Source organism: Pan troglodytes, chromosome 12 (genome assembly GCF_028858775.2).
Source record: "Pan troglodytes isolate AG18354 chromosome 12, NHGRI_mPanTro3-v2.0_pri, whole genome shotgun sequence".
Classification (NCBI taxonomy): Eukaryota; Metazoa; Chordata; class Mammalia; order Primates; family Hominidae; genus Pan; species Pan troglodytes.
Genome location: NC_072410.2, coordinates 36248023 through 36392201, shown reverse-complemented (window position 1 = coordinate 36392201; position 144179 = coordinate 36248023). Strand labels below are relative to the sequence as shown.

At 40.1% G+C, this 144179-nt stretch overlaps 1 protein-coding gene and 1 long non-coding RNA gene across 3 annotated transcripts; one reads left to right on the top strand and one right to left on the bottom strand.

Annotated features, from left to right (window-relative positions):
• Positions 1–78671: 78671 nt before the first annotated feature.
• Positions 78672–82865, bottom strand: LOC134807803 (uncharacterized). The gene is made up of 2 exons (XR_010149077.1): positions 82527–82865; positions 78672–82214 (listed from the first exon to the last, which is right to left on the bottom strand). It is a non-coding gene; the product is annotated as an uncharacterized LOC134807803 (long non-coding RNA).
• KDM3A (lysine demethylase 3A) lies at positions 82763–134250 on the top strand. 2 transcript variants are annotated; one of them, XM_525805.8, is made up of 26 exons: positions 82763–83083; positions 83636–83851; positions 91425–91580; positions 92720–92830; positions 96719–96821; positions 98055–98179; positions 98418–98490; positions 98593–98681; positions 105630–105793; positions 107951–108462; positions 111792–111996; positions 116303–116517; positions 119407–119559; positions 119700–119795; positions 120138–120265; positions 121698–121893; positions 123464–123636; positions 123992–124228; positions 125521–125692; positions 126481–126568; positions 127270–127400; positions 130855–130974; positions 131057–131196; positions 132414–132590; positions 132674–132808; positions 133572–134250. In XM_525805.8, exons 2-26 carry the CDS (start codon positions 83666–83668, stop codon positions 133650–133652), a joined length of 3966 nt encoding a protein of 1321 aa, XP_525805.4. In that variant the 5' UTR covers positions 82763–83083; positions 83636–83665; the 3' UTR covers positions 133653–134250. The 2 variants fall into 2 exon arrangements, with proteins under 2 accessions (XP_525805.4, XP_054533961.1); XM_054677986.2 differs by lacking the exon at positions 82763–83083 and adding an exon at positions 83234–83456.
• The last annotated feature ends 9929 nt before the right edge of the window (positions 134251–144179 follow it).

Sequence of the window (144179 nt, the reverse complement as noted above, 5' to 3'; positions counted from 1 at the left end):
ATTTTAAGTCTGCTTTCTCTGATTGGTAGACTGGATTTTTTTTCTAGTTATTTTAATTCAGAATCAATTAAAGCCTTTTCTTTTTCTCTCCACGCAGAAGAGGGTTCTGTGAAAGCCTGGTGAATTACCACCATAAAGTCTAATTATTCCTTCCAGACACACGTTATTGTAGTGAGTGCTGGTTAGTCGCTGCACAGGAGAGCCAGGCTTGCAGGACACTTGGATTCAGAGGTGGGAAGCATTTAAGCTTAGAGCCAGGGCCACAAGAAAAGCCTGCTTTGTTCTTACCGTTGAGCTCATTAAAGTGGATTACCATCAGGACAACCAACACCCAAATGACAAACTCAGTTGTGCTGCAAGAGTCCTTTAGGAGTCTGTTGTGGAAGCAGGAATGCATTTCCCCATGGAAACTGTGCTGCCCATAGCGGTAAGGTGCCAGCCAGCATCGATGTCTGATTAACCCACATAGTAGCCGGGTATTCCAGCCCGGATTCTGGATTCCAACAGCAGGGAGCCCAAGGTGTGGGAGGAAAATGATCCTGGTGGGTTGTTTCTATTCTCCAGACTGCAAGGAGCTGCCTTCGACCTGAGGGTGTGAACCTGGGACCTACGAACCCTTTGTTAGTCCTGAAAAGTTTGTGTAAATGTTGGTTCATGTTTGCATACATGCATTGTTCCAGGGAGTGGATCCAAAGCTTCCACACAACTCTGAAAGATGTCATTGATAGCCCCACTCCCCAAAAGGGCTGAAAATCTTCATCCTGAAATTGCCAAGTGTATATCTAATCTCCCCTCCCACCTGTTCTGCTTCCACCTCCCGCTCCTGGCAACTATCCTCATGATAGCCTGCCCCACCACGCACAGGCCCCTCATTCAGGGGGCAGGGTGGGCTGAGGTTAAAGACTCACCTAGCCAGCTAGGGGTCTCCCTAGGGCCATCTCTTGGGACCTGCTCTTGTTTTTTTAATATTTAGGGCCATTACTGAAGACACAGATCTCTTTTTTCCTCTGGGTGCAGTCAGATCATAATGTTCAAATGCAAATTCCTCAGCCCCACTAGTCCAAATGTCCAGGAGTGGCAGGGCTAACATATCCACCAGGCACAGTAGTCACCGTGCCCAGGGGCCACAATATATTTCGGACCCATGAAAATGTTTAAATTTATTTTAAAAAGGGAAGGGAAAAAAATGAACGTAAGTCTAGCCTGGATCATGTACTTTGTATCCATGGCATAGTAAAATATAATTTTTAATATATTTTTATGGACAAAGGGGCCATGAAAATTGAGCAAGTAGGTGCTCTATATGTTGAATGAAGGACTGTCTGTGTGCTAAGGGCAGAGTAACTGGTCCATTTTTTAGAGGGAGGGTCTCACTCAGTTACCCAGGCTGGAGTGCTTACCTTAACCTTGAACTCCTGGGCTCAAGAGATCCTTTTCCCTCAGCCTTTTGAGTAACTAGGACTACAGGCATGCACCACCACACCCAGCTAACTTTCTAAATTTTAAAAATTTTTTGTAGAGACTGGGTCTCAATATATTGCCCAAGCTGGTTTGGAACTTCTGGCCTCAAGGGATCCTCCTGCCTCAGCTTCCCAAAGTATTGGGATTACAGGCATGAGTCACCATGCCTAGCCATTGTTTTGTTTTACATGCCCCCAAATTGGAACAGCAATCAGACAAATACAAATATGCTGCTTTGGATAATGAGTGGATTGTCTCAGAAAACACAGGAAGCAGAAAGTCCTTAGTTATAAATCTTGAAAACATTCAGGCAGCACCTCAAAAACCCAGTATTTAAAAATCTTTTGGCTGGGTGCAGTGGCTCATGCCTGTAATCTCAGCAATTTCGGAGGCAGAGGTGGCTGAATCACCTGAGGTCAGGAGTTTGAGACCAGCCTGGGCAACATGGCAAAACCCGGTCTCTACTAAAAATACAAAAATTAGCCGGGCATTGTGGTGCGTGCCTGTAATCCCAACTACTCGAGAGGCTGAGACAGGAGAGTCACTTGAACCTGAGAGACAGAGGTTGTGGTGAGCTGAGATCATGCCACTGCACTCCAGCCTGGGCAACAGAGTGAGACTCCATCTTAAAAAAAAAAAAATCTTTCAAGCCAAGACATCTATCTTTACATTTTATTCAAATGCTGCATGCTATTATATGAACGTTTGCGTCCCCCCCAAGGCTTATATGTTGAAATCCTAACCCCCAAGGTGATGGAATTAAGAGGTGGAGCCTGTGGCTGATAATTAGGTTGTGTGGGCTCTGCCCCCATGATTAGGATCAGTGCCCTTTAAAAGAGGCCCAAAAGAGACCCTTCACTCCTTCCACCATGTGAGAATGCAGCAGGAAGGCACCATCTAGGAACTAGGAAACGGGCCCTCAACAGACACTGAATCAGTCTTGATCTTGGGCCTTCTGGTCTCCAGAACTGTGAGAAATACATTTTTGTTGTTTATAAACTACCCAGTTTATGATATTTTGTTATAGCAGCCCATAACTACACTTTAATGAATTTATACAAGTTCTTTCCATATCTGGCTTTGGTAGTGAATTATAAAAATATCCACAAGGCTGGGTGCAGTGGCTCATGCCTGTAATCCCAGCACTTTGAGAGGCCGAGGCGGGTGGATAACCTGAGGTTAGGAGTTGGAGACTAGCCTGGCCAACATGGTGAAATCCCCATCTCTACCAAAAATACAAGAATTAGCCAGGCATGCTGGCACACACCTATAATCCCAGCTACTTGGGAGGCTAAGACAAGACAATCTCTTGAACCCGAGAAGTGAAGATTGCAGTAAGCCGAGATTGCACCATTGCACTCCAGCCTGGGGGACAAGAGCAAAACTCTGTCTAAAAAAAAAAAAATCCCCAAACACTAACCAACATTTTCTCAAAAATCACTGGGAGGTCTTCCTGTCAGATGTGAAGTCAGGGCTAAATTTGTGACACTGTATTTTTTTTCCCCTCTATATCCCTGCTACTACTTTCCCTCACTCTCAGTGAACGATAGCATCAGATCAATTCAAACATCATGTTCTAGCCCTGTAAAGATGCACCAATTAGAGGAGAGTCTTTCTGTGTTTCTTTGAATCTAAGTCCAGTCTCATGGATTTGTAGACCATGTCTCTCTCTCTCCCTGTGAGGGACCATTGGGTCAGATCCTAGGAACAGCAGTACTGCCACTGATGGGATGGGAGGTGAGAGAGTGAGCCTGTTGAATAGTGTCCCCTTCTTAATTCATAGTTAATAAAAGATATTTCTGGCTGGGAGCAGTGGCTCTTGCCTGTAATCCCGCACTTTGGGAGGCCGAGGTGGGCAGATCACCTGTGGTCAGGAGCTCGAAACCAGCCTGGACAATATGGTGAAACCCCGTCTCTACTAAAAATGAAAAATTAGCCGGGTGTGGTGGCGCATGCCTGTAATCCCAGCTACTCAGGAGGATGAGGCAGGAGAATCGCTTGAACCCGGGAGGTGGAGGTTGCAGTGAGCCAAGATTGTACCACTGCACTCTAGCCTGGTCAACAGAGTGAGACTCTGTCTCAAAAAAAAGAAAGAAAAGATTTCTGATGTGCTAAACAAACTTTTGGAGACAAATTAGCAGCATGACTAATTTAGCCATTGCTGTCAGTTACCTTCAGACAAGTATCATCAGTTTCATAATACATTCTATATTTCTTTGCATTGTGTGATGTTTTTGTATATTTAAAAAATTGAAAGAAAAAATGTGTAGTGTGTTACGCCATTCTTGCATTGCTATAAAGAGATACCAAAGACTGGGAAGTTTATAAAGAAAAGAGGTTTGATTGGCTCACAGTTCTGTAGGCTTTACAGGAAGCATGGTGCTGGCACCTGCTCAGCTTCTAGGGAGGCCTCAGGAAGTTTGCAATCATGTCAGAAGGTGAAGGGGAAGCAGACATATTACATGGCCAGAGCAGGAGCAAGGGGGTGGGAGGTGGGTGCGACACACTTTTTTGCTGGGGGGCTGTGTCGGGGAACGGTGTCTCGCTCAGTCACCCAGGCTGGAGTGCAATGGCGTGATCTTGGCTCACTGCAACCTCCGCCTCTCAAGTTCAAGCAATTCTCCCGTTTCAGCCTCCTAAGTAGCTGGGATTACAGGCACTGGCCATCACGCCCAGCTATTTTTTTTTTTTTTTGTATGGATAGGGGTTCACTATGTTGGCCAGGCTGGTCTCGAACTCCTGACCACCTTGGCATCCCAAAGTGCTGGGATTACAGGTGTGAGCCACTGCACCCAGCCCGGTGCCACACACTTTTAAACAACCAGATCTCATGAAAACTCACTCACTATCAATAAGACAGCACCAAGCCATGAGGGATCTGCCCTCATGACCCAAACACCTCCCACCAGGCCCCACCTCCAGCACCGGGGATTACAATTCAACATGAAATTTGGGTGGGGACAAATATCTAAACTACATCATATAGCTACTCAGAATCTGAGAATGTGACCTTATTTGGAAATAGTGTCTTTGCGGATGTAATTAGTTAAGATGAGGTCATACTGGGTTAAGCTGGGTCCTGAATCCAGTATCTAGGGTCCTTATAAGAGCAGGAAAAGACACACAGAGACACATCCAAGGAAGAAGACCATGTGATGATGGAGACAGAGATGCGAGTAATGCAGCTGCAGGCCAGGGAATGCCAAGGATTGCTGGCAATTGCCAGAAGCCATGAGAGGGGCACACAAGAGATTCTTCCTCAGAGCCTCCAGAAGCCGCCAACCCTGCCAACACCTTGATTTTGTACTTCTGGCCTCCAGAACTGTGAGAAAATAAATTTCTGTTGTGTTAAGCTCCCCAGATTATGGTAGTTTGCTATGGCAGCCCTAGGGGATCATACAGGGAGGTTCCCTTCAGAGTCCCCCTTGGAGCTGCCTTTGCTTCTCCATGTCCTCTGTGGTCAGGGCTCTTCCTGCATCACCCACAGGGCCCAGGGTGGGACTCTCAGTTGTATGAGCACAGCATACAGGACTGTGGCTTTGTCACAGCCAGCCACAGGGTGGCCCTTCGAAAATAGCCCTTTGCAAAGTCCAGGGATTGGCTGAGAGCCAGGATGCACTGCGCATCTCAGTTCCCCACCCCCACTACAATAGAGATGATGATATACCCTAAGTGTGCAGGTAATATTAGTGAATCAGCAGAATTTTGTTAAAACTATGCAAGGCTGGGTGCACAGGAGACAACTAGGAGGCCACAAGCATTTAAAGGCTATAATCTAGTTCTTATTAATAATGTAATGACAAAACTGCCATTTATTGAGCACTTAGCTTGGGCACAGAGCACTTTATAAGCATTGTGTCATTTTAGCCTCCCATCAGGACTTATGATGTAAATAACGTGCCCAAGGTCAAGAAGCTAGTAAGTAACAGAAGAGGGCAGATAAGACATGTGCTCTTTAAAAGAAAGGAAGGAACAACAGAGCTGAAGATAGCATGTGCGTAGGACACAATTTCGCAGGAGAAGCAACATGCAGTGGTAGAAAAATCTGTAAAATGGAGACAAAATAATTCCAAATTCATGGGGTTGTTCTGAAGCCTAAATGAGCTAATGTTTCAAAGGATTTTTCCTCAGGTGTCTAGCATATAGTAAGGTCTCAATAAACATGAGCTGTGCTAATTATTATTAAAATGCATGGGGCAGACATCCAGAGCCTTCCAGATGCAAAGACTGTCTAGAGAAAAAGTAGAGATTCAGAAGAGGTATATTTTATCCTAAAGTCAGGTGTAGACCCTGAGCATGGAGATGAAGAAAACAGTTATGGGTGGCTAAATAACACTAAAGGCATTGGGAAAGTACTCTGTGGTCTCTGGAGCTGGAGGGTCCTGAGACTTGCTGGGGGAGGGATAGGTAGGAATCAGGTGACACAGGGCTCCAGGCCCTTTCCTACCTCCTCCACCCTGAGCCAAACTGCACTGAGCTGGGTTTTTTTTTTTTTTTGTCTCACTCTGTCACCCAGGCTGGAGTGCAGTGGCACAATCTCAGCTCACTACAACCTCCGCCACCCCAGCCCAAGCGATTATTGTGCCTCAGCCTCCTGAGTAGCTGGGATCAAGGCATGCGCCATGACACCCAGGTAATTTTTAGTAATTTTAGTACAGACAGGGTTTCACCATGTTGGCCAGGCTGGTCTCAAACTCCTGGCCTCATGTGATGCACCCGCCTTGGCCTGCCCAAAGTGCTGGGATTACAGGTGTGAACCACTGCACCTGGCCAACACTGAGCTGTTTACCCACAGTATTTCATTATGGGATTATGTCTATGGAATGCTTAATTTTGCTCCCTGTAGCGTTGTGATGTTGGACACATCTCTTCACCTCTTCACCTGTCTGAACGTCGGTGTCCCCATTGTGAAATGGGATAATATAGCACCTGTCTCTGAGGGTGGCCAGTAGCATTCTATTATTCAATGCATGTCAAGAGCATAGAACAGTGTGGACACCTAGTACTAGCCAAAAGATTCTGCTATCACTTATAGAGAGGAAACTGCTGACAAGAGACAGGAAACAACTTCTGCAGGTGGCCAGGCTGGCTAGTAACAAAGCCAAGCCAAACCAATCTTTGACCTGTCAGATAACACTCCCATAATCCTGACCTATGCTTCTTCTATGCCAGGCACTGCTAAGGGCCTCACAAATATCATTCTTTTAAACTCATGACAATCCTGAGAGGTGAATATTATTATTTTCTCACTTTACAGATAAGAAAACTGAGAGCCAGAACAGTTAAATAATTTGCACAAGGGCTCAGAGCTGGTTAGTGACAGAGCTGGGATGCAAACCCAGGCAGCCTGGCACCAGACTATTAAACTTCGCCTCACTCAGGTGATATATCCATTTGTGGTCCAATCTCAAGAGAGAGTCGGTAAGGGACAAAAGTCAAGAGGTCTGGGATATAATTTCAGGAGCAGAGGGAGGTTTGCTGGGCTGTGTGTGGGGCGGGCAGGCCTGGGTCCTTGGCCTTTGTAACTAGCTCTTAGGGGAGCTCTAGCTCCAAGACCCAGCCTGCTGGTCAATCCTGTCTCCTTGCTGAGTCCCCTTTGCCCTTGTCCAGGTGCCCTTTGCCTTGAGCTTCTGCAGTGCCCTGGCTTCCAAGCAACCTACTCTGATAAGCTGCACAGTCTTTCAACTCCCAGGTTCAAAGCCCAGCTCTGCTACCTGCTGTCCTTGGATGAGTTTTTTATTTATCCTCCTTACACCTCATTCCTCACCTGTAAAACAGGGATGGTTTTCTTATATTTGCTTTGCTTTATTCCAAGGATGATATCAGACAGTGTCTGCAAAACAAATGGCACATAGTATTACTAAATTCACGTTGGTTCCTCCCCACCCCCAGTCTACTCTGCTCCCTCCTTATCTATCCCCACTTTCCTCTAATTGTGGAATCGCAATCTTGGCTCTTTTCTGCAAACATCCCTCCATCAGATGACAAAATACTCAACTCAAACAGAAGTCAATCGATCCAAACTTAATAGTAACTAATATAACAGTGCTATGCACCAGGCTGGAGGAAAGTGCTTTAAATGCATTTTCTCCTTAAATGTTCAAATGAATCGTGCAATTTCCTGTGGTTTCAGAGACCTCAGTGAGCAACTTGCCCAAGGTCACACAGGGATTTAGTGTCAGAGCAGGATTTGGATCCACCCACCAAACCCAAGCAGACGGCTCCTGTCCAGTGCCTGCACCCTGCCGTCTGTTCCTGTGAGAAGCCAGTCCGGGCCACCCAGTTTCTCTCCCCAGAGAGCCCGCTGTCCCAGAGAAGGACCCTGTTCTGCAACCCAGAGAAGGGGACTCCTTGGGGATTTGGCCTGGGGCGGGTGCGCCCTCTGGGGGAGCCAGCAGAGAACGCCTGGAAAAAAAAAAAAAAAAAACGCAGTGGGTGGGAAGGAGGCGGGGCTTGAAAAACCAAATTGCTTTCAACAGGTACTTGGCCAATCGCGAGGTACCGCAGCTCAGTGAAGTCCCTAAGTTAAACCCAAGTACAATCCAGACTGATTGAACACTTATCTCCTGTGAGGGTCTGGAATGAATTGGTAACAGTTGGATGAGAATTTCAAAACCAGAGAGGTGCCCACAGGAGCCAGCATGGGGGACAGTCCCTAGTGCTGGTGAGCTGACATCTAGGCATCATTGTTCAGTCCTGGGCTCATCAGAGGCAGCCAGGCGAGGTGGAAACTGTTCATGTCCAACTCAGAGAGTGTCAGATGCAAGAGGAATAGGACGACTGGGAGCACTGGTGGTCAAAGGGATTTCTGCTTCGGGTGCAAAATTGGAATTAAAAAAAAAAACTCTGGAGATTCTATGATTGAAATATCTGTCAAGAATCTGTGATTCTATTACAGGTGCTGCTCTAGGGAAAAATGCACTGTGGGGGTCCTGCTCACACCTGGGGTTAATCTAAGGATTACAGAAGTGCATTTGGAGGGAATATTGAAGCAGACGGAGTGGGCTAGCCTAGTGGGTCTGAGTGTGGCCCCTGAAGAGCGGCTTCAGTGTCACTTGGGACTTGGTAAAAACACAAATTTGAGGTTCCAACCCCAGGCCTACTGAGTTAGAAACTGTACAAGTAGGGCCCAGGAATCTGTTTTAATAAGCCCTCCCAGGGACTCTGATGCAAGCTAAAGTTTCAGAATCACTGTCTAGAGTTCATCTTAATCTGGTGGTTATTTTCCTCTGTATTTTCATCACATAGTACTGATATTTACTACTGTTAATATAACAATAGAGCATCCATCAATTCGGCATTTATTATGAACCAACACAAAAATGAAAAAGACATAGTACCTTCTTAGTAGGAGCTCACAAAATGATGGGAAACTCAATTTTAACCCAGACAACTGTCATGTGCACCCCAGCCAAGGGATGAACACACTAAGGGTGCAGAGGAAGAAGGGATTCATTTCTACTGATAAGCTGGCAGAAAGAATCACTGAAACAATGATTCGTGATTTGGATTTTGAAGGACATGTATCATGTTCAGCAAGCAGAGAAGGAGAAATTGATTATTACTTAATAATAGTTCAACCGTCCTTAAACCAAGGGTTTGCTTTTAGACCAAACAGAGCAGAATAGCTGTTTTCCTTGATATCTTTATTTGTGGGGCAAGTCAGGCAGCATCATCTGCTGGTGGTTCTCATGGTAATGGGAAAGCAAAAATAAATGATCTTCATCAGTTCATAAGGTTGCTAATCACCCAAGGTCAGGACTGGAGACTGTGAACCCAGACGCCACTGGTTTTGAGTAGAGGAGCAATATGCAGAGAGGAGAACTACCTGGTGACAGCAAGGATGTGTTGCTGTGTGTGGAGGGCCAGGCGTCCAAAATGGGGAGCGGGAGATGGAAGAGACATCAGCAGAGAGGAGGAGAGAAGAAATGAAGGAGGATTTGACTGAACTTGGTGGAGGCTTTCAGGAAAGAAGAAGAATCAATCGTTCAGGAGTACCTGTATTTGGCCTCCTAAATTAAATGTAAATAAGGCTTTGCAGCCTGAAAGCATAAGAGGAAATTTAAGCCAGAGTTTCAATTATTTAAAACTGCAACACAGTACACTTGGAGCTGGGATCCAGACTGTTCTGAGGAGTCAAACCACATCACTCATTAGACAGATCTTCTCTGAGCTCAGGACAAGCTAGCCCCTGGATCAGTCAGGGTCTAAGCAGAAGAGAGACACCACACGATAATTTGAACAGGAAAAGTTCAACATAAAGAATAAATCATAAAAGTGAATTGGATAACAGGGGATTGGCTAAAAGAACAAAAAGAGAACTCTAAAGAATAGAGGAATGGCAGACATAAGAAGCAGCTGCTATGCTGGGGGCTGCTTAGGCCCATATGATAGCAGAGTTGCTTAGGTGCTTGCCAGCACAACTTGCTGGAAGTCAGTCTTCTAGGGTGCTAGGGAAGGCTGCTCCTAGGGAGGTGTCAGTGGAGGCACTCCACTATAAAACTACCACAGGTGGAGTGCCAGGGGAAGCTGCTGGCCTCCAGGTGTTGCAGGAGCCTGGGACTGGAGAAGCTGTGCTTGCCGCAGGAACCTGTTGAACTAGGCAGTACACTGGAAGCAGGAAGCAAAACTCTTTCCTCCTGCAATGTCTCTCCAGCGCCCTCTACTCACAAAACTTTCCTTGGAAAAAGAAAAATATTTATAGGTCCCAGCTTAATTTTCACAGAGCAAGCAAAAAGGGTGAATTTGGAGTTGAAAAGCGATGAATTGGTAACTGGGACACCCCATAACTATCTTAGAAGGTTCAGGACACTCAAAAAGGGTATCGTTTGATTCCATATTACCTGTAGAAAACAGTTTAATCTTGTCTAAGTTTGGAGTTTAAGCAGGTAGAGGCTTGCCTGATGGGTACCTGGCCATGTGTGCATCAAAAACTTTATAAAAATTGATGCCTTTTCATCTAGGACTTCCATTTCTAAAGACAAGCAGAGGTAAACAGTTGTTCATTGCTGTGATATTTATTAGAAAGACAGAAAACGTGCTTAGAAGTCTGATATCTGGGGAATGGTTCAATAAGTTCTGATGTGTTTACAAGGTGAAATATAGGTCATTAAAATGATATTTTAAAATAATTTTTAATGGAATGAGAATATACTCATGGTATAATGTAAAAAGGAAAAAAAGAACATGAATAGTATCTGTGGTACATTCCCAATTATGTTAAAATGTAAAAGAGTGTGTGTGTATGTTTAATAAAACAGAAGGCATGATAATGGTGTTTATCTCTCTGGACGGTGATTTTTATTTTTCTTCTCCATGCTTGTCTATATTTTTCATATTTCCTAGACTGAGCATGTGTTACCTTTATAATTTAAAAAATGTGAGCATGTTTTAAGGAATATGTACATCTCCAGCATTCAGTAGCAGGAGAGAAGCCTGGCTTCACGATTCCTTCTGGAAGCTTACGTTTAAGATCTGATTTTTCTTCAGGAGTACAGACTTTTAACGGCCTGTTTACAGCTCCACTGGGGTGTGGGTGGAGACAGAGATCTTTCTGCCCATATCATTTCCTCTTCCTATATCTCTTGAATCTTTCCTTCCTTTGTGCAGAAGGAGAGAGAGAACAAAAATATGCAGCAGTGTGATAACATGGCCTTCATAAAACTCTGCTCCTGACAGCAGCCACTGTGTATTTACTGACTGCAGAACTTCCCTCCCTCCTGCTCAACCCTCCCTCCTCCTCTGCTAGATATTTACCAATTCATTTGTATCCGATGTTCCTTCTGAAACAATCACTGGGATAAGATGAGATTCTCTTTTTCTGAGGTTTTCGCTTGCCAGAACAGCATTCCAGAATTCTGGTTTTGTTTTTCTTTTTTAAAAGAACTCAGTTATGGTGAAGATATGCATGCTGCATAATGATAAAATAATCTAACTTTCAAGTCAAATAATAAAATATATTAATCTATATTATTTTAATAGCTTCTTATACAATAAAAAAGCATTGAATTTTCATAGGACACTTTTAATAAGTCACAGTGTGACCAAGTCCTTCCTCTTTTCAAGAGTCTGATGGAAGGCAGGCAATTTAATAACAGATATCACTGAGGAAACATGAAAGAATAAGATGAATGGGATAGCTACCGGGAGAGTTGTTTAAACTATCAACCAATATGGCCCCCCTATACTCACACACACACATGGTCACACACACATGCACACTAGAAAGGACATGAAACTCCTCTCTGGCCTGTGGGGGCAGAAGACAGCTGGAGAGGAAGCAAGACCTCAAATTAATTGAAATTTCAATACCCACACGAGGCTACGGCTCCTGTTTGGACAGCATAAACAGAGGCAGAGTAAGTTTGGAGAGCTGAGAGCAGAGGAGCTCTGTTTGCTCTTTCTCTCCAGAACTCTGGTACCTCACAGGAGTGTCTCATGCCCTTTTGCAGTGGAAACTGTAGCGTGACAATGACTGAATGGGATGCCAGGGACACAGGGGTTCTGGGACAGTCTTACCTGTGTTCCCACGGCTCTTAAGTGGCATGAGGGAGCTGTCACATTTTTCTGAGCCTCCCTTCCCCAAGAAAGATACAGTAGTTAGATTTTAAAAAAGGAGAGAAATGCTAATCTCCAGGATCCCTTTGCCTTGAGGGAATACCGGGTAGAAAGTGGTGTGAACTCTATGACTGCTATCATATGAGACCAGACCAAGACTGGAGGCCTGGCTATCATGGGTTCTGGGGCACTCCTCCCATATCCCTTCTCCAGGGCAGATGCTCATCTCTCAGCTGCTGAGAATACTGGTTGCTGACCAGTATCCACTGGGAATTGCCCTGGCTGTGGGGAATTGGCCCCCGGGTGGGAGCAGTCCACACATAGTCAGTGACTGGCTGATGTAGGGATACAAAAGCCAGCCTGTCCTGCTTCAATTTGGAGCAATCATAAGGCATTGTTCCAGCTCAAGAGCTCCCCCTGGGATCTAGGATCTGTCACCACATTACAGGACGGTTTCTATCTCTCCCCGTTCCTGCCTTCCTTGTTCCCTTATTCCCATCTGCAAGACGCATAACTGCCAACACTTTCCAATAACCCCTCTGTAAGCCTTTTTCCATCTCAGAATGTGAATTCATTGTAATATAGTTGGTGCCAGGAGTGGTCCTAGGAAGCCAACTGTAAAAAGGGATTTTGCAAATGGGTCATTTGCCGGCTAGCTGGCAATGAGGATCCTAGAACTGGTGGCTGAGCATATGCATGGGACAAGAGCCCCAGAGTGTGCTGGACAGGTAACATTGTTCTGATCAGCACTAACACAGCTCCTTGGAGGACATTGCAGGGTCTCTGGCTTGCATTTTGAGAAGCCAGTGGAGGATTTTGAGTACAGAAGTGATTTAACCTCACTAATTTACAGGGAATATAGGGAGAAGAGAAACATGTTAAAAGACACCAAGGGGAAACAATCAGCAAAAATCCAGGCTGGCAGAAATCCTACAGGATAAACAATGTTGTTTGATTATGTAAAAATATCTTGAAAGATGGAAGACACTATAAGCCAGGTTAGATGACATAAGTGTGTCTACGCATACAGCAGCTCAGGAATGTTACCCAAGAAACTGGTAATGGATGTGCTGGGACCAGATGTAGGCAGCTGTAATACAGAGTGAGGAGGAAAATTACTTTTTGAAGTATTTTCTTTTTTGCATGTTGTTTACTTCACCACCCTATCCAAATAATTCTATTTTGGTATCAAGTAATTGTATTATTTCTTTGGAAACAATACCAATAAATAAATATATCTTTTAAAAAAGATAGCAATAGACTGGGAAAATCGACATTAATATTCCTAATATACAAATATTTTCTACAAGTCAATAAGAAGAAGATGAACAGCGAAACAGGAAAAAAGCTATTTATCAATCCATCTTTTTCGAATGGTTTTGATGAATCCCAAGCACGTGCCCAGCACTATTCTACATGCTGAGGATAGGGTGCTGAAGTAAACAAACAAAGACTCTGCAATCCAGAGGCTAACATTCAGTAATGGTGGGGTGTGCAAGGAAGAAGAGCACGTATACAGGCAATTGACAGGAGCAGAAATTCTAATGGTTATAAAGAAATAAAAAATTCTCGACCTCAAAAACAAATATATACAAAATGAAACAGGAAGACATGATTTTAACCCATTGAGTGTCAAAGATTAAGTAGACCTAGAGCATCCATCCACAGTGAGAGTGGGGGAATTGGAACTCCTTTGTAATGTTGAATGGTATGTAAACCAGTGCAAGAGTGAAAGAGCATAATTTGCCTGTGTGTGTTAAAGTAGAAATTATACATACACTTATAGCCAGCAATAACACGCTTAGGAAACTTTGGAAATAATACCAAAAGTCCAGAAAGGCATATTGAGAAGCAGTGTTTATTACAGCATTTTTTTGAAACAGTGAAAATGTAAAAACAATCTCGATGCTCATCAGTAGATGATAGTTAAATAAATTATGATATATCCATAAGTACAAAATAGTACTATTTTGATGTTAAAAGAATGAGGTAAAGAATGAGGTAATTCTATAGATATTCACCTGGAAAAAGAAGGTTGCCAAGCAGAATATAGGAATTGTTCCCTGTTGGGTTTTTAAAAAGCTCTATCTGTATGATAAAACTTAATTTGTTAAAAAACAAAACTCTGTATGTGTGTTTTAAACTTTTCTTTTTGGAATAATTATAGACTCACAGAAAGTTTTTAAACTGTCTTTTAATTTTTTTACTTTTAATTGACACAAAAATTGTACATATTTATGGGATACATGTGATATTTCAATACATGCATACAATGTATAATGATCAAATCAGGGTAATTGGCATATCCATCACTCAAACATTTATCATTTCTTTGTGTTAAGAACATCTGAAATCATTTCTAGCTATTTTGAAATATATAATAAATTATTGTTACCCATAGGTACCCTACTGTGCTATAGAACACCGGAACAAATTCCTCCTGTGTGACTGTAATTTGTACCATCAATCATTCTCTCCTTATCTCCCCCTCCCTTTATCCTTCCCAGCCTCTAGTAACATCTAGTGTTTCACTCTATACTTCTATGAGATCAACTTTTTCAGCTCCCACATATGAATGAGAACATGCAATATTTGTCGTTCTGTGTCTGGCTTATTTCATTTAACACGATGTCCCCCAGCACCAGGCTCATCCACTTTGCCTCAAATGACAGAATTTCATTTCTCTCTCTCTCTCTCTCTCTCTCTCTCTCTCTTTCTCCAGGGTCTTGCTCTGTTGCCCAGGCTGCAGTGTAGTGGTGCGGAGTGTAACAGTGCGAACATGACACACTGCAGCCTTGACCCCCCGGGCTCAAGAGATCCTGCCTCAGCCTCCCGTGTAGTTGAGACCACAGGTGTGTGCCACCATGCCTCGCTAATTTTTTATTTTTATTTTTTGTAGAGATGGGGTCTCACTTTTTTGCCCAGGCAGGTCTCAAACTCCTGGGCTCAAGTGATCCTCCCACCTCAAACCTCCCAAGGGCTGGGAACACAGGTGTGAGCCACCACAGTCAGCCATCAGAATTTCATTAATTTTTATGGCTGAATAATATTCCATTATGTATATATACCATGTTATCTTTATTCATTCATCTGTTAATGGACACATAGTTGATTCTGTATCTTTGCTATTGTGAATAGTGATGCAATAAACATGGGAGTGTAGATATCTCTTCGACATACTGATATGATTAGGCTTTGTGTCCTCACCCAAATTTCATCTTGAATTGTAATCCCCATAATCCCCATGTGTCAAGGGAGAGACTGAGTGGAGGTAATTGAATTATGGGGGCAGTCCCCCCTACCATGCTGTTCTCATGATAGTGACTGGGTTCTCATGAGATCTGATGGTTTTATAATGGGCTCTTCTCCTCTTCACTCAGCATTTCTCCTTCCTGCCACCTTGTGAAGAAGGTGCCCTGCTTCCCCTTCACCTTCCGCCATGATTGTAAGATTCCTAAGCCTACCGAGCCATGTTGAGCTGTGAGTCAATTAAATCTCTTTCCTTTATAAATTACCCAGTCTCAGGCAGTTCTTTATAGCAGTATGAAATCAGACTAATACACATACTGAATTTTATTTTCTTTGCTGCATACCCAGTAGTGGTATGGCTGGATCATATGGTATTTCTAGTTTTAGTTTTTAAAGGAAACTCCATACTGTTTTCCATAATGACTGTCCTAATTTACATCCCCACCAGCAGTGTATAAAAGTTCACCTTTCTCCACATCCTTACCAGCATTTGTTATTTTTTGTCTGTTTGATAACAGCTACTTTAAGTGGGGTGAGATAATACTTAATTGTGGTTTTTATTAGTATTTCCCTGACAATTAGTGGTGTTGAGCATTTTTTTCACATACCTATCAGCCATTTGTATGTCTTCTTTTGAGAAATGTCTTTTCAGATCATTTGCCCATTTTTAAACCAAATTATTATTATTATTATTATTTTAATTTTATTTATTATTTTTTTTGAGATGGAGTCTCACTCTGTTGCCCAGGCTGGAGTACAGTGGCGCCATCTTGGCTCACGGCAACCTCTGCCTCCCGGGTTCAAGCGATTCTCCTGCCTCAGCCTCCTGAGTAGCTGGGATTACAGACGCGTACCACCATGCCAGGGTAATTTTTGTAATTTTAGTAGAGATGGGGTTTCACCATGTTGGCCAGGCTGGTCTCAAACTCCTCACCTCACGTGATCCGCCAGCCTTGGCCTCCCAAAGTGTTGGGATTATAGGTGTGAGCCAGAGTGCCCAGCCTGTCACTATTATTTTTGCTGTTGGGTTGTTTGAGTTCCCTCTATATCCAGGATATTAATCCTTTGTTGGATAGATAATTTGCAAATATTTTCTCCTACTTTGTACGTTGTCTCTTCACTCTGTTGATTGGCTCCTTTGCTGCGCAGAAGTTTTAAAAATTTTATATAATCCCATTTGTCTGTTTTTGTTTTTGTTGCCTGTGCTTTCGGGGTCTTATCCATAAAAATCTTTGCCCAGACTAACATCCTAACACATTTCTCCTGTTTTCTTCTAGTAGTTTCATAGTTTCTCATCTTTAATTTAACTCTTTACTCTATCTTGAATTGGTTTTTGTATATAGTGAGAGATAGTGGTCTAGTTTTATTCTTCCATGTATTCTTCAATTGTCCCAGCACCATTTATTGAAAAGACTGTCCTTTCTCTAATATATGTTCTTGGCACTTTTGTTGAAAATCAGGTAGCAAATCGGTGAATTTATTTCTGGGTTCTCTATTCTGTTTCATCGGTCTATGTGCCTGTTTTTATGCTAGTAGCCTTGTAGAATATTCTGAAGTCAAGTAGAGTGATGCCTCCAGCTTTGTTCTTTTTGCTCATGATGTCTTTGGCTATTCAGGCTCCTTGTGGTTCCATACACATTTTTGGATTGTTTTTTCTATTTCTGTGAAGAATGTCACTGGTATTTTAATAAGAATTGCATTGAATCTGTAGATCACTTTGGGTAGTGTGGACATTTTAATAATATTATTTCTTACAACCTCTGAACATAGTATGTCTTTCCATTTTTTATGTCCTGTTTATTTCATCAGTGTTTTATAGTTTTCATTGGAAATATCTTTCACTTTCTTGGTTAAATTTACTTCTAGGCATTTTTATAGCTATTATAAATAAAATTGCTTTCTTAAATTTTTTTTAGATTGTTTGCTATTAGTGTACAGAAATGCTACTTTTTTTTTTTTTAAGACAAAGTCTCACTGTGTCGCACAGGCTGGAGTGCAAGTGGTGTGATCTCAGCTCACTGCAACCTCCACCTCCTGGGTTCAAGCAATTCTACTGCCTCAGCCTCCCGAGTAGCTGGGACCACCATGCCCAGTTAATTTTTTGTATTTTTAGGAGAGACAGGGTTTCACTATGTTGGTCAGGCTGCTCCCCAACTCCTGACCTCAGGTGATCTCCTGCCTCGGCCTCCCAAAGTGCTGGGATTACAGGCATGAGCCACTGCTCCCAGCCGTTACTAATTTTTGTACATTGATTTTTGTATTATCCAACTTTACTGAATTCATCGATCAGTTCTAACAGTTTTTTAGTGGAGTCTTTAGGATTTTTAAAATATGAGATCAAGTTGTTTGCCAACAGGAAGATTTTGATTTTCTCTTTTCCAATTTAGATGCCCTTTTCTTTTCTTTTTTTTTTTTGAGACAGAGTCTCGCTCTGTCGCCCAGGCTGGTGTGCAGTGGGCGATCTCGGCTCACTGCAACCTCCGCCTCCCAGGTTCACGCCATTCTCCTGCCTCAGCCTCCTGAGTAGCTGGGACTACAGGTGCCTGCCACCACGCCTGGCTAATTTTTTGTATTTTTAGTAGAGACAGGGTTTCACCGTGTTAGCCAAGATGGTCTCAATCTCCTGACCTCGTGATCCACTCACCTTGGCCTCCCGTTCTTTTCTTTTCTTTTCTTTTCTTTCCTTTCGTTTCCTTTCCTTTTCTTTTCCTTTCCTTTTCTTTCTCTCTCTCTTTTTTTTTTTGCCTAATTGCTCTGACCTTAGACTTCCAGTGCTATGTTGAATAAAAGTAGTTAAAGTAGGCATCCTTGTCTTGTTCCAGATCTTAGTGGAAAGGCTTTCAAATTTTCCCTGTTCAGTATAACATTAGGTGTGAGTTTGTCATATATGGCCTTTATTGTTTTGAAGTACATTTCTTTGATAACCTGATTTGTTGAGAGTTCTTATCATAAGAAATGTTGAATTGTATCAAATGCTTTTTCTGCATCTATTGAGATAATCATATGGTTTATGTCCTTCATTCTGTTCAAGCAACGTATCACAGTTGTTGATTTGTGTATGTTGAATCATCTTTGCATCCCTAGATAAGTCCTACTTGACCATGGTGTTTTATTTTTTTGATGTGCTGTTGCATTCAGTTTGCTAGTATTTTGTTGAGGATTTTTGCATCTATGGTCATCAGGGATATTAGTCTGTAGTTTTCTTTTGTGTGTGTGTCCTTCTCTGGTTTTGGTATCAGGGTAATGCTGGCCTTGTAGAGTGAGTTAGAAAGAATTCCCTCCTCTGGAGTTTTCTGGAAAAGTTTGAGAAGAATTGGTATTAATTCTTCTTTGCAAGTTTGGTAGAATTCAACAGTCAAACCATCCAGTCATTGATTTGTCTTATTGGGAGACTTTTTATTACTGATTCAATCTCATTATGTATTATTGGTCTGTTTATGTTTTCTATTTTTTCATGGTTCAATCTTAGCAGGTTGTATGTGTCTAAGAGTTTACTCATTTCCTCTAGGTTTTTCAATTTATTGGCACATAGTTTTTCATACTAGTCTCTAATAATTCCTTGTATTCTGTGGTATCACATGTAACATATTTTCTGAATCTCAGATTCTATTTCTTAATCTAGCTAAAGGCTTGTCAATTTTGTTTACCTTTTTTTAAAACTAACTTTTGTTATGTTAATCTTTTATATTATTTTAGTCTCAATTTCATTTATTTCTGCTCTAATCTTTATTATTTCTTTCATCGTACTAATTTTGGATTTGTTTTGTTCTTGCTTTTCTAGTTCCTTGAGGTATATCATTAGTTTGTTTATTTGACATTTTTTGACTTTCTTGATGTAGGTGTTTATGGCTATAAACTTTCCTATCGGTACTACTTTTGTTGTGTCCCATATGTTTTGGTATGGTGTGTTTCATTTTCATTTGTTTTAATAAATATTTAAACTTTCTTCTCAATTTCTTCACTGACCCTTTGGTCATTGAGCAGCATGTTGTAAAATGTATGTGCATTTGTACAGTTTCCAAAGTTCCTCTCTTATTGATATCTAATTTTATTCCATTGTGGTCAGAAAAGATACTTGATATGATCTTGATTTTAAAAAATATTTTGTGGCTTGTCTTGTGGCTTAACATATGGTCTATCCTGGAGAATGTTCCATATGCTAATAAGAATGTGTATTCTGCATCTATTGGATAAAATGTTCTGTAAATGTCCATTGGGTCCATTTGGTCTATAGTGTAGTTTAACTCTAATGTTTCCTTGTTGATTTTCTGTCTGGACGACCTTTCCATTGCTGAAAGTGAGCCATTGAAATATCCTACTATTATGGCATCGCAGTCAATCTCTCCCTTTAGGTCTATTAATATATTTGCTTTCTATATTTAGATGTCCAGTGTTGGGCATATATGTATTTATCATTTTTATACCCTCTTGCTCTATTGACTCATTTATAAATACATAATGGCCTTCTTTGCCTTTTTTTTTTTTTGCCATTCTTACTTAAAGTCTATTTTAGTATAGATATCCTGCTCATTTTTGGTTTCTTGTCTAATATAAGTATAGCTATTCCTTTTTTTTTTTTTGAGATGGAGTCTTGCTCTGTCGCCCAGGCTGGAGTGCAGTGGCACCATCTTGGCTCACTGCAGCCTCTGCCTCCTGGGTTCAAGTGATTCTCCTGCCTCAGCCTCCCAAGTAGCTGGGATTACAGGTGCGTGCCACCATGCCCAGCTAATTTTCTTATATTTTCAGTAGAGATGGGATTTCACCATGTTGGCCAGACTCCTGACCTCAGGTGATCCACCCACCTTGCCCTCCCAAAGTGCTGGGATTACAGGCTTGAGCCACCGTGCCCAGACCTGGTTTTTATCTAATATAAGTATAGCTATTCCATTTTTCATCGAAATATCTTTTTCCATTTTTTCACTTTCAGTCTTGTGTGTATTTATAGGTGAAGTGAGTTTCTTGTAGGCAACGTATAGTTAGGTCTTATTTTTTCTTTAATCCATTCAGCCACTCTGTGTCTTTTAATTGGATAATTAAATTCATTTACATTCAAGATTATTATTGATAGGTAAGGACTTACTACTACCATTTTGTCACTTGTTTTCTGGTTTGTTTTGTAGACTCTTTCTTCCTTTTTTCTGTCTTCCTTTGTAGTTACGTGGTTTTCCCTAGTAGAGATGTTTTGATTGCATGCTATTTATTTTTCTATTATAAATGTATCTATTATAAATTTTTGCTTTGTGGTTACCATGAAGCTTATAAAACACTCTTACAGTTATAACATGTTATTTTAAATGGATAATGACTTAACTTTATTAACAAAGCAAAGAAACAAAATTAAACTCTACACTGTAACAATATCTCCTCCACTTTTTGGCTTTCTGATATTTCAAATTACATCTTTTTATATTGCCTTCTAACCCATTATTACAGTTATTATTATCTTTAATACTGTTATATTTTAGTCAATACTAAAAATATAAGTGGTTTTGATGCCTTAATTACAGTATTAGAGTATTCTGAATTTATCTGTATATTCACTTTTACTAGTAAGTTTTATAAGTTTTACACCTTTAGATGTTTTCTTGTTACACATTAGTATCTATCTTTCAGATTGAAGAACTTCCTTAGCATTTCTGTTAAGAGAGGTCTGGTGTTGATAAATTCTCTCAGCTTTTATTTGTTTGAGAAAGTCTTTGTCACACTATCATGTTTGAAGGATAGCTTTTCTGGGTACAGTATTCTTGACTGTTTTCCCCCCCCCTTTCAAAACATTGAATATACCGTCCTACTCTCTCTAGGCCTGCAGGGTTTCTCTTGAGAAACCTGCTGAAGGTCATGTTGGGGCTTTGTTGAATGTGATATATTTTTCTCTCTTTTTCTTGCTGCATTCAGTATTCTCCTTTTGTCTTCGATTTTTGATAACGTGATTATGACGTGCCTTGGGGAACTCCTCTTTGGGTTGAATTTGATTGGTGACCTCTGAGCTTCCTGTATCTGGATGGTGTTGTCTTTTTCCATATTTGGGAAATTATCACCTATTATCTCCTTAAATATGTGTTCCAGGTCTTTTTCTCTCTTATCTCCTTTGGGAACTCCTGTTATGCAGATGTTATTTCACTTGATAGTGTCTCATAATTCCTGTAGGCCTTCCTCACTTTTTAAATTGTTTTTTCTTTTTGCTCTTCTGATTAGGTAATTTCAAATGTTCTGTCTTTGGGCTCTCAGATTCTTTCCTGTTTGACCAACTTAATTGCTAACCTTTAAGTTGCTTCTGAGTCAGGGAGACATTCCATATGAGCAGGTGGGCTGTATGGGAAATCCGGCCAGGGATTTGGGCCTTCCTGTGGATCGTGCACCTCTGAAGCACTATGGTGCCCCACTGATCAGAATGAAGAGCAGCTACTGAGATCTGCATGGTAGTTGCTGAGATCAGCACTCCCACTCTTTGTCTCCAGATCACCTCAGGTGGGTCAGCCCTCTTGTTACTCCCAGTGCTTCTGGTAGAAAAGGACCAAAGCAGGTTTTCCATGAAGATTCCTAGACTAGTAGGGAGATCAAACATCCACCTCCAATTCCCTCCTCCCAGCTCAGAAACTGTAGGTCCATCCATGGAAATTCTCCATGAATGGCATTATTCCAGCTTAGGGGAGTGGGTGGTGCAGTCTAAAACGACCTTTTCTTTTACTAGTTGTGGCTTTTCTCATTTCTGTGGGCCCAGGGAGCTTCTCTACTTCTCCCCCAAGTTCTGTGAATTCAGGATGGTATTGTTGTTTCTCAGTAGTTGCTAGTTGTACTTTTGTTCTGGGGTTGTCTATTCACCATCTTGCTGACACCACTCTGGAAGTTTTAAAAATAGTACAGAAAGAGCTTGTGTATCCTTCACCCCACTCTCCCCAGTGATAAAATTGTACACAACTATAAATATCAAAACTTGGAAATTGACATGGGTACAATACCAAGTAGGTTATAAAGCTTATTCAGAGTTCATCGGTTTTTATATGCCAATTTGCATATAAAAACCTCATTTGAGTGTTTGCATATGTAGGTTCTATGCAATTGTATCACATGTATAAATTCATATAAGCATGGCCACAATTAAGACACAGAACTATTACATTACATCACCAAAAGGAACTATCTCCTGCTATCCCTTCTCTAATGACTGGCAACACTTATCTGCTCTCCATAGCTATAATTTTGTCATTTTAAGAATGTTATATAGATGGAATAATACAGCATGTGACTTTTGAGATTGATTTTTTTCATTCATCATATAGTTCTTGAGATCCAAATTGTGTATATCAAAGGTTTGTTTCTTTTTACAGCTAGGTAGCATTTCATTATATGAATATACCATTATATTGTGTTTTTACAACAGTGTGCCGTTATAAGCAGTGGTGAATTTAGGAAATGATAAATTATAAACTGTAGGCAAGATTAACTCTGGAGACTGAAATAGGAGCAGTCAGAAGCAAGGATTTTCACATATTTTTGTAACTCAAAAGAGAGGAGCTTAGGGGTATGTTTTCTTTTATTTTGTTTTCAGTGTCTTTTCCCCAAAGAATTAAAACACACTAAAATAAAGAAAATTAACTAGGCCAAAAAACTTGAACTGAATGTGTGGCAGTTTTCAAGAAATTTTATTATATATTCATATGTCTTTCTTATGTTGATTGAAACTTTGACTCCTACCTAAAGAAAAGTCAACAAAATATTTTTTGTTGCAGAGCAATTCTTGCTGCTCTGGATCCTTCCCCAATTAGGAACTCCACCCCCCACCAACACATATCTTTAGAGTTCAATTTAAGAACAATATTTATAAACCTCATCCTGATGTTGTTTGTTTCTGAAAATACCCAGTGAGATGGACAAGGCTGGTATTATTTTTCCCATGCATCAAATACACCAAGGCTTGGAGAGCTGTGGATAGTGAAAGAATGACTCTATTGCCTCATCTAATGCTTTTCTCACTACATCAGGAAGGCAGAGTCTGGCTAAGAGCCCACCAAAACAGTTGCATTATGCTCCTGGCCACATAATTAAACTATACTTCCCAGCTCACTTGCCCTTGGGTTGGGGCCTGTGACTGAGTTCTGGACAATGAACTGTAGAGAGAAGTGGCATCACCACTTCCAGACCTGCCTGGCCTACAATACCACCTATGTGATCTCAATTCTCTCTTCTCCATCCTTAGTAATGTTGGCAGGTCTGTGTTGAAAAAAGCAGCACTGTTAGATATGTATTTATTCTTACAGTTCTTCTGTTTATGGCATTTGATATCTATTTAGGTAAAAAACAAAAGGCATACCAAGAAAAAATTAACAAATGGTAGAAAGACATGTGAGGGAAAAATCATACAGGCAGTGCATGCGCAGGGTAGAAACATTGCATTATAACCGACCACATTTCTATTTTGAGTGCAGGCATGATCACTGGAGGTGAGTATAAGAGTGAAGAGATAGGCCAGGAGTGGTGGCTCACGCCTGTAATCCCAGCACTTTGGATGGCTGAGGCGGGCAGATCACAAGGTTAGGAGTTCGAGACCAGCCTGGCCAACATAGTGAAACCCCGTCTCTACTAAAAATACAAAAATTAGCCAGGCGTGGTGGTGTGTGCCTGTAGTCCCAGCTACTCAGGGAGGCTGAGGCAGGAGAATCGCTTGAACCTGGGAGGTGGAGGTTGCAGTGAGCTGAGATCACGCCATTGCACTCCAGTCTGGGCAATAGAGTGAGATTCTGTCTCAAAAAAAAAAAAAAAAAGAGTGAAAAGATGAAAGACAGGGTGAATCTGGGGCGACATTGCGGGAGAGCTGTTCCTAGAGCATCCTGTGGCAGCTGTAAAAGTGTGTTGGGCAGGACAGGAGGAGCAGTTCAAGCTTGCCCCAGTGAGCCAGGATTCAATAAATACACAGTCAATGTGTGCGTAACTGGTCCCCAACATCTGAGTAAAAGCCTCCTTTCGGGAAGAATGCATATGTCTCTCTATTTGTGTCCCATGGCTGCTGGCCTGAGGCTGAACACTCAGGAGGCCATTTGGAATGTCAGGCATGGTAACTCTGGTGGAGGGGCAGGTGAGGTCTGAGATTTCAGTGCACCCCGAGTTCTGATGGGATCACACTCCCCTGGCTGCCCCAGGTGAGCCACCTGCTGGAGTCCATGTTCAGACAATTATGGCCTGTAGAAAACTTGGGAAGGCTCTGGAGTTTTAGCAGCTTGGGGATACCCACTTTCTGCAGCCCCTTGGCTCCTGCTGCTCTGGTGTGCATGGGAGGAGTAGAAATAGGGAATTTCAGAGAGTGGGTTAAGAGGGAATTGCATGAGGGGGAGCAGCCATGCCCACGGGAATGGCCCATCTGTGTCCTCTGCCCCTGAGGCCTCCTGGGCAGCTGCAAGGTGAGGAAATCTGAGGAGAGGCAGGTTGAGTTTACCCCCCTGGCTCTCATGGCTTGCTGGGTAGAAAGAGGTGGAATCCCTTTCTCACACAACTGTCTTTGTCACTCTCCACATGTCAGGCCCCAGACTCAGCTCCCCAAGCCCCTGAGGCCCTGGGAATGCATGGTGTAGTGGTGGGGACAGCAGGTAAGTGGCTTTTTTACCTCAAGGCCAAGGAAGAGGAACAGAGGCCCCAGCCATGAGCTGTGGGGCACAAGCAGAGAGGACCCTGGATGCGGGGCAGCCCCATGAGTTGAGGACCCTCACAGAGCTGACATAACTCAGATGTGGGGAGGGAAAGGAGGAGCCAGTGGAATTCAACAGCACCCATGGCCCATCCTGATTCTTACCAGGTGCGATCATCTATTGAAAAAGTAGAAAATAATTGTTTTTCTCTTCTTTGTGCCCCCCTCCACTTTTCTCTTGTCCTCTCCCAGTTTTCCCAGGTGGCCAAGCTAAGTGGTCCCTTACCATCTGGACTTTTCTTGAAGCAGAACATCAGGATGGTGTTGAGAGAGAGGCCTGTCTGCTGTCATGGTGCAGGTCACCACTAAAAGTATTACGATGGGTGTGTACACAGGTGCAACGCCTTTGAGAATCAGGCCCTCCCCCTGCACTCACACACAATTGAATGGAAAGGGAAGGAGGTACGGAGGCATGTGAGCTGTGGTCACTCTTACCCTGCATGAGAGGGTAGCCAGGCCTCAGGAGGATGAGTGAGTATGGAGAAGAGGGAGGCTGAGACCCCAGTAGGGCATCCCCAACCTCAGCAAAGTTTCCTGGGCCCCATATGTGACCTCAAAGCAAAAAGGTACCCTACCTGGAAATACTACAGGCCTGGACAATGAGGAAGACAGAGGCAGCTGTGATGAAATGCAGAGTAGGGATGTTCCTCTGATTCTCAGGGCTCTATAGCAGCATCTTGGACACCCCGGCAGGAAGAAGAACCTAACAGTGTCCAACATGGATTATGTAGGAAGGACAAGGTCCTGGGGTCAGATTTAAGTTTGTTTAAGGAAAATAAATGTAGCAAGAGTGAGATTCATACCAATTATATTTATTTGATTGTACAGCTCCCTCTTTCCTACCTCACCCCCCTTAAAGTAGATTATGTATAAGCTATGTTAAAAGTAGATATGTATAAGCTATTTTACACACACACACACACACACACACACACACACTTATTTTTAGAACAGTTTTGGGATCACATCAAAATTGAGCAGAAAGTAGAGAGATTTCTTATATGTCCCCTGCCCCACATGTGCACAGCCTCCCCAACTATTGACATCCTGCCCCAGAGTGGTACATTTGTTACAATCCATAAACCTACACTGCTACTTCACCACTGTATAGTTAACATTTAGGGACTTTTCCATTTATAGTTTACACTGGGGACTGCTCTTGCTGTGGTACATTCTATGTGTTTGGGCGAAAGCACAATTACGTGTATCCCTCATTGCAGTATCATACAAAATAGTTTCACTGCCCTAAAAAATCCTCTATGTTCTGCCTATTTAATCCCTCCTTCCCTCAACCCCTGGCAACTACTTATCTTTTTTACAGTCTCCATAGTTTTGCCTTTTCCAGAATTCCAAGAGTTGGAATCATACTGTATATAGCCTTTTCAGCCTGGCTACTTTTACCTAGTAATATGCATTTAAGTTTCCTCCATGTTGTTTCATGGCTTGATAGCTCATTTCTTTTTAGTAGTGAATAATACTCTATTGCCTGGGGGTATCACAGTTTATTTACCCATTCCCTACTGAGAGACATTTTGGTTGCTTCCCAGTTTTGGCAATTATGATTAAAGCCATTATAAACATTCGTGTGCAAGTTTTCGTGTAGACAATGTTTTCAATTCATTTGGGTAAATACCAAGTAGTGTGATTGCTGGATCATCTAGTAAGAGCATGTTTCGTTTTGCAAGAAACTGCCAAATTGCCTTCTGAAGTGGCCATACAATTTTTCATTCTCACCAGCAATGGATGAGTGTTCCTTTACTCCACATCCTTACCAGCATTTGGTGGTGTCAGTGTTCTGAAGTTTGATCATTCTAACAGGTGCGTAGCAGTGTCTCATTGTTGTTTTAATTTGCAATTCCCTCGTGACATATGATGTTGAACATCTTTTCGTATGCATACTATTTGTTTGTATGTATTTTTTGGTGTGGTGTTTATTCAGGTATTTTCCCATTTTTTAATTGGGTTGTTCATTTTCTTATTGTTGAGACTTCTTTGTATATTTTGGATGATAGTCTTTTATCAGATGTGTCTTTTGCAAATATTTTCTCCCAAACCGTGGCTTATCTTCTTGTTCTTTTGACATTGTTTTTCACAGAGCAGAATTTTTTAATCTTAATGAGGTCCCTCTTATCAATTCTTTCTCTCATAGATCTGTCTTTGTTGTTGTATTGAAAAAGTCATTGCCAAGGCCAAGGTCACCTAGATTTTCTCCTATGTTATCTTCTAGGAGCTTACAGTTTTGTGTATTATGTTCAGATCTATAATCCATTTTTAGTTCATTCCTGTGAAGGGCATAAGGTCTGTGTCGAGATGAAATTTTTTTTATGTGGATGTCTAGTTGTTCCAACATCATTTGTTCAAATAACCATCTTTGTTCCACTGTATTACCCTTGCTCCTTTGCCAAAGATAATTATATTTATGTGGGTCTATTTCTGGGCTTTCTATTCTATTCTGTTCCATTGCCCAATTTGTCTTTTTTTTTTTTTTTTTTTTTTTTTTTGAGACAGGACCTCACTCTGTCACACAGGCTGGGATGTGGTGGCACAATCACAGCTCACTGTAGCCTCAACTTCAAACCCTTGGGCTCAAGTGGTCCCCTCACCTTAGCCTCCTGAGTAGCATGCACCACCATACCTGGCTAATTTTTCTATTTTTTATAGAGACGAGGTCTCACTATGTAGCCTTGGCTGGTCTCGAACTCTTGGACTCAAGCGATCCTCCCACCTCAGCCTCCCAAAGTGCTAGGATTACAGGTGTGAGCCACCATGCTTAGGCTGTTTTAAAATTAATACCACACTGGCCAGTCGTGGTGGGTCACACCTGTAATCCCAGCACTTTGGGAGGCCGACGTTGGCGGATCACTTGAGGCCAGGAGTTCAAGCCCACCCTGGCCAACATGACAAAACTCTGTCTCTACTAAAAATACAAAAATTAGCCATATATGATTGTGTGGGCCTGTAATCTCAACTACTTGGGAGGGTGAGGCACGAGAATCACTTGAATCTGGGAGGTGGAGGTTGCAGTGAGCCAAGATTGTGCCACTTGCACTCCAGCCTGGGCAACAGAGTGAGAGTCTGTCTCAAAACAAAACAAAACATTACCAAGCTTAAAAAAAAATTGGTGTTACACTGTCTTTATTACCATAGCTCTGTAATAACTTTTGAAGCCAGGTAGTGTCACTCCTCTGATTTTCTTCCTCTCCTTCAATATTGAGTTGGTTATTCTGAGTCTTTTGCCTCTCCATATGAACTTTAGAATTGGTCTATAGATATCCACAAAATAATTTACTAAGATTTTGAGTTGGATTGCATTGAATGCATAGGTAAAATTGAAAAGAGCTGACATCTTGAAAATATTGAGTCTTCCTATTCATGAACATGAAATATCTCTTCCATTATTTAGTTTTTCTTTGCTATCTTTCAGAGTTTTACAGTTCTGTTCATATGAATCATATACATATTTGATAGATTTATAACTAAGTATTTCATTTTGAGGGGTGCTAATGTAAACGGTAGTGTGTTTTCATTTCTTTATTTTTATTGTTTACCATGTTCTATCATCAGTGTTTAAGTGGTTACATGTTTTAAAATTCAAATTCTACTTGTTTGTTGCTAGTATAAAGGAAAGTTATTGACTTTTGTATATTAACCTTATATTCTGCAATCTTGCTACAATCACTTATTAGTTCTAGGAGTTTTTTGTTGATTCTGTTGGATTTTCTTCATAGACAGTCAGGTCGTCTTCAAACAAAGACAGTTTTGTTTTTTCTCTCTCAATCTGTGTAGCTTTTTTTGTTTGTTTGTTGTCTTGTGTATTAGCTAGGACTTCCAATACAATGTTGAAAAGGAATGGTGTGATGGGACATCTTTGCCTTATTCCTGATCTTAGTGAAAAAGCTTTGAGTTTCTCACCATTAAATAAGATGTTAGTTGTATACTGTTTTGTAGATACCCTTTATCAAATTGGGGGAGGTCCCCTCTATTCTGTTTGCTGAGAGTTTCTAACATAAATGGGTATTGGAATTTGTCAAATGCTTTTTCTGAATCTATTGGTATGATCATGTACTTTTTCTTCTTTAGCTCGTTGATGTGTTGGATTACATTAACTGATTTTTGAATGCTGAACAAGTCTTGAATACCAGGTGTATATCCCACTTGTTCATGGTGTATAATTCTTTTTATACACGGTTAGATTCAATTATCTAATGTTTGTTGAGAGTTTTTGCATCTATATTCATGAGAGATATTGGTCTGTAGTTTTATTTTCTTATAATGCCTTTGTTTAGTTTTGTTATTAGATTGATGCTGACCTCATAAAATAAGTTAAGGTGTACTCCCTCTGCTTCTGTCTTCTGGAAGAGATTGTAGAAAATAGGTATATGTTTTTCCTTTGATATTTGGTAGAATTCACCAGTGAAGCCATGTGGAGTTGGTGCTTTCTGTTTTGGAAATTTATTATTTATTCAATCTCTCTAATTGTTATAGGTCTATTCAGATTGTCTATTTATTCTTAGGTGAGTTTTGGCAAAATGTGACTTCCAGGGAATTGGCCCATTTTATCTAGGTTAACAAATTTATGGGCACAGTGTTGTTCATAGTATTCCTTTATCATTCCTTCAGTGTTCATGGGATCTGTAGTGATGTCCCCTCTTTCATTTTTTATATTAGTAATTTGTGTTCTCTTTCTTTTTGCCTTATTTAGCTTGGCTAGAGGCTTATCAATTTTTTTCATCTTTTCAAAGAACCAGCTTTTGGCTTTGTTGATTTTCTCTGTTGCTTTTCTGTTTCGAATTTCATTGATTTCTGCTTTAATTTTTATTTATCTTTTCTGTTACTTTACATTTAATTTTCTCTTTTTGTTGCAGTTTCCAAAAGTGGAAGCTTAGATGATTGATTTTATGTCTTTCTTCTTTTCTAATATATAAATTCAATGCTATACATTTTCCTCTTAGTATTGCTTTCACTATATACCACAAATTTTGATAAGTTGTATTTTCATTTTTATTTAGTTAAAAATATCTTTAAATCTCTATTGAGATTTCTTCTTTGGCCTATGTTTTCTTTAAAAGTGTATTGTTTAATCTCCAAGTATTTGGCTATTTTCCAGCTATCTTTCTTTTCTTTTCTTTTCTTTTTTAAACAAACCACATGACTGTGTTAGCCACCTCTTTAGTTTTGCTTTTTTTAAAATTTATTATACTTTAAGTTCTGGGATACATGTGCAGAACGTGCAGGTTTGTTACATAGGTATACATGTGCCATGGTGGTTTGCTGCACCATAAACCCATCATCTACATTAGGTATTTCTCCTAATGCTATCCTTCCCCTAACCCCTCACCCCCAAACAGGCCCTGGTGTGTGATATTCCTCTCCCTGTGTCCATGTGTTCTCATTGTTCGACTCCCACTTATGAGTGAGAAGATGCAGTGTTTGGTTTTCTGTTTCTGTGTTAGTTTGCTGAGAATGATGGTTTCCAGCTTCATCCATGTCCCTGCAAAGGACATAAACTCATCCTTTTTATGGCTGCATAGTATTCCATGGTGTATATGTGACATATTTTCTTTATCCAGTCTATCATTGATGGGCCTTTGGGTTGGTTCCAAGTCTTTGCTATTGTGAACAGTGCTACAATAAACATACGTGTGCATGTGTCTTTATAGTAGAATGATTTATAATCTTTTGGGTATATATGCAGTAATGGGATTGCTGGGTCAAATGGTATTTCTGGCTCTAGATCCTTGAGGAATCGCCACACTGTCTTCCACAATGGTTGAACTAATTTACACTCCCACCAACAATGTAAAAGCGTTCCTATTTCTCCACATCCTTTCCAGCATCTGTTGTTTCCTGACTTTAATGATCGCCATTCTAACTGGCGTGAGATGGTATCTCATTGTGGTTTTGATTTGCATTTGTCTAATGACCAGTGATGATGAGCTTTTTTTCATACGTTTGTTGGCTACATAAATGTCTTCTTTTGAGACATGTCTGTTCATATCCTTCGCCCACCTTTTGATGGGGTTGTTATTTTCTTGTGAATTTGCTTAAGTGCCTTATAGATTCTGGATATTAGCCCTTTGTCAGATGGATAGATTGCAAATTTTTTCTCCCATTCTGTAGATTGCCTGTTCATTCTGATGATAGTTACTTTTGCTGTGCAGAAGCTCTTTAGTTTAATTAGATCCCATTTGTCAATTTTGGCTTTTGTTGCCATTGCTTTTGGTGTTTTATTCATGAAGTCCTTGCCCATGCCTATGTCCTGAATGGTATTGCCTAGGTTTTCTTCTATAGTTTTTATGGTGTTAGGTCTTAGGTTTAAGTCTTTAATCCATCTTGAGTTACTGTTTTTATAAGGTGTAAGGAAGGGGTCCAGTTTCAGTTTTCTCATATGGCTAGCCAGTTTTCCCAACACCATTTATTAAATAGGGAATCCTTTCCCCATTGCTTGTTTTTGTCAGGTTCCTCAAAGATCAGATGGTTGTAGATGTGTGGCATGATTTCTGAGGCCTCTGTCTTGTTCCGTTGGTCTATATATCTGTTTCAGTATCAGTACCATGCTGTTTTGGTTACTGTAGCCTTGTAGTATAGTTTGAAGTCAGGCAGCATGATGCCTCCAGCTTTGTTCTTTTTGCTTAGGATTGTCTTGGCTATATGGGCTCTTTTTTGGTTCCATATGAAATTTGGAACTCCTGACCTCAGGTGATCCACCCACCTTGGCCTCTCAAAGTGCTGGGATTACAGGCATGAGCCACCACACCCAGCCAATGATGAATTTTTTAAGAGAAAATAGCATTAGGAAGAATTAAAAGGAAGGCAAAGCCTCTGAAAGACCCAGAGGAAAATTTTAGGAAAGAGTTTGACCATAACCATGTTTTGGCCACTGGTGTATGGCATATACTGCATGCTATGGGGCAGCACCCTAGCCTCCCAGCTGTCACTGTAACTGAGCCCTCCACAGGCCATTCCACTGTTTAATCAAGCCAGCTGATTTGGGGTGATGTGTAGCACATGGCAAAAACAGTGAATTCTATAGACACAAGTAATGAGCTCACGTCTATAGAATGCCCTTCACCATAAAATGATCTCCTTAATAAAGGCAATTTTGTGTGAGTTGCAGGTGTTGAGTAAGGCATTATTTAAGCCCACAAATGGTGCTGGCAGAAGGACTTCTATGGTGGGCATAGAAGACAAACTCTTATCTTGAATAAGTATCTATTCCCATAAAGACAAATTGCTGTCTCCTCCGCAATGGAAAATGTCCAGTATAATCAACCTAAGACATTGGGGCTGGCTGGCAGCCCAAGGATAGGTGTCATAATGAGGCCCCAGTGTTATCTCTGCTGTTAGAACATTGGGCAACCAGCAGTGACGTTAGCTAGATTAGTCTTGGCGAGAGGAATCCAACTTGGTGAGCTCATGTAAAATCTACCCCTGCCACCATGGACATTTTGTTTATGGGCCCATTGAGTAAGCATCAAAATGTTTAGGGAAAGGAAATCACTTTCAGCCACACATGGGTTGTTTTGTGCACTCCACTAGACCGCAGAGAGCTGCCTCTTCAGTAGATGCCCTTTGGTGAGCATTCATAGTGGTTACAAATATGTACATTTTTAGTGCCTGTTTTGAAGAGTTAATTCACATACTTCCTGAAGACTTCCTTGTCACTGGTCTTCCAATCTTGCTCCTCAGAAGTCAGTGACCACTCTTCTAATCCATTAATCCTTGATCATAAATTGGTATAGTTGCATACTCCAGGGCGTCTCTCCTTCTACAGTAAGTGGACAACAGATGTACTGCTTAAAATTCTGCCTATTAAGAGGATTTCCTTTCACCCTTGCCTTTCAGACTCACTCTTCACGGGAGCTGTAAAACAGCAGCTGTTCACTTGCAGCCCTATCATGCAGACCCACTGCAAACCAAGCCTGTGCTTTTTCTTCTTCTGTCAGCTAGTCCTAGGCAACTCCCCTTGAGGCCACTGGTGTGGGCTGAGAGAGGTGGTAAAGTAGTAGAAGCAAAAAATGTGGGAGGGTGAGCCACCTGCTTATGCAATATTCTTGAGCCTTTTATACCTGCTTGGGCCTTATCTTGTAAACACCATTTCCATTTTATACTGAGTACTGCTGCACATTCCAATTTTATGACTCAGTGGATTAGATAATGCCCAGTTCACAATGGACAGTTTGAGTTGCCTAGCTTGCCATAGTCAGGATTCAGACTCTATCAGGGACTAAATTCAGGCTTGTTCTGGGAATTGGTGCCTAGGTCTTGTGGTTTCATGGGGTTTTCTGGACTCTCTAAAGTTGGCACAGGGCTTCCTGTATGCAAAAGAAATCCCTACACTAAAGACTTCCCTGACATGATTTTGTTGCTGCATAAACTGTGATAATAATGACTAACCTGACTTTCACTTTTATTTAGTTAAGCTTCATAACAATTTGGTGAAGTAGGTTTTATGTTCTCCATTTAATCAGAAGAGAAAAACTGTGATACAGCTCTAGAGGTTAAATGCCTTGTCTGAGGCTACATGTCTCACAAGTGGTGACAGCTGGAGTCAGACTGCCAACTGCAATACTGTCCCCTTGGCCACCCGAAGTAGCTTCCCAAAGTCATATTTATATCAGCCACCTGCAGAGTCCTTTCAGTGCACAGAGACAAATTAGATTCATCTAGCCTGGGCCAAGGTATAGGGCATAGAGTAGGGTAGGTAAAGGCAAGGATATCAGTGGGTCTTGGTACAGGATGATTTTGTTGAATTCCTAAGGACCACATTCTCAATGGTGATGCCCACATTATAATATATACTGAAGCAATTATTGATAAAATGATATAATTTCTAAAATTTGCTTTAAATTAGCCAGGAAGAGAGAAACCAGTGATGAAATAAGATTGGCCATGTGTTGATAACAGTTGAAGCCTAGTGATGAAAATATAGTTCATTATACTGTTTTTCCACATACTAAAAAGTAAAAAATATATTCTATTCACCATGGCAGACCACATTATGGGCCATGCACATATCTTAGCAAGTTTAAAACAACAGAAACTACACAATATCTGCTCTCAGACTACAATAGAATTAAATCAGAAATTGATAAAAGAAAGATAGCTAGGGCCGGGCGCGGTGGCTCACGCCTGTAATCCCAGGACTTTGGGAGGCTGAGGCGGGTGGATCACGAGGTCAGGAGTTCGAGACCAACCTGGTCAACATGGTGAAACCCCATCTCTACTAAAAACACAAAAATTAGCCAGGCATGGTGGCACGCGCCTGTAATCCCAGCTACTCGGGAGGCTGAGGCAGGAGAATTGCTTGAATCCAGGAGGTGGAGGTTGCAGTGAGCCGAGATCATGCCACTGCACTCCAGCCTGGGTGACAGAGCAAGACTATGTTAAAAAAAAAAAAATCATTATTTTGTTGTAAATCCAATGTTGTTTTAAATTATTTAAATGTCACTTTAAATGTTGTTATAAATCCAGTTCTCTTCACTCCGCATCAAACAAGGCAAGGTGTGATCACACAGACTATTTGGGGGTGGGTGGCTGTGGGTCGTCATCTCCACAGTGCTTGGTTTCTCTTCTCAAATCTACAGCTTGGAGTAGGTTGATTTTTTAAATCTCCCTGCCTGTTTCCCAGGGAAGCGGTGCACTACCCATATGGCAGCTTTCTCATACTCCCTGTCTGCATTCCTCTGTTTCCCTAAATGAATGGAATATCTTGGATGAACTACTGCAAGGTCCTTTGGGTCTCTCCCACACAGTTTTGGCTCACTGCAACCTCCGCCTCCTGAGTTCAAGCGATTCTCCTGCCTCAGCCTCCTGAGTAGCTGGGATTACAGGTGCCTGCCACCACACCTGGCTAATTTTTGTATTTTTAGAAGAGACTAGGTTTCACCACGTTGGCCGTGCTGGTCTCGAGCTCCTGATCTCAGGGGATCTGCCCGCCTCGGCCTCCCAAAGTGCTGGGATTACAGGCATGAGCCACCACACCTGGCCCGATAATTCTTTACTCCTAGAACTAACTTCCCAAGATGTACTATACACACACTCACTTCCCCCCAACCCCCACTCAACATACAAATACACAAGACTCACTTACTGCCCCATTCCCTGGAATTGGTAGCCTCTATCTCCAGAAATATGGGATGTGAGAATGGAGGGTATAAAAGAGAAGGGAAGTGCACAAAAAATGCACAAAGGTGCATAAATAAATATCCAAGGGATTTAGAGGGGTGGATTAAATGCCAGCTTTTGTTCTTCCTGTGTTTTGTGTGTCTGAGCCCAAGGACAAAACCTAGATGGAAGAATCAAGCTTGCTTACTTACATCCAGCACTCAGAAGGCAAAGCTGGGGTTCGTACCAGGAGCTGTAGCTTGGGTGCTTTCCTCAAAATGGTTATATCTGCCTCATAATCAGATCCCAATTTATCTGTCTATTGATTGCCTGTTGGTCGTAGTTTTCAGTGCTGCTGCAAGATCTGGTTATTTTCTTCATCTTCATGGACAAAACACTGGAGGCAGTATTTTGAGGACTGCTACTCCTTCCCATGCTATTCAATAAATCTCCCCCAGTTCAGTCAGAAACACTGAGAAGTTACCCTGTGCCAAGCCCTGGATCAGGTGGCACAGGCTCCATGATCATTGTGTATGGGTGAGCTCATAGTCTAGAGCCAGTGCCAGCCGTGGGACTCGGTTAATGCCTCAGCAAACCTCCTGGCTCTCTGCCCCCCACCCCCTTCGCCCTTCGCTGACTTTCCCTTCATGACCCTGGTCTTTCCGTTGTGCCCGTTTCTATTTGCATAGACAAATACTTTAGCTATGCACCTATCTTGATTCTGGAAACTTGGACTGTGTTTCAAGAAATGGATTGTTGTGGTCTCCATTTTGCCTCTGGAGCAGTGCATAGTCCACAGGGAGGCAGCATAGTCCACAAGCCAGGGTCCATGCTGAATTCCGGATAGAGATAGCAGCTGTGTGGCCTTGAGCTTCACGTCTCCAGCTCCCTTGTCTGTCAAATGGGGATAATAATGTACACCTGATAGAATTTTGTGGTAAGAAAATGAGAGGAAATATATTACAACACAAAGCACAGTCCCTGAAACAAAATGAAAGCTGTATAATACTCTTTTTCTTCCCCATCTTATACATACTGTGAAAACATTCCCTAAAAGACTTGGTTTTGGTCGGGCGTGGTGGCTCATGCCTGTAATCCCAGCACTTTGGGAGGCCAAGGCGGGTGGATCATGAGGTCAGGAGATTGAGACCATCCTGGCTAACACGGTGAAACCCCGTCTCTACTAAAAAATACAAAAAATTAGCTGGGCGTGGTGGTGGGCACCTGTAGTCCCAGCTACTCGGGAGGCTGAGGCAGGAGAATGGTGTGAGCCCGGGAGGCAGAGCTTGCAGTGAGCCGAGATTGCGCCACTGCACTCCAGCCTGGGCAGCAGAGTGAGACTCCATCTCAAAAAAAAAAAAAAAAAAAAAGAAAGAAAGAAAAAAGAACTTGATTTTGCCAGTATGACCTGTGAAGCTTTTCTGTGTTCCTAGAAAAGAGTATTGTGTGAGTTGGATGACTGTGTGTGTGTGTGCACGTACACTTGGTCACACATGCACACTCTCCAGGTCTGCTAAATGGAGAATGCTAAAGTTAGTCTATTTTTGTTTGTTTGTTTGTTTGTTTGTTTGTTTATTTGAGATGAGGTCTCACTCTGTCTCCCAGGCTGGAGCGCAGTGGCGTGATCTCAAGATCTCCTCCTGGGCTCAAGTGATTCTCACACCTCAGCCTATCAAGTAGCTGGGATCACAGGTGCACACCACCATGCCCAGCTAATTTTTGTATTTTTTGGTAGAGACAGGGTTTTGCTATGTTGGCCAGGCTGATCTCAAACTCCTGAGCTCAAGCGATCCTCCCGCCTTGGCCTCCCAAAGTGCTGGGATTATAGGCATGAGCCACCATGCCTGGCCACCAAAGTTAGTCTGTGTGTATGTGAGTATGTGATGTGCATATGCTCGTGCACACTTGCATGCCTGTCTTGGAGAAAAGAAATGACTCAGTTAAATTTGATTCGGATAATTGTCTAATAAAGTAGTCTTTAATCAATCAGCAGGTCTTCCTAAAACCCTCACTTGCTCTAGATGCCAAGAGGCACAGATTGATAGAAAACATATCTTCTGCCTACAAGGATTTGCTGGTCAAAACTCTTTAAATTAGCTTAGGCACAAGGGTAAAATGTATTGGCTCAGGGAGAAAGACTATAGAAAGAGTAGGTTCAGCTGGATCCAGGGTTTAAACTGCCAGGACTCTCATACTGTCCTTGGGGCTCTGTTCTTATCTCCTTGCTAGCTTCGTTTTCTTAGACTGGCTTCTCCATAAGATAAGGGATGTGGCCGTGGGCAGTCCCAGCATTACATCCACACCGTGTGCAACCACAGCTCTCCTTTCCAAGTTCGAATGATAAAAATCTAACAAGAAAACTCTGATAGGCCAGGCTTAGGTCATGTGTCAATTCCTGGCCCAAACCAAGCCCTTGGGAATTAATACTCCACTTGTGTCACCTGCATTCACTGGTGGCCAGAACACAGAGTATCACAAATGGCAGACTCATGTGGCTAGGGGGCAGTTTCCCAGAAGAAGGATGTTGCTATTCTGAGCAGATGAGATAAATAATTACCTACGACACAGATGCATGCTAAATTTTGCTGTGGAGGAAATTAAGTCAGTGAAATAGTAAGTCGGTATTTTTTGAATTCTATTTTGATGGTGTCGGTGATATATTTATATAACTTTTACCCAGTTGGAACAAGCTATTTGCTTTTTGATAATATAAATGAACCACTTTAGTCAAAGTTTCATAAAAAAGGTATATTGATCCAGTTATTTTCAGCAAATTACTGTGGTTTTACAGCTCAATGCATGCCCATGAGATGAGTATTTTCTCATTTACTTTATAGTAACCTTTGTTAAGAGACTTATTAAGTCATAGCTTGTGGTACAAAGAATTTAAGTCATCTCTCCTCTCTATTCCACAAATGTCTAGGGCTTCTTTCTTTTTTGACCACTAATGCCTATAATTTCCAGTATTAATATCTTCTGACATGAACACGATAACATGAATCTACTAGATATAAACAGATGTAACAGCCATGGAATCCATTAGTGATGCTTTCAGAAAAAGAAATTTGGGATCCCAGGATCTGTCCCAACATTTGTAATATCTTGGGATAGGACCAGAAATTATGCAAGACTAAATAGAAGGCATGGATGGTCTTGGACTTACATATGGACTCAACTTACTGAGATGGTGGTGAAATGGGGAGAGAGTGAATGAGTCAAGAATTGCAGAGACAAGATCAAGAGGCCTTGGCAACTGCTTGGAAAGGGGAACAAAGTAGAGGGAGGAGCCTGAGATGACACTGAAGTAGGGTGGAGGAGCAACTCACAGAACTAGGAGACAGGGAGGGGAAGCAGGTTGGAGGAAGAGTCCATTCCAGACACGGTGAAGACTAGCTACCAGGATTTGTTGGTAATATGGGAGATTTGTTGGTAATGCGAGATTGAAGCTCAGGAGAGAAAACAGATACTGGCTGAGCCATGATGGCGAGTAAGATCAGCAAGTGAAAAAGTGTAGAGAGAGAAGAGAAGACAAAGGAACTTTGAGGAACACTCCCTTAGTGACTGGAGGAAGTACTTGGAGCCAGAGAAAGAAGCAGAGAAGGAGCATCAGAGAGAATGCAGACACTGGAGAATGCCGTGTCACATTAAAGAGCTTTGGAAGGAGAGTGGCCCATGGTGTCAAATGTGAAGAGGAGCCTGAGAAGGAGTCCCTGAAGCCAAACTGGAAAGTCTCTGCTAGGTTGGTGCAATGGACTGAAAGTGTGTGTCCCCCAACCCCACAAATTCTTATGTTGAAGCTCTAATCCCAGTGTGATAATATTAGCAGTTTGTGCCTTTAGGAGGTGATTAGGTCAGAAGGTGGAACCCTCATGAATGGGATTAGTGCCCTTATAAGAAAAGGTCAGAGAGTTAATACACTCTCCCTCATGAGGATGTAAGAAGTCAGCTGTCTGTCACTGGAAGAAACCCTCACCAGAACCCAACCATGCCAGCACCTGTTCTCTGATTTCCGGCCTCCAGAACTGTTAAATTTGATTCAGATAATTTAAGAAAACTGTGAGAAATAAATTTCTGTTATTTATAAGCCACCCAGTCTATTACTCTTTATTACAGCAGCCCAAAGGGACTAAGAAGGTTGGGCTTCCCCCATTTAGGAGAGATTCCTCAGAAGCAGTCTTGTGCAGTAGACTTATTCCAGAAGACATCTCTGAGGGTGTGGGGGGCAGCAGGACGGGGAAAGGTGTAGTACACTGGAAGAGGCATATCATGGCTATAAGATTAATGGCAGCCATAAGGCCCACTCATGCATCTTGCAGGGCTGATACTACTGGTCACTTGGTAGTATGCTACAACCTGACCTGGAGATTTCCAACCTTGGTCCATGGATTTCCAGGAGACAAGGCCACCTCAGCATAGATGCAACTTTCATAAATCATAAAACAAAGCTTACTCTTACAAGAATAGCTTCAACACCATTTATGAAAGAAACACTTGGTAACTGGGGTAATTGACCTGGACTGAATGCAGGTATAAGAAAGGGGGAAGGATCCCCCAAACTCTGAGAACAGTCTCCAGATGGAGACCCTCTCTGTCATTTGTCATCTGATCCCCTGACTGTATCTAGCCCATGCCACCAGCCTGCTCCTGTCTTATAAAAGTGCTGCCAGAATAAATTCCTTGAGCATCAGACAGTGTCTAAGACTCATGTCTGATGCAAATCTAACTTAAGGGGAAATGTCACTCTTGGAGAAGCTGGTTAACTCAGACCACTCGAAAACCCCCAACACAACAAAAGCACAGCAGGTAAGCAAGGTGCAATTTCCAGCAAGTCCCAAGGAGGGGAGCTCCAGGCTGACCCTGCAGTGGGTGCTCTGGGCTTGCATTAGTCAAGGTTCTCCAGAGAAACAGAACCAATAGGATATATAGATGCTCCTCAACTTACAATGGGGTCACATCTTGATAAACCTGGCATAATTTGAACATATTATAAGTAAAAAAAAAAAAAATGCACTTAAGGGGCCAGGTGTGGTGTCTCAGGCCTGTAATCCCAGAACTTTGGGAAGCCAAGGCAGACAGATCACCTGAGGTGAATAGTTTGAGACCAGCCCAGTCAACATAATGATATCCCACCTCTACTAAAAACAGAAACTAACTGGGTGTGGTGGCACATGCCTATAATCCCAGCTGCTCAGGAGGCTGAGGCAGGAGAATCACTTGAACCCGGGAGGCGGAGGTTGCAGTGAGCTGAGATTGCACCACTGCACTCCACCCTGGGCGAGAGTGAGATTTTGTCTCAAAAAAAAAAAGCACTTAATACACACGACCTACCTGAACATAATAGCTTAGCCTAGTCTACCTCACACGCACTCAGAACACTTACTCTAGCCTACAGTTGGGCAAAATGATCTAACACAAGCTTATTTTATACTAAAGTGTTGACTATCTCATGTAATTTATTGAATACTATACTGAATGTGAAAAACAGAAAATGGTTGTATGAGTACTCAAAGTATAATTTCTACTGAATGCCTATTGCCTTTGCACCACTGTAAAGTAAAGAAATTGTAAAGTCAAGCCATTATAAGTCAGGCACAGTCTCTCTCTCTCTCTCTCTCTCTCCCTCTGTCTGTCTCTGTCTCTCTCTCTCTCTCTCTGTATACATATATGTGGAAATTTATTATAAGAATTGGCTCACATGATTATGGAGGCCAAGAAGTCCCACAATTTGTTGTTTGCATGGTGGAGAACCAGGAAAACCAGTGTTGTAATTCAGTCTGAGTCCAAAGGCCTGAGAACAGTGGAGACAATGTTGTAACATATAATCCAAGTCCAAAGGTCTAAGAAGTAGGGGGCAGTTGGTATAAGTCCCAAAGTCCAAAGGTCTGATAACCAAGAGCTCTGATGTCCAAGGGCAATGGATGTTCCACTTCAAGAGAGAGATAATGCCCTCTTCCTCTGCCTTTTTGTTCTATCTGAGCCGTCAATGAATAGGTTAATGCCCATTCACATTGAGTGAGGTTGGATCTTCTTTACTCAGTCTGTGATTCAAATGCTAATCTGTTTACCAGCTCTCTGTTTTACCAGCTATCTGGGCATCCCTTAGCCCAGTCAAGTTGACACCCAACATTAATCATCACAAAGTTGTCTTAGTGCATTTTAGTGTGTTACAGTGTTACAGGCTCACACCTGTAATCCCAGCACTTTGGGAGGCTGAGATAGGTGGATTGCTTGAGGTCAGGAGTTCGAGACCAGCCTGGCCAATATGGCGAAACCCCATCTCTACTAAAAATACAAAAATTATCTGGGCATAGTGGCCCATGCCTGTGGTCCCAACCACTCAGGAGGCTGAGGCAGGAGAATCGCTTGAACCTGGGAGGCAGAGGTTGTGGTGAGCCGAGATCATACCACTGCACTCCACTCTGGGTGACAGAGTGAGACTCCTTCTCAAAAATAAAAATAAAAATAAAAATAAACTATGTAAAAAAAAAAAAAAGAAGGTAGTGAATGAAACGGAACAACACCCCAGGGTAGAGAACAGTACCCTGGGGAAGCCTCCATCCTTCCTGGCTGAGCAAACAAGGCAATCTTGACTTGCCAGCAATGTGAGACAGGGAGAGAAGATCCCCTATTCTCTTGTATGGGGTTCCATCCCATCTCCACAATGCCTGGCAAAAGTGCTAATGGAAAGGTCTGAAGCTTTCTGTGCCATGCTTTGCCCATGAGCAATAATTACAAATGTGTATGGCCCAGGGCAGTTTCCAGAGCATTTTCCTGGATTTTCTAATTTAATGGCTGTGACAACCCCATGACATCAATGTTATTATTGCACCTTTATGAATGAGGAAACACGCTCTGATAAGTAACTTGCCAATCTCCAAAGTGAAACATTGGAAGAACTGAAATGCAGACTCCAAGTCCCCAGCTGTAGCAAACTTAGTTAAAATGAGGGGTTGGGGTGAGATCTGAGGGGTATATGCAGGAGGCCTAGTTCCAAGAGCAATTTTTAATTTCCTGCTTTCATTTGATGATAATGTCAAAAATCGTTTAAACCATTTCTAAAGACAATATGTGAGCTTTTCTCAAACTGGGGGACAAGGACCTTGGGGTCCACAAAATGAGTTTCAGGGATTTTGTGAAATTTTTTTTCTGTTTAAAACAATTGTAAATTGTATTTAAGTTTGAGAAGCACTGGATTAGATGCCCTTGAAGAGGGGATCCAGCTCTAATATGCATTTCATAGATTTACTGTCAAGTAGGAACTGGGTGACTTGTTAGATTCTTTCAACATCTATTCATTTATTCATTTTTTTTTTTTTTGGTTAACCATTTATTGAATGCCTAGTACGCTTTGGGATTAAAGATGCTGGAAAAAATTAGACTGTATTCCTGGCTTTGTGGAGCAAGTCCAGTGAGTGAGCAAGATGTGAGGGAAAAACTAAGATACACATACACAAAAATGATATAATGCCCTATGTATTGCAATGGAAGAATTTACAGGGTAATATTATGCACAGGAGGTTGAGGAATTGGTTATGCCTCAAGGAGGAGCTATTGGTGGGGTGAAAGGCACAGCCATGGTTAGTGGAGGAATGAAAGGATGAGTAGCAGTGTTGGGGCCAGGGCCAGGGTGAAGCAAGTGAGGAAACTGGGGGACGATTTAAGGATGTGCTCCCTCTCAGGTATCAAGCCTGCACTTGTGTGACCCTGAGAGTGGGTGCCTTAATCACCTCACCTTAGACCCAGCTCTGAGTGATGTAATGGAACTCTGTTGTTGCCTACCCAGATCCCTTTATATGAGTAAGACATCCATCCCCCAGCTGCTGTGGAGTTGGCCGCTAACAGCTCATGGCTGACTTTTTCTCCAGAGAATTGCCCTCAGCCAAATGGGAGCTGTCTCACTTCGGACATCATTTCCCTTCCCATTCCCCATTCATAAGTAGCCCATAGTCAAAGAAGAGAAATTGCTAGCATGACAGTGTCAGGGGCACTGTGGACCCACTCCTCAGTGAAACTGGTGACAATTATTTAAAAAAAAAAAAACCATTTAAAATATCTGGAAATGGTCCCAAGGACATATAGCAAATGAAGAAATATTTATTTAAGAAAATATAGGCCGGGCGCAGTGGCTCACACCTGTAATCCCAGCACTTCGGGAGGCTGAGGCAGGCAGATCACGAGGTCAGGAGTTCAAGACCAGCCTGGCCAACATGATAAAACCCCGTCTCTACTAAAAATACAAAAATTAGACAGGCGTGGTGGTGCGTGCCTGTAATCCCAGCTACTTGGGAGGCTGAGGCAGGAGAATTGCCTGAACCCAGGAGGCGGAGGCTGCAGTGAGCAGAGATCGCGCCACTACGCTCCAGCCTAGGTGGGCAACAGAGCAAGACTCCATCTCAAAAGAAAGAAAGAAAGAAAGAATGAATGAATGAATGAATGAAAATATAATAAAATTTGACATGAAAAGCAAGAGTCTGTTATATTTGAACCCAGACATGCTCCCTCCCTCCACCTTCCCAACTCAGTGAGATGGAAACTCCACTCCAGACTGGTTTAGCAAAGAACATAGGGCTCCTTCTCTCCCCAGTTCCCAGTTGGAGGTAAAGGGCATCAGTATTTCTCATCTGGCCTTCAGTTACCTATCCCAAATATCCCAAGTAAGTGTGGCTGACTGGTGGGGGCTCCTGTCTTCCTCTCAGCTTGCACTCATGGGGTGGAGACTACCTTGGGCAGTAGTACCCACTGAGAATACTGGGACCCCAATTTCCCTCACTCCAGCTTATAAGGCAGTGATTTCATGCCAGGAAAGACAACCCAAGAATATCCAAGTCTACTGCCTCACTGTCACCAAATATTCAGCTCCCAAGTGGAGTGTCACTCAAAGAAAAGAATGGCATTGTTTCTACCTCCAGGACTGTGACTCAGAATTCTTTTTTTCCCTAGGAGGAAAAATAGACCATAAAGTAGATGGCATCTATTCTCTTTTCAAGGAACTACCTTTATTTGCAATGGAGTATGGAAAGCCTAAGGACACTTTCAAAAACAGTGGAAGTTGTGGTGAAATACAGTTGGGAGGAAACTGGTAGGGTCATTGGACATACAGGCTAAACCAGAGGCCACTCGGTTTTCCTGAAAGAACTAGGGAAGGAAAGAGCTAGAGCAGCTTGCCTGGGATCAGGACAAATCTCAAACACTGATCTTGGGAACTAACCCTTCAAAGGAGCTAAATTTTATTGGTTTAGTCTGTGAAGCAAGTTATGCCCCAGGACATATCAGCTGACATTTAGTGGAGTTTAACTGCTGGGTGTGGTCAGGGAAAGAAATGCCAAAATCACTGTCATGTGGAGTAAATGGTCATACCCAAAGGTGCCTCCTTTATGGAGCAACATCAGAGGCTAAATACTGTGGAGGGTAGGGGAGCAGATTCCACTAGAATAATCCAGCCAATTATTAAACACATAAACAAGTGAATAATAATGACAAGCCCCAGAGGGGGAACTAGCACCCATAGTTATTATATTATCTAAAATGTTCAATTTCCAACAAAAAATTATAAGGTGTGCAAAAGAAATGGAAAAGTATGACCCACACACTGGGAAAAAGCAAGCGACAGAAACTGGCCCTCAGAGCGACTAGATGTTAGATTTCACAGACAAAGCTTTCCAAGTAGCCATTATAAATATGGTCAATGAAATAAAGGAAACCGGCCAGGCACAGTGGCTCATGCCTGTAATCCCAGCACTTTGGGAGGACGAGGCAGGTGGCTCACAAGGTCAGGAGTTCAAGACCAGCCTGGCCAAGATGGTGAAACCCTGTCTCTACTAAAAATACAAAGATTAGCTGGGTGTGGTGGCAGGTGCCTATAATCCCAGCTACTCAGGAGGCTGAGGCAGGAGAATCGCTTGAACTTGGAGGGCGGAGGTTGCAGTGAGCTGAGATTGGGCCACTGCACTCCAGCCTGTCTGTCTCAAAAAAAAAAAAAAAAAAAGAAAGAAAGGAAACCATGATTAAATAAATGAAGGAAGGTATGACTACAATGTTGTATGAAATGGAAAGTATCAACAAAAAGATATAAAAATTTTAAAAGAAACCAATGGAAATTCTGGAGTTTAAAATTACAATAACTGAAATGAGAAATTTGCTAGCGGGTGTCAACAGCAGATTTAAACAGGCAGAAAAAAGAATTAGAGAACCTGAGGATAGATTGATAGGGATTATACAATCAGAAGAGCAGAGAAAAAAGAGAATGAAGAAAATTAACAGACTCAAAGAAATACGGGGGCACTGGTAAGCACACCAACATACATGCAATGGGATTATCAGAAAAAGGAGGGTGAGAGAAAGGAGCAGAAAAAAATCTGAAGAAATAATGGCTGAAACATCCCCAAATTTATTGAAAAACAACAACCAACACTTCCGGGAAGCTAAATAAACCCAAAGTAGGATAAACAGAAAAAGATCCACAAACAGACACACCATAATTAAAATTCTGACAGCTAAAGACAAGGAGACAATCTTGAAAGCAGCAAGAGAAAAATGATGTGTCACTTACAAGGGAACTCAGTAAGATCAAATTCTCAGCAGAAACATTGGAAATCAGAAGGCAGTGAAGTAACATATTCAATGTGCCCAAAGAAATAAGCTGTCAACCAAGAATCCTACATTCTCAAAGCTATCTTTCAATAATGAAGGCAAAATAAAGACATTCCCAGATAAACAAAAACCGGGAGAATGTTTTGCTGGCAGATCTCCCTTACAAGCAATACTAAAGAAAATTCTTCAGGATGAAAGCAGTGATCCAGACAGTAATTTGAATCCTAAAAAACAAACAAAACAAAACCAAAAACTACTAGTAAAGGTAATTAAGTAATTTAAACAGACAGTATAAATGCATTTTCTTTTTCCTTTCTCCTCAATTGATTTAAAAACCAATTGAATAAAACAACATGTATGTAATGTATTGTTTGGTGTGTAACAAATAGAAACGTAATATATTTGTCGGTTGAGAGTGGTGGCTCACACCTGTAATTCCAGCACTTTGGGAGGCTGAGGTGGGTGGATCACCTGAAGTCAGGAGTTTGAGACCAGCCTGACCAACATGATGAAACCCCGTCTCTACTAAAAATACAAAATATTAGCTGGGTGTGGTGACAGGCACCTGTAATCCCAGCTACTCAGGAGGCTGAAGCAGGAGAATCACTTGAACCCAGGAGGTGGAGGTTGCAGTGAGCCAAGATCGTGCCATTGCGCTCCAGCCTGGGCAACAATAGTGAAACTCTGTCTCAAAAAAAAAGAAATGTAATATATTTGCCAATAACAACACAAAGGAGTGGGTGGAAGCAAAGCTGTACTGTGCTAAAGAAATGACTCCAGGCCAGGTGCGATGGCTTACACCTGTAATCCCAGCACTTTGGGAGGCCAAGACAGCCGGGTCACTTGAGGTCAGGAGTTCAAGACCAGCCTGGCCAACATGGTGAGACCCCATTTCTACTAAAAATACAAAAATTAGCCAGGTATGGGGGCGCCTGTAATCCCAGATGCTCAGGAGGCTGAGATGGGAAAATCGCTTGAACTCAGGGGGCGGAGATTGCAGTGAGCTGAGATCATGCCATTAGACTCCAAATTGAGTGACAGAGTGAGACCCTGTCTCAAAATAAATAAATAAATAAAGTAAAAAAGAAATGACTCCAGATAGTAACTCAAATCCAGAAAAACAAATGAAAAGAACTGAAAGTGATCAGTAAGAAGATTAATATAACAAAACCTATGAAATAAATCCTTATTGTCATTTCTTCTCTCAGCTTCTGTAAGACACAAGAAAACATATATAATAATGATTAAAACAATATATTTTTGGGTTTGTAACATTTATAAATGTAATATGTATAATAATAATACCACAAAAAAGAGAAAAGGGAATAGAGCTATATAGGAATAATGTTTCTATATCTCATTGGAATTAAGTTAGCATAAACCTAAATTTGTCCCTGAAGTGTTGTTGCATATAATGAGCCCTAGAATAATCACTAAGGAAATAACTCAAAATATATAGTAAAAATCATTAAAATAATTATATGGCTGCATTAAAAACATTCATTTGAGGCATTAAATGAGTATTTAATAAATATATAATACATCAAATGAATATTTAAATTATTAAAGCTGTAAAGGAGGAATAGAGGAACAAAAAACATATGACACATAGAAAACAAAAAAGTCAAATGGCATGCATAAATCCAACTATATAAATAAAAACATTAAACGTGAATGAATTAGACAATACAATCAAAAGAAAAAATCATCAGACTGGATTAAAGAAAGCAAGATCTAACTATATGCTGTCCACAGGAGAAATATTTTGATTCAAAGATACAAATAGATTGAAAGTAAAAGATTAAGAAAATATATAGCATGCAAGTAGCAACCACAAGAAAGCTGGAGTGGGTATACTACTACCAGATTAAATAGTTTAAAATTTAAAAACATTAGTAGAGATTTTAAAAAGGATCATTATAAAATGTCAGTCCATGAGGAAGATCTAACAACTATAAACATATATGTACCTAGTTACAGAGCACCAAAATATATGTGACAAAAACGGACACAAATGAAGGGAGAAATAGGAAATTCAATAATACCTGGAGACTCCTATACTCTATTTACAATAATAAATAGAACAACTAGGCCAGAAGACTGAGAAGGAAGTAGAATACTTAACACTCTAAAACTAAGAGGCATTTATGTAACATTCCATTCAACAACACCAGAATATATATTCTTCTTAAGAGTACATGGATTCCTCTCCATGATAGACCATCTGCTGAGCCATAAAATAAACCTCAATAAGTTTAAAAGAATAGAACTAATACAAAGTATGTTCTCCCATCACGATGGAATGATGTTAAAAAGTGAAAACAGAAACTCAGGAAACTCACAATTGTGTGGAAATTTTAAAAACACAATACTAAATAACCAATAGATCAAAGGAAAAATCCAAAGGGAAATTAAACAATGCTCTGAGATGAATGAAAATGAAGACACAACATTTCCAAACTTATGAGATGCAGCTAAAATAGTGCTTAGAAGGAAGTTTATAGTTGTAAATACCTACATTAAGAAATAAGAAAGATCTTGGCCAGGAATGGTGGCTCATGCCTGTAATCCCAGCATTTTGGGAGGCTGAGGCAGGGGAATCACAAGGTCAGGAGTTCGAGACCAGCCTGGCCAAGATGGTGAAACCCCATCTCTACTAAAAATACAAAAATTAGCCAGGCACAGTGGCAGGAGCCTGTAGTCCCAGCTACTCGGGAGGCTGAGGCAGGAGAATCACTTGAACCCGGGGGGTGGAGGTTGCAGTGAGCCGAGATTGTGCCACTACACTCTAGCCTGGGCGACAGAGCAAGACTCCATCTCAAAAAAAAAAAAAAAGAAGAAAGATCTCAAACTGTAACCTCACATTCCATCTTAAGACACTAAAAAAAGAAGATCAAACTAAACCCCAAAAAAGCAGGAGGAAGGAAATATTGAATATTAGACCAGAAATCAATAAAATAGAGAATAGAAAAATTGAAAAATCACTTAAACCACAATTTGGTTTTTTGAAAGATCGACAAAACTGACAAACTTTAGCTAGATTAATCAAGGAAAAAAGAAAGAAGACTGAAGTGATCAGAATCAGAAATAAAAGAGGAAACATTATTACTGACCACATAGAAATAAATAGCATTGTAAAGGAATACTATGAACTGTTATATGCCAATAAATTAGATATCTTAGGTGAAATGGACACATTTCTGAAAAGACACAAACTACCAAAACAGACTCAAAAAGAAATAGACAATCTACATAGATCTATAACAAATAAAGAGATTGAATTAGTAGTATAAAACTGCACACAAAGAAAAGCCCAGGCCCAGAGAGCTACTCTGCTAATCCTATCAAACATTTATAAAAAACAGTACGAAGGCCTCACAGACTTTTCCAAAAATAGAAGAGAACACTTCCCAACTAATTCTGTGAGGCCAATATTACCCTGATACCAAAACCAAAGACATCAAAAGAAAAGAAAGCTACAGGCCAATATCTTTTATAAATATGGACACAAAAATGCACAACAAAAAAGCAGACTCTGGAAGCATATAAAAAGAATTATATACCATGACCAAGTGAGATTTATCCGAGGAATGAAAGGTTGGTTTAACATTCAAAACGTGATATACCATATCAATAGTAAAAAAACAAAACCACAAAATTGTCTCAATAAACACAGAAAAAGCATTTGACAAAAGTCAAACACGCATGCCTCTATCATAACATCTCATGTACCTCATAAATATATACACCTACTATTTAGTACCCACAAAACTTAAAAATAAAAACCTTAGGGCCAGGCACAGTGGCTCATGCCTGTTATCCCAACACTTTGGGAGCTTGAGACAGGAGGATTGCTTGAGCTCAGGAGTTCAAGACAAGCCTGGGCAAAATAGTGAGACTCTGTCTCTACAAAAACTAAAAACCAGGCATGGTGGCACATGCCTGTGGGTCCAGCCACTCAGGAGTCTGAGGCGGGAGGATCGTTTGAGCCTAGGAGGCTGAGCCTGCAGTGAGCCGTGATCGTGACACTGTACTCCAGCCTGGGCAACAGAGCAAGACCCTGTCTTAGAAAAAAAAAAAAGTCCAACACCCTTTTATAATAAAAACACTAAAAAACTGGGAATAGAAGGCAACTAAACCTGATAAAGAGCATCTACAGAAAACCACAATTAACATCATGGTGAAAGACTGTGTGCTTTGCTTTCCTCCTGAGATCAGGAACAAGATAAAAATGCCTACTTTTACCATGTCTATTCAACATTGTACTGGAGATTTTAGCCAGAGCAATTAGGCAAGAACAAGAAATAAAAGGCGTCCAGGTTGGATAGGGAGTAAAACTATCTTTATTCACAGATCTTATATATATTAATAGAAACCCTAAGGAATCTACTAAAGAACTATTAGAACTAATAATTGAATTCAGCATGGTTACAGGATATAACATAAGAAAAAGATCAACTGTATTTTTATATACTTGCATTGAACAATCCAAAAATGAAATTAAAAACAATTTTGTCAGGCAGGGTGGGACATGCTTGTAATTCCAGTGCTTTGGAAGGCTGAGACAAAGAATTGTTTCTGGCCAGGAGTTTAAGATGAGCATAGACATCTTAGCAAGATCCCATCTCTACAAAAATAAATAAATAAATACACAAAAAATTAGCCAGATGTAGTGGCATGTGCCTGTAGTTTGGGCTACTTAGGAGGCTGAAGTGGGATGATTGCTTGAGCCCAGGAGGTTGAGGCTACAGTGAGCTATCACCATGGTACTGCACTCCAGCCTGGGTAATAGAGCAAGACCCTGTCTCAAAATGAACAAACAAACAAAACAATTTCAGTTAGCATAGCATCAAAAATAACACTCAGGAATAAATTTAACAAAACAAGTGCAAAACCTACACTCCGAAAACTAGAAAATATTATTGAAGGAAATTCAAGATCTAAATAAGACAATGTTGTTAAGGTGACAATATTTCCCAAATTTATCTATAGATTCAATGCCTACCTGAATCCCCATCTGAATCCCAGTAGACTTCATTGTAGAAATTAACAAGCTGATTCTAAAATTCATATGGAATTGCAAGGGACTCAGAATACAACAATTTTGAAAAAAAAAGAACAACGTAAAAAGACTCAAATTTCCTAATTTCAAAACTTACTACAAAACAACATTAATCAGCTAGGCACAATGGCTCACATCTGTAGTCCTAGCATTTTGGGAGGCTGAAGTGGGAGGATTGCTTAAGCCCAGGAGTTCAAGATAAGCCTGGGCAACACGTGAGACCCTGTCTCTATAAAAAATACAAAAATTAGCTGAGTGTGGTGGTGCACACATATGATCCCAGCTACTTGGAGGGTGAGGTGGGAGGATCACTTGAGCCCAGGAGGCTGAGGCTGCAGTGAGCTGTGTTTGCATCACTGCACTCCAGCCTGGCTGACAGCGTGGGACCCTGCCTCAAAACAAAACCCAACATTAATCAAGACAGTGTGGCACTGACAGAAGGATAGACATCGGGATCAATAGAATAGAACTGACGGTCCATAAATAAATATGTCTATGGCCAACTGATTTTTGAAAAGAGTGCCAAGATCATTTAATGGGGAAAGAATAATCTTTTTAACAAATGGTGCTGGGACAATTGCATAGTCACATGCAAAAGAATAAACTTGGATGCTAACTTCACACCATATACAAAAATTAACTCAAAATGGATCAAAGACCTAAATGTAAAAGCTAAACCTATAAAACTCTCAGGCAGGTATGTTGTCTCATGCCTGTAATCCCAACACTTTGGGAGGCCAAGGTGGGAGGATTGCATGAGGCCAGCAGTTCAAGACCAGGCTGGGAAACATAGTGAGACCCCTTCTCTACAAAAACAAAAACAAAAACAAAAACGAAAACAAAAAAAATTAACTAGCTGGGCATTGTGGTACACCCCCGTAGTCGTAGCTACTCAGGAGGCTGAGGTGAGAGGATCACTTGAGTCCAAGAGTTCGAGGTGGCAGTGAGCTATGATCATGTTTTCCAGCCTAGGCAACAAAGCAAGATCCCATCTGTTAAACAAACAAACAAACAAACAAACAAAAAACTCTCAGAAGAAAACATAGGGGTAAATCTTCATGACTTTGACTTGACAATGGATTCTTATATATGGCACCAAATGTGTGACCAATAAAAGAAAAAATAAATTAGACTTCATTAAAATGAAAAACTTTTGTGCTTCAAAGGACACCATCAAGAAAATTAAAATACCCACAGAATGGAGGAACATATTTGCAAATAATATGTCTGATAATGGACTTGTACTAGAATGTATAAAGAATTCCTCCAGTTCAATAATAAAAAGATATTCCAATTATAAAATGGGCAATAAATCTAAACAGACATTTCTCCAAAGACGATATATGAATGGCTAATGAGCACTTAGAAACATGCTCAACATCATTAGTCAGCAGGGGAATGCAAATCAAATCACAATAAGATACCACTTCACACCCACAAGGATGTCTAGAATCAAAAGTCCAGAGAAGAGCAGGTATTGGGGAGCATCTAGAGAAATCAGAATTCTCAAATGCTGCTCATTGGAATGTAAAATGGTATAGCCACTTTGGAAAACAGTCTGGCAGTTTTCTCAAACAATTATACAGAGAGTTACCATATAACTAAGAAATTTCACCTCTAAATATATACACAAGAGAAATGCAAACCTGTGTCTAGACAAACATACAAATTTTTATAGCAGCACTCTTCATAGCCGTCAGAAGGTAGACACAACCCAAATTTCTATCAACTGATGAATGAATAAATAAAATGTGGTATATCCATACAGAGGAATATTATTTGGCCACAAAAAGGAATGAAATACATGCTACAACATGGATGAATCTTGAAAACATTATGGTAAGTGAAAGATGCCAGTCTTAAAAGACTGCATATTGTGTATGACTCCATTTATATGAAATGTTCACAGTAAGGAAATTTACAGTGACAGAAAGTAGATTAGTGGTTGCTTAGGGCTGGAAGGGATGGAGTATAGGGAGGTGATAATTAAGGGTACAGGGTTTCTTTTTGATGTGATGAAAATCTTCTAAAATTAATGGTGGTGATTGTTGCATATGTCTGTAAATATACTAAAACCATTAAAGTGTATCCTTTTAAATGGGTGAATTGTATGGTATATGTATATCTCAATAAAGATGTCTTTAAAAAGCCGGCTGGGTGCGGTGACTCACGCCTGTAATCCCAGCACTTTGGGAGGCCGAGGTGGGCAGATCACAAGGTCAAGAGATCGACACCATCCTGGCCAACATGGTGAAACCCCGTCTCTACTAAAAATACAAAAAATTAGCTGGGCATGGTGATGCGTCCTTGTAGTCCCAGCTACTGGGGAGGCTGAGGCAGGAAGATCGCTTGAACCAGGGAGGTGGAGGCTGCAGTGAGCCGAGATCGCGCCACTGCACTCCAGCCTGGAGACAGAGCGAGACCCTGTCTTAAAAAAAAAAAAAAAAAGCCAGCTTCCTGACTCAAGGCAGGATCAGCACTGTGGTACAATTCACACTTCAGAGGTTCCTGAGTGGTCAGGCTGCTCAGGCTGAGACCACATCCTTGCCTAGCTCCTTCTCCCTGTTATCTAGCTTCCTCATTCCCTCTCTTCTGACGGCGTGGCCTTAACAAATCACATGCCCTCAATAATTCCGTCTCAGGTTCCGCTTCCAGGGAACTTGATGATTGGTATTGAAATCAGTTCTAGGAAGCAGACTCTCAGAATGGAAATTGCTACGACATTCACCTGGGGTGAACTAGGATGGAATATACAGATGGAATACACAGGCTCATATCACCTCTCTGGCATTTGAGAGTACAGGAGTGTATCAGGTATCTATTGCTATGTATCAAATCACCCCTAAACATAATGGCTTAAAAATGATAATTTATTATTTCTGACAATTCCGTCATAAATTCTGTTCCAACGATCGTCATGGCATGGGTTGACTGGCTAATTCTTCTACTCCACATGGTATAGACTGGGGTAGGCGATGAACTGGTAGGTCAGCTGGGCTCAGCTGAAGTTAGTAGTCTATTTTCTTTTCTAAAATAGCCTGCTTGCTTGCTCTTTCTTTCTCTTTCCTTCTTTCTTCCTTCCTCCCTTCCTTTCTTCCTTCCTTCCTTCCTCTTTCTTTTCTTTCGTTCTCTTTCTTTCTTCCTTTCTTTTTCTTTCTTTCTTTCCTTCCTTCTCCTTCCTTCCTTCGTTCCTTTGTTCCTTCCCTCCTTCTTCCTTCTTCTCCCTTTCTTTTCTCTCTCTCTCTGTCTCTCTCACAGTGGTGTGATCATAGCCCACTGCAGCCTTGAACTCCTGGGTTCAAATAATCCTCCTGCCTCAGCCTCCCCAGTAGCTGGGACTACAAGCATGTGCCACCATGCCCAGTTAATTTAAAAAAAAAAATTTTTTTTTTTGAGATGGAGTCTCACTCTGCCACCCAGGCTGGAGAGCAGTGGCACGATCTCGGCTCACTGCAACCTCCGCCTCCTGGGTTCAAATGATTCTCCTGCTTCAGCCTCCTGAGTAGCTGGGACTACAGGCAGCCACCACCACGCCTGGGTAATTTTTTTTGTATTTTTAGTAGAGATGGGGTTTCACCATGTTGGTCAGGCTGGTCTCAAACTCCTGACCTCAAATGATCTGCTGGCCTTGGCCTCCCAAAGTGTTGGGATTACAGGTGTGAGCCACCACGCCTGGCCTAAAAAAAAATTTGTAGAGAAGGGTTGTCTCACTTTGTTGCTCAGGTCCTGGCCTCAAGTAATCCTTCCACATCAGCCTCCAAAAGAGTTGGGATTACAGGTGTGAGCCATTACACCTGGCCAAAACACAGATGTGTTTTTTTAAAAAAAAAACACAATTGGAGTAAATGATACACATTGTTTTACACTGGCTTTTCCATTTAATAATATGGCCTGACAATCATTCCCTGCTACTTCCTTTCTTTTTCCCTGCTGCATAGTATCCCAGAGTTGTATCATACTTTATTTAACCAGTCTCTTAGTCTTATAGTGAACATCTTTACATAAGTCACTGAGCATGTGCACATGATCCTGAGTAGACCAGGAGGACAAAGTCTTTAAGATGGAACTGTAGAGTCAAGGGTAAGTGCTTACTACATTATGATAAATGTTGCCAAATGGTTCCTCCTAGAGTCTCAGCCTCAGTTTTCTCATCTGCAAAGTAGGTTTTAATAAAAGTAACTACTCCAAAGTGATGTTGCAAGGTTTCCACTTAATAATCCATGCCAGTAACATAAGGCAAGAAGATTCCACCCACACAGATGCCAAAAAGAAGATGGATCTTAAGTAAAGCCACCCTTAGAGAAGCTAACGGTTAGAAAAACCTTAGGAAAATTGACCAGTCTGGGAGTTTACTATGGAAATCAAGAGTCATTGGGTCATCCACATCAACAATGAAATCACCTGGGATGATTGCAGAACTACTGTCAAGCAGGAACTAAATTCTTCCTGGAATGTGGATGAGTGAGAATAAGGAGGGAAGGTGATACAAGCCAGTGGAACCAGTCTCTAAGGAGGAGGTGTTTTTACACAAAGGTGGAAAGGTTTGGGTTAAAAAGAGCACTGGCCTTTCCTCTAGGATGAAGAATGAAAATGAACTCCCCAACTCAAGGTGCTACAGCAGAAGGGGGTTGCAGTTAAGGCCAGGAGATGAAAGAGGTTGAGGCTAGGAAGACTGGCTTAGCAGAGAATGCAGTTCCAGAGATGCAACTCATTGGTTCCATACAGAGTTCTGAGGGCTAGTCCTGACCTAGGTTTGGGAGGGGTGGGAACACTAGGAGGGTGGAGAGAAAGAGTGGAAGGACAGCGACAGCGCAGCTCTGGCAAATGAGAGGAGGTCTCCACAGCCGGAAAGGCTCTCGTGTCAGGAAGGGTGATTTATTTCTCTTATTGTTCTTTTCAAGTTTTTTCAGTAGTGCTGAAGAGCATGTGAAATCTATTAAGAAAAGCCAGCGAGACAGCTGTAGCCATAGCTGCAAATAAATCTCCCCAGTTTACGGTGAGTTTTTCCCGAAGCTTTCAATTTCCCACCAACTTCCTGATAACCATTATGAAAACAAACAGTAAAGAGTCAAATTTAAGAATAGGAAGAAATAGATAAAACTATTAAGATGAAAAGCTATGTTTCTAAGGGGAAAAAGTAAAAAAATAAAAAGAGGAAGGAAAGAATCATGGTTCAAACGCATGAAACAAATTCAAAACAGAAAAACCAGAAGCTTAATCATTCATCTGGGAAAATTAATGGCACAGTTTAAGTATAAAATTATTTTTAAAAGAATTTAAAATCATATAAAATATGAAAATGAACAGCAACAAAAAGTACCAAAATGACCTTTAAATAAATCCCAAAGCCAGTATGCCATGCTCAGTTAATAAAAGGGAATAAAAGGCAAAGAGCAGAAATTATAAAATAAATAAAAATAAAGAAGCTAAATATAAAGTTCTTTAAATGGCCTATAAAAACTAAGCTAAATAATTTAAAACGTAAATAATTTTTTAAAAAGACGGAAACAAGTAAAACTAGAAGATCAAAAATATTGAAGATAAAATAGTGATTGCTAAAGTATAGCAGGGCGAAAAAAGAAAAAGATTAAAGAAAGAAAAACAGCCCCCCAAAAACATTAAAAATAAAACAAAATGCTAGAAATAATTGTATGCAATTGTTCAAATTGCATACAAAATAAAAAGTTTAGGAAGAAAACATTTAAAACAGAAATATGAAAAGATTGGAAAGATAAAATTAGAAAATAGCAAAACTTGAAAGGTGAATAAAATAATACAATGTCAGAATAAAAAAACATACTAAGACAACACAAAGGTACAAAGGCAAAAATACTTCAGATTAAATCCTTAATGGGGTACAAAATGCACATGAAAAATATTTAAGGGTGAGTGTTTAAGAAGGAATTTAGGGTTGCAGTAGCCACGACAGGGAACTGAAAGGAGGTCCTGGATGGGGGCAGAGAAAGGGAGCAGGACCCCAGCCCCCACCCCCCAGTGGGAGCCCCTGGAAAGCTTCTCCAGGAAAGAAACCACACTGCAATAATAAGCAGCTGGCAGCCCAAATCTGTCAAAGCAACAGAGCCTGCCAGGAGGCCCCCTCACCCCTTGCATGTGCCCAGCGGCAGCTGCAGCAGTCAATAATCTCTATGGATGACAGGCACCTTTTCACTCTGAGAGTCATAAACAGTACAGGACCTGTAAATACATGCACCAACTTGAAGACACGCTAATTCCTCCTTCGTAGCTTCATGCTCTTAGGTAAGTTTCCTAACTTCTCGAAGCCTCAAGTTTCTCATCAGAAAAACAGGAATAATTACACCTATCTTATAAGGCTATTTTGAAGACTCCACAAGATAAAGCTTACAAATTATGTTACAAACCATGAATGAATGACAGTCTTTATTATTTATATTATTCACCTGCTAGAAGAAAAAAAGTTCTTTTTTATTACAGCTATACAGAAAAAAAGACAAAATATTTTTAAGGTGTTAGGATTTTCTTGAGGGGGAACCGAAAAGGCTCAACTGGGATATCTTTTTTTTTTTTTTGGCTTAAAACACCACAAATTTATTATTTTACAGTTCTGGAGCTCAGAATGTTTAAAGCCAAGGTGGCAACAGAGCTGTGTTCCTGTTGGAGACTCAAGGGGAGAATCCATTTCCTTGTCTCTTCCAGCTTTCAATGCCACCTGCATTCCTTGGTTTTTGACCCCTTGCCCCCATCTTCAAAGTCAGCAGCATCTTCAACCCTCCCCCTCCCTTTCTTTCTCTTCCATGACTCCCATTTCCATTATCACATCTCCTTCTGAATCTATCTTTCTGAATCTGAAAAAAGACTTTTGTGATTATATCAGGCCCACTTGGATAATCCAGGTTAATCTTCCCATTTCAAAATCCTTAACTTATACACATCTGCAAAGTCTCTTTTGCATGTAAGGTGACACATTCACAGGTTCCAAGGATTAGGATATAGACATCTTTAGGGTATCATTATTCTGTCTACCACATCCCCTGAAAGGATTAGCCTAGTATCCATTGAAATGTGCATAGGTTTAAGCCCTAACTCTTAGTAGGGGCAAATTATTCAGATCTGGCTCTGAAGACCATCTAGACATCAGACCTCTGCAGTTAAGATTGTTGCTCCAGATCCTTGATCCTTATGCAAAAGGGGCCCAGCACTGAGTCCGGTGGCAAACAGAATCTTCCTCAAAAAGTGCCAGGGGGAGGAGGACTGGAGGCCCAGTGGTTTGTGGTGAAAGCCAAGGGGGCAATGTGCCCTAGACATGTTACCATCCCTGCCCAACAGGAAGTCACAAGGAAGGTAAAAAAGGAAGGAAAACTGGTCAGAAGGAGAAAGAACTCAACCAGCTTTCTACACTTTCTCAGCTCCATTTGAATAGGCTGCATGTGTGTGCGTGTGTGTATGGTGAAATTCACATAACATAAAATTCACCATCTCAATTATTTTAAAGTATACAGTTCAGTGCTGTTAGTACCTTCACAATGCTGTGCAACCACCACCACTATCTAGTTCCAGAACATTTTCATCACAACCCCCTATAAAATCCCTGTATCCACTAAGCTGTCACTCCCCATTCCCCACTCCTTCCAACCCCTAGCCACCATTAATCTTCCTTCTGTCTCTTTGGAATATCATATTCTGAATATTTCATATAAATTGAATCACACAACATGTGGCTTTGTGTCTGATTTCTTTCACTTAGCCTACTGTTTTCAAGGTCCATTCCTGTCATAGCACGTGTCAGTACTTTATTACCTCTTATGGCCTAAGGATATTCCATTGTATGGATATAGTGAATTTTGTTTATCCGTTCATTAGTTGACGAACATTTGGGTTGTTTCTACCTTTTGGCTGCTGTGAATAGTGCTGCTTATAAATATTTGTGTATAATTTTTCATTTTGTTTATTCATTCATTAGTTGATGAACATTTGGGTTGTTTCTACCTTTTGGCTATTGTGAATAGTGCTGCTTATAAATATTTGTGTATAATTTTTCATTCGAGTACCAGTTTTCATTTCTTTTGAGAATGTAACTAGAAGTGGAATTGCTGGGTCATATGGTAAACCTATGTTTTTAATAGACCATCTTTAAAAAAACTACATAAATAAAACAATTTTTAAAAACTATTATTATATTCTATTAGTAAGAAAGAGCTCTCAAGCAACCATGAGAAAGGAAAAGAAAGAGAAAAAAACAAAACAAAACATGCATTAGGATGCAGATTCCATTGCTATAAAAGAAACCAAAGTAACAATGGCCTGGACAAAATGTTAGTTTATCTTTCAATTAGGCAACAGTCATGAGGTGAGGGCTACTTCCTTCTGTCTTCAGCATGCAGCTCCCAAAATGGCTCCTCCAGTCCCTACTACACTTAAGGTGACCAACCCATCAGTTTGCCTGAAACTTTACCAGTTTTTTCACAGAAACTCCTGCATCAGGAACCCATATAAACTGAGACACTCCAACCTATATCACTCCAGCTAACTGGAGAGGGAGAAGAGAAAGTGAAGTAGAAATCATGTTTTCCCTTTAAAGAGAAGACCTGGAGGTATATTTGCTGTTTCTGTTCTTATCTTATTAGCCAACAGTCCCATGAGCACATCTATTTATAAGGAAGGCTTGGAAATGTAATGTGGAGCTGGACAACTATGGGCCCACATAAAAATTGAGGATTCATGACTAAAGAAAGGGGAGAATGGCTAGGCAGAGACAACTAGCTGTCTCTGCCAACACACGTGGTAAAGAAAGGTACCAGGACACGATGCAAGTAGGGAGAGATGTGCAAGGAAAAAATGTGGTATGTCACATGTGGTATGTCATTAATTGGTTTATAAGTTTGGTTGTTAAGTGATTATTTCTTCTTTGGATACTTATGATTCACCAGCTGGTAGTAGTGCCATATTAAACAGGTGTCCCTTCCTTCCTTCCTTCCTTCCTTCCTTCCTTCCTTCCTTCCTCCCTCTTTCCGTCTTCCTTTTTCATAAGGAACATGACTTTATCAGTCAGGATCCTGGCAGTAGTAGCATGGGTAAGAGATGACTGAGGAGAGTGGAATGAAGGGACTATATACAGGGGAAGGGAAACCACAGGGATGGTGTAATACTCCAGGGCTAGCAACCAGGTAGAACCATTACCACCCCTTGTCTGAAAGGAAGGAGGGGTTACGGGAGCTTGGAAGGAGCAGCTATGGTTGTTCAGAGGGCCACCCAGCAGGGGCTGTGGCCTCCACTAGAGGAATAAAGTTAACCCAAGACCCAGCAGGGAAAGAAAGAGCCTTGGGAATAAACATTCACCTCTCTCTCCTTCCCTCCAATCTCCTGCCCGACAGGAGGATCAGCCTCTTGGGGCACAGAGAAAGAAGGGCCAATCTGCAGGGGCAGGTACAAAATAGCCAGCAAATCAACTTTTCATTAAAACAGTCCTACTGTACAGTTAATAACTTAAATGAATTAATAAACATTACATAGTTACCTTACCTTTGAAATTAGCCTTAGTATTGTTGATTATAACGTCATTGAATCCAGGCCGGGCGCAGTGGCTCACCCCTGTAATCCCACCATTTTGGGAGGCCAAGGTGGGCAGATCACTTGAGGTCAGAGGTTCTAGACCAGCCTGGCCAACATGGTGAAACCCCATCTCTACTAAAAATACCAAAAAAAAAAAAAAATTAGACAGGCGTGGTGGTATATGCCCGTAATCCTCGGTACTCGGGAGGCTGAGGTGGGAGGATTGCTTGAACCCGGGAGGCAGAGGTTGAAGTGAGCCGAGATCACTGCATACTCCAGCCTGGGCAACAGAGCAAGACTCCGTCTCAAAAACAAACAAAAAACGCTTCACTGAATCCTGGTCTCATATAGATTTGCAATTCCCACCGCAACTCACCTTGAATCTGATTTTGAAACCTGATCTAGGATTCCTGCTTATCCACCAGATTCACTTTGTAGGTCTCTGTCTCTGTTTTCAGTAGGGTATTTTACCATATTATGAAATATATTTTGTTTATCCCTGCAATTATTCCTTTGAGGTAGCTTATTTGATAGCAATGCACTCCCCCTTCCAATAAAAACAAATAAGCCAAACAAAACAAGCCATCTTTCTGAGTGTGCATTTATCTGGGGCTTCCAATGAGATGTTTTAAATAGGTTCCACGCTACCAGTAGGTTATTAATCTTAAAAAAAATCTACTTTTCCTTATAAAGAAGGCATATAAATCAGTAAGACCAGCACTATCTCCCTAACTAATCAATGGACAAGGATATAAATAAATTTTTTTAAAAAGGTAAGAAATATTCAGCTTTACTTGTAATCTAAGAAAATCAGTTTTAAAACCAACCAGGTACAAATTTGTTTACTAGAAAACTCAGGGAGAATGAAAGGATTTAGTATTTCAAAATATTATGCAGCACACAAGAACTGAAAGCACATGCTTCTTGAAGGTCGTAATAAGAGGATACAGAACTTGGATAAATTATTTTTTTGGTGAGTTAAAGATACCATAATTGGCACCGTCAAGCTCAAAAACCCATGGAAATAGACTGTGGTGGCCCACAGAAGTAAGCACAGCCACTTTGGGAATGTCCCACAAAGAGCATCTGTGAGTAAGGCCACTGTGTGAAAATGGGGTGATACGTTGGCATGGGTTGCATCCTGAATCTCCTATTTTTCACAGCTCACAGCCAATCCATTGGCAAAGCCTTTAAAATACATCTATAATCTGATCATCTCTCACCACCTCCAGTGCTACCAATATCTCTCACCTGGACCAATAGCCTCCTAACTGGACCCCCAACTTCTGCTCTTGTCCCAAAGAGGATTCTGTTCAAACACGTCAGATCATTATCTGAAAGCCTTCCAGTGGCTTCCCATTTTGCTGAGACTAGAAACCAGAGGGCTTGCAGTGTCTATAAGGACTGACACTGGCCTTCTGTGGCCTGTTGACCTCATTCCCCTTCACTCACCCTCCTGCAGCCACTCTGGTCTCCATGGGGCATGCCAGGCACACTCCTGCCTTACAGCATGGGCTGGCCCCTCTGCCAGGAATGCTCTTTCCAGTTACCCACATGGCTTGTTCTCTTACATCCTCAGGTCTCTGCCCAGAGGTCCACCTTCTCACGTAGGAGCCTGTTCTTAGCTTTATTTTTCTTCATAGCACTTTTTACCTTCTGACAGTCTGTGCAATAGACTAATTTACTTTTTGCCATCTCCCTACTAGCATCTAAGTTCCAGGAGGGCAAGATTTTTTTCTGTTTTATTAATTATGGCATTCCTAGTGCCTAGAAACAAGGCCAAGCACATAGTAGGTGTTCAGTAAGTCTATACCTATTTCTCCACTATATCTGATAAATACAAAATTAAGCTGTAAGTATCCTTGGGCTGGACTCGCATCAGAACTAAAACAACTTTCCTACCAGTCTCCTATCTCATGGATAGTGTCATCATCTACTCCATGGCTCAAGCCAGAAAGCTGGGAATCATCCTGGATTCCTCCTATACTTTCAGCTCCTCTCTAAGCATCACCAAGTCCTGCTGATTGTTCCTCATTGTTTTCCAGTCCCTTCTATGTCCTTCCACCCTGACTGCCACTAGTCTGGATTAAGCCACTATCATTTCCCCTCTAGATTAAGAAAAGTCTCCCAACTCATCTCCCTGCTGCTCTCACCTCTTCCAATTTATAATTTATGATGTAGTTAATCAAAGGGATATTTCAGAATGCAGATCTGCACAGAGATGCTTAAGCTCCTTCAGTGGTTGCCCTTTACCTTAAGCATATGGTTCATATTCCTTAACATGGCTTAAAAAACCCTTTTCATCTGGGCACCATCTAACTCTTTAGCCTCTTTTCTGTAGGCCTACATGCTCTTCCCATGGTATTAAATACTCTCTACATGTCCTCTTTGCCTGGTTTACAGATTTGGTGTCACTTCTTCCAGAAGGCTGGAGCTTTGACAGAACGCTGTACTTCCCTATCATAGCATCCACCACCCACTTTGTCGACTACTCCCACACCCCACCTCACTTACTCACCCTATTCTGTGAGTCCTGCAAGAACGATAATGAAGGCTTCGTGCTCAGCCCAGTCTCAGGGAGTGAGAGATGGCATTGGAGCTATGTCTCAAAGGCAAGCAGGAATTAGGCTTTGGAGAAGGGATGGGTATTCTGGGTTCTCAGTAAAGCATGAGAAAAATCACGAAATCAAGAAACAGCAGCATAGGGATGCGGAAGTACAGCTATGTTCACATTAATCAAGGTTAATATGAGCAGAGGAGGAACAAGTGGGGAGAGGGACAGAGGAGCTCAAAAGCCATCAAGGGTCTTTAGATTGTTCTTTCCAGCTACTGAAGTGTTTTTGCTATGGTCAGATTACACTTCAGGTGGACCATTCTGATAGTTTTGAGGATGACACATAGGAGGTCAGGGGAGCAGTGAGGGGATTCCACTTCCCTACAGTACATCATGCATGGTGACTATGTCCTCAAATCTTCCTTATCAATGGTTGTAACAGCCAAAACAAGCTTTCAGTTTCAATAATTAAGCCAATAATATGCCTAAGTTTTTATGGAGGTGAGAAAATAGTCATAATAATTTTTCTGTTGGAGAAATATTTAAGATAATCTCTGAATTATTTCATTTTTCATGACACTTCCCCAGTTTTCCAAGGTTAGGTTTTCTACAGCTCTTGTTAAACCAGGAACTAGCAGGATGAAACTCAAAGAATGGATAAAATCAGTTTTAATTTATTGTGGCTTTGTGATAAGAAATGAGAGGAATGCCTCTCTGACTTTAGGCAAATAAGACAGAGTTCAGAGAAACTCTAGACCAAAATAATCTATCAGACTTAAAAAAAATTCATTGATGGTTTTCACCATGAATTTTCTTAACACCATCTCACTTTTATTAATCCCTTGATCTTACCAGTCCAACTGTGAGCTCCTGGATAGTTTAAGAGTTATGACTCTTTGTACCTTACATATATGTTTCATATTTCACAAAGTGAACCATCTCTTTCTTGATCTATTTGGATAATTTTTCTTATTCTTCAAAGGAACATGCTGTAATTCTTTGCTATTTTTAAATCAATTTTATAAATACTGTGATGGAATATGTAGGCAAAATATGTGTAACTAAACAACCTCTTTTCTTTCATTAAAATATTTCCATATCTGCCTATCTATCTAATGTATGTTATTTTATCTAACCCTATGTGGTAGGTGTTAGTGGAATAATTTTATCTTTGAGAAAACCAAGCCCCAATCAGATTAGATAATGTGCCCAATCATCCAGTAAGTGACAAAGCTAGGGCACAAATCAGGGCTTGTGAGTCAAGCCTTGTTCTTTCCATTGTGCTATTGCCTCTCCTTGTGTCTATTATTCTACTAGTGCAATTAAAAGCCTACAGCAACACCATGAATATCACCAAAAGAAAGACCCCTCACCCCCAGGAAAGATCTTAAAGGCTAAAAGGACTCTGTGGGAGATAAACCTGATGACGAAAGTAGAGATCTGAGGGGGCAAGACCCAGAAGCACAGCTGATTGTGGGTATTTTGAGATACAGATGAGAAAGCTTTGTAGAGTCTTTGAAACACCTCTCAGATTCTACTATTACAGTCTACACCTAAGGCAGAGCCATTATGTTGGATTTATGTTTATTTCACAGGTCATCATTGCTTTACTGCCTGTTTTACTCTTATTTTAGATCTGTAAGCCCTTAGATACTTGATTAGAAGGCAGCAATATGAAAAATAAAATGAGTTATTTAAAAATTCTTAATTTTCTTTGGGTACCTTTATGGTTTCTTTTTTTTCCTGGTTTCTCTGACCTTCTGGTATAAGGTGTGAGGTAGGGATTCAACTTCACCTGTTTTCACATGACTACTCAGTTTGTGTTGTGGGACTATTTGTCCTATTTGTAGCCACCCAGTGTCATTTGAATCATATTTCTATACTTGTGGATGTTCTAAAATTGTATTCTGTCTCATCAAAGTAAGGCAGATACAAAGTCAATTCCCCAGCTTCTCTTGTGGCTCTGAAGAAGGTGCATGACCTAGGTTTCATCAACTAGGTATGCATTCACGAATTCTTGATTTGGGAAAAAACATCATGAGAAGGCAGGTACTACAAAACATAGTTCCTGAAGAGGGTGATGAAGCACAGCAGAAAAACATGGAGAAGTTAGCAACAGCAACAGCAACAGCAACAGCAACAGCACAACTATGGTGTGAAGTATGTTGCCAGCACCAGAATGCTGCAGTCATTCCTTTGAATAGTTGGACAGGCTAATTCAGTTTCCAAATGCTTCACCTCAAAGCCTAACTCTCTGGCCCATCTGGAAAATTTGTAATCTATTAATAATGTTTAATATACTTCTTTTCTGTTAAAACTGTCTCAGATTTTATCCTGTAATTGCAAATTAGAACTTTTAATATGTGTCTTGACACCATTTATTGAATAATTTATCTTTTCCTCCACTGAGATGAATTGCACTTTTGGTGGACTTCTATTAGTTTCTGATACTGTTTCTGGAAAGATAGTATCAGGAACCAGATTTACCTTCCTGTATGAAACAACAAACAGAAAAACTAGACAAAATATACGAAACAATGGGGTTCAGACATGACATCAAGTGGGGCAGGACAGTGATCCCTAAGAAAGGCAAAGCAAATAAAGTGAGCCCTATGATTACCCCAGCTTACTTTATTTTTATTTTTTTTCCCTCCCTTCCTCAGATCCTCAGTTCCATCATGGAGCAACTCACTTTCTTGAGAGAGTTTTCAGGCCACAGTGCAGTATGCAGGAACTCAGGCAAGACCTGGAGGTCTCTCTGAATTGAATAGAGTTGGGAGATTGGGAAGTCTAAGGCACCTAGAGTTCCCACACACAGTGGCACAGGGGAAAGAGTTGCACAAAGAGAAAGTTCTAGATTCTGTAAAAGATTCACCTTGTCATCAGCTAAATACTGATCACAGCATGCAAGTAACTACTCAAAGCTAGAGAATTAACTCTCAATGGAATGTAGTCAGCAGAGCTCACAGAAGGCTAGGAATAGTCCATGGTTATACCAGGCAGAGTGAAAAACATCATAACTCAGGGGGCATTGGGTAGAGTCCTCTGAAGGGAAAAACAAGCCCTAGACTAATTGCCTCAATAGTATGGTAAAGTTAGCCCTATTGTAATAGCTGCTTGTCCCAGTTAACAAAGTCAAGAAGAAGTCTCAAAAGGATCCAACTGTTTTTACATAACTTAGCTGCATCTCATAACAAAGCTCAGTAATATTTGAAGGAATATAAGAATATCCAGCACCCAGCAGAGTGAAATTCACAATATCTGGCATTTGATCAAAAATTATGAGACACACTATGCAAAATGTGGAGGAAAAAAGATCAGTCAATTGAAACAGACCAAGAAATGTCAAAGAGGGTAGAATTAGTAGACAAGGGTATAAAAACAATTATTATAAATATCTTATATGATCAAGAAATAGAGGAAAGCATGAGCACATGAAGGAGAGACAAGGAAAATGACCCAACCGTACTTCTAGAGATGACAAAAACCAATGTCTGTAATGAAAAATACCAAGGAAGAGATTAGCAGCAGATTAGACATTATAGAAGAAAAAAATTAGGAAACTTGAAGCCAGAGAAACAAAAAATAATCTAAAATAAAACACGTAGGGTGAAAAGACTGAAAGACAATTTAACAGAACATCAAAGAGCTGTGGGACATCAAATGGTCTAATCTGTATCCAATAAGAGTAACGAAAGGAGATGAGAGAGGAGAAAACAAACAACATTAAAGAACCCAAAGATTTTCAAATCATTTGAAAATAAAAAACCTACAGGTCCAAGAAAATCAATAATTTCAAGCATAAAAGCATGAATAAGACTATCTCTAGGCATATCATAAGCAAATTGCCTAAACTCACCAGCACACATACACTATAATAAATATTAAAGAAAGTCCTTCAGGCAGAAGGAAAAGGACACCAGATGGAAATCTGGATCTACGTAAAGGGATGAAAAAATCACAAATGGTAACTACATGGATAAATAGATAAGACTTTTTCTTATTATCTTATTCTCTTAATAGACAATTGACTTTAAACAAAAATAATAAAAATGTATTTTGGAGTTTATGACATTTGTGAAAGTAAAATGCAAAACAAATAAAAAGGACTGAAAATGGCAGAGTAAGGAAGTTCAAAACTGTGTCTGTCTTCTAAAGCAATGATTAAGTTAGCAAGAGCTGTCATAATCAACTTTTACAGAAATCTGGAACATAATAAAAAACTTAACAACCAGGGGATGCTAAATGAAGAAAGAAGCAGCTACATTTTAGTAAGGGAGCATTGTAGCATTTTAACTTACCCACCTACAAAATCCACTCTCCAGATCATCAGCAGCAGCCACTAAGCAAGTCTTAACACATTTTAAAAGATTGAAATGATATAAGATATCTTTTTGACCACAGTAGAACTAAACTAGAAATCATTAACAGAAAGAAAACTAGAAAATTCACAAAGTATAAATTAAACAACACAGTCTTAACCAATGAGTCAAAGAAGAATCACAAGGGAAGTTAGAATATATCTTGAGGCAAAGGAAAATAAAAACACAACATAACAAAACTTATGAGATCCAGCAAAAACAGTGCTCAGAGGGAAATTCATACTGAAACATGGCATTAAAAAAAGAGAAAGATCTTAAATCAATAATTTAACTGTATATCTTAAGAAACTAGTAAAAGGAGAACAAAGTCCAAAGCTAGGAGAATGAAGGAAGTAATAAAAATTGAAGATAAATGCAACAGAGATTAGAAAAATAATAGAGTTAATGACCCCCAAAGTTGATTCTTTCAATATCAACAAAATTGACAAACATTTAGCTAGACTGATCAAAAAAAAAGAGAGAAGTCTCAAATTACTAAAATTGGAAATGAAAGTGGAGATATTACTATGAACCTTATAACAATAAAAATATTACAAGAGAATACTATGAACAATTGTATACCAACAAATTAGATAACATAGATGAAATGGAAAATTCCTAAAAACATACAAAACACTAAAACTTATGAAGAAGAAATAGAATATCTGAACAGATCTATGAGTGAAGAGACTGTAATCTCTTAATCAGTAATCAAAAACCTCCCAGCAAAGAAAACTACAAGACTATATGGCATCAATGGTGAATTCTACCTGGTTTCTTTAAGCATATTGTCTTGCTTTGTCTGTTTTTTCTTTTCAGGTATTTGTGCCCTGTCTTTGAATGCCAAGCATTTAAAATTCTTTTCTACTATGGGTATGTATGTGCCAAGGTTTTTCTCTAGTTATGCTCTGCTCACCTGCTAAGTCTGCCTGGTATATTTGCTGATCTCATAGATACGCTGGTATTTCTTGTCCCTCCTAGCCATGCCTGGTCATGTTCAATGTGCCGAAATGGATCCTGGACGACACAAACAGAGAAAAAGGCAAGGAATCAGGTAATCGAAGAACTATGCAAAAAAGATGTTGTTTCAGAATATAGAAGGTTAGAGGAATTGAGAAGGAATATGTGAGCAATACATTTAAACTGTCCAAGGTCAGCACAATATTTATTGAGCAACAACAGTGTGCTAGTAACTATAGATTCAAAGGAAAATAATACAGGATTGAAAAGCCAAAGCAGAATCTTAGAATAAGAAGACAGGCAAGCCCAGTTCAGATGCAGGGAATACAAAAAGATTAGGGTCAAGGTTGAGTCAAAGGCAAGTTCATCAGAGATCATGTTCATCTAAGGACTAAGAGTTTCAAATAGTGGATCAGAGTCAGCCCAGCTGTTATCAGAGGAGTAATAAAAGTAAACAAGAGACTGCTGCCTCTACTCTGGATGTAGAACGCTTCAAGATAATATTGTTCTAACTGTAATGATGAGAATGAGTTAAGAATGTACAGAAGCATGGCTATTTTAAGCCCCTTAGAGAGCTTGCAAAGAAACCTCATGAATGAAAATCCAAGAACTGGCAAGCCCTCCTAGGAAAGAATGGACCCATGGTAAAGCAGCAACTTCAGCAGAAGAGAATATCCATAGATGTACGCAATAACAAAGCAGCTGAGGCTGGGTGCAGTGGCTCATGCCTGTAATCCCGGCACTTTGGGAGGCTGAGGTGAAAAGGATCGCTTGAACCCAGGAGTTTGAAACTAGCCTGGGCAACATAGCGAGACATCATCTCTATTAAAAATAATAATAATAATAATAATAAATTTAAAAAGAAAAAAACAGCTGAATCTTTAATGCAATTGTAATGATGGAATGTGGCACAGTTTCGAATTCCTGGATGGTGAAGACACAGGGGAGTCTGAACCAAATTGATAACTCTTTTCCACAGGACTTTCCAATGAGTGCTCACAAAACAGGTTAGGGTAAAAGACCTGAGAGACAGATGTGCTACACCTGTTGAAGTCTGAGGGTGAAGCAAGAGAATGGAGGAGCAATCTGGGCCTTACACAGAATATGAAGGAGCAATTGCCTACCAGTGGGGAAGAGACAGATAAGCTGAGAGACAACCTCCCTGAATCAGGCAGCAGCCATTTATGGCTTGGGGGAGCTCAGCAAGATCCCCTGAGGAGCAGTCACATGGACCCTGCTGACATTTGTGCACACATCAAAAGAAGGAAGGCAAATCCTCCAGGAACTCAGACTCCAAGCCCTGCTAAAAGAAACGTCTTGATATTAGAGGGCCAGGACTAAGGTGAGGCAAATAAGGTGAATGAGGCACTTGCCTTGGGCACAAAAGGGGGAGGCAAGAACACTCAATTAATCAATAAATAATATTTTAATGCAATACTTTAAAAATTCAGTTTGTGCAAAAAGTCCATGATGAGAAAAATATGAAAAAATTTAAAAAGGCCTGAAGTGTGGCTCAGGCCTATAATCCCAGCACTTTGAGGGTCCAAGGCAGGAGGACTGCTTGAGCCCAGGGGTTTGAGACCAGACTGGGCATCATAGGACAACCCTGTCTCTACAAAAATAAAAAAACAAAATAAAACAAGATTTTTTTAATTAAAAAAAAGTTTTAATAAAGACAGAAATGGTCTTATTGATTTTTCCTTCTGCTTCAGGATTCAAGATTTCTTGGTATAGCCCTTACTGATCCCCTCTCTTTCTGCACCTCAGCAAATGTCTCACTTGCCTCATCTTAGTCCTGGCCTTGACCTGCTCTCAATAATTCAAAGTGTGTACTAAACTGAGTCTAATTAACATATACAAAGCCCAGTCTCATTCAATTTCAGACTAGATTGTCCCAACCCACTACATTAACAGTATGACAGAAGAAGAGATACACCTTTTCTGAATGTAAGTATTATTTACCCCAAGCTCTTCTGTTATTTGACACACAGTATATGCCAATAAATTTAAGATAGATCCAATCCCCAAGCATCTGAGAACAGCAAGATGCTGCCAGACTCCAGAATCTTGATCTACAAAGTCATCAAGGTGGCTGACTAGAGGTGCCCAGCACTCACTTCCTCCACAAAGGACCAAAACAACAAATAACTGCACTTTGAGTAGAGTGCCTAAGAGAGGACAATGGAGTCCAGGAAGGAAGAAACAACAACTCTCTGAAGCACAAAAAGTCAAGATGGCAGCATAGAGAGGGAAGTGCAACACCCAGCCAGGATTGGCTCAAAAGAAAGAGGGACACCCTACTGTAGGGAAAAAGTAAGCAGGAAATCCCCAGCAGCCCCCATTACCAACAGTCCTAGCCACAGGAGAACCCCACAGTCCTCATGGGCTTTGAGCACAGTACCAAGAGCTTCCTGGAGTCCACATGGCAGCAATATTCCAGAAAAAAAACCCATGCTAGGAAATTTCCACTCCCTAGGACCAAAGTCACTAAGGCACAGTGCCATTTTGAGAACACAGCCACTGCTAGAGTACATCCTGCTCTGGGTCTCGATAGCCACTGCATCTTCACATTGTTGGGGACCCAACATCAATCCACAATGCCCACACAAAAGGCTGCAATGCCACTACCCCAGCTAGACCCAGCAGTACAGCCATGGCACTGGCACAATTCAAGCCCACATAGCACCATACACCCCAAGGAACAGGGAGTCCTGCACAGCAGGGAGGCGGCCCCAAAGACTGAGGGAGATAATGTGTGTGTTTCCCAGGGCTTGAGAACCTCCTGCCTGGCCCCTGCCACTGCCAGCAACTCCACCCTCTTGACCAGTGGAACTGCTGAGCATGTGCCCCAGGAAATGGAAGCTAGCTTATCTAGTACCCACCACTGCCAGCAACTCTGATCCCTTGACTGGTGGAGCTGCCACATGCAGAGCTCACCTCAGGGAGTGGGGACCAAGGACCAGCTGATTTGACACCTACTGCCACTTGTGCTGCCCCTCAAACTGGCAGAGCCACCATACCTGACATGGGACACTCTTCCACCCCCAGGGCTTGAGAACTGGCTGACCTGGCAATTTCTGCCCACAGAAAAGCCACACAATTGCCTCCACAAACGCTCATAGTCTAGGCCACTCATGCACTTTCAAATACCACTGATGTTAATTATAGCCAAAGAAATCATATGGAGACTACATTGCTGTGCCCAGGCAGAAACAAAGCCAAAGCACCCTATCCAACTGACAGTATAGAATACACAGAAAAAAAAAAGTCCTTCCCTACAAAAGCTACTCCACAAAATTGGAAGAGGTAACTGTTCCACCAAATGTGCAAATATCAATGCAGAGACATAAGAAACACAAAAAAGCCAGGAAACATAATATCTCCAAAGAAGCACAATGATTCTCCAGTAATAGACCTCCCAAAAAGGAAATCTATGAAATGTCAGAAAAGGAATTCAGAATAATGATCTTAAGGAAACTCAGCAAGACACAAGATAATACAAATAGGCAGCTCGATGGAATCAGAAAAACTATTCATGATCTGAAAGACAAACTCAACAAAGAGATACATTTCATAAAAAAGAACCAGACATAAATCTTGGGTCTAAAGAATTCACTGATAGGAATTAAAAAAAAAAAAACAAATGAGAGATTCAACAATAGATTGGATCAAGCAGAAGAAATAATTTGTGACTCAAAGACAAGTCTTTTGAAATAACCCTATCAGACCAAAAATAATAAAAATAATAATATTGAGAATAAAGAAGGCATACAGGACTTATGGGACACCAATAAATGAACAAATTTTCACATTTTGGGAGTTTCAGGAGGAGAAGAGATGGGAAAAGTCATATAAAATATATGTAATGAAATAATAAATGAAAACTTTCCAAGTCTTGGGAGAAACATAGATATCCAGATCCATGAAGCTCAGCGGTCCCTAATAGATCCAACACAAAAGGTTCTCTCTGAGGAACATTATAGTCAAACTGTCAAGAGATAATTAAAGACAATGAGATAATTCCACAAACAGCAGGAGAAAAGTGTTAAGTCACATGTACAAGAATCCCTATTAGGTTAACAGCAGATTTATCTGCAGAAACCTTACAGACCAGGAAAGAATGGAAAGATATGCTGAATACTCTGGGAGAAAATCCAAACTCATTGCCAAGAATACTATATCCAGAGCAAACATCCTTCAGAAATGAAGGAAAAGTAAAGTTTCTCCCAAAAAGCAAAATCTGAAGGAATTCATCACCAGTAAGCTGGCCTTACAAGAAATGCTTAAGAAAGTCCTACACCTTGAAGTGAAAAGATGATAATTAACACCATAACACATGGGAGTATAAAACTCAGTGGTAGAGCAGATGCACAAATGAGAAAAAGAGAATAAAATCTTATCCCTATAGAAAACCACCAAACTGCAAAGATAAACAAAAAAAGAGGACAAAAAATCAAAAACAAAATATATACAAAACAACCAAAAAACAATTAACCAAATGAGAGGAGTTAGTCCTTACCTATCAATAATAACTTTGAATGTAAATAGATTAAATTCTCCAATTAAAAGGTATAGATTGGCTAAAGGGATTTTAAAAAGGCCAAACTATTATATAACATATGCTGCCTTCGAAAAAATTCACTTCACCTATAAAGACACATACAGACTAACAGCAAAAGTATGAAAGAAAGATATTACACACAAATGTAAACCCCAAAGAACAAGGAGTAGCTATACATATATCAGATAAAATAGACTTTAAGTCAAAAACTAAAAGAATACAACGAAGGCCATTCTATAATGATAAAAGGACTAATTCAAAAAGAAGATATAACAGTTGTAAATACACATATGCATCCAACACTGGAGCTTACAGTTATATAAAGCAAATATTATTATATATTATATATAAAGGGAGAGATAGACTCCAATGCAATAATAGTTGAAGGTTTTAATATCCCAATCTCAACATTGGACAGATCATCTACACAGAAAATCAACAAAGAAACATGAAATTTAAACTGCACAATAGGGCCAGGCATGGTGGCTTACACCTGTAATTCCAGCATTTTGGGTGGTTGAGGCAGGCAGATCTCTTGAGCTCAGGAGTTTGAGACCAGCCTGGGCAACATGGTGAAACCCCACCTCTACAAAAAATACAAAAATTAGCTGGGTGTGGTGGCAAGTGCCTGTAGTCCCAGGCACCTGGGGGGCTGAGGCGGGAGGATCACTTGAACCTGGGAGGTTGAGGCTGCAGTGAGTCATGATTGTGCCACTGCACTCCAGCCCGGGCAACAGAGCAAGACTCTGTTTCAAAAATAAATAAATAAACTGCACAATAGACTGAACGGACCTAACAGTTATTTACAGAACATTGCATTCAAAAGATAAAGAATACACATTCTTCTCACCACCCATGGAACATTCTTCAGGATAGACCGGATGTCAGGCCATGAAACAAGTCAACCAATTTTTAAAAATTGAAATTATATCGAGTATTTTTTCTGACCACAATATAACAAAATTAGAAATCAAAGACAAGAGGAACTTTTAAAACTGTACAAATGCACAGAAATTAAACAACATGCTCTTAAACAACCAATGAATCAATGAAGACATTAAGAAGCAAATTTAAATATTTTTTGAAACAAGTGAAAATGGAAATAAAACATACCAAAACATATGGGATACAACAATAACAGTACTAAGAGGGAATTCATAGCAATAAATGCTTATATCAAAAAAGTAGAAAGGTTTCAAATAAACAATCTAATGAAGGACCCCAAGAAACTAGAAAAGAAAGAACCAAACCCAAAATCACAGAAGGAAAGAAATAATAAAGATCAGAGCAGAAATAAATGGAATAGAGACTAAAACAGAACTAGAAAGGATCAACAAAATGAAAAGTTTGTTTTTTGGAAAGACAAAATTAACAAACCATTAGCTAGACAAAGAAAAAAGAAGACTCAAAATAAATAAAACCAGAAATAAAAAGGAACATTACAACTGATGCCAGAGATATATAAAGGATTATTAGAGACTATTATGAACAACTATATGCCAACAAATTGGAAAATATAGAGAAAACAGATAAATTCCTGAACATATACAACCTACCACAACTGAACCAAGAAGAAATAGAAAACCTGCACAGATGAATAATGAATAATGAGACTAAAACAGTAATAAAAAGCCTCTCAACAAAGAAAATCCCAGGACTGGATGGCTTCACTGATGAATTCTATAAAATATTTAAAGAAGAACTGATACCAATTCTTCTCAAACTATTCCAAAAAATTGAAGACGAGGAAGTTCTTGCTAACTCATTTCACAATGCCAGCATTACCCTGATACCAAGACCAGCAAGAATGCAACAACAACAAAAGAAAACTGCAGGCTAATATCCTTGATGAACATAGATGTGAATCTCATTAACAAAATACTGGCAAACCAAATTCAACAGCACATCCAAAAGATTATATATCATGGTCAAGTAGGAGATTTATCCCAGTGATGCAAGGAAGGCTCAGCATATGCACATCAATAAATATGATACACCACATTAACAGAATGGAAAAAAACACATATGACCATCTCAATAGATGCAGAAAAAGCATTTGATAAAATTCAATATCTCTCCATGATAAAAACTATAAAAAACTTAGGTATGGAGGGAACATACCTCAAAACAGTAAAGGCCACATATAACAAACCGACAGCCTACATCATACTGAGTGAAGAAAAGTTGAAAGCTTTTTCTCTAAGAACTAGAACAAGACAAACATTCCCACTTGAACCACTTGTATTCAACATAGTACTGGAAGCCGTAGGCCAGGCCAGAGGAATTATGCAAGAGAAAGAAAGGGCATTCAAATTGGAAAAGAGGAAGTCAAATTGTCCTGTGTGCAGATGACATGATTTATACATAAAAAATCAAGACTCCACCAAAAAACTCTTAGAACTGATAAATTCAGTAAAGTTGGAGGATAAAAAATCAATCTACAAAAATCCAAAAAATCAAAAATGAAGGTGAGGTTGGGTGCAGTGCCTAACACCTGTAATCCCAATGCTTTGGGAGGCCAAGGTAGGAGGATCACTTGAGGCCAGGAGTTTGAGACTAGCCTGGACGACATAGCAAGATCCTGTCTCTAAAAAAGTGAAGGTGAAATTAAAACCTATTGAATAGATGAAAGCTGAAATAATTTATCTCCAGCAGGTCTCAACTTCAAGATATACTAAAATAAGTTCATTAGAGTAAAATAAGAGCTAGACTTTACCTGAAAGCTGCAAAAATTAATAGTTTAGATTTATGTATAATAAACTTATTTAAACTTATTCCATAAGAAGAAAAATTAAGACAACTTATTTGAAAACAAAGATGAAGTCTCATCTTCCAATTGACTTTCTCATTAGTTTTTTCCAAAGTAAGGTCTCAAAGTGGTGACTGACACTTTTTTCATAATGAACCCTTTCACAACATTGTATAGCCTGTGGTAAGTACAAAGGTAAAGGAAGACATATTTAAGAGCTTTACTATCAGTATTAACTCTTCCTGGTTCAATTGTGTTCTTTTTTTGTCTATTAAGTTAAAATACAAACCAACATTGATATTCACTTTCCAATATGTTAAAACATAATGTTACTTATGAAAAATATTTTTCATGTAATTGTGTTATGTATTGTATATATACCTCAAAGTCAAATGAATAACTTTCATGTATGTTCTAAAACAACATAAACAACACAAAATTAATAATATCCTTAATTATAAACATAGTAAGATGTTTTGCCATTGCTGCTAAATGACATTTTGTACTTCTTTCCTTATGCTCTCTGTATTGTATTAAACAACTCCCAGTGCTGTTGAACTGCTCTTATTTTAAAAAACAAAACAAGAAAAAACCTTGACATTGCATATATTTTTTGGTTAATCAAATCATATACATAGAAACATGTAATGCAACTGAGTTGAATATATATCAAATTCTTGACTTAGTATTACCAATGAGCAGAAATGCACAGTGAGCAAATATTTTATTATGCCCTTTATTTGTCCTTATTGATATCTAAATTACTGAAAAATGTATGAATCTATTTCTTAAGGCTGATTAGGCTGAAGGGAAATTATATCAGATGGAAGTCTGGTTTTTCAGGAAGAGATGCAGAAAGAGTAAAAATGTTGGAAAATATAAAGAGCAGAAAAGGAAAACAAATGAAACACTAAGAAGTGTATTTAAACCCAAACATATTCATCGTATCCAAGAACTGAAAACAGTCCAGATATCCATCAACAAAGCACGGACATATTGGCTGGGCACTGTGGCTCACACCTGTAACCCCGGCACTTTGGGAGGCCGAGGCAGGTGGATCACCTGAGGTTAGGAGTTCGAGACCAGCCTGGCCAACATGGCGAAACCCCATCTCTACTAAAAAACCACAAAAACTAGTCAGGCATGGTGGCACGCCCCTGTAGTCCCAGCTACTTGGGAGGCTGAGGCTGAGGGAGGAGAATTGGTTGAACCGCGGAGGCAGAGATTGCAGTGAGCTGAGATCACGCCACTGTACTCTAGCCTGGGCAACAGAGCAAGATGCTGTCTCAAAATAAAACAAAACAAAAAAAGCGTGGACATACAAACTGTGGCATATTCAGACATCGGGATACTACCCAGCAATGAAAAGGAACAAAATTCCTATAGATGTGATGACCTGGATGACTCTCAAAAACATGTTGAGTAAAGGAAGCTAGACACAAAAGAGTATATACTGTATTACTGCCTTTAAATTAAACAACAGGCAAAGGTAATTTATGATGATAGAAACTGGAACAACAGTTACTCTGGGAAGGAGTACTAATATAAAAAAAAGCATGAGGGAATATTTAGAGGTCATGGAAATGTTCTGTCTCAGACTTTGGCAAATCTTTTCTATAAGGAGCAAAAGTATTATTATTTTTGGCTTTCAAGGACATACAGTCTCTGTTATAACTACTTAAGTTTACCACTGTAGTGTGAAATCAGCCATAGATAAAACATAAACAAATGGGTATGGCTATGTTCTATTAAAATATTCTTTATAGCTGAGTGCAGTGGCTCATGCCTGTAATCCCAGCACTTTGGGAGGCCAAGGCAGGTGGATCACTTGAGCTCAGGAGTTTGAGAGCAGCCTGGACAACATGGCGAGACTCCATCTCTATTTTTAAAAAAATTATTAATAAAATAAAAATTAAAACAATATTATTTGTAGACACAAATAATATAATATAATAATTTCTCACCAATTATATAAAATTTGAATTTTATATAATTTTAATGTGTCACAAAACATTGTTCTCGCTTCCCCCTCATATATTAAAAAATGTAAAAACCACTCTTGAAACGCTGTAGAAAATTAGGCAGTGGAACAGATTTGGCCTGCGGCTGTAGTTTGCTGACCCCTGTTCTATATCTTGATGGGGTGTAGGTTGTTTGGATGCATGTAATTCATAAGCTGATAAAAATGTTCACTTAAGATCTATGCTTTTCTCTGGATATAAATTATTCCTCAACAGAAAAAGTCTTTAAATACCCAGAGGCAAGGAGCTTAGCACTGACACTCTGGGATGACTTCATTAATTGTCACAGGTGCTTTGCCTTAACAGAAATAGCATAAGACATTTAGATTTTCACATAAAACACGAGTTATTCTTGTGCTATTTCAGGGAAGCAGATTTAGGCAAAAATATTGTGCTCTAATTGTTTTGAAATTGAGAAATCAAGGTCAAGCATATTCCAAATTTTCTGTTGCCAACTTTCTTAAGGCATTTGGGAACTTCTGATGTCCTCTGGAGCTAGGGTTGACACAGCAGGTTAGTGTCAGGATTTGACTGGAATATATACCCTGAAGCTTGGATAATTTTTACTAACCAGTGGAAGTTATTTCTGGCGATACCCAGTGGCTAAAATATATTCGTTGGCAGTTTCAATATCCTGCTGCTCAGTCCTCCATCTGTCTTCACCTCAGTGTATCCTTTGACCTTACTGCATGGTCTTCCAAGTTGAAACTCTTTTTGGCTTGTTTCCAGAATGTACCTCTCACCTGGTTCTCCTGCTGCTTCTAAGAGATCTCTTGGTCTTTTCAGTGCCCACTGCTGGTCCCTACATGAATGCCCTCCTCACCCTCCTTGGGGTCTGACATCCATGTCAAATCACTCTCCTACACACTCTCCTCCCCCTCCTCAGGCTCTGTTACTCATGCCAGGCTTTCTCCTCATGTAAATAGTCTCTTCACTCTGTTTGGGCTCCAACATACCACACTAGGCTGCCCCCATTCATGGATGCCCTCCTCATCTCACTTGGACTCTAGATAACCCAGGCTGGGTTAACCTTTTGTGTGTCTACCCTTCTCACCCCACTTGGGCTCTGACTGTCTATGCCCGGCTATTACTCCTTACTCTTTAGAGCTCTAACATCCCATGGCTGACAGCCTCTCCTTATTAACACCTATCTTGCTCTGCCCCTCCTAATGGCCTCAAGACTGAAATGTTTAGAAAGAGGAAAGGAAAAAGAAAAAAGTAGAAGAGAGGAGGGAATTTTAAAATATTTTATTGGATTTTAAAATATGTAGCATTTTGATCTACCTGGAACTCATTTTCGTGAATGTTGGTGTAGGAATCTTGGTTATATATACATTATATACTTTTTTTTTTTGAGACAGAGTCTTGCTCCGTCATCCAGGCTGGAGTGCAGTGGCGTGATCTCAGCTCACTGCAACCTCTGCTTCCTGGGTTTAAGGTTCAAGTGATTCTTCTGTCTCAGCCTCCCGAGTACCTGGGATTGTGGATGTGCACCACAACAGCCGGCTAATTTTTACAGTAGCGATGAGATCTCACCATGTTGGCCAGGCTGGTCTCAAACTCCTGACCTGAAGTGATCTGCCACCTCAGCTTCCCAAAATGCTGGGATTACAGGCGTAAGTCACTGCGCCCGGCTTATATATACATTTTTAATGGATAATCAATAGACCTCAAAGCATGTATTGCATAGTTTATTCTTTACACCCACTAGAAATATGTTGATCACAAACTAATTTTTAATATACCCTGGGTCTGTTTCTTTGTTCTCTTCATTACTTATATATTTATGTCTTGATGTTTTTATTTGTTGTTTCGTTAGAGGAGAAATGACATATTTATCAGATCATATCAGGAGACAGAATTTTTCATCTTCTTTATACATGTCAGCAAAGTCTAATTTTCTTCATATAGGTTGTGTTCATTTCATGTATTAATTTTTAGGGATTACGTGCTTTATTATCATTAATGGTTTCTATTTTTCTACTGTATGTTCTAATTGATGCTTGCTAAGGAATAGGAATTCTTTTGATTTTCGTTTGTTGATCTTTTATTGCATTATCTTTTTGATTCTTGTTTTAATTCTAATAATTTGTCACTGATGCTTTTGATTTATCTACAAATGTTTTGGGCTTTTTCTTCCATTCCAATGTTTACATTGTATTATTTTTCTTGTCTTATTACATTAGCAATTAACCTCTATTGTAACTTGAAAAGTAATGACAGCATAGGGCATCCTTATCTTGCTCCTGACTTTAATGGGAATTTTTCTAAAATTTCACAATTAAGTACAATGTTTAAGTATATTTCTGGTAGATATCCTTTATAGAGTTATAAAATTTTCTTCTCTTTATAGTTTGCTAAGAGTTTTTATAATGAATGAAAATGAAGTATATAACATTTTTGGTGTATCTATTGAGATAATCATATGTATTTTCTCCTTTAATTTGTTAATGTAGCAGATTCCATTAATGAGAGTTAAAAATTAAATTTTAAAAGTAACGTGAGTACATTTACCTTATAAAATGAGAGAATTACAGGGAGCGAGGAGATTGGGGAGATGTTGGTCAAAGGACACAAAATTTCAGTTAGACAGGAGGAATAAGTTCAAATGATCTAATGTACATCATGGTGACTATAGTTAATGACAATATATTGTATATTTGAAAATTGCTAAGAGTGGATTTTAAGTGTTCTCACCACACAAAAAAAAGATGAGTATGTGAGGGAATGCATATGTAAAATAATTTGATATAGCCATTCCACAATGTATATCTATACCAAAACATCATATTGTACACCATATAGTTTTACCTGTCAATTAAAAATAAGGTGATAAAAATGTAAATACAAAAAAAGTGTATTTATAAAAAATTAGAATTACAAATAATGTGTGTTGTCTTTGACTAACACCCCTAATTCTAGTGTGCACCCCCTAACACCAGTAACCATTACTGTAAGTTTTAATAACCATATTTAACAGAACATATATACTGTTGTTTTTGTATGTGTATTTTGAAATAGTACCAAATGCAAATTTCTTTTTCATTCATAATGTATTTTGGTAACTATTTTTATTGGAACATCTAGCTGCTTTGACTCCTTTACAAATCCTCTACATCTTTCCAATATATGCATTACATTCCACTTATTGTTAATAATTTTATTTATTCCTTCTCCAACTGGAGTACACAGGTTATTTGCAGATTTTTTTTGTTCATATGTGTGTGGGTGTTTTTCTATGGTACATAACTTATATTCCTAGGTTTTTAGAAAGTTTAAAAACATTTTTTAAAAATTATGGGTGGTATTGAATATAAGTGTACACTTATAATCTTCTTAGTTTTCTATGTAATTTAAAAATACTCTTAAGATCACAAGTGTTCAATGTGACTGCATGCTCTATTTAGCCCTGACTAAGGTGAATATATGATTTTTCTCTTTTAACCTGTCATGGTGAATTTTAGTAATTTTCTAATCTTGAAGTATCTTTGCATTCATATAACACTAATTAATCATATCAATTACCTAAAAGATATGCTGCTGGATTTAATTTGCTGGTATTTTATAAAAGAATTTCCCATCTATGTTCCTAAGTATAATTGAACCATAGTTTTTCTTTCTTATACTCTCCCAGTTCAGAATTTGTGAAACGGTTTTATAACTTTTATAAAATGCATTGGATATCTTTCCATCTTTTCTAAGCTCTGAAATAATGAGTTCAACTTAGAAAGTATATGTTCCTTCAGGTTCAATAGAATTTTTCCCTTGAGTTGTTTTTCAAATTAATATTTAATTACATAATCTAAGTTCTCCATATCTTCCCTTATATTTTAAATTTCAGTTGCATATTTCTGAGATATTTATGTCTTCTACTCTGAAAACAAATTGTCAAATTTGTAAAATTTCTCATTGTTCATAGCGTCACCTTAGGATAGGCCATGTTTTTAGATTCATAACAGTTCAGAAGACCATACTGTCTTCATGGACTTTATCCTTTAATATAAAATCCTTTCTCTTTTGATACTTTTAATTGTATTAATATTGCTATATTGCTTTCATTTGGCTACCATTTGATTAAATATTTTAGCCCAGTATTTTCAAGCTTCCTGTGTTGTAAGCGTTTGTTTACGGTCAATTTACAGCTGGATTGTCCTTTTATTCCCAACTGTCTTTTAAAACTTGTGAGTGAAATTAACCCATTTACATTTATTGTAAATACTGATGTTTGGACTTTTCACATTAAAAACATTTTTACCATATGTTCTGGTTTCTTTTGCTTATCTCGTTCCCATTTCTGCCTTCTGTTCAGCTGGATAGGTTTTTTCTTCTCATTTAGTAGCCCCCTTCCTTTAAATGGTCTGCAGATTATAAAGCCAATTTAATTCTTCTGTTACTAAGTTTAAAAACTTAAAATCACATTCAGAATATGTATATTGAAAATCAACATCCAGAGTTGATTTGCATCTATAATCCCTTATATGTTTCCAAACATTCTCTGATTATACGTTTCCACACTTGTAAAATGGGAGGCATGAGTTCTTCTTAAGGATTAAATGTGATGTAATGTCAAACACTAGCCTTTATGAACATATCTTCAATTTCTTCATTCCATTTCTTTTTCATTCAATCAAAATACTTCAGGTCCAGAGCACACAATCACCTCTAAACTCCTTTGTCCTTCAAAGTCACCTTCTCTTTCATCTCTTGCATCATTCATTATGGCCTTCAACTACTTTAAATTTCTTTGTAAGTCTCTGAATACCTTCTCAATCCCCCTTTGGAGAAAAAAAAAATCTCATTATACATTGTATTTAAAGGTCTCTTTTGCTCTAAATTTAATGAACGTCATTATCCAGTAACTCCACGCCTTTCTTCATTTATCCTTCAAAATGGCGGACTTTAGACGTTCCACGATCAACACCACGTGCGCCTGCGCCTCCCGCAGCCATTTCGCCCAGCAGCCTAAGCTCGGAGAGGCGCCTGCGCACGAGCCTCCAGAGCACTATCGCTCCTCCCTCTAGCTGAGTACGCCTGAAACCGCACGTTCTCTTCCCTTCCCTCCCCCGCCAACCCTGCACCGCCCTCACCCTTTCCTGTGAGATTCTTCCGCCAAGTGGAAGGCTCATCTTCGGTCGACAGCCTACGCACTTGAAGAACAATCCAATAGGCACTTATAGCTCAGGATCTCGCCATTCAGTCTTATCTATGCGCCACAGCAATTTTCCTCCGGGCCCCAAAGTTGATAACCGATTTCGCGGGACTTTTTTTTGCATATTGTGAGGCAACAAATGGAAAGAATAGGCCTGTGGCGGAGGGATCACTCGCTTATTCTCTGTGTACTTTAACCTAATGGGGGTCGCCCGGGAGTCGGAAGGGGGAGGGGAAAGGGAGGAGGCAGCCAAGGAATTGTTTTTTTCTCTGGCCCCGCCCTCGCCCGGGGGGCCAATGGTGATGGTCTGTTTCCCCCGGAGCCTCGCCCAGCTCCTGTGTCTCAGCCAATGAGCGGCGGAAGCGGCTCCGAGGGGGGCGGGTCCAGGAGGCTGTGCGTGTCTTGTGAGAGCTCTTGAACCAAGTCAGCGCTGGAGTCGGCTAGGCGGCTGGAAACGGCGGCTGCCGCCGGTGACTCAGGGAGGCGGGAGGCGGGGTAAGAGCGCCGCGGCCTCGGCTGCGGGGAGAGGGGAAAGAAAGGTGAAAGCGCCGAGCGCGCGGCCCCGCCGCCCGTTGGCAGCGGCGCAGGCCCGGGAGACGGGCGCCCGGGGTTCGGGGCCGGGGAGCTGGGCGCCGGGGCGGGGCGGCGGGGCAAGTGCGGAATCGCGGGCTCGCCCACCCTCCCCCGCGGGGCCGCCCGGGACCGGCTCTCTGCACCAGGGGCCTTTTCTTTTCGGGGCTGGGGGCTGAGCACTTTCAAATCCACTCGAGCCGCAGATAATTTTTCCCTCACTCCCTCTGCGGTTGCGTTTGAGCTGTTAGAAAAGCCAAACTTGGGAGAGCGAGGGTCACGCGGCGCTGGGACCCGGGTGTGTGGCGGGGGAGGGCGCCGGGGGGCGGGGGCGCGCAGGAGGGGGGCTCGGTGCGGGTCCGCCCGGGGCCGCGTCCTCGCGCGGGTTCGGCGCCCTCCGCCCGCTCTCTCTGCTGTCTCCGCCCGGCCCCCTCCCACCGGCCGCCCCCGTCGCATTTTGTTTTTGTGTTTTTGCAGGGAGGAGCTCTTCCTGCAGGCGTGGAAACCATGGTGCTCACGCTCGGAGAAAGTTGGCCGGTATTGGTGGGGAAGAGGTTTCTCAGTCTGTCCGCAGCCGACGGCAGCGATGGCAGCCACGACAGTTGGGACGTGGAGCGCGTCGCCGAGTGGCCCTGGCTCTCCGGGACCATTCGAGCTGTCTCCCACACCGACGTTACCAAGAAGGATCTGAAGGTACAGGCGGCTCCGGGCCTCTGCCACCGGACGTTTCGCAGTTACCGTGGTAACGCGACCATCGGTTCCCTCCTTCCGTTTTCTGAAAACGGAGACCAGAAAGTTGGCATATGATCTGAAGGTGCAGGAAGCTAGATCTTGAAAGTCTTTGGAATGGTTGTACAGAGCCGAGTTGTGTTTGGCCCACAGCTCCTGGCTGCCTGGCTTTAATAATGGGCTTAGGGTTGTTCAGACACGCTTCATTAATGCCGGTGCTGTGTCCCACTAGGACTGTCTCATCTTTACTGCAGAGGAGGAGGAGTATTTTTGTTAGCGTTAGGTAGGGCCTGTAAGTGACGTTTGGAGTCATTAAGAATTGAGGGTTAGTGCTTGGAAGTACTTTCAGCTGGTTTTGTTTGTTTGTTCCTGTTAATTTATTCACTCAACTTTTAAAAAAACTTTCAGACTTGTTAAAAATGAAGTGAGTGTAGAGGGAGGAGCTTAAGTTCTGTTTGGCGTATTAGGGTGGGTGTTTGTCCGTATATGGTGGGTCAGGGCAGGAGTGGGTTCCTGGTTGTCTGTGATGAGCCTGTGGGTGGGTGTGGGATATGACCATATATGGAGGGATGGGGTGGAGCTGTCCCATATATGGTATTTTGGAGGACTGGCTTAGAAATACTGCACTTGGACGCATGAGTGGAGGGAGAGAATTGGGAACAAGTGCGGCCAGTGATTTTTTTTTTTTTAAATCATTATGACACTCAGAACCTTTTTCTGTTAGATCTTTTCAAAGACAGATGAATTCTGATTGTGCTCCCTAATAGAAGTATTGGTGTGAAAGGATTGTCTGGGAACAAGCAGTGAGGAAGCCATTGTACCAACAAAGACTCCTTTGTGCGAAAATAACTGAAAAAAGGTTCCTAACAAAGACTCCAAAGTGGTGATAACTTGAAGGAAGCTTGTCAGAACAGAAGATATTTCCACCCTGCCTAGTGGATGTGTTTCAGAATCTTCACTTGGCCATCATCTTTGCTTTTTCTTAAACTATGTTCAAATAAAGGCAGCAAGTTTTAGCTTTGGCAGTTGATTATATGTTGATTTCTGAAACACTGTTCATTTGAACACTTTCAGGGTGACAGTGTATGCCCAAACTGGTATTTATCTGCGAAGAGTTGTAGGAAAGGGGTATGCTGTTAGGCATGTTTTAAAGCTTCAGTGTTGTGCCTTGTCTCATGTTGAAAAGGAGGAGTGACCGAAGAGCATTTAACCGTGTGCCAAGCACTTCACAACTATGATCTCGTTTAATCCTTACAGCAGTTCTTGGGGGTAGGTACTAATATTGCCCCCATTTTATGGATGAAACTACTGTGCCTGAGGGACGTTAAGCATCTTGCCAAGGACACATACGTAGGAATTGACATAGCCTGTATTCTGTCAAACCCGGGAAGTTTTACTCCAAAAGCTGCCCTCTTAACCATCAGGCCAGTGATCAGGAGCTGTGCCACAGCAGAGCTCCTGTCATAGGCTGTGAGGTTTGGTTTTTTCCTGCATTCGGCTCATTCTCCTGCCAAGTCAGGTTTTGATGTTTATAGAGATAATATATTGTGGTGCAAGAATGGCCAACCTTTTTGCTTTGGGCTTATAACCTTTCTGTAAGCTGGGCTTTGTGTACTAGATTTCAGTCGTGCTTGTTGTGGTTTATTTCGCCTGCCAAATAAAATTTTCTCTAGTGCATTTGTTTTTATGTGATTTGAATGGAAACAAGATTTTATTTAAACTTTCCAGTCTTTAGTTCTTTGGCAGATGTTGAGAGACTAGGCGTTCCCTTCCCTTCTGTGGCAGTGATTGAGGACCTGTTGGGTTAGGCAGGCAATCTAGGAGGAACTTCACATGTATATATTTTTTAAATCTCCTCCCTCCGCCCCCAACCTTTGAGGAGGTGGTGATATCTTCATTTTCAGAATGAGGAAATAGATTTAGGAAAAGGAATCTTGTCCAGATTTGCATAATAAGCTGCTGAGGGAGGCTGCGAATCCAGATTGGGCCCAGTGTCTTCTCCACCGCACTTTGGTGCCTAACCTGAAGACAACTGGGAATTCATGTCAAAAACAATTTTGGCTAGATTGGATTTTTGCCTTACTTGTACACATCACAACTCAACCCTCATGTAAGATGCCAATCTTCTGTCTCTTTTCTAGTCATGATTTATCACTGCATTCCTTAGTTGAGTAGCAGATGTTAAGTTTGGGGGCCATGTTGCATTAAAAAAAACCAGGATTTTATTTTACCTTGATTTTAGAGTTGGGGGGTCTTGTTGCCCAGGCTGGTCTGGAACTCCTGGGCTCAAAACACCAAAACCAATTTGTGCTTGGTGAGATGGAGGCAGGAACCAAGTAACTAAGACCATGCTTACACTAGGGTTTAAGGGCATGAAGTTTTTGGGGGGTGAGATGGGGGTGGGGCGAGGGGCTGAGATGAATGTGAATAAATAACATTCAAGTAATATGTAACCATTCTTCTATTATTAGGACAAATACAAGTCTGTCTAGACTGGCTTGTTTAGATAGTTACGGATGATATTAATGAGGCCAAGGCTTGTTAACTTTGTTTCACCTAGAGAGACTTTATAACAAAATCACTTACTTAGATGACAAAAAGATAATATGTCTGGTAGTTGGTTACAGAGAAGTTAAGGTGGAGACATAATAACAGTAGAATAACTATGATTAAATGGTTACATCAGGATTTAGCAAAGAAAAAATAATCATTAAATGGATATTATGTGGCGATTACTTCATTTAATCCTCACAAATATCCTAGATGGTAAACTACATTTTTAGTGTCAAAAACTGAGGCTTAAAGAAGTTAAATAACTTGAGTTTGTCTCCCGACCTTAAACACTAGGCTTTAATATTCAGGTAGAGCGAGGTTAGAGCATTTTATTTTGCTAGCCTTTATATCCCTAGCACCGAGAACACTGCTTGGCATGTAGTGTGTGCTCAGCTATTTGAATGGATAAGTGAAGGAATCATAAAATTATTACCTCTCCTATGGAGAAACAGTTTAGAAAGAATCTACTGATGAGGCAGTAGCATTCTCTTCATCTGGAATAACAACAGATCTTAATTAGATGTGGCTATAAAGACTGCTTTAATCTTATTTTTATCCTGCTCTTTCTACTTGAGTATGAAATGAGTTGCTTCCTAGCTGATTTTGTTTACATAATTATGCGTGATGGGAATGCCCTCCTTCCTTAACTTGTCCTTTTTTCTTTGAAGCCTACCTTTTTCTTGAGTCTAATGCCCTGCTTCCTTAACTTGTCCTTTTTTCTTTGAAGCCTACCTTTTTCTTGCGTCTAATGCCCCTTCTTAGTCCTTACAGGTGTCCTTAGCAGGCAATTAGTCCTTGCCATCTGTATGTACCATTTCCTGCTATTGTCAGCAATTTGGTGCCTTGACTAACGCCTAGCCTTTCATTTTTGCACACCATTGAAACTAATGTTAGTGCAATCTGCTGCCAGTCAAGCCATGTAAAATGAAAAAACTTCTAGCACGGTATAAAAACTGTTTACCCCTTTTAATTGAATGCTGGACCTTGGGATCTTAGACAAACATTTAGGCATAAGAAGACATAAGTGGAAGCACAAGGAATTAATTTCTTTGTGGAGTAGTGAATTAAGTGGTATCCTGCATTGTAGTGCAAGGCATAAAATAGACATGTAATTAAAAATTTGTCTAAAAACCATATCATTCTGTGCTCCTACTTTTAAACTTGGAAACATTTTCATTGGTGTTTCTGATGGCCTTTATAATCATATAGTCAGGTGAGATGAGAGTATGGTAAGAGTGGGAGATTTTGATATTAGTTTATTAGATACAATATTAATTCATATATCAAAGATTTTCTGTTGGGGAAACATTGGCTTGAAAAATCTGAAATATCGAGCATTTGGTCAAGGTGTTTCATAGGTACTAATAAGGTACACATTTGCAAAATACCCATTAAAAGAAGAGCAGATTTCACAATTATAGGTAGTGAATCATAGTTGACTCTTTGGCCTTTGAAGCCACACAGCGTAAGCCACATCTCATTGTGGGCCAAAGGAGCATGGGTGAAGTAACACAATTTAGAATAGAAACTAGTTGCATCTGTCAGCTTGCATGAGCTTTGTCAAGTCACTTTAGTTCTTACTGAATTTAAATGTCTTTTTAGGCCAGGCGCAGTGGCTCATGTCTGTAATCCCAATAATTTGGTAGGCCAAGACGGGTGGATCATCTGGTCAGGAGGTCAGGAGTTCAAGACCAGCCTGGCCAACATGGTGAAACCCAGTCTCTACTAAAAATGCAAAAATTAGCCAGGTGTGGTGGCACACACCTGTAATCCCAGCTACTTGGGAGTCTGAGGCACGAGAATCACCTGCATCTCGGAGGCAGAGGATGCAGTGAGCTGAGATCGCGCCACTACACTCCAGCTTGGGCAACAGATTGAGACTCTGTCTCAAAAAACAAAATAAGTGTTTTTTTGTAGAAATGTCCACAGAAGAGGCTTTTTTGGGGGTTGTCATTAAGTGTAAAACCTCAAACCTCAAGGCACAAATGAAAGATGCTTTGTTTCTTCTGGAAATGGGGTCTCACTCTGTCACCCAGGCTGAAGTGCAGTGGCACAATCATAGCTCACTGCAGCCTCAACTTCCTTGGCTCAAGCAATCCTCCCACCTCAGCCTCCTGAATATCTAGGACCACAGGTGGGCACCACCACTCCTGGTTAATTTTTGTATTTTTTGTAGAGACGAGGTTTCCCCACGTTGCCTTGGCTGGTTTAGAACTCCTGGACTCAAGTGATCCTCCTGTCTTGGCCTCCCAAAGTGCCGGGATTACAGGTGTGAGTCACCATGCCTGACTGACATATATGGTTTTGATAGGAAACTTTTGAACAATATTGAAGAAAGCTCACAACTTGTTGGTTTTCTTATATATTTTTTAAAGTCATCTTTTTCCAAACCAAAATAATGTGATTTTTGGCTAATACAGCGTAATATTTGAAAGTCATAAACTTAAATTGTTTTTAAGGAGGTAAACTTTTTTTTTTTTTTTTTTCAAATCACTCAAAAATTGGGATATGGAAAGGGGCTCTGTCTGTCTTTTGGTTTAGGGTTATCTTAAGCTTTAGATAGTGATCTGGTAAGAACTGTGATGTTGCTTAAGTTTTGGGAAACCACTTAAGATCTTCTTAATTCTGCACTTAATTTTTTTTTTTTTGCTGAATAGATATTAGATAATCGTGTTGAAGATCCTCTTTCCCCTGCTCCTAACTTAATAAGTGATACCTTGATAAGATTTGAATTAACCATGGAGGTATTAAAACTACCTAGTTGTCTTGCCAGACACTTTACATACACTGTCTTTTAAAATATGCCTAACTATGCAATGAGAGGTGTCACTTTTTTCATTTTGAAAAACATTGAGAGAACTTAGATTTTCTAAGTGAGGGTTCTTAACCTGGGGTGCAGGTTAGTTGGTTTCCTTTGTAATCATAAGTATTTTATTTTATATATGTAAAATCATTCTAAGAGGTTCAGTGTAGCTGGGAATTCAAGGTCTCTGAATCTGGATCTAGAATTTGTGTGTGCTCATTCCTCTTATACCACATTGCTGATAAATAAGAAAACTGTCTACCTAAAGCTTGGTTGGGTTTGAGGTTGATGTGAATATGGAGCAGAAAGACTAGCCAATTTAGGGGAGAAGTCAGAGCATATGGATTCTGTGGCTAGGAAACAGAAAGGAAGATGGGCAGTCTCTGCCCACCTTTATGAAAGACCATTTGGTTGATTACAGTGATAGAAAACATATAACCAGGGAGAAACGTATGTGGGCCTTGCCACGTGGGTGTTCACATTTATTCTGATTTGGAAAGTATTCAGTAATAACTTGAAAGTTAAAAGCCTAAAATACCAAGAAGATATGTAGTTTCCTAGGTAAAGTCACCTGGGAGGTTAGGGATGCATGTTTTGTTGGCTGAGAAGGGTAGGATAGATCTTAGATTTCATTTATTTTTATCCTGTAGACTGGAGAAGGTTTGGGATTGGGGCTAATGTGGGAATTTAGTGCCTTCTAAGCAGGCGAGAGAAACAAGATAGGAACCCAATGCAGAGGGAAATTTATTCATTAATCTATGCTAACAAGTATCTGAGTACCAATTAGGTTCCATATACTAGTGATATACAGTCGTAAGCAAAAGCAGAGACAGACTTTGACCTATTAGAATTTAATTGTCAATCAGTTAACCACAAATAAATAATGCAAAGTGTGGATAAGAGCTAAGACGGAAAAGTACAAAACTTTGAGTACAGTTAGTATGGGGACCTCTCTTGGGAGAGAGAGGCACTTTGGTAAGGGAAGGTTTGTTTGAGGAAAGGATATATGAATTGTGCTCTGATAGATGAAGTTAACTAGTTAATAAACTGAAGGTTGAAAAGGGATGTATGAGTGATGTCTGTAAAATGATGAACAGATTTGATAGATGATAGATGTATTAACTAATTCCTGGAAACCAAAATGAGAGACCTCTTTAGTAAGAGGAGGAGTTTTAAATCACATAAAAACAGTGATTTTTACACTGAATATCGAGGGAGTTTATTGTCATTGGTAGAATACAAAAAGCATTGAAGAGGACCTAGAGTAAGTTAAGGGGTAGCATATTTATAATAGGTTAAGGAAGCTGGAGTGTTTCAATGCTTTTATATGACTTTGAGTTTTATGGTTTTGTAAACAATTCCTACTCATAGATCACTCCCAGAAGCCCACTTTTAGACTGATTTTTTAAATGTCTTTAAATATGTATACAGGTTTTAAGAGTTGTAGCCTTAGGGTTAAAAGTATTATGCAGGTCAGAAGCAGAAAACATTACAATTACTTGGAAAACAATATTTCAAGGTAGTTTAACTTTCATATAAGAAGCTAGAGATAGTTCTGAAAAACTCTGTGGTCATTTTGTTAATCACTCGTTTCTATGTTATCAAACAAGTAGTTTTAGACTCCAAATTCTGTGGTAAATTTCCTAGCTTATTCAACTGAAAGGGATATTGAAGATGTGCTATATATTAGGCCTTGTGCCAAATTTACTCATTCCAGAGGAATTCAAAAGCAGGTGGTGGATTGTGGTGATGGGGGGTCATCTTAAGCCCACTTATATTGTCAATAGACAATTACAGTGCAGTTTTATTAAGTACATCTTTTGAGTTTCAAATTTTTGTCTTCCAATTCCAAAAGCTCAGATGTCTAATTAATGTATGTAAACACCTGATAAGTAGGGGTTGTTTGGTTTCTGGGCTTCCCAGGGGTTTACTTTAGGGACAGAGACTGGCCCAAAAAGCCTTGACTTCTGCATCCCGAAGTGAGTTGGGAGCCAAAGCCTGGTTCATGTGTGATTATGTATTGTGGGCTGTGACAGGAAGTGAGGGAGCTGGAAGGGGGAAAGCACATCCAGATAAAGGATTCAAATAGAATAATGAAGGTATAGTTCAGCTGGGGCATTTGTAATGCTTATTTTAATAAATTGAATCTGCTTCCCCCACCCCCCAATTTTGTCTGTCTAGGTGTGTGTGGAATTCGATGGGGAATCTTGGAGGAAAAGAAGATGGATAGAAGTCTACAGCCTTCTAAGGAGAGCATTTTTAGTAGAACATAATTTGGTTTTAGCTGAACGAAAGTCACCTGAAATTTCTGAACGAATTGTACAGTGGCCTGCAATAGTGAGTAAAATTTGGGCTTATTGAACTCCTGAGAAGAGGGCATTTTATCCATTGTGGGTAAAAAAGGAATATGTAAACGTAATGCCAGAAAGTCAGAAAAGCTCCTAGGATCTCCTGCCAGCCCTTTTAAGAACTCTGCACTTCTGAGCGAGTCCCTTGACTTTGTTGGACCTCGTGTTCACTTGACAAATAGGGATGGAGGTAGTAGTGGGAATGTCTAGGTCAGAAGGCAGGAACTAGCAGTCATATGCAAACATATAGATCTGTTTGGTTTGGCCCTTGCAGTACTTTCAAAACATTTGAATTAATTGCCTACTTTAAAAAATGTGGAGAATACATCTGAAAATCTAGATTTCCACTGTCCCTTAAAAAATCTACAAGATAATGGCAACACTGGAGCCTTATGGCAGCAATAGGCTAGAGCCGAATAGTAGCTGTTGCCTTGCTCTCTGTAGGGTTTCCAGTCTTGATCTTATGATCTTTAAGGTTCCCTCTGGATTATTGTATTTTTTGGCTTTAAAGATACTGTAAGTCAGTATATGATTGTGCTATATCCACATTGTAAAGTGTGGTGCAAAGAGAAGAGTGAGCGCTGTCTGGAGAGGGCACTTTAGTCTTTATGGGACTTGAGCTGGTGCTTCAAGGAGGGAAGGTTGGATCTGGATAGTTTGGAAAGGCCGGGAGAATGGTTGAAGGCTGATCAGATTGTGATCTGATTTTGCCCACGAGTGAAAAGAGTTGCTATGGAGATTCTTGAGAGATGAGGGTTGTGGTTAAAGTTTTATTTTGCTCTTTGTATTTTTTTTCCAGCTGTTTAGAACTGGTTAAAAACACAGGCCTGTCTCCCCAGAGAAGTGTGCATACAAACAGTTTTTGCATAAATTTTTGGGACACCGTGAATCTGTGGACCCAGTCTTGAATATTAATAACTCCCAAATGTCTATCTGGTTTAAATTATTGGGTTTGAATAAAAATTGTATTATCTATGGCTGCATAAATAGTTGTTATGAGATAACTTGCAGTAAATAAAAAAAATCAGTGGCTTTATCACTTTCTCTGTGTGTGGAAAATTGCCAGTTCCTATTTTCAGAATTATGCTGACAGCAGTTATGATGCTAAAGTGTTTTCTTTTGTTTTAGATGTACAAACCTCTGTTGGACAAAGCTGGTTTGGGATCCATAACTTCTGTTCGCTTTCTGGGAGATCAACAAAGAGTATTTCTTTCTAAAGACCTTTTGAAGCCTATACAGGTAAAACATAGAAACAGTAGTAAACCTTAGAAACAGAAATACGAACTCCTTTAACATGAGAAGTAAAGTACAGTTGAACCTTAAATAGTGTGGGTATTATGGATGCCTACTCCTTGCACAGTAAAACATCTACATATAACTTTGATTCCCTCCAAACTCTACTAATAGCTTACTGTTGACCATAAGCCTTATTGATAAACAGTTGGTTAACATATATTTTGTATATGTATTATATACTGTATTCTTACAATAAAATTAGCTAGATAAAAGAAAATGTTATTAAAATCATAAGCAGAATACATTTAGTATTCATTAAGTGGAAGTAGATCATTATAAAGGTTTTTGTCCTTGTCTTCATGTTGAGTAGACTTTCGGTCTTGCAATCTCGGGTGACAGAGGCGGAAGGAAATCTGTTTATAAGGGGGCCTGCACAGTCCACACCTGTGTTGTTCAGTGGCCAACTGTATATTGATGTTGATTGCTCTAATTTAAATACCTAACAGGAAAGAACCCATCCCATCAGCAGTTAGGTGTTAGACATCATTCCTCAATGTTAGCTTTTCGGTTAGTGCTGTCCATTTACGGTTGAAAGGACAAGGGTATTATAGTTGAGATGGTGTGTGTGTATGGAAACACTTAGGTGATATGAAAATAATATTTAAAAGTAGACCGTTGTTTATATACATATATGTGCATGCATACATAGACACTCATGCATACATATATACAAGCAATCCTCATTATTTGTAGATTTTATGTTTGTGAATTTACCTATTTGCTAAAATATATTTGTAACCCCAAATCAATACTTGTGGTGGTTCATGGTCATTCACCAGTACTTGCAGAGCTGCAAATAATTTGAGTTGCATGATGCAGGTTCCCAGCTCCTAGCTAAGGTTAAATAAGGTGATGTTCCACCTTGTTTCACTTATGCTGTAAACAAGTGTGCTTTTTGCAGTCTATTCAGTGCTGCATTTTTGTGTTTTTTTTTTTTTTTTTTTTTTTTTTTTGGTGATTTCACCGTTTAAAATGGCCCCCAAAAGCAGTGCTGAAGTGCCATGATGTGTCTTAAGAACAAAATACATGTGTTAGATAAGCTTCGTTCGTCTGAGTTATAGTGCTCTTGGCTGTGAATTCAAGGTTAGTGCATAAGCAGTATATATTAAATAAGATGTCTTTCAACAGAAACACATAAAACAAGATTATGTGTCAATTGGTTGATGAAAATGTGACCAGAGGCTTGAAGGAACCTACAACTGTATTTCCCCTAGGAGCAATGGTTCAGTATTTGTTAATAAAATGTTTTTTTGCAACTTGATAAAACATAACTACTGCAAATGATGAGAATAGACTGCACACACGCATACAAACACACACACATTATAATAATAATCATCTTTTAGATATCATTTATAAAGCTGAATAATCTTCTTTACCAAGCCTTCTGTTTTGTGACTTCATACCTGACTTGTTTCTTTGGGGTATAGAACTATGAAACCTATTTGCTAAAAGTAGTTTGGGGTCAGTGGTTATCAGGTTGCCGAGCCTGTATTGGGAAGCCCAAAGCACTGGCTTTTCCTCTACTTGAGTCTCATCCATACTTCCAATATCTGGAAAGTGAGTGAAAACAGGATTCATAATCTGAACCTTATTTTATAATGTTTAAGTAATGGAACAGAGGAAGATGCTTTCACTTAGTTAATTTCAGACACAAGTTCTTGTGTTATACCCATCTTGATATTTTTCCTGCCTTAAAAGGAAGACTGACTTGCTTGCAGGGATCAAATAACATACAGGGGGGTTGTGGATATTTTGCTTTACTGAGTAATAAAAGGAATTTTTTATTCTTAGTGCTGTTTTCTGAATTTACATCTTTCCTGTATTTAAGGTTTTCAATTAAGGTAGAACCCTAGTTTTGTTTCTTGGGATTGAAAAAGAAACATCTAAATTAATAAGTTTATATTTGTTCTCGGGAAGAGGGGCTGTGGGGCTGTGAGCCATCAGTGTGAATGTTGTCATTAATACGATATTAATATATAATTAACTGGGAGAACTATAATGTGTGGTCTTGACTTTTAGTGATGTTGAGTTTTCAAAGTTTAGTACTTCAGAGAATTATCTTGTAGATATGGGTGATCACAGTAAGCTGTACGAAATTCCACGTTGGGGGATGTGATTACCCCAGTAGGATACTTGCTCTAGATAATGCACAGAGCACCTGAAAATCATTTGGCATGTGCAAAAATTGGGATTGAAAGTCAGGGTCCGTCTTTAGATTGAATTTTACTCAGTTATCTGTGGGTAAGAAAAAGATAAGGTATCTGGACAACTATCTTGCACTTTCGTTAAGCCCTAAACTCTCCTAGGCAGCCTAATATTTTTCTACTTTATTGAAGCCCTTTGCGGCTCTTTCCATTGATACGTACTTTCATCTTGTAGTAGGAATTGGAGAATATAATTAAATTTTTTGAAATTGCATAAACAATACATGCATGAGAAAAAAACAAAAACTAACCCATTCTGGTAATTAATGTTGATCTCTTATGGAGACCCTAGGTTTGTCTAATGTTACTTGGCAAAAGAAATACATTTTTTCCAGCACAGCTTCTCTAACAGACTAGTTATCCTTCCCAGTGGGAAAAATGGATGACCCATTCTTGGTCATTATCCATTTCACAGTGGCAGAAAAGCATAAAGCCCTGATATTGGAAGGGCTTCTGTGTGTAGCACTGTTTTTTCTTTGCCCTGCTAGAATTCGGTTTGGCAGGTTATTCCTATTGACAGTTTCTGTATTACATTTATCATAACTGGGTGTGCACACAAAGCCAGAAGACTGTGGAATAGTGCCAAGAATGGAGCTGCTGCCAAGAATTGAATGTTTCAGAACTGGCTTACTCCGATGCCTTAGGCTATTCATTCAGATTTTCTGTTTGTCCCTCCACCTCCCTTTTTGTAAAAAAGAATGCATTTTGTAATACTAGTTAGGTTAAATGAATGTGTGAAATGAGTTGTTAAAAACAGCAGTTTCTTACCAGGAAGGGAGCTGAAGCTTGGTCAGCTTTAAGGGGCCTTAGAAAATAGGGTTTTGGCCTAGGTAACCAGGCTGAGATGTGGTTCAAGATTTTCCCTAAAATTGCCATCATGGGTGCATGCTTGCTCATCCCCAGGGTGGCCACTGGGCACAGCCATGGGTTTACTAATGGGAATATGGAAAAAAGGGCTGCCCATTATCAGTGGACTTTGGTGGAAAGAGATATGTGTACCTCTGGAGTTAATCTTTACAGTGTGTCAAAAGGTTTGGAGAACATTGATCAAGGAAACATTTTTCTGATTGATGAATAAACTAACTCTCAGTTATGGTCATCTACCCCTGCTAGTAGGTTACACAGTGTATTATATAGTACATGCAGTGTGTTATAAAAAAAAAACCCAGACAGGAATTGCAATGAATTGACCATATACATCTGTCTCTTGTGTGTCATTATCTGTGTTTTTTGTCCCTTGGATTTGGATTGTGATTTCCCCATCCCCAGTATTTAGGATACAGAGTGTTTTTTACTTGGATTGACCAGCTGTTTGTTTGCTTACTTTTTTCCCATTGCCAAAGTTAGTCATTTTTAAAATTATGCTTTGAGTTCCTCTTAATATTTCTCATGCTTCTAGCTTGGGATGACTTTACTTCAGTCTGCCTTATAGCTGTGATCATTTGATGGTCTAGGACTTTTTGAGCCATCTGGTTTACTGGAATTGGAATGATTTGGGCTATCACATGGTTTGTTGACACTACTTTAACCCATTTGATTAACCAATTGAAATAGCCCACTGGAATTTAAATAACTCTTCTTATTAACTGTTACCCTTAACATGTAATGATCTTTCATTTTTCAGGATGTAAACAGTCTTCGACTTTCTCTTACGGATAATCAGATTGTCAGTAAAGAATTTCAAGCTTTGATTGTGAAGCATTTAGATGAAAGCCATCTTTTAAAAGGTATATATGCATTATCTAGTGGTGATAGTTCACGAGTTGACCAGTGATTAGCTTGTGAGAAACTAGGGTTTAGCCTCTCATTCATTTGCTCATGGAAATTTCTTTTTTCTTTTTTTTTTTTTTGAGACAGTCTAGTTCCTAGGCTGGAGTGCCAGTGGAGCTGTCTTGGCTCACTGCAACCTCTGCCTTACAAGTAGCTAGGACTACAGGCACGCACCACCACACCCGGCTAGTTTTTGTATTTTTAGTAGAGACAAGGTTTCACTATTTCACCATGTTGGCCAGGCTGGTGTCAAACTCCTGGCCTTAAGTGATCTGCCTGCCAAGTGTGAGCCATCACGCCGGGCCATTTCTTACTTTTTTTCTAAAATAAATTTTTAAGAATTTTAAAATTTAAAATTCAAAAAATGTGTGTGTTGCTAAAACCTCTGAAATTTGGAAAGTTCAGGGATTATATGAAACTAACAGTAAAGTAGGGCCAGGCACAGTGGCTCAAGCCTGTGATCCCAGCACTTTGGGACGTCCAAAGTGGGAGGATTGCTTGAGCCTATGATAGGAGTTCAAGACCAGCTTGGGCAACACAGGGAGACGTCGATCTCTACAAAACATTTTAAAAAAAATTAGCCCGGTGTGGTGGCACATGCCTGTAATCCCAGCTACTCAGGAGGCTGAGGCAGGAGGATCACTTGAACCCAGGAGGTCAAGGCTACAGTGATCCCTGATTACACTGCTACACTCCAGCGTGGGTGAGAGCAAGACCCTGTCTCAAAAAAAAAAAAGATATTTTTAAAGCTCAGCTATATTTTGATGTGGAATTTGATATGTTTGGAATATCAGCCATATAAAATGGATAAGGCATTAATTTGATAGTCCTTACCTTCCCATTTGTGTTACTGAGTTTCTACAATCATACATTTTTTTCTGTGTTTTTTAGATTATCAGACATAGTATTTTTGTTGGGGTTCCTGAATTTGATTCCTCTAAAACTACACAGGACAGTGAGTGAGGTCTTGATGAATTGTCTAATACTACTTTGGTCCGATACAAAATAAAAAGTTTAAATTTTCTCATAGCTTTTCTGAAATGTCAGTCATCTTATGTTTGTAGTGATTCTTTTAATGTTTACTTTTGCATTTTTTTAAAAAAGACTTAGGAAAAGATTGTCCTGGATGATGTTGCTATTGGGAGATAATGCAAATTGCTCTAAGTTTTTTTTTTTTTTTTTTTTTTAAGGTGACAAAAACTTAGTTGGTTCAGAAGTAAAAATTTATAGCTTGGACCCATCTACTCAGTGGTTTTCAGCAACCGTTGTAAATGGAAACCCAGCATCAAAAACTCTTCAAGTCAACTGTGAGGAGGTAAAGACAACAATAACTCTTTGTAAGATAACTCGACAAAGCATGATAACTATACAAAGCATTTATGATTTTCTAGGCACTAAATACCTTTATTATTTTATAGGGTAGAAATAATTACAGTTGTTTTAAAAAGAAATTATTCATAAGAAGCTCCTATTGTTATGTTAATGAACCTGATTTTCAGTATGTTCTTGAGCATTTATTATTTTCCCGTATCTTTGTTTCATTTATTTTTAAGATTCCAGCACTGAAAATTGTTGATCCGTCACTGATTCATGTTGAAGTTGTACACGATAACCTTGTGACATGTGGTAAGATATGTTATTAAAATCTTTCTTCTTCCTCCTTTCCTCCGTTCTTCTCACATTAAGAGAAACAGGGAAGCCAACTTAACCTATTTTTAAATATTTTAGGTAATTCTGCAAGAATTGGAGCTGTAAAACGCAAGTCTTCTGAGAATAATGGAACCCTGGTTTCCAAACAAGCAAAATCTTGCTCTGAGGTAACCTTTATTTATGTCACTTGTGTAAAGCTTTCCTTAACTCTAACATTGCACGGCTAGTTTTTATTTTTTATTATTTATTTAATTATTTTTATTTTTTTAGAGATAGGCTCTCACTCTGTCACCCAGACTGGAGTGCAGTGGTGCAACCAGAGCTTACTGCAGCCTTGAACTCCTGCCTCCATAGTAGCTGGGACTGCAGGCATGTGCCATGCATGACACCTGGCTAATTTTTGTGTTTTTTGTAGAGACAGGGTCTTGGTATGTTGACCAGACTGGTCTTGAATTCCTGGGCTCAAGCGATCCTCCCGCCTCAGCTTCCCAAACTGCTGAGATTACAGTCATGCGTGAGCTACTGCCCCTGGCTGCATGGCAATTTTTTTTAGAGTTATATTGCTGTCTGCTCTTCTTTGCTAGTTCCAGATCTTGGCCATAATTTCTACACTGAAGCAGATGGAGATAATATAAGTTTATGGTTCACTATTTTATGTAAAAAAGTTTCATTTTTTGGTATTTGCTGGAGATTCTCAATAGATTTGACAATTTCACCATGCGGAAGTGTTCTTAAAGGTAAATTGAGTTGTGTGTGTCAATGCCTGGCATGAAAAGAGGGAAGGAGCCTTAGAATTCTGAGTAGTTTGGGTGTTGAGATAGGACCTTCACCTTCTCAATAATAAGGAATTTAATTGGCCATTTATGATTGGGTAAACAAATGTATTTCAAGGAAAGTGATTGGTTTGCCATTACTAATTTCTGTCCAGAAAAGTTTAGGCTTTTGTGAATGCTACTGTGGGTTCAGGTACCAGATTTAATTCTATTCTGAAATAGTTACCATTTGGACTGAGACTGTTTCTCTTTTAGGTGAATTAAATCATTAGGACCTATTCCAATACAAATAACTTTTTGGCACCTTAGGAATCCAAATGCCTAAATGTCACATGGATAGTTTCCTGTGTTATAATTATCAAAAACTCCTTTATAATGCTCTGCCCCAGGCTGGAGTTTAAAATTTAAAAACTGACCAAGGCCAGGAGAAATGGCATGGGGAGTGGGCCAGGAAGCCAATGAATAAATCTGGGTTTCTTGATTAAGGGCAGACTGGACTACAGCATCGACTAGAACCAAAGCTAGCACTGTGCCACACAAACACTTGAGTCTATGTAGCTAGGATGGTTAATTGGCTTTCTTGAATCTTTCCTGTATACAGGCAACAGGAACTTTGATACTTCACCAAAGGCTTTGTAAACCAGTGTCTGAAGCCTCTGTCCTCCTTTGAAGGGTATAGGCTTTGACCTCTTGAGGCTCAGGTTGCTTAGGAAAGAATGAAGAGTTAAGTATGGAAATTAGTCTTACTACCTTTCATTTTTGCCTTAAAGTTTACAAGGTAATTTCAAGTACATCCATCCAAGAAACCACAGTTACTGTATTAAGTACTCACTGTGTGGTGGATACTTGGTCCTGGAGATTGAAAGGTATCTGGAGTTGCTGTCTCAGATTCCATAGGATAGTGAGGGAGACAGACTTCCAGAGGGCTCCCACAAGTGCAGGGGGAGTGCTCTGGGCAGGAGCTCTGCAGGTGCCTCAAGAAGCAGCCTGGGCAGAGCCTCTCAGACAGGGAGGACGTGTCTTGTTTGGTGAAGGGCACATGTTTCATTGTGGCTGGGGCACAGGAGGCATGGAAAAAGAGAAGCAGGGTCAAAGATAGGAAGTTTGGGTTTTATGCTGCAGATGAAGAGGGGGTGTCTGGGGTGTTCGGGGGTTTTAAGTTCAGGAGATTGACTTAAGCTCTGTAGATGATGGATGAGGGAAGGACATGAGAATAGAAATGAGGGCACTGATGAGGTTAGTTGTATTGCACATCATAAATAGGCTTGAGGTGAGGCAGTAGCTAAGGGGGTGGAGAGCTATTTAGGAGACAGCAGTAGTTGGATTTGGTGGAAGACTAGGTGTTAGGACTGAAGAAGCACAGGAATCTAGCTAATGAAGTAGGTAGAACAAATGGAATGTCTGCCTCAAAGAACATGACAGTTGTAGCTTAGGAAGCCCAAGTGACATGGTCAGGCAATTATTTATGATACTATATAGTCTCCCAGTATAGAAAGGGGCTGAGCTGGTGAGGAATAGGGGTCCCTGGTCTAGAAGGGAACAGATAGTAAGGCTCTGGGTAATTAATGTGGCCAGGACTACACAGAGGATGTCAAGCTCAGAGACAATATTGTCAAGTAATCCATAGTATTAGAAGCTGAGAGATAAACAGGATATAATAATAATTTCTTTATGTCAGGTTTTAACATTAGAGAAATTGTTGGCAGTCTAGACTTAGAAGTAGTAAATATCAGTTTGGAGAAGTTGGTTGTGTGTTGCCTGTCATGGGGAATGTGTCAGTGTAAATTGGGAGTATGATGAAAAGGAGAGCTGAGCTGTGAGACTTGCTGAGGAAGAAGGGTCGGGAATAGGAATGACGTATCCTGTTGGATGGTGGAGCAATCAATCTGGGGTGCAAGCAGAAATGAGGTCAGTGGGAACCTCCCTTGGGGGAAGGTGCCTTCAGAATGTTGAGTGTGTCAGCAATGGGAAAGGTGTTTGAGCAAGTAAATTTCCAACCTTCAAGGAGGTACTTGTAAAATGTGGGCATATAGACGTATATGATATGATCCTGTCTCCTTGATTCAAATTCTTACAAGGCCAGAAGCATTACTTTTTTATCTTTCTCAGCATGTTGCCCATACTATGTGTGCTATTGAGCTGATTGTTGGGCACATTAGAAGCTATTAAAAAAATAAGCCTGCACTTTAGCCTGGAGATAAGTTTCTTAACTTCTGCATCTAAAATGATAAACTAAACTAAGTGTTTTAAAAATGTACATTGCAGCTCTTGAGCTCTATGCTAGTCATGTCATTCTAAAGGAAGTTGAAGGTGGATTTTTACCTGGGTTTCAGAAGTTCTTGAAAATATTTTTTTGATTATGAAGCTCATGTCATTTGAAAATTTTTGGTTAACCTAGGAAAGTATAGTAAAGAATAGAATCATCACTTGTAATCATACTTCTCAGAGACTCTCTGTTTACATTTTGAAATACTTCCCTCCTGTCTCTTCTCCCCCTGTATTTATCACAGAGACCTGATTTTTTTTGTTAGTTTTTTAAAACTAAAAACCATACTCTTGTAGCCTCCTTGATTCCCTTGTAATGTATTATAACTATTATTCCATATCGGTAAATGTCTTTTGTTCTGGGTGATTCTTGTAGTCAGACGAGTTTTGGATACACTGGCCTGGCCTAGATTTCAAGAGGGCTGGAGAGATAAAGGGAGCAGTGGGGAAAGAAAGTTTTTGAAAATGTATGAGTGAAAGGTGAGTACAGTAATGCACTCAGCACGATTCTCACTGTGTTTGCACTTCCCAGATGTGTTGGACTGGCACTTTTAGGGTGGTCTTTAGAAGACAGGCATTTGGGACTAGTAGGCAAGACTGTTGACTGTCTGGATGAATACTTTTGGTTAAGATAAACCTGTTTGCCAGTGATACCTGGCTCCTTGAAGGTCTTCTTTGCCTAGCAGACTATTCCTCAGAGTTACGACGTTGCCTGGTTAGTTGGGAAAGAGTCTGCTGAGGAATGTGAGCCGGCAGTGTCCTTTTTAGAATTCTATCATACACTCAATTATATTATCTCCGTCTGCTGGCAGGGAGGAACTATTGCCATGACTGGTATAGAAGACCTTCAGGGAAAACTCTTCAGGTAAGAAGAAACTTTGACCCTTTGTTGAGTCAGAGGCCAGTGCGGAGGTGCACTCGTGAACATGGGTTTGGGAATTGGAGTCCTGTTCCTGTTGAGCTAAACCTTAGGAAAGTTGTAGAAGGAAATACTTGAGTTTCTTAAAGGAAAAGCACGCTAAGTTGTGCTAATTCTAACACACGGTGACAGAATTGAGAAAATTTTCGTAATGTTTTTCTGCTTTAAGACAGCTCATCTCTAAAATTGAGTTCAGCGCCAGGCACTATGGTAAAAGCACAGCCCTGTAAAGTATACTTCATGGGAAGAAACTGCTAGGAAGTGTTAGAGACTGAATTTCAAACCAAAGGCTAACACCAAAATCCAGTACTCTTCATCACTGTGCTGTTGCCACTACTCTCCAAATCTTCTCCTTGGTGTGGTGAATCACCCTTGTAAAAATAGCAGATTTCTCCTTTCTTCCCTCCTTCCCTCTGTTCCTCCATCCCTCCTTCCAACAAGTATTTATTGCATATTTAGTGTATGCTAGACTGATCTACAGTGGTGATCATCACTTCCTGTCACTTCAGGTAACTCATAAGACTTATTGATTTATAGCTATTTAGAAATGTTACATACTAACAGCATTCACTCCTTGGTATGTTCATTCCACCAGTCTTATTTATTGAGCATCCACTGTATGTTCGGTTTTATGAGGTTATAACAGTGGGCGCAACAGCAGGGCCTCTGCCCATAAAGAGTGTGTGTCCCATTGTGAGGAGACTGACAATGAATAAGTGAAAGGTACTTTCATGGTGTGATAAGGGCTATGAAAGGTATAAACAGAAAAATGATAAAGAGTAAGGGACGGCTTTTGGGATGCTACTTCAGAAAGAGTAATCAGAAATTCTGAGAGGGTGACATATTAACAGACTTGAGGGTGAACAGAGAGAACCAACCAGCCACTGAAAACGATGTAGCCAGAGAGATAACAAGTACAAAGGCCCAGGCAAGAAAGGGCTTAGAACACTAGGAGATGAGAAAGGAAGCAAGTGTAGTTGGAGTACTGTGAGCAAGCGGGGCAGTGAAAGAGATGGGGGGAGGAGGAGCAGGAGTGGTAGGGAGACTGGACCACATGGGATTCTTGTAGGCAGTGGACTGCCGTGATCTTATTTGATTTATGTTTTATAGAGATTGCTCTGTGGTAGAAGAGATTTTGGGTAGGATGCAGAGGATTCAACAAGAATGGAAGGAAGGTTGGTTAGGAGATGTGTAGCTTAGGGGAAAGATGGTAGTAGTAGTGACATGGAAAGAAATGGGTAGATTCAACACATACTTTGCAAATAGAGGCAAGATTTGTTGGTTTATTGATTACATATGGGAAATTAGAGAGATGGAGGGTTTTTTTTTTTTTTTAACTTGAGCGGCTTGATTTTATACAGAGTAAAAATTTATGCTTAGGTTTATAATCCAAATTTCTTAAGTATGTTGCTCTTGGGAGAGTGAGGAAAGGTATTAGTGCATCAATTCTAAACATATTCAGAATAAGGAAGGTGACCAATATGAGGAAAGATAATTGGTAAAATTGAGCCTTGAATAAGCATTTCAAAATGATTTAGCATTAAACTTTGGGAGACTAACCTCAGATTAACAGGGAATTGTAAACTATTATAAGCAAAAGGGACTTTAGGAATAAACTAATTTCCTCATTTAAAGGATTAGGAAACTCAAAAAACACCCAAAACCAACCATCACACCTTCTGGAGAACATTAAGGTACTATTTAACCAAAATTGAGTTGACTGAAATAGTGTAATACATGATCAGATAATTTAGTGCCTAAAAATAGTTGAAACTATGCCAAAACTTTGCCAGTGATTAAATTCTTATTTTTCAGATATATCTGTTTAGTATATGCTAGCTAGTCTTTTCAAGGCTGTCAAGTAAATTTCTGAGAAAAGCATTCATGAGTAGAGTACATATAAATATATTCAAAATTGTCAGGTTTTAAAAACCTGCTGGCCGGGCACAGTGGCTCATGCCTGTAATCCCAGCACTTTAGGAGGCCAAGGCAGGCAGGTTACTTGAGGCCAAGAGTTGGACACCAGCCTTAACATAGCAAAATCCTGTCTCTACTAAAAATACGAAAAACTAGCCGAGCATGGTGGTACATGCCTGTAATCCCAGCTACTTGGGAGGCTGAGCCATGAGAATTGCTAGAACCCTGGAGGCAGAGGTTGCAATGAACCAAGATGGCGCTGCTGCACTCTAGCCTGGGTGATAATAGTGAGACTGTCTCAAAAACAAAAAACAAAACAGAAAACCTATTAGTGGAAGTTGTAATCAAACTTTAGAAGTTAATAACTAGAAGATGATGAAACTTTAGAGATTCTTCAAGTTTAGATTTGGTGGTAAGACAAGACGATTGAGAAAGGTATATGACTTAAAAATTTAAGCACATGTGAGGAGCCTGGTGAAATGGGTGATTTGGTTTCACCTGGTTCAGCCTTAGACTAGTTGTCTTGAGTTTCCTTTCTTTTTTCATGGTGGGAAGTTTATTTTTGTGAATGGTATAAACTGTTAAGAAGTTGATTCAATACTTACATTTTTGTGAAGATTAAATTACCTGAAAAGGGAACCGGGACAGGTGTCCCAACTTTGCCCACAGGCCTGTCATAACTTGATATTTTTTGCAGCTTGGGATGACTTTTGTGACTTGATGAGCCACATAAGAGCAAGAACTGTCCTCAACTTCTATTGCATTGCAAAGGCTTATCTGGGTACCAAATAGGCATCCCTGCCTACAAGAGTCCTATGTGGTCTGGTCTCCTGCCAAACTATGCAGTAAGTGTGTGGTGGGCACTCAAGTCATGCCAAAGTGAATGCATGTGAAGCTGCCACCATTTAAAACTGTCACTTAAAAGTTCACCTCTGTGTTGCATCAGTAAAGTAATTGCCACCTGACTGTTTTCCCGGCACAGTGGTTCAGAGGTCTGAAAAAGATAAGCTTGTGATCCTTTGTAGGAAGACATAAGTTTTGTGAAAAGCTGGAGTGATTACTTACAGTCTTAAAGCCCTTAATTGTATAGTTTATCACTTGTTTCACTTTCCTGTTTCTTTTTATTTGGCAATGGTATTATGTTTGTTTGGTATTAAGCAAATGATCTTAAATTTGGTAGCATTTTATTATTTCCTAACTAGGGACTTCCTTTTAATATCTGTTGGTTTGGTATCTTCTAGGCCTCTCCCAGTATGTGTCCTGTGCAGTCTGTACCTACAACAGTTTTTAAGGAGATACTGCTTGGCTGTACTGCAGCAACTCCACCTAGTAAGGACCCAAGACAGCAAAGTACTCCCCAGGCTGCCAACTCTCCACCTAACCTTGGAGCAAAAATTCCTCAAGGGTGAGTAGTGATTTGTTAAAGATGTTTAATTATAATAATAAAAAATTATTTTAGTCATGGCTCATTGTTTTTATCCCTGGTTGTCCAGGGAGGTTTTTCGTTAGAGTTTCTGAGAAAAGATGGATAGATGCTTTTGAAGGTGAAAAGTATAGAAGGCACACAGAGCAACATAGAAAATGGTATAGAAGTGAAAGGGGGCATGAGAAAAGAGACTGTCTTGATACAGTGAGAAGGATCAATTGAAATAGTACCTTTGTAAAACAGGTGTCTTCTTTTAAGGAAAAGGGAACAGATTGGTTGTACATGGAAGACTGAGGTCAGTGGGAGTGTGAAGAAGCAGTGAGACATGGTTACAGTGAGAGATTCTCCACAGCCTCGACATGAGTTGACCCAACTATAGTTGAGAAATGTGGCAGTAGAGAGGACTCTAAGAATAATAGAAATGAGGAAGCAATAGCTGTAGGTGGTAACTGTTACTAACTTGTAGAGGAAGAAAACAAGTACGAAATGTAAAGTTTCACTAGAAAGTTTAAAGTAGGTACAAGGTTGACAGAGCAAGTAGTTTTAAGGGAAGGATCTCTTCTGGGAAGTGGTGGTGGCCTGTGTAGGCAGGCAGTTGATACAGACTTAAGATGTAGGTCAGAGAGACTGTGGTATAGAAAAGTAGGTTTGGAAGGTGGGAGAGTGGCTGAGCACACTGGTTCACTGGGAAAAAGTAGTCAGTCTGGGATAGAGCTTGGAGGATGGCCATGTGGCAGTCAGACAGGAGGAGGAGCAGTCTTCAAAATAGAAACGGAGGAAACATTAGGAAGTTCAGTGATATCCAAGGAAAGATTTTTCATCTGAGTGTTTAAATGAAAAATTCTTCTCCAGGGTGAAGTCCTTTGGTAGAGGCAGGAACAAACAGGTATAATAGAAAAAAAGGACTTTGCATTTTTCTGGAGAAAGAACTCTAGGATGCTAAGAAACAAAAGTTCTTCAAGGCTATCCCTAGTAAGATGTACAGGGAAAATACCAAATCGTTCTGTGAATAACCAAGTAATCAATCAGCTATTCTATTTGCTATGTGTTCTGATCACTGAACAAACAAGAATGAAATTATTCTCTGTTAGGGCTGGTTACATGTTGGCTCATAGCAGAAAAGGGTTTTGTGCTGCTGCCAGTTTGTTAGTTTTTTTTTTTAGTTTTTGAGGTTTTTTAGAGACAGGATCTTGCTCTCTTGCCCAGGAGGGAGTGCAGTTGCAGTGGTACAGTCAAAGCTTAAGTTTACTGCAGCTTTGAACTCCTGGGCTCAATTGATCCTCTTGCCTCAGCCTCCCAAGTAGCTGGGACTACAGGCGCGTGCCACCACACCAGGCTAATTTTTAATTTTTTTGTAGAGATGGGGGACTTGCTATTTTGCCCAGTCTGGTCATGAACTCCTGGCCTCTAGCAGTCCTCTCATCTTGGCCTCCCAGAATCCTGGGATTACAGGTGTGAGCCCTTGTGCCTTGCCCATTGTTCGTTTTTAATTAGATTTTGTGTGAATTATCTTTGAAGGGATTTCTAACATTTTTTATATACGTATATATTTTAGAATTTTTATCTTGACACATTGACCTTTACTAGAGGTTCAATTTTTGACTCTTGGCAAGTAGCAAGAATGGAGTTTTATCTTTAAAATTCAGACATAATCTTTACTATGGAAGAAAGAGTTTTAGCAGAGGTTTCTCTGAAATTTACAAAAAAAAAAAAAAAAGAAGAAAGAAAACTTTCAGAATTGCCCCTACACAGACTTCTGGTTTTGATACTTATAAACCAGAGAGCTGCTTATCTGCTGAGTATATTCTTTGGTTTCATACAATATTTTGTTTTGAGGGAAAGCTAAGGTTCATTGTGCTGTGAGAAGTAGAACTAACGTAAGAAGTTAAAGATTTCTGAGAACGTGCAGACATAATTTAGGGTTGTATTTTTCTGAGTGTTTATGATATTTTTGCAGAACCATTGACTGATGACTTTTAACTCTAGCTCACAGAAATCTATCCTAAATTCTGTAACATATAAGAAATTTTCTTTTTTCTTTCATACTCATTACCTTAGGGAACCAAACAGTTTGGGGAAGACAATGGAGAGATAAAAAGAGGCCTGGATGCTAGCTTTCTATATTATATTTTTCAGATGTCATAAACAAAGTTTACCAGAGGAAATTTCTTCCTGTCTAAATACAAAGTCTGAAGCTCTGAGAACAAAACCAGATGTCTGCAAAGCAGGGTTGCTCTCAAAGTCCTCTCAGATTGGAACTGGAGACTTGAAAATTCTGACTGAGCCAAAAGGCAGCTGTACTCAGCCTAAGACAAACACTGATCAGGAAAACAGATTGGAGTCTGTTCCACAAGCATTGACTGGCCTTCCTAAGGAGTGCTTACCTACAAAGGCTTCTTCTAAGGCAGAATTGGAAATTGCCAATCCTCCTGAACTGCAGAAGCACCTAGAACATGCACCTTCCCCATCGGATGTTTCAAATGCACCAGAAGTGAAAGCAGGTGTCAATAGTGATAGCCCTAATAACTGTTCAGGAAAAAAGGTAGAACCTTCAGCTTTAGCTTGCCGATCACAGAATTTAAAGGAATCTTCAGTAAAAGTAGATAATGAAAGCTGTTGTACAAGAAGCAACAATAAAATCCAGAATGGTGAGTGTTTCTCAATATCTTTATTGGTAGAAGGTAAGAAATGGTAGATATATATATCTCTTTCTTGTCCTATGAGAAACTATGTGAAAATGACTCTGTAGAAATAGTTTATACAGTCAGAAAAGTTGAAAGAAGGTATAATTCCCAAATCTCAGAAATGATTACTGTTAATATTTTGGTGTACCTGGTTTCATGTATATAGAAATACAGATAAACTGTATTACACAAATGGGTTCATGCCAATAATTTTACCCTGTGAATTAGTGTAGGTGTCTATTAGTATTTTAAAGCAAGGATTCCATTATGTTCATTTACCATAGGATTTAACTGGTTCCTATTAGGTGGGTAATTAGGTGGTTCCCAATTCTTAGGTTAAGAAAATTTTGAAACAAAATCTAAAGTAATCTGGTGATTACTTTATTTCAGCTTGTCACTGATCTTTCTGTTACATCCAGGTTGGAGTAGAAGAGGTGATCTGTGACAGGTAGCTGAGATTTGAAATTTTAGAAAAGATGCAGAATTGTATCATTTCTGGAAAAAGGACTTGGGTTAAAGATGTTACGGATAGGGCTGAACTACCAGGAAGAGTCTCTTTGCTTAAGGGGAGGTCCTGCTGCACCCACAATTTAAAACTACTACTCTTATGGGGAAATTGGTACGTTGTACTTGATGCTACTTATATGAAGTTTGAGGATGCATTATAATGGTGGTAGTTATCAGAAGCTCTGTTACTAGAGTTAGAAGAACAAAATGTTTTCAGCATGTCAAAAGGTTTAGAGCTATTAGAATTTAAAGATGCCTTTTGATCACTGTTAGCTATGTGGGAAATTGATATGGATTTTGTTAATGTTTTAGGCTGGGCATAGTAGCTAACACCTGTAATCCTAATACTTTGGGAGGCCACTGTGGGAGGATTGCTTCAGACCAGGAGTTTGAGACCAGCCTGGGCAACATAGTGAGACCCCATCTCCACAAAAAATTTTTTAAAAAATCAGCCAGGCATGGTGGGGCACACCTGTTATTCCTAGCTACTGGAGAAGCTGAGGCAGGGGGGTTGCTTGACCCCAGGAGTTGGAGGCTGCGGTGAGTTATGATTGTACCACTGTACTCTAGCCTGGGCGACAGAGTGAGAGCTTGGCTCAAAAAACAAACAAACGAAAACAACCTACGAAAACAATTTATTTATTTGGATCAGTAAAAATGAATATATCTACACTATCTTTTTTAACTGCAGGCCTCTGTGAAATTAGAGGGCAAGATGGCTGGATTTGACTTGTGAATCTTTTTTAGTATAGCATTGGAAGAATAGAAAGAACTTTCTTTGCCTAGCAATACTTCTAACCTAGCTTCTTCATTGAGGTTTAAGTTAATATAGCTGTTAATTTGCATAAAATTAATTGCATAAGATTATCCTGTTCTCAGAAATTATGTAACACTCAAAAGAAAGTACATATTCATAACCATATCCTTGTTCTATTTATTCTTTTTGAATCATCAGCTCTCACACTCAGCTAGTTTTTGAAGCAAATTACTTTAATATTATGTGACGAAACAGTAAAGATTCTAGTGCAATAAGCACATGATAGATACACAAGTGAGTTACGGAGTCCAGCTTTGTCTCATTTAATATGTTATGCAGCTATTCCCCATCTAATGGATTTTAAAAGAAGTGAAAAACTTACTTACATCCTGGAGTAGCACATCCTGCTATCTACTGTGACTTTTTTTTTTTTGGTTGAGGTGTGAGAGTGTGATCAGAAGCCTACCGGGACTTCTGAGCTGTGTCCACTAGTACTGCATGTTAGTACAGAAGTCTTGGAAAACTTTTCTGCTCCTTTCTTCCACTTGGGGTCTAGAAAACAAAAGCAAACTGGAGTCAAACAGCTGCCTTTTTTTCTGTTCAGATAGATACGTGGCTCCTCAGAAGTGGGCGTTGCATTTTTCTCTTGACTTGGCTTTGAATTCAGAGAATCACTGATGGTAGCACCTGTTGCTCTCCTCAGTAAAGAGCTAGATTTAGACAGTTCAACTTTCTTGTTTCTAGATATTTCCTCTTGTGAGCCAGGATAGAACAGATAAGATAACCTTCTTGCCTGTGATCTGTGGAAGCCTGGCTCAACTCAAAGGATGTCTTTCAATATCTGAGTAATTAAAATTACATCCTTGAACTACTAATCTCATTATTTTCTCTCCTTTCTTACTTTACCTTCTCTTTCACTATAACTGAGTAGGAGTGTTTAAGGGATCAAGGACTAACAGCATCATGTAGAAATTTACATGTGGTCTAGTCCTGCTTTAAAAGAGAGGTAAGATTAGATCACCTCTAAGGTAATTATTGAAGATGTTTACTTTATTTAAAACCTTCTTTGGTTTGGGATCTTCCAGTTTTCTCCAAGACTCACCTCTCCCACCCATCTCTCAACTAGTTCCCCAGAAGCTGTTGGTTTTTGACTTTTGTTTGTTTGCCTAAAAACCCACTTCCCTCTTCTCAGCTCTCTGGGACCCTAAGAAAAGGTCTTTTCTGTTTTCTATGAAATATTCCTTAAGGCTCTTGACATACAAATGGATTCCTTACTTTGTTATTTTCTCTGACACGGTGATTGCTCTTTCCTGATACATGTCTACCTTGTCTTTAGAAACCATGTTAACATTTCAAATTCTCCGGCCTATTACAAGTTAAAACATAAAATCTGCATTTACTTAGAATGATAATCCTGTCTGTAGCCAGTGCTCTTAATCCTGCATGGACCACATGTGTGAAAGAAGGGGAAGGCGTGTCAGGAGTCAAGTGACAGGCATTTAGAAGATGCTCTAACTCCATAGACCCAGGGGCTACGTAGGAAAGTGATTTGTTTATTGTTATTTTTAGAATGGTTAGCTTTTGCATTGTACTTTTAAAAACACACCTTAAACCAGTCTTTTTTGAATTTGGAAAGTGACAGAATGGACATCTACTAAGTCAGGCCTCTGCAGAAGTGAGCCTCGAGAGAGTTTGAATTAAATGTCTGATTTGAAAACATCCTAAAATGTAGGGTTGTGAATAGAAGTATACATTAACTTTGAATTGTGAGTCTGGCTGTTTAATTTGGGGTTTTATGTTGCCAAATGGATTGAGCAAATAAGAATTGTTTTATAAAGAGAGTAAAACTTTCCCAGTTATTCTGATAGTTGTCTTCTGTTGAGCCATTTTTAGAAATTACAGTTGAACCAGGAATTGAGAAGGGAGTTCTCTTTAAGGGAATATTGGGTTTTTGAATAGAATTCAGTCATATATGAATGTGATTTTTAAAAATTTGAGGTCCTGTCTCCTTAATCTTTTGTTTTCCTAGCCCCATCCAGGAAGTCAGTTTTGACAGACCCAGCTAAACTCAAAAAGCTGCAACAGAGTGGCGAGGCCTTCGTACAGGATGATTCTTGTGTGAACATCGTGGCACAGTTGCCTAAATGCCGAGAGTGTCGCTTGGACAGTCTCCGCAAGGATAAGGAGCAACAGAAGGACTCACCTGTGTTTTGCCGCTTCTTTCACTTCAGGAGGTGAGGCATTTTGGGAAAAGTTCAGATAATCTGGGCATACTTGTTATGCTAGATCATCTGGCATACTTTTGTTACTCTTTTATCAACAGTAAATCTAGAAGTAAAAAGGTGGTAGATGTTGCATTTATAATCTCTAGGTTGGAGAATCTAGATCTTATTGCATGTTACTTTTCATTCTTATTTTTGATTTTTTTTAAAGTAACAAAGCTTAAAAATATAAACTTCTATTTCAAAAAGTAACAGTCATTATAGAAAAATGTCGAAGGTTCTGAAAAACCACTACAAATAACTACTGTTAACTTTTCAGTGCACTGTATGATCATAAAATGTATACCTAGTTGGTATATTGCACACCCTGTTTTGAATCTTACTTTCCCATTACATAGTAGGAACCTCTTGATCATAACCTTTTTCTTTAAATACTTTTGAATTTCTGTGTAAGAGCACATTATAGTAATGTTTGATAATTTATTTCACCAATTCCCTTGTTGGTATTAAGATTATTTTGTATTTTTTGTGACTGGAAGTAATGCAGAAATGATCTTCTTGTCCATGTCCCTGATTATTTGCTTTGGGAGGATTACTAGAAGTGGCATTTCTGGGTCAGAAGGTGTGTGTGTTTTAAGGCTTTGATACACCTGTTCTGCCAAGTTATCCTCCAGGAAGGTCGCACCTGTGTCCTTGACCACTGCAGGGTTTGATCATGCTCCCATGGTCTCTGTACCATTGCCAGCAGGGAGAGGCATACCTTTTTAAAAAATCTTTTCCAATTTTATAGGCAAAATTTTCATATATATATATATGTGTGTGTGTGTGTGTATGTATATGTGTATATATGTATATATGTGTGTATATATGTGTATATATGTATATATGTGTGTATATATGTGTATATGTGTGTATGTGTGTATATGTGTATATATGTATATATATGTGTGTGTATATATATATTTTCAAAATCATTTTCTTTAAATTCTTCTATCCTGAGTGAAGAAAAAAGCAGCCCTATCTTTTTTGTTCATATAGAAATGAACAGTGTTGGTATAGTTGAACTTGAGATATAATTCACTTTCTCAGAAATCTAGGTACTTTCAGGTTGGACTAACTCTAATCATAAACAGAAGAGTTGATTTCAATTCCTATTCTCCTCCTCCCTTTTCATTTTATCTAAGTTAAAAGATTGCTGATGAGCTGAATTAAATGCACAGGGAATTTAGATCATTATATCTGTGCTCGTAACTTTCAGATTCAGGCTTATTTAACGAAGTAAGAGTTTTTTAGGTACTAGTTTGCCCCATTCATCCCTTTGTAAATTGCAAAAGCACGTCATAAAGCATGTGGGTAGCATTTAGAGCTGTAATACTGTTAACGTATGTTAACATATGCATATATTAATATATTCTGAATAACGCCTGGCCCAGAATAAGCTGTTAGTAGAGGGTAACTCTGTTTCCCTTCCTCTCGAGAATTTTCTTCTTAAACAGTGTGTTACAATGCATATTCATTTGTATGTGTATGTATTTTGAAGACACTGAAATGGTTATGCTTTGTACAGGTCTTTGTGTTTCTATTCACTTGATTTCATGTTGTTATGGCTCCTCTGCTATGAAAAATATAACTAGATTGGATGAGAGAGTGGTTTAAGTTGCAAAGGCATTTTAGGGAAGGGATAATTTTTTTTTCTTTCTTTTGTTCTTTGTAATATGATTAGAGCTTTTTTTTTTTAACCCACTATATTTTTGTAGCAGTCTAGAAGTCATTGACTTTATGACTTAGCTGTTTTTTTCATTTTTGACTTCTTTAAAGGGGAAAGTACCTTTGCCTAATGCTGCGTAGTAGAAGCCAGTGTAGTAGAAACTAGAAGAAACTCATATCTTGGTAAAAGAATATCATAATTTAACTTTTTTCCTGATGTTTAGCGTGAAGATTGAGGCTGTCATTAGCCTCCTCATCAAGTTTGTATCTCATTAAACTCTTCTGCAAATAAAATAGGAGTCGGGGTAGGGTCTCAGTGGTAAGGCTCAGCTGCTAGGTCCTATTGCCATTACCTCCCACTTTGAAATGCTTTCAAATTTATTTTTTTGTGTTATGACTATCTCTAATTTGGGCCGTCTTAAAAAATTAAAAACTTGCATCTCTCATTTGGACTGCTTGAAATAATTTGCGTATGTTAGGTAACAGTGTCTTGTCCTTCCAGTTTATTCTGCACTCTTTTGGACAAATGGTTTTACTAAAACACAACTTTGCCTGTGTCTCACATGATGACTTTTGATAGCTGCCCAGTGCCTAGCAAAGTCAAGGTCCCCAATGAAATACTGAAGGCTTTCAGCAATTGACCCCAACTTACCTCTGCAAGTTCTTCCTGATTCTTACCTATTTGAATAAACCGTTTAGTCTAATTAGTCTATTGTCACCCTGTTCACCTCTAGTTTTCTTGCTTTTATATGAAGTACTGTCTCTTGGACATACCTTCTTTACCTAATTGTCTACCTTTTCTTGCCAAAGCAAGCTCAATTACTCTCTTTACTATGAAGCCCTTGTCGTATTGGCCCACAAAACTCATAGCAGTCAGCACTTCCTCCTCTGCTCTTATAAGAATTAATGACTGTTACGATATCTGTTACAGGCTACTTCATTGTGTTTTACATCTATTTCTTATGTCTCCTACTAGAAATATTTGTTTGTATGTACGTATGTATGTATGTATTTACTTATTTATGTTTAGAGACAGAATCTTGCTCTGCTGCCCAGGCTGGAGTGCATTGGCACGATCGTAGCTCACTGTGTAACCTCAAACTCCTGTGCTCAAGTGATCCTCCCATCTCAGCTTCCCAGGTAGCTAGGACTACGGGCTTGTGCTACCATGCCTGGCTAATTTAAAAAATTTTTTCTTGTAGAGACAGGGTCTTGTTGTGTTCTCTGGGCTGGTCTCAAACTGAATCTGTCTCAGCCTCCCAAAGTGCTGGGATTACAGTGAGCCATTGTGCCTAGACAGAATACTGTACTTTTAGGCTGGGTATGGTGGTTCATGCTTGTAATCGTAGCACTTCAGGAGACCAAGGTGGGAGGATCGCTTGAGCCCAGGAGTTTGACAGCAGCTTGGGCAACAGGGCAAAACCCTGTCTCTACAAAAAATAGAAAAAGAAAATTAGCTGGGCGTGGTGGCACATGCCTGCCTTCCCAGCCACTTGAGAGGCGAAGGTGGGAGGATTGCTGAAGTCTGGGAGTGGGGGTTGCAGTGAGCCGTAATCATACCACTGTACTCCAGCCTGGGCATTGGAGTGAGATGTCTCAAAAAGAAAAAGAAAAATCTTGTGTTTCAAAAATTTAAAACTAATACATAGCTTATGAAAAGAACATTCAAGTGTTATACAGTATTGAAGGCAGATAATGAACAAATGTTCTGCCCTTTGTTCCACTTCTTAGGTTCTGAGGCCCATTTTAATGCCTCCCTCTTTCCAGAAGCTTGGACAGTAACGTGCAGCTGGAATTTATATAGGCACCAAGTACCTCACAGACCAGTGTGGTCATTGCTTCAGTGACTGTCTAGGGGTTACCCTTCTTTAGCTGAGCTTTTTTCTTGAAGCAGTAGTTGTATTTAAATCTGATCAGATTATTTATCACCTTCTGTTAACGACTTAACTTCTGTAGTAACTTGTGATTTTCCTTGCTCTTAAGTGCCAAGTCCAGCAAGTCGAACAACTATCCCTGGAGGCAGTATGATTATATTGGTTTGAGTGCAAAATATACCTCTCTCCCCTTCTCCTCCCTCCTCTTTCCCCTGTCTAGCTTGTCTTTTGGGGAAAAAGTGTTTTTAATCTTCCTACTGACATTGCCAAATAATCATTGGCTGTGATTAGCCATGGAGATTACAGAAAACTAGGAAGGACTTTGTTGATTTAAATAGTAATTACAAGTTGTGGATGGGCATGGTGGCTCATGCCTGTAGTCCCAGCACTTTGGGAGGCTGAGGCAGGCGTATCACCTGAGGTCAGGAGTTCAAGACCAGCCTGGCCAACATAGCGAAACCCCATTTCTACTAAAAATACAAAAATTAGGCGGGAGTGGTGGCAGGCCCCTGTAATCCCAGCTAAAGGGGAAGCTGAGGCACGGAGAGTTGCTTGAACTTGGGAGGCAGAGGTTGCAGTAAGCCGAGATGGCACCACTGCACTCCAGCCTGGGTGACAGAGCGAGACTCCATCCCCCCCCCCCAAAAAAAGTAATAACAAGTTGTAAATAAGTTTTGTGTGTGTGTGTGTGTGTGTGTGTCTGTACATTACATCTTTTTTTCCCCTGCTTCCCCTAGGTTACAATTCAACAAACATGGTGTGTTGCGGGTAGAAGGCTTCTTAACACCAAACAAGTATGACAATGAAGCAATTGGCTTGTGGTTACCTTTAACCAAAAACGTTGTGGGGATTGATTTGGACACAGCAAAGTACATCTTGGCCAACATTGGAGACCACTTCTGTCAAATGGTGATTTCTGAAAAGGAAGCTATGTCAACTATTGAGCCACACAGTAAGAGCATCTCTTAGGGGGTAGGATTTTCGAGCCCAATTTGATTTTTGTTCCTAAGTGACACCTAAGTCCTAATTGCTTGGGTTTTTTTTCACCCAGAAGTTTAGATAACTTTGGTATAATGAGGTTGCATTTTTCCTTTTGCAACAGGTTTGATCAGAGTTAGCCACCTATCTTTGGGGTTTATTTTGGGCCAATTAACAGAGGAGTGGAACTCCTTTTTTGTTAGGAAAGGTGAAGTGAGGGTGGAATTTGCACAGCCTCACCAGCAGTGCAGGCACACTAAAAGGGGATGAGGTCTCAGATTGGTTTATTTTAAAACAAAGGTTCTTAATCATGAATACATTTCAAGGAAAATAAGAATGGGAAGGCTGACTCTTAGACCTACCGCGTTAGAGTCTGCAGGGCTGGGTCCCAGACTTGAGAATGAGAACAGGTTCAGAATGGAAATGATTGTTAGAGTCAAGGTTTGAAGGGAATACTTGGAGGTTCTAGATGTGCATGTGCTTGTGTCCTCCCCTCTTTGGGAGCACTCTTACACTGATCTGGCAGCCCATTAAGCCACAGGAATCAGGGTAGGTGGCACATTAGAGCCAGACCTCCTTCATGGCATCTCAAGCTAGGATGTTTGGAGGACGGTGCAGCGTCTTCCTATCCATGTCCCTCTGTGGAAATGAGTTATCCAGCCAGAAGCACCATGGGGCATCTGTCTTGTAAGCCTCATATTTTCTTTCATCATTTTATCTTTACCAGTGGTTGAAAGTTAAAAGTGAAGCCTTTCTATTCCTCTGGTGTGTCTCTTTTTAGACTTTGCTTAACCAAGTATGTTTGAATACAAGCATCCATGCCAGTCTTAAGAATTTTGATTTATTACCAGCAACTAACAACCTAGCTTAAGCACAAAAATAACTTATTGAATATGTGTGGATACTGTCTCAAGAGTCTAAGGAACAGGACTAGGTCATTCCCAGCTGTAGGAATCCAGAGCTGCCTGGGAGAAAGGGAATTGCGAGTGCCTGGGACAACCAGAGCTATTCTTTAGAATTACTTCATTCAGCTGGGGTAGTGGAGACTCTAAGTCAAGAGTCTTATTATACTTTTCCCCCTGTAGTCTGTTTAAGACAAGCAATATTAGTTTTCCATTTTCAATAGAGATACAAAGTTTCTTTATTAAATATATTTAAGTAAAAGTAGTAGATTGAAAGAAAAATTCCTAAGTAACTGGTCTGGCAGTGGTACATACATGACTGCAATGTGGAAACACTTTTTTGGAATGTATTAGTGGCTTTGCTCCTGAATCAGCAGAGCTGTTTTAAGCAAGTGATGGCTTTTTCTTTGATAAAGATGAGTCATCTAAAAAATGTTTTTTTTTCATATAGAAAAAGGCACAGTTATCTTTTACAGCATAATTAAGAAACTCTCCTTGAAGATTTAAATGGGATTAACCTCTCCTCTTTGCCTTTTTGATTATCCTGTTGCTCTTTCTTTTCTCTGTGACAAGCTGGTCAGATTGGAGAGAGAAACTCACTGTGAGTGATACTGAAATATGCCACCATACCCAGAAGAGTTTACCTCTGATCCTGAGATTAGGGAGCAGATCTCGACTATTACTACTTATGTTCTGTCCTTTCAGTGACAAATAATCATTAAACAGGTGGCTAAGAGATCTAAGAGTACTTTCTGATGAAACAGTCTAATCCAAGTGTCCAAGATGAAGTTCATAAAATCTCATTTGTAAGATGCCTAAAGCTATATGAATGTGCCCTGTGCTATTACATTATAATGTAATGGCAGAAGTTCATTCAGCAGTTGGATTGATTTTGTATAAATTAAAGCTTGGTCATTTGGGTTGTGTTCAGTCCGAAGAAGGAATGAGTTAACCCCAAACTGGATTAGGAAAAAGATGTTCTCCATAGAACAGGAGTGCAGCAGCTTTGATGCAGTGTTGTTCAGGAGAGAGACAGACTGACTGCCAGGAGTCTCCTAGTCAGGAGACCTTGGGCTTTTCTGTGACCCACAAAAATGTCCTCCCTTTGCTCATACTTCTGAAAGCTTGCTGATAACCTGGTTTGGTTCCCTGATTTGGCACTCCTCCATCTAGGGGAAGGGTTCAATGGCCCATCCAGTTTTGGAAGGCCTCTCCCTCCAGTTATTAGGTCTTGGCCACTGGAACAGAAAATGCTGCTTTGTGGAATCCCCGGTCGTGCCTTAATCTGCTGGATGTTTGGTTAGTGTGAGTTAGTCCTGGGTGCCTGCATCATTCCTGGCACTGGCTAAATCGAATTTCTGACTGACTGGTGAAGAAACTGATCTTGGACCATTGTGCCTGCACAAAGTTAATGTGCAACTCCCTCCAGGCCCCCTGAGAACCTTGGAGTTTTTAATGGGCAGTCTGAGTGGATGTAGGGTATCTGAATAACCTGATACTCAGTGCAGATTACTGGGTTTGTGGATCTGAGTAAATTTTTCATTTTCCTTTGGAGAAAGCCTGGAACATGCTGCCTTTAAATTCTGAAAGGGACTCATGACTCAGAGGTTAAGAACCACTGTTGTGTGATACCTGTGTCTGAGCTCCAACTTGTGTAACTACTGCTGCACAGTCTGAATAGGGATTCTGCTTGGAGTTCAGTCTCCTAGAGGGAGGTGAGACTGTGCCTGAATACATAAAGTGAGAAGAGGCATGAATCTGAAGTACAAATTCAAGTTACTAGGAGTGCTGAGGGGATCCAGGAACACTTCATGGGGTGGAGGACAGCATTTGCAATGAAGGCTGAACAAAGTTAATTTGAAGTCTAGTCACAGGGAGGAATGACAATAACCCCTACCTTTCGTTTTTGGTTTCAGAAGCCCTCTCCTTCCAAAGACTAAGTGATTTACTGATTTTTGCAGGACAGGTTGCTTGGAAGCGAGCTGTCAAAGGTGTTCGAGAAATGTGTGATGTGTGCGACACCACCATCTTCAACCTGCACTGGGTGTGTCCTCGGTGTGGGTTTGGAGTATGTGTGGACTGCTACCGGATGAAGAGAAAGAATTGCCAACAGGGTGAGAACCGATTTGATTCTCCTCCAGCCCCTCTACACAGTTAAATCAAGTGTTTTTGTTGATTTGTGTTTGGCGGGTTTCTTGAAGCATGTGGAGCCAGAGTCTGTAAAGAACAGTTACTACAAATCAGTTATTTGCAGGTGCTGCTTACAAGACTTTCTCTTGGCTAAAATGTGTGAAGAGTCAGATACATGAACCAGAGAACTTAATGCCCACACAGATCATTCCTGGAAAAGGTATTTCATGTGCTGCAGTGATTTTCTTTCCCCTTGTCTTGGTTAACTCATGGGAGCTGGTAGTTGTGTTTTCCTTTATTACTCGTTAAGTTTATTTTAGTGTGTATTGTAAGTTGTCCAGAAATATATTAGATAATTCCTCCAACACTTTTCGAGTCAAGTTTTGTGGGATAGTTTTGTAGTAGAAAAGAAAATGCATTTTGGGGAAGGCCTCTGGAGCCGAATGAAAAGGAGGGAGTGGGAAAAGTAATCCTGTGGGGAATGCCAGCTTCTGCTCTGTAATGTTGAGGTTGAAAGTACCTAATATCCTTGTTCAGATGTTTGCCTCTGCCCTTTCTTTAGCACTCTATGATGTTGGAGACATTGTTCATTCTGTAAGAGCGAAATGGGGAATAAAGGCAAACTGCCCTTGTTCAAACAGGCAATTCAAACTCTTTTCAAAACCAGCCTCAAAGGAAGACCTAAAACAGGTATTTACTGCTTATGTTAAATTCAGCATCTCTTGTAATTGTCATTTGTCTGTTTTTCAAATAACCCAAGGATTTCTATCAGTGCATTTGAAAGGAACCTGGGGATAGCTATCAGTGGAAAGAGAGAGAGAAAGAATTCATACAGTTCATGTGACAGTTCAGAGACCCGTTCTGACTTTTCACATTACTTTCGTAGACTCTACTGTGGCCTCTTTTAGTAGGTTTTACATTTTTGTTTCTTGAAAAAGCAAAAAGTTCTAAAGTAGTCTACCTAATAAGTAGCTGTCGAATTTGTAAAGGGTTTAAAAAATTTTTTTGTGTATTTTGCAGAATTAAAATTATTAAGATAAGCTTTAACATTTTTAAAATTACTAAATATATTTTGCCTGTGTTTATGCAGAGTTGAAGGAAATGATGAAATGAACCTTTAGTTGCCCATCACGCAATGTAAAAAATGTTAATTTTCTCAGTCCTCATGTCTCTCCTTGGTGGCATCCCTCTCCTCCCCACCATCACATGTACGTCTTGCTGTCCCTTCTCCCCCTCGTTCCAGTAATCAGTATGCCGCATTGTGTTTAATAATCAGAAATTTACATTTCTATAAAGCTGTGGTGTCATGGGCAGGATGGGAGAGCAGAAGACTTATAATATTTGGAGTCAGAACTGAATTTGAGTTCTTTTCCTTCCACGTGCTAGTTGTGTTACTTTGGCTGAAGTGAGCTGGTTTCTATGTGCTTCAGCTTCCTCATCAGTAATATAGAAATAAGAAGCAATATTGATGATTGGGCATCACAGAATTACATCACATGTAAAGAGAGGGCCTAGACCACAACAGGGGTTTGAATATTTTTTTTTCCTCCTTCTTATGTATGTATAAACTCACTCTTGCCAGTTTTTAAAATTATTTTCTTCTACAGCAGTCATCTTAGATTTAATTTATGGGTTCTTTTAAGAGCTCCTCATCACATTTTTAAAGCTAAGTCAAAATAGCATTTTCTCTTTCTCTGCATCCCATTTCCTTCTGAAATCACCGCTTTACCTTTCCTGCCTGCGTCATTTATTCGTTTTTAACCATGTTTTCTGTGCCTATCCTGAATTCTGGGATGAGTTCATAGGGGAGACAGGCACAAACTGGTCATTTTAAACCAGCATGGTACATAGAGTAATAGGGATAGGTACCAGCAGGGGCTGGTGAAAGGGTGCGGGGGGTAATACCTTGCTGTGTTTAAGTTGCTGACATCTCTCCTACCTTTTAGTTATTCTCTACTAGTGTGGGATTACTGCAGCTGTGGGGATACCCAGGGCTAACTATTAGGTGGTTTTGTTCTGGATATTTATCTTACTTGTTGGTCGGCTATTAGGAGAGAAGAAAAGAAAAAGGAAGCTGTCTTTCTTCAGCTTATGTAAAATCGTCCTTTAATGCTTAACACAGACTTCTTTAGCTGGAGAAAAACCGACTCTTGGTGCAGTGCTCCAGCAGAATCCCTCAGTGTTGGAGCCAGCAGCTGTGGGTGGGGAAGCAGCCTCCAAGCCAGCCGGCAGCATGAAGCCTGCTTGTCCAGCCAGCACATCTCCTCTAAACTGGCTGGCCGACCTAACCAGCGGGAATGTCAACAAGGAAAACAAGGGTGAGTGTTTCCTGCTTTCGTGTTTGTTCTTGAGTATTTTAGTCCATTCGTGGAAGGACTTGAGAGAACAGTGGTTAGAAGTCGTGTGGAATGGAAAGTGCTTCTCTGGAGTCATCCTGGAACCTGCCACAAATGAAAGTGTTTTTGAAATGCAGCACCAAAGAGGAGAAATTTTGCTGCATTAAAATTTAGGGACTTCCACCTTCTGGCTGTGTTACAGAAGAGAAGAATTGCAGGCCACCTCTTTCATGCAAAGATCTGGAACAAAATTTTAATGAATCAAATTTGACACTGTAAATGAAGGAATATTTTAATGTTAGACTACATCTGAATTTCTGGAAAAACCTTTATATAGCTTTAAAAATGTGATAAGGAGCTCTTAAAAGAACTCATAAATTAAGTCTAAGATGACTGTTGTAGAAAAAAATAATTTGAAAAGCTGGCAAGAGCACAGCTGGTGAGTTTATACATACCTTAGAAAGAGGAGAAAGAATATTCAAACCCCTGTTGTGGTCCAGGCCCTCTCTTTACATGTGATGTAATTCTGAAATGCCCAATCATCAATATTGCTCATTATTTCTGTATTACTGATGACGAAGCTGAAGCACATAGAAACCAGCTCATTTGAGCCGAAGTAAGACAGTTAGCAAGTGGCCGGAAGAGAATTCAAGTTTTTCAAGGTTTTTCCAGAAATGAAGATATAGTCTGACATTCAAAAATGTAGAAGAATCATGGGACAAGATGCAGGAAAACATTAAGTAAAATTCAGTACCTGTTAATGATTTACAAAAAACTTCTTAAATTAAGAACATTCTTAATCAAGAGTTTAAACCAAAAAACAAGACTGGAGACATCATAAATAGTTGTTGAATTTTTTTTTAAATTTGTTTTGAGTTTTTTTGAGACGGAATCTTGCTGTGTACAGCCAGGCTGGAGTGCAGTGGCATGATCTTGGCTCACTGTAACACTGCACTCTGCCTCCCAGGTTCAAGCCATTGTCCTGCCTCAGCCTCCTGAATAGCTAGGATTATAGACGCCTGCCACCACGCCCTGCTTAACATTTGTATTTTTAGTAGAAATGGGGTTTTGCCATGTTGGCCAAGCTGGTCTTTGAGGTTTTCATTTGTTTGGTTTTGTTTTTTTTTTTTAAACAGTTTTTATGTTCAAGAACAAGACAAAGGATATCTGTTTTCACTCTTTATTAAGCATTGTACTGGAAGTCCTGGTCAGTGCATTCAGGGAAAAAAAATGTGTAAAGAGAATGCTGCCAATATTTGTAGACAGTACATGCAAAAAATCCAAAAGAATCTACATTTACTAAACATTTGTCAGGGTTGCTAGATACAAAGGTCAATTTACAAAATTCCATTGTACTGGATAGTTACTGTTTTTAACATCAGTGAGGAATCCTTGTCTAAGTAAATCATATCATTCATACTTACTCCCTAAAGTATTTTTTTTGTTTCAGTAAATAGAAAGCAAGTTCTAAAGTAATTCTGCTAGTAGAATACTAATAAGGGATTTGCCTTTCAGAATGTTTTTTCATGTGGATGTTTTGGTTTTATTTTAGAAAAACAACCAACAATGCCAATTTTAAAGAATGAAATCAAATGCCTTCCACCCCTCCCACCTTTAAGCAAATCCAGCACAGTCCTCCATACGTTTAACAGCACAATTTTGACACCCGTAAGCAACAACAATTCTGGTTTCCTCCGGAATCTCTTGAATTCTTCTACAGGAAAGGTATGTGTTTGATTGTTGGTATTCCATGTTTTAAAGTTGAAGACAGAACAGGAAGAGAGTAGAGAAGTTGGAACTGAAAGTAGAAAGGAGACTGAATCACATACTTACCTTTGTGGGTTCAGAAGGCTGAGTCACTGGAGGATGGGTTTTATGGGACTATAGTTCTGAACCGGGCCACTTTCTCCTGTTACCTCACTTCTGTGAGTTGTCAAGTGGGGACAGGGGACGTACCTTTTTGCCTGGGGGTCCTGGCTTGGAATCTTCTGGATATGTAATCTATACTCATTATGGGAATGGAGTTTCTTGATGGTAAGGGAATGACATATTTGAGACTTTTGTTCTTTCTCCAATTCAGACAGAAAATGGACTCAAGAATACACCGAAAATTCTTGATGACATCTTTGCCTCTTTGGTGCAAAATAAGACGACTTCTGATTTATCTAAGAGGCCTCAAGGACTAACCATCAAGCCCAGCATTCTGGGCTTTGACACTCCTCACTATTGGCTATGTGATAATCGCTTGCTGTGCTTGCAAGACCCCAACAATAAGAGCAACTGGAATGTGTTTAGGGAGTGCTGGAAACAAGGGCAGGTAATGTAGGCCTCCCATCCTCCTGCCCTATTCAGAACCCCCTTCTCAGTTCCTTTAGCAGACTTCTGACAACCCCACCCCAGGCTTTCCCCCTCCTTCACCTCCTGTTTTATTCTTTATTGTTTCGGGTGAATATAATCAGGTCAGGATGTGGCCGTGGGTCTTACTTTTTAAAGCAGCTGGTCCTAAGCTGGACTTTTCCAGTCAGGTTTTTGTTGCTTCCTACCAGTCCCCGCTGGGTTTTTGACAAGGGCATCCAGGCTTGGTGATTCCTATGGTAAACTTCAGCAGAGGAAGTGAGAGTGTGACTACAGGCTGATGGGATTTGGGAGATTAGACAAAGTGTGGTACAAAATCATGCACCCCTCTTACCTGAATGAAAAGCCTGTGCTGAAGGCAATTCTAGGTGGGCTAGGGCCGTGTGGTGTCACATAGTCCCCAGGTGCCTGCTTCAAAGGGCAGCGTTGTTGGATCTTAAGTGCCGGTTAATATCTTTAGGAGAATTTCTAGGCCTGCTTCTGTGCTTTCTTGTTTTGGTTCTGTTTTCTGGATCTTTGGCTTCTCTGTTTGGCCAGATAGGGTCTTTGCTAAAGGAACACTCTGCTCTTGGACAAGAATTTGGGAGAATTGCCAAACAGAAAGATGTGAGTGTTTAACCAAAAATAAATTTCCAAAATGTTTTTCTCCATCCAGTGTACTAATAGGATTTGCTCATTTAATCACATATAGACAAGAAACAAAATGATGGGCTGAATACAGTTTATCGGCAGGCTTTCTTTCTTGCTTGTCAATATTTTAATGTTAGACTATTTCATGTAAAGGTTAGAGCTTCTGGGTTGTCTTAGACGGCCAAAAGATTTGGCACCCTCACACAGCCAGTAGTAGTGAGGGGTGTCACAGGCCATATTCCTGCTTGGCAATAACAGGCTCAAGTACGGTGGGGTCAGTCACCCTGTTTCACTGGTGACTGGTGTCACTGGACACTCCTTCCAGCGCTTGCCTTCTTCACAGTCCGTCTTGCTGTAAGTAATGAGATCTTACTAGGAAAGGTGATCCTTTCTCCTAGATGCTTACCCATGTAGTTTGAGAGCAAGGGTGTGTAGCAGATGAATGGTGAAGGTTGGAGGTGCTTTGGGAGCTCAGAGAACTAAGCCGAAACTGTCACATCACCATCTGAGACAGAGCACCAGCTCCATGGAAATATACCAATAGCAGTGTGAAGAGGGACTGCCTTCGGGAGTGGGGACAGAGGTGGCAGAGTTCAGACTAAAGTTTTCCTTCTCTTCATTTAGCCAGTGATGGTGTCTGGAGTGCATCATAAATTGAACTCTGAACTTTGGAAACCTGAATCCTTCAGGAAAGAGTTTGGTGAGCAGGAAGTAGACCTAGTTAATTGTAGGACCAATGAAATCATCACAGGAGCCACAGTAGGAGACTTCTGGGATGGATTTGAAGACGTTCCAAGTATGTATGAAAGATCTTTTAAGGGGGTTGGGGATGTGAAAGGAGGGGACACAGGAATGGCAGGAGTCTGAGACCCATCAGTGGCAGCCGCAGCATTTTCCAGGATTTTGGAGTTTAAAATTAACGTGTCTCCTCCCCTTCCTTGTTACAATGTTTATGCTTTTAAACCCCGAGGCATTATTACCTGTTCTGTTGGTCTTTGTTGTCCCTGGACAGAACATCAGATAGGGTCAGTCTCTCTCTCTGAGCAGAATAAGTAATTTCTGTTGCATGCTGGCCTCAGAAAAATGGGTTTACTAAACTAAACACCTGTGACCCTTGATGGTTGACGTGCATTGCTGTTGGTTAGTTGGGATGCTGCTCACTTCTTCTGGAACACTGTAGAGGAGGAGCAGATTGGATCGATGACAGCTGTCGAAACACCACCTACATGCAGTGGGCAAAAGGGAGCGGCTGAATCTCCCAAGAATGAGTAGCAGCTTAATAAGCTTCTAGGAAAGACAAGGCCCTGACACAGATCCATTAGTTGGTGATCTTTATTTTGCTGCACCTTGCTGCCTCCTGGGTACAAAAGGATTTCTTTACACTGCAGAAATAAAATGGTGGATAGTTGGTAGGAGGGGAAAATTAAGGAAAAGTAATATTTGTATACTAAATTTATCAGGTTATGAAAATTTTGCAGAGACATATTTTATTTGTATTGTTGAGGCATAAAATGCTAATTTGTCATTTATTTTGGTCTGTTTCTGAATTATAAATAGTAACAGTTCATTCTGTTTACCTTTCAGATCGTTTGAAAAATGAAAAAGAACCAATGGTGTTGAAACTTAAGGACTGGCCACCAGGGGAAGATTTTAGAGATATGATGCCTTCCAGGTATGATTATGAAGGTGGGGAGAGATGATTCTGTCCTTCACTTGGTAGGATAAATTCTTTTTTGAGGTAGTGAGAAAACAGTTTTCAAGAAAATAACAAAAGTTCTGTAATTATACTGCCACTGATTTTTCATTTCTAGTCTGTAGTCATTGGAGGCATGTTTATTTTTAGATGAGATGAAGAAGTGATTGGCTTTTAGGCCTGGCTGACTAATGGAACACCACAGATTTTCCATGGTAGGCCCTGCTAGAGAAGAGGCTCACTTTTTCTTACAAGGCTGATTTGGAGGCAGTTGTGGAATCTGACCTGTCAGGGTCAGGACAATGTAGTCACAGCACTGAGTTAGACAAGAAGACATCTACTGGGTAGATCTGTTTTCCTGACTGAGCTTGAAACTTTGAAAAGGGTGTCACAACTAATCAATGATATATCTCTAAGCATAACTTTTTGTCTAGAATTTATTGCTGAGATCTTTTGTCTGAACGGTTACAGCTGATTTTGACACATTGGTGTGTTGTAGGAGAGAGAGAAGACATGTTTGTAACTGCTGTAATTCTCATCTTAAACATTTGATGGCTCTCTCAGTCTGCATGATCACAGATGTATTTGTTCCTTTTGGTGTAGAAGGAACAAAACAGGTTACACAATAATGAATTAGAAAAGCAATCTTACTTTGCAAATTCCTGGTTCTGTTGTTCTAGGTTTGATGATCTGATGGCCAACATTCCACTGCCCGAGTACACAAGGCGAGATGGCAAACTGAATTTGGCCTCTAGGCTGCCAAACTACTTTGTTCGGCCAGATCTGGGTCCCAAGATGTATAATGCTTATGGTAAGGAGGAGATGGCTAACTTTAAAATGGAAATAAAACAATTCAAAATGTTTGGAAAATTGATTTTGTGGGAGAGGTGGAAAACACCCATAATCCTAATGCGTAATACAGCCATAGCTTTCATTTTTACATATTTCCTTTCGTTCCCTGGCCACATGTTTGTGTGTTTCATTTTCATAGTTGCAGTTGTAGGGCATATGCAGTTTTGTGTTTTTCCCTTTACTGTACCTAATTTTACATTGTAAAATCTTTACATGTTACTTAATAGTCTTTAGATGACTTTTAATGGTGTGTGATACATCATTGAGAGAATGTACTTTTATTAGTGATTTCAGTGTTCGGACATTTAGGTCAATCTGCTAGCATTCTAGCTGTCTTAACATCTGCTACAATTAAATGCAGTGTTCTGTGTTGTTGAGTAGAAGTTAGTTACTTAGGATTCAAAGTACCCTTTGAGTTGGACTTTTATTCTTTTGACATGACTCAATACTCACTGTCTAACAAGGACGATGCCTAGGATAAAGATTGGTTTCTCCATTTACCAGAGCTTTCTTTTATCATCATTATAACTGAGATCTTCGTCAGTTTTACACATGGCCTTTAATTAGGGCTGGATTCGAGTTGGCCATTTTGAAGGAAGTATGTATTGTTGAATGCAGTTCTAGTTGTTTGAATATTTCAGTGAATTTTATTTACTCATTTTTACTATTTGGCCCCTACTTTTCCAGTCCTCCTGGAAATTACTTATTTCTTCCTGCCATAATTACTTCCATGTCATTTTCCATTTCTAGCCTTAGACCTGTCAGTGTCTTTCTCAAAAAGGACAAGGTCTGTTGTTGTCTTCGCTATGTTTTCCAAAGACTGTTGGGGGAGGGAAGGGAAGGAGGGCCAAGGACTCCAGCCCCACAATTCTGTTACGGTTGAGTCAGCTCAGGGAACCACTAGGAGTGTAGTTGGGGACTGTTGTGACAGGGGAGTGTTTTTGTTTGCAAGCTCCCAGCAGTCTCCATGCCCAAGATAGTTCTGCCAGGGTAGGGGTACCAGAGAAATTGTGTGTGGGTGAGAAGACCCGGTGGGCACAAGGCCTCTTGCCTGTTCCTCACTTCTCAGGTCTCTGTTGGTGAGTCCTCCATGTGCTGTGGGTCTGCAGTGTGCTCTCTCGAGGTCCTGTCCCTCGAGCCCCGCAGAGACTGATTAAAGCAGCTGCATGGTTGGGATCTTGGGCAAACTTAAGTATATAAGAGCATTTTCCCAATAAATTGTATAGTTTATCCATGCTTTATAGAAATCCTGAAGCTTTAAAGGTGGGTATCTGAGAAATTTTCAAAAGAATTGCTTGCATGGTTTAACTAGCTTGGCAGCGGGTCTTTCCCCCTAGACACTAATAGATGGCAGTGTTACTCTATAAAAGCTTTTCCTATGACAAAATGGTTCCCATCCAGAAGTAAGCATTCAGGGGATGAAAATAATGATGTGTTCATTTTCAAACACCTTATATCTTATTGTAAACATCATTAAAGAGTGGTCTTTTCAAAGGTTGCGTGATTGAGCTGTGACTCTTCAATGGGAGTAAGTGCAAAGGCTCTTTGGAGAGATCATATAATCCAGCCTCTCTTCAGTTCCTGCAACACCCCCCATTTTGCAAATGAGGACCAGGACTTGCGGACAGTAGAAGGGGCATTGACTTGTTCAGGATCTCCAAGGGGCAGCTAGTGGCAGGTCTGAAACTAGTACTTAGATCTCCTAATTTCCAAGCTAGAGCCCATTTCCCTACTCTTCCCCCACTCTTAACTCCCCATCACCCAACAGCCCCTACTGTTTCAGCTTTTTTTCCCCCTTAAAAGTCCATGGTGTTTTGTTTCAGGATGTTTTGTTGTCTAGCACTCCTTTCCCTTTGACCATTATGTTTTTACAATTTTGGTTTCATCTGAGTTTACCATGGTTTAGAGTCTGGTTTTATCAATGTACAGTTACCCATGACTGGGATCCAGTGGACTTTGGGCCAGTGGCTGGGCAGCAGTTATTTCCTTGCTCGTTTTGCACTGTGGCACTGGCCGGATCAGCAGGCAGCCAGTCCTGCTGAGGCTTTGCCTCCTAGTCTCCTTTCCTTACTTTTCTTGCCAGCTCCATCCTCTTCCTATTGCCCTTAGTCTAACCACCATCTTCAAGTTTGTGTTTATCGTTTGCTTATATTTACAATTTAACATATATATTTGTATTCCTGCACAATATTCTTTCAGTTTTTAGCCTGCTTTTGAACTTCATATAAATAGAATCAGATTTTTTATATTCATCCATGCTGTCATATGTCATCCATGTGTTCATTTCATTCATTTTATTTCTATTACATTAATTGCTTTTTTCTGAAATTTTGCTTTTTACTGTGGAACTATTTTTCAAATACAGTGAAAACTTGAGAGTCTGGTAGTGACTCCATATAACTTATCACCCAGTTATATAACAGCTTTTAACTTTTTGCCATAATTGTTTCATTGTCTTCTCTCTTTATGTTTTTTCATCATCCTCTCATCTATCCTATGATTTCACCCTAATACCAAACGCTTTACCTACTCCTAGGACTGATATTTCAGCAAGCTGGAAAGAAAGGAAAGTACAACAGGGCTCTGGGGGCCCTGGTCCCAAGCTGGAGTGAAGAAATGTGCCCTCTCAAAAGTATAGCCCCTCTAAAACCAAAGCCCCAGGCAAACCAGAGATAAAGCCTTCCTCCGAAACAGTATTATGGGGCGTTTTCAGAGGCTGGCAGGTTAGAAAACAGCCGCTGCTTGCTCACTACAAGCTGTGCTTCTCCCTACTGCCCAGTCTAAGAAGCAGAGTCCTGGTGTTAGAATGGGTTGCCCAAAGTGACTGCAGGGTAAGCTTCAGGATGATTGTTGAGCAAGGTGAGCCTTCTCCTGTGAGCAAGGAATTAGCCACAGACTATGAACACTGTGGGGGACCTGTCTTTCTGGCTCACTCCTCACCCCTCCTCTTTTACAGTTGAGAGAACCAAGGAATGCATCGGGCAGTATTCCTTCTTATACTCATGATAGCCATTTGACGTTCCAGGTTTATGTGTGTGTGTGGGTGGGTGCTTTCCCTTGGACTCCCCATCTCGAGTGGTCCTTGGGCTTTGTCTCTTGCCCCAGAACTCCTAGGCTGTGGCAACAATCAAAGCCTGAGCTCACTTGATCTAGCAGATGTCCTTTTGGCAAATCCCAGCTTCGGAAGCCTGCTTTACCACTTCCATTTCCTGCTGTTTTTGGCTTCTGAGTATTCCTTCTTTTCTTGCTAGCACATCAATTGGTTAAAGAATTTTTTTGCAATAATTTGATCCAGAATTTTTATTCTCAGCAGAAGAGTCAATCAGGGACCTACCATCCCCCGGGTAGGTAGTGGAAAGACTGTGGCAGCCTTTGTTGTCTTTTGTAAAACTTAAGGCACTTTGTTTTTGCAGGATTAATCACTCCTGAAGATCGGAAATATGGAACAACAAATCTTCACTTAGATGTATCTGATGCAGCTAATGTCATGGTCTATGTGGGAATTCCCAAAGGACAGTGTGAGCAAGAAGAAGGTAGGGTGCTGAGCATAAAAGGAGGGCTTACTCTTTGAGCCAGGGCCTGTGGTCTGATATCTGCTTTCTCTTCTTGCTCTAGAAGTCCTTAAGACCATCCAAGATGGAGATTCTGACGAACTCACAATAAAGCGATTTATTGAAGGAAAAGAGAAGCCAGGAGCACTGTGGCACATATATGCTGCAAAGGACACGGAGAAGATAAGGGAATTTCTTAAAAAGGTGTGCTGCTTATGGCATGTGTGAACAGAGGCATAAGGAATAGCAATATTATGTTACTACATGTGGTGAACTGACTGGCTTGGCTAGGGGAATTGTCACAACCTGAAAAGTTAAATCTGTACCTGTCAGATTGAATAGGCTGAAGGTGGTTGCTAAGGAATAAGGATTCTAAATGATTAGGGTTACACTTCCAAAAAAAGCAGGCCTTGTCTTTTATGTCTGTGTTTTGTGTTAGAGTGCATTTAGAGATTTTTCTCTGCTTTCAAGTTAGAAGTTAGTTCATCTGATCATCTCCCAGCATATATCTGTTTTTACTGCCTTGAGAATCCGAGCACTTCAGACGTTCATGTATCCTTGGCCCTGAGTGACTATGTTCTGAGTGAGTTACTAAGTTTGGTTTTGTCCACTGTCATGTAGCAAGTGGCCCTACTTGTTATTAGCAAGGGATGCAGGGATTTGGAAGATTCTAGGTTTCCCCTGTAGTTGGCAGGTTTTTTTTCAGCAAGGGCTATGTGTGGAAATTCTAGGCAACTAGAAAGATGAGTCGTGTTCAGTTTTAAAATTGTTTGGCAATGAGGCTGCCGGTTGCAACTCAGGTGTCTTTGGCTGATATTCTTCAGTCATTCATGAGTCTTGGATATGAACATTCCTAACCTGTTAGCTGGCCCCAAGTATGTCTTTAACAAGCATTTGTTTGAGTCAAAGTGTTTCTGGCTAAGGATCATTTGGCTCTTCCAGAAAACCGGCTTGGTCACCATATTGTTCTTTTGATATTGTCACTCTGAGTCTCTGCTTTACCAGTTACTAGATGAAGGATAAACAAGTCTAATCTGCAGCTGTCTTTGGGACTGTTTTGTAAGTCAGATTAAGTAAAGGCAGGTTTCTAATAACTTTAAAACAAGTTCATTTATAAGGATACTGAGCCTACTTATGTTTAAAAATCTAGACTAAAATATTGTTTAAATACAGTATTTACAAACTTATGCAGAGCCTGTCAGTCATGGTTTATGGGAACTGACATCATATTTTCTTTGTCATTCTTCTGTTGGTTCATTCAGCTGAAGTCTTTGATACTACTAGTCTTTTTCTGCCAATGGGGGCACTTAAGTTGAAGAAGGCCTGACATTTATGAACTGCCAACACTGTTTAGAGGAAAAAAATGGCTTATTGGGCCTTAGCATGTTACTGAGTTGCATAATATTTTGAATGTATTCTAGGTATCAGAAGAGCAAGGTCAAGAAAACCCAGCAGACCACGATCCTATTCATGATCAAAGCTGGTATTTAGACCGATCATTAAGAAAACGTCTTCATCAAGAGTATGGAGTTCAAGGCTGGGCTATTGTACAGTTTCTTGGGGATGTGGTGTTTATCCCGGCAGGAGCTCCACATCAGGCAAGAATCATTACTTTTTCTTTAATCTCTTTATATCATGAACTTTTGGGTTTGTTACTGATATATTACTTGGTGTTTTTCAGGTTCATAACTTATATAGCTGCATCAAAGTGGCTGAAGATTTTGTTTCTCCAGAGCATGTTAAACACTGCTTCTGGCTTACTCAGGAATTCCGATATCTGTCACAGACTCATACCAATCATGAAGATAAATTACAGGTAAAAATAGCACCAATTCCTAGCATTCTTTGGCTATGGCTATGGCTTCATGGCCCATTCTTCACCTTATAAAGACAGTCAGTGAATTTGGCCATATTGTACTTAGTACACAGTGAGTCGAGGAACTTGCTTTATATCTAGTACTACTATCTACTTAAGTGAGAGAGGAACAAGAGGAAATCTCACCTTGGTTTGATTTGATATTGTTTAGAATCTATAAGGGACTGTCCCCACAGAGAAAGGCCTTAGTACTGAAAATGAATAGATGTGACTTCTGATCTTGGCCCAGCTGCCTGTCGGGGTCTTGAACACAGTGCTTAACCTTCAGTGCTGCAGTGTTCTCATCACTCTTAGGTAGAGCAGAACTGAACCTCTGAGACTCAAAGAGGTCTGAGGGGGTGGTATTTTCAAAAGGATTTCAGTAATGAATTATGTAACATAATTTCATGTTTGGAAAATAAGGGAAAAATAATAAAAGCTGTACCTTGGAACTTGCCTCTCCCTGTACTCACTGTGAGTAGGTCTACGTGGTATCAAAACCTCTAAAAGGGGGTAAATGAGTTCTTGAAATCATGGGTTTAAAATGTATGTGAAATACTGGTCTGAAGGAGCCCAGGGACCTTTTGCAATGTTGACATTTCATACGAATATTGAATTTTAAATTCTGAGAGAAGGTAATAAAATTGGTAGGAGGAAGCTTATTCTTAGTGACAGGTTTTAGATTTAAATGTAAAATGCCCATATTTTCTCCTACTATTTTTAGGTGAAGAATGTTATCTACCATGCAGTGAAAGATGCAGTTGCTATGCTGAAAGCCAGTGAATCCAGTTTTGGCAAACCTTAAATCTCCCTGCACATTGGAAATGAATTACAGGCAGCTGTTCAAACTCTTCAGGCAGGATTCCTGTGGACTTTGAGATTCATGTTACCTCATCTTCTTTTTTAAACTGTACCCAACTTGTGAGGGTACTCTGTCTAATGTATATTTCTAGTGTTTACAGACAGTAAATGTGTATATGTAGTAACTATTTACAGAACATGCATCCTTAAACTGTGACTTCTCACCTAGTGCAGAACTTTTACCAGGCTGTAAAAGCAAAACCTCATATCAGCTCTGGAACAATACCTGCAGTTACTCTTCAGCTGTTTGGACAACTTAGATTGGGTTTATAACTATTAGGAATCACTGCACAGTTTATTTGGGTTGTGTTTTGTGTCTGAGTCCCCTCCCTCATCCCTTAGGGTCCAGAAGAGCAATGGAGGAAGTGACAGCTAATGTTGCAGTTCTTATTGTATGGCATAGGACTGGCATTATATAGCAGAAATCAACTACTGTACAATTTCTTGAGGTTAACCATCTTTAGTTAAATGGAATTTTAATTTAAATGATGCTTTGCTAATTTTAAGTGTTAAGCATTTTGCATTAAAATATTCATATAATATTTTGGCTCAGTTTATTGGCATTATCCTCTCATTGTGGTTTCAACACAACTTTCTTCAAATGCAGGTGTAATGGATTGCTCCAAGAACTCTTCTTAAAAGCAAAGAAATTAGATGCTATAGTGATTTTCTTAGTGATTATTACAAAGCTAACATGGAAATTTCTGCTCAGCCAGGTAGAAACCCTGTCACACTTTGTCAAGGAAACACCACCAATTAATTAAATTTAGAAACAGGAATTAACCAAGAAACCAAATAGTGCCAGGTTAAATGGTTCTAAAAAGGTAAGTAATGAAACACTTTGTTTGTTTTATGGCCCTTCATAATGTTAAGTAAGTTTATGAAGGAAAATGAAATTATAAGTTCTAGGACAGTACTACCTAAAATATTCATCTCTGTGAAGGAAAAAAATTCACAAAGAAGCGCCTTTCTTTAGCCCACTGATTCTCCTAGGCCACTCTTTCATTTAATTTCTTTAAAAAAAGGAATTAAACATAGAAATCAGATAGATAGTACATAGACAAAGCCTAGAACCTGAGTTTTAACTTGTGAGCTGAGTAGGAGGCCAGAGGATCCGTATTAAATTTAAGAACCCATTGCCAAATCTAAGGTCAAAGATTTGCTCTAATGTTTTCTTCTAGGAGTTTTAAAATTTTAGCCCTTAAATTAAGTCTTTGACCTATTTTGAGTTAATTATTAAATATGGTGTAAAGATTCAACTTCATTTTTTTGAATATGGATATCCAGTTTTCCCAGCAACATTTGTCAAACACTGTTCTTTCCCCCATTGAATGGTCTTGGCACTCTAGTTAAAAATCAATTGATCGTAGATGGGAAAGCATATTACTAGGCTCTCATATTCCATTGGTCTGTGTATCTGTCTTTATGCCAATACTGCACTGTTTTGATTTCTGCTACTTTGTAGTAAGTTTTAAAATCAACAACTGTGAGTTCTCCAACTTTGGTCTTCTTTTTCATGATTGTTTTAATCAGGGTCACTGGAAATTCCATATGAATTCTGGCATAGGTTTTTTTATTTCTGCAAAAAACACCATCTGGGTATTAATAGAGATTGCATTGAACCTGTATGTTCCTTTGGGTGTCATCTTAACAATCTACTTCTTGCAATCCATGAGCATGGGATGCTGTGTTTCCATTTATTGGTGTCTTCTTTAATTTCTTTCAGCAATGTTTTGTAGTTTTCAGTTGCATGAGTTTTGTACCTTCATGGTTAAATTTATTCCTAGGTATTTTATTCTTTTTTTGCTATGATAAATGAAATTATTTTTCTTTTTGTATTGCTAGCATTTATAAATGCAACTGATTTTTGGCGTTGGTTTGTATTTTGCAGCTATACATATAAAATCATGCCATCCGTGAACAGGGATAATTTTACTTACTCCTGTATATAATCTGGATACCTTTCTTTTTCTTGCCTAATTGCTCTGGCTAGAATTTTCAGTTCCATGTTGAATAAAAGTAGTGAAAGTGGGCATCCTTGTCTTGTTCCTCATCTTTAGGGGAAAGCTTTCAGAGTGATTTAGCTGTGTATTTTTCATCTGTGGCCTTTATGCTGTTAAGGAAGTTCTCTTCTATTTCTTAAGTTTTTATTGTTTGCTTTTTTTATCCTGAAAGGGTGTTGGATTTTGTCATATGCTTTTTTCTGCAACAGTAGAAACCACGTGGTTTTTCCTCCATTCTTCATTCTATTAATGTGGCATATACATTGAATAATTTTCATATGATGAACCACCTGTGTATTCAAATATCACTTGGTTGTGGTGTATAGTCCATTTAATAGGTTACTGGACTTGGTTTTCTAGTATTTGGAAGATGTCTGCATCTGTAACCATAAGGGTTTGTTTTAGTTTTTCTTGTGGTATCTTTGTCTGAAATTGGTATCAGGATATTGCTGATATATTGAGATACAATTGTTTATAGCATTCTCTTAAAATCCTTTTTATTTGTGTAAAGTGGGTGGTGGTTTCTCCTATTTCGTATCTGATCTTAGTAATTTCTGCCCTCATCCTCATTCTCCTATAGTCAGTCTAGCTCTAGGCTTGTTAATTTTGTTGGTATTTTTATAGAACTGTCTTTTGATTTTGTTGATTTTGTTGATTTTCTGTACTATTTTTCTGTTTCCAATTTCATTTATATCTGCTCTAATCTTTGTTCTTCGGCTAGCCCTGGGTTTAGTTTGTTCCTTTTTTTTTCTGGTTCCTTAAGGTGTACAGTTAGGTTATTGCTATGGTCTGAATGTTGTTGACTCTCAAAATTCATATATTGGAATCTAATATCCAATGTAAGAGTATTAAGAGGTGGAGCCTTTGGAAAGTAAGTTACGAGGGCGTGAACTTCATGAGTGGGATTAGGGCCCTTATCAAAGAGGCTCAAGCAAGTTCCCCTAACCTTTCGGGAATGTGAAAACACAACTAGAAGGCACCATCCATGAAGCAGAGAGCAAGCCCTTACCAGACACCAAATCTGCTGCCCAAATCTTGTGCTTTCCAGCCTCTGGAAAACCTGTGGTACTGTGAGCAATAAATTTGTTTTTGTTTTATAAATTACCCAGTCTAAACTATATTGTTATAGGAGTCTGAATGGACTATGACAATTATTGATACGAAATCTTTCTTCTCATTTAATATAGGTATTTATAACCATAAATTTCCTTCTGAGCATTATTTTTGCTGCCTCCCCTATGTTTTGGCATGTTGTGTTTTCATTTTCATTTATCTCAGGTTTTTTTTTTGTTGTTGTTGTTGTTTGAGACAGAGTCTTGTTCTGTCACCAGGCTGGAGTGGAGTGGTGCGATCTCAGCTCACTGCAGCCTCTGCCTCCTGGGTTCAAACGATTCTCCTGCCTCAGCCTCCCAAGTAGCTGGCACTGCAGGTACGTGCCACCATGCCCAGCTAATTTTTGTATTTTTGGTAGAGACGGGTTTTCACCATGTTGGCCAGGGTGGTCTCAATCTCTTGACCTCATGATACGCCCACCTCGGCCTCCCAAAGTGCTGGGATTACAGGCGTGAGCCATGTCTCAGGTATTTTCTAATTTCCCTTGTGATTTCTTCCTTGACCCTTTGATTGTTTAAGATTGTGTTAATTTCCACATATTTGTGAATTTTTTAGTTTTCCTCTGTTACTGATTTCTAATTTTATTCCATCCTGGTTGGCAAAGATATTTTGTATACTTTCAGTCTTTTTAAATTTCTTGAGACTTGTTTTGTGCCCATATGGTTTATGCTGGAGAATGTCCCATTTGCATTTGAGAACAATGTATATTTTGCTGTTGTTGGGTGGGTCATTCTGTATGTCCGTTGGGTCTATTTGGTATATAGTGTCATCTAAGTCCTCTGTTTCTTTATTGATGTTCTGCCTGGTTGTCATGTTCGTTATTGAAAGTGGGATATTGAAGTCGCCAGCTATTACTGTAGAACTATTTCTGTCTTCAATTCTGGCAATTTTTGCTTCATGTCTTTTGGAAGTTCTGTTGTTAGGTGCATATATGTTTATAATTATCATACCTTCTTAATGGATTGGTCCTTTTATCAACATATAATGTCCTTCTTTGGTGTCCTGAAATCTTAAACTGAAATCTGTTTTGTCTGACAATTATATAGATAACCCCAGCTTTCTCGTGGTTACCATTTCTATGGGCTCTTTTCCATCCTTTTACTTTTAACCTTTTTTTCTTTGTATCTAAATTGTCAGCATATAGGTAGATCATTTTTTTTATCCCTTCCATCTGCCTTTTAATTGGAGTTTAATACATTTAGAGTAATTAGATGACTGACTTCTGCTTTTTAGCTGTCTTCTGTATGTTTTATCTGGTTTTTGTTACTTAAAATCCCACCATTACTGCTTTATTTCATATTTAGTTGAAACTTTGTACTGTACCATTGTTTCCCCTTTTCTTTCCTTTTGTATATATTTTTAAGTTATTTTCTTGGTTATTCTCTCAGGAACTGCAGTTAACATCTTAAGCTTTACAAACTTTGGGAGTTTTTCTTGTTTCATTTTTGAGACAGGGCCTCACTGTGTCACCCAGGCTGGAGTGCAGTGGCACAGTCTTGGCTCACTGCATCTGCCACCTGGGCTCAAGTGATCTTCCCACCTCAGTTTCCTGAGTAGCTGGGACTACAGGCATGCGCCACCACACTCAGCTAATTTTTTTATTTTTTATTTTTTTGTAGAGACGAGGTCTCACTGTTGCCCAGACTGGTCTCAAACTCCTGGGCTCAAGCAGTCCACCCACCTCAGCCTCCTGAAGTGCTAAGATCACAGGCGTGAGCCATTGCACCTGGCTTATAAACTGCAATAGTATACAAAAACTCTGCTGCTATACATCTTCATCCCTCCTTATTTATAGTGTTATTGTCACAGATTACATCTCTATACATTGTGCCCATTAACATAGATTTTTATTTATGCATATTTGCCTTAAGGCAAAAAATAGGAAAAAATGAATTACAAACCAGAAGTATAACTGGCTTTTATATTTACTTGGAATTATCTTTACTAGTGCTCTTATTACTTTTTTGTATGACTTTAAGTTAGTCTAGTGTTCTTTCATTTCAGCCTTAAGGTCTCACTTTAGCATTTACTATATGGCAGATCTGCTAGAAACAAACTCCCTTCATTTTTGCTTTTCAGGGAATGTCTTAGTTTCTCCTTCATTCTTGAAGGATAATTTCCCTGGAATATAATTCTTCATTGACAGCTTTTTTCTCCCCAGCATCTTGAATATGTTATCCTTACAGCCTTCTGGCCCCCGTGGATTCTGATAAGAAATTACATTGAGGATCACTTTTACATAATGAGTCACTTCTCTCTTGCTGCTTTAAATATTTTTTTTTTTTTTTAAGTTTGTCTGTCGTGTCTCATTGCGGATCCCTTTGGGTTTATCCTGTTTGGAATTGAGTTTCTTGGATTCTTATCTTTCAGATTTTAGAGGTTTTCAACCATTATATCTTCAAATATTGTCTTTTTGTCTCCCTCTGATACTGCCATAATGTGTATGTTGGTGAGCTTGATGGGCTTCCACAAGTCCTTTGGCTTTTCTTCATTCTTTTCTCTTTCTGTTCCTTAGACTGATTTTTTGAGACAGGGTCTCACTCTGTCACCCAGGCTGGAGTGCAGTGGCATGATCACAGCTCATTGCAGCCTCAACCTCCCAGGCTGAGGTGCTCCTCCTCCCAGTTCAGCCTCCAAGTTGCTGGGAACTACAGGTGTGTGCCACTATGCCTGGCTAATTTTTTATTTTTTGTAGAGATGGGGTCTTGCCATGTTGCCCAGGCTAGTTTCAAACTCCTGTGCTGAAGCAATTCTCCCGCCTTGGCCTCCCAAAGTGCTGGGATTACAGGCATGAGCCACCAAGCCCAGCCTCAGACTGTATTTTTTTCAATTATTCTGTTTTCAAGTTTGCTGATTCCTCTTTGTACCTACTCAAACCTGCTGTTGAACCCCTCTAGTGTATTTTCAAAAATTTCAAGTTAGTATACATTTGAGCGCCAGCGTTTCTGTGTGGTTCTATTTTATACTTTGTTTCTTTATTGAGATTTCATTCATAGTGTTTTCCTGGTTTCCTTTTTAGTTCATTTGTCCATGGTTTCTTTTACCTCCCCAGCTTTTCTTCCCAGGTTTTAGGCAGTCCATTGTATATTTCAACTATAATCTTTTACCTCAGGTAAAAGGCGCACTTTTTTCCTGATTGCCTTAGTGTTTTCAAGCAATGCCTGCAGCTTTTCTGCCAAGGAGGTTCTCAGGCAAACCGGAGATGGGCACCTTGTGTTAGTCTCCCAGACAGGTTTACGGCAGACACATATAACTTAACTTGTGAATAAGGCCTGCTTTGTTCCCTCTGGAACCAAGGACCAGGGTCTGTGGGCTGCTGTATTCAAGACCACTGCCATGCTGGGAGGGGCAAGTAAAAATGACACAAAGCTTTCTTACCAGTATTAAGTTTCCTTTTTCTTAATCCACATTTACTTGGTTGCTTTGTTTTCCAGAGCTCTGACAAAGTGGGTTCAGGGGTGTTCCCCTCTCTGGAAGGATGGGTGTTTGAACCTGTCTACTTCAACATCTTGCTGATATTCTATAAATCTATTTTTGAAACTATAATTACATACAGGAAAGAACTTCCTTACCCTAAAACAAGGTATTTCCCCACTATGGCTTAGATCTGCATTTCTGAGATGGTTCAGTGGCTGGGGGATGTTAATTCTGATGCCTCAAAAGAAAACTGTATTGGTCAAATAAATTTGGAAAAAGCACATGAAAGCCTTAGAAATGTTCTAAAGAAAACCTGTTTTATGTTTATTTTAACCAAACATTTCCAAGTCTGAGATCCTTTTCTTACTGATAATCAAGATTACCATTTGAAGAGCACCTGTCACTACAGTAGGACAAGAAAAATGGTCCCAGTTAATGAAAGCTTTGAAAGCTGTATGATTTGTCAGTTGTGGGATTGGAAAAAGGCCCAAAGCAGACATGACTAGTACTATTTGGAAACAAATGAGTCAGAACCCCATCTCTCCAGGAGTTCCAAGACAAACACCTGGAAATACATAAAATCAAGGTGCCTAAAGCCATGTGAGCTGTATAATTGCTAAGTGTTCTGGAAGACATCTTCGATTGATAGGAGATTAGACAGGGATGGTCAGGTTACAGCCTGCCTGGAGTGAACTACTAGGTGACCACCTCAAGCTGAAAAGTGATTTTTAAAAAGCTATGTTTCAGAACAAAAATGAGATGGTGGTATGAAATGATAGTTTGAGTGCCCTTGGAAATGAATAAATGGTTTTATTAGGGCACCAAGTAGATCCTATATGTGTTTGGGGTGAGATGTGGGATGGGGTGGGTGGGAGCTGATGCTGCTATTGCTGGATCCAAGTTGAGTACCTGAAAATGGAGAAACTTTTATTGCACGTCTGTACAACGATTATTTGCCTTCCACATCATAACGCCTCCTAGGACTAAGTGTCTGACTCACTTTGTCTCCAGTGATGCGTGTGTTAGTCCATTCTCACACTGCTATAAAGAACTACCTGAGACTGGATAATTTATGAAGAAAAGAGGTTTAATTAACTCACAGTTCTGCAGGCTGTACAGGAAGCATGGCTGTGAGGCCTCAAGAAACTTAACAGTCATGGCAGAAGGGTGAAGGGAAAGCAAGCACCTTCTTCACATGGCAGAGGGAGAGAGCAAGCAAAGGGGGAAGTGCTACACACTTAACCAGATCTCATGAGAACTCACTGTCATGAGAACAGCAAGGGGGAAATCTGCCCCCCATGATCCAATCACCTCCCACCAGGCTCTACCTCCAAGACTCAGGACCACAATTCAACATGAGATTTGGGTGGGGGGACACAGCCAAACCATATCATTCCACCCCTGGCCCCTCCCAAATCTCATGTCCTCACATTTCAAAACACAATCATGCCTTCCCAATAGCCCCCTAAAGTCTCAACTCATTCCAGCATTAACTCAAATGTCCAAGTCAAGTCTCATCTGAGACCAGCCAAGTCCCTTCCTCCTATGAGCCTGTAAAATCAAAAGTCAGTTATTTCCAAGATACAATGGGGATACAGGCATTGGGTAAATGCTCCCATTCCAAATAGGAGAAATCAGCCAAAACAAAGGGGCTATGGGCCCCATGCAAGTCCAAAATCCAGGAGGGCAGTCATTAAATCTCAAACCTCCAAAATGATCTTTGACTCCATGTCTCACATCCAGGCCACACTGACACAAGGAGTGGGCTCCCAAGGCCTTGGGCAGCTCTGCCTCTGTGGCTCTGCATATAGCCCCCACAGCTGCTTTCACAGGCTAGCATTAACTGCCTGCAACTTTTACAGGTGCATAGTGCAAGCTGTCAGTGGATCTACAATTCTGGGGTCTGGTGGATGGTGGCCCTCTTCTCATAGCTCCACTAGGCAGTGCCCCAGTGGGGACTCTGTGTGGGCTCCAACCCCACATTTCCCCTCCACACTGCCCTCACAGAGGTTATCTATGAGGGCTCTGCCTCTGCAGCAAACTTCTGCCTGGACATCCAGGTGTTTCCATACATCCTCTGAAATCTAGGTAGAGGTTCCTAAACCTCAACTCTTCTGCACACCTGCCTAACACCACATGGAAGCCACCAAGGCTTGGGGCTTGCACCCTCTGAAGCAGCAGCCCAAGCTGTACCTTGGCCCCTTTTAGTCACAGCTGGAGCTGGAGTGGCTGGGATGCAGGGCACCATGTCCCAAGGCTGCACAGAACTAGTGGGGCCCTGGGCCTGGCCCACAAAACCATTTCTCCCTCCTGGGCTTCCATGCCTGTGATGGGAGGAGCTGCTGTGAAGGTCTCTGAAATGCTCTAGAGGCATTTTCCTCACTCTCTTGGCTATTAACATGAGGCTCTTCTTATGCAAATTTCTGCAGCCTTGAATTCCTCCCCAGAAAATGGATTTTTCTTTTTCACCACATGGTTGGTCTGCAAATTCTCCAAACTTTTATAAAAGCTCAGCTTCTGTTTTAAATATAAGTTCCACTTTGTTAATTTCTTTGTTCATGCAAATGAGCATAGGCTTTTAGAAGCAATCAGGCCACATCTTGAACACTTCGCTGCTTAGAAATTTTTTCTGCCAGATACCCTCTCGAGTTCAGAGTTCACAGATCTCTAGAGCAGGGGCACAATGCCACCACTCTCTTTGCTAAAGCACAGCCAAGAGTGACCTTCACTCCAGTTCGAAATAAGATTCTCATCTCCCATCTGAGACCAACTCAGCCTGGACTTCGCTGTCCGTATCACTATCAGCACTTTGGTTACAACCATTCAAGTCTCTAGGAAGCTGCAAACTTTCCCTCATCTTCCTGTCATCTTCTGAGCCCTCCAAACTGTTCCAACCTCTGCCCATTACCCAGTTCCAAAGTCACTTCCACATTTTCAGGTATTTTATAGCAATATCCCAATTCTCTGGTACCAATTTTCTGTATTAGTCTGTTCTCACACTGCCATAAAAAACCACCTGAGAGTGGGTAATTAATGAAGAAAAGAGGTTTGACTCACAGTTCCGCAGGCTGTACAGGAGGCATGGCTGGGGAGGCCTCAGGAAACACAGTCGTGGCGGAAGGGCAAAGGCACCTTCTTCACATGGTGGAGTGGGAGAGAGTGAAGCAGGAAGTGCTATACACTTTTAAACAACCAGATCTCATGAGAACTCACTATCATGAGAACAGCAAGGGGAAAATCCGCCCCCATGATCCAGTCATCTCCCACGAGGCCCCACCTCCAACACTCAGGATCACAATTCAACATGAGATTTGGGTGGGAACACAGAGCCAAACCATATCAGTGCCCAACAAAGTGTATGAGGGAAAAAGGAATGCGTGAACCAACAGTGCTCTTTCCTTACCTGAGAGCAAGAATGGAAAAAACATGACCTCTCAACAATTAAACCAACCCTACGTTTATATTATTTTCTTTGAGTGGCTGGAAGAGAGGTTATTACTATTCTGGCTATCCAACCATCCACCCAGAAAAAGTTTAATTATCCACCTAAAAAATATTCAGGGATTATGAGCATCCCATATTTCCAACATCATCCTGTGAAGAAACTAGCTGGATTAAGACTACCATAAAACAATAAACTGGCATTGCTGTATGTCAGTTTTTGCCAACTTGACCTGTGGATTCAATGCAATCCCAATCAAAACCCAGCAAAGTATTTTGTGGATCCTGACAAACTGGTTCTAAAGTTTACATGGAGAGGCAAAAGACCCAGAATAGCTGGCACAATATTGAAAGAGAAAAAGGTCAGAAGACTGATATTACCCAACTTTAAGACTCACTATAAAGCTACAGTAATTAAGATAGGGTGGTAATGGTGAAAAAATAGACATAATCACTGGAAACAAATAGGGAGCCCAGAAATAGCCCCACACAAATAT

Excerpts from the sequence above, each read along its gene's own strand:
- KDM3A (XM_525805.8), top strand. The coding sequence starts at position 83,666 with ATGGTGCTCACGCTCGGAGAAAGTTGGCCGGTATTGGTGGGGAAGAGG. Across the intron at positions 83,852-91,424 it reads TTACCAAGAAGGATCTGAAG|GTGTGTGTGGAATTCGATGG; the intron begins GTACAGGCGGCT and ends TTGTCTGTCTAG. Across the intron at positions 98,491-98,592 it reads CGATAACCTTGTGACATGTG|GTAATTCTGCAAGAATTGGA; the intron begins GTAAGATATGTT and ends TAAATATTTTAG.